General features: G+C 42.5%; 14 protein-coding genes across 17 annotated transcripts in view; 7 read left to right on the forward strand and 7 right to left on the reverse strand.

Annotated features, from left to right (window-relative positions):
• The first annotated feature begins 3,860 nt into the window (after nt 1–3,860).
• On the forward strand, nt 3,861–9,405 carry LOC115767094 (dynein regulatory complex subunit 4). The gene is made up of 5 exons (XM_030711241.1): nt 3,861–4,133; nt 5,869–5,911; nt 7,161–7,325; nt 7,405–7,708; nt 7,806–9,405. The coding sequence occupies exons 1-5, from the start codon at nt 4,131–4,133 to the stop codon at nt 8,728–8,730; spliced, it is 1,440 nt and encodes a 479-aa protein (XP_030567101.1). The 5' UTR covers nt 3,861–4,130; the 3' UTR covers nt 8,731–9,405.
• A 988-nt stretch (nt 9,406–10,393) lies between these two features.
• Nucleotides 10,394–13,791, reverse strand: LOC115767036. 2 transcript variants are annotated; one of them, XM_030711164.1, is made up of 6 exons: nt 13,753–13,791; nt 13,501–13,693; nt 12,466–13,412; nt 12,280–12,412; nt 11,846–12,218; nt 10,394–11,784 (listed from the first exon to the last, which is right to left on the reverse strand). In XM_030711164.1, exons 1-6 carry the CDS (start codon nt 13,753–13,755, stop codon nt 11,643–11,645), a joined length of 1,791 nt encoding a protein of 596 aa, XP_030567024.1. In that variant the 5' UTR covers nt 13,756–13,791; the 3' UTR covers nt 10,394–11,642. The 2 variants fall into 2 exon arrangements, with proteins under 2 accessions (XP_030567024.1, XP_030567025.1); XM_030711165.1 differs by having other exon boundaries at nt 13,501–13,780.
• Nucleotides 13,792–14,279: 488 nt separating this feature from the next.
• Nucleotides 14,280–17,971, forward strand: LOC115767061 (leucine-rich PPR motif-containing protein, mitochondrial). Its single transcript, XM_030711201.1, has 2 exons — nt 14,280–16,663; nt 16,732–17,971. The coding sequence occupies exons 1-2, from the start codon at nt 14,344–14,346 to the stop codon at nt 17,664–17,666; spliced, it is 3,255 nt and encodes a 1,084-aa protein (XP_030567061.1). The 5' UTR covers nt 14,280–14,343; the 3' UTR covers nt 17,667–17,971.
• Nucleotides 17,972–18,368: 397 nt separating this feature from the next.
• Nucleotides 18,369–19,735, forward strand: LOC115767089. Its single transcript, XM_030711237.1, has 3 exons — nt 18,369–18,801; nt 18,867–19,244; nt 19,320–19,735. Exons 1-3 carry the CDS (start codon nt 18,619–18,621, stop codon nt 19,713–19,715), a joined length of 957 nt encoding a protein of 318 aa, XP_030567097.1. The 5' UTR covers nt 18,369–18,618; the 3' UTR covers nt 19,716–19,735.
• Nucleotides 19,736–19,846: 111 nt separating this feature from the next.
• LOC115767088 lies at nt 19,847–21,635 on the forward strand. Its single transcript, XM_030711236.1, has 3 exons — nt 19,847–20,890; nt 20,952–21,151; nt 21,216–21,635. The coding sequence occupies exons 1-3, from the start codon at nt 19,982–19,984 to the stop codon at nt 21,496–21,498; spliced, it is 1,392 nt and encodes a 463-aa protein (XP_030567096.1). The 5' UTR covers nt 19,847–19,981; the 3' UTR covers nt 21,499–21,635.
• Nucleotides 21,636–21,918: 283 nt separating this feature from the next.
• On the reverse strand, nt 21,919–23,729 carry LOC115767095. The gene is made up of 3 exons (XM_030711243.1): nt 22,638–23,729; nt 22,377–22,576; nt 21,919–22,316 (listed from the first exon to the last, which is right to left on the reverse strand). The coding sequence occupies exons 1-3, from the start codon at nt 23,562–23,564 to the stop codon at nt 22,034–22,036; spliced, it is 1,410 nt and encodes a 469-aa protein (XP_030567103.1). The 5' UTR covers nt 23,565–23,729; the 3' UTR covers nt 21,919–22,033.
• A 105-nt stretch (nt 23,730–23,834) lies between these two features.
• On the reverse strand, nt 23,835–25,250 carry LOC115767000 (putative gustatory receptor 2a). The gene is made up of 4 exons (XM_030711122.1): nt 24,273–25,250; nt 24,141–24,209; nt 23,979–24,068; nt 23,835–23,924 (listed from the first exon to the last, which is right to left on the reverse strand). The coding sequence occupies exons 1-4, from the start codon at nt 25,248–25,250 to the stop codon at nt 23,835–23,837; spliced, it is 1,227 nt and encodes a 408-aa protein (XP_030566982.1).
• A 4,716-nt stretch (nt 25,251–29,966) lies between these two features.
• Nucleotides 29,967–85,703, reverse strand: LOC115767012 (microtubule-associated protein futsch). 2 transcript variants are annotated; one of them, XM_030711135.1, is made up of 8 exons: nt 84,571–85,703; nt 57,392–57,490; nt 48,551–48,723; nt 48,269–48,491; nt 48,049–48,207; nt 32,608–47,991; nt 30,979–32,550; nt 29,967–30,915 (listed from the first exon to the last, which is right to left on the reverse strand). In XM_030711135.1, exons 1-8 carry the CDS (start codon nt 85,130–85,132, stop codon nt 30,746–30,748), a joined length of 18,342 nt encoding a protein of 6,113 aa, XP_030566995.1. In that variant the 5' UTR covers nt 85,133–85,703; the 3' UTR covers nt 29,967–30,745. The 2 variants fall into 2 exon arrangements, with proteins under 2 accessions (XP_030566995.1, XP_030566994.1); XM_030711134.1 differs by having other exon boundaries at nt 30,979–47,991.
• A 29,909-nt stretch (nt 85,704–115,612) lies between these two features.
• Nucleotides 115,613–123,690, forward strand: LOC115767080 (centrosome-associated protein CEP250-like). Of its 2 annotated transcripts, none has more exons than XM_030711226.1 (8): nt 115,613–115,792; nt 115,850–115,997; nt 116,059–117,575; nt 117,641–117,769; nt 117,832–117,939; nt 118,027–118,500; nt 118,589–122,929; nt 123,500–123,690. In XM_030711226.1, the coding sequence occupies exons 1-8, from the start codon at nt 115,754–115,756 to the stop codon at nt 123,572–123,574; spliced, it is 6,831 nt and encodes a 2,276-aa protein (XP_030567086.1). In that variant the 5' UTR covers nt 115,613–115,753; the 3' UTR covers nt 123,575–123,690. The 2 variants fall into 2 exon arrangements, with proteins under 2 accessions (XP_030567086.1, XP_030567087.1); XM_030711227.1 differs by having other exon boundaries at nt 118,592–122,929.
• A 630-nt stretch (nt 123,691–124,320) lies between these two features.
• Nucleotides 124,321–128,565, reverse strand: LOC115767016 (RILP-like protein homolog). Its single transcript, XM_030711141.1, has 5 exons — nt 127,445–128,565; nt 126,927–127,381; nt 126,762–126,857; nt 126,559–126,675; nt 124,321–126,440 (listed from the first exon to the last, which is right to left on the reverse strand). The coding sequence occupies exons 1-5, from the start codon at nt 128,057–128,059 to the stop codon at nt 126,311–126,313; spliced, it is 1,413 nt and encodes a 470-aa protein (XP_030567001.1). The 5' UTR covers nt 128,060–128,565; the 3' UTR covers nt 124,321–126,310.
• Nucleotides 127,445–136,214, forward strand: LOC115767018 (histidine-rich glycoprotein). The gene is made up of 2 exons (XM_030711143.1): nt 127,445–127,459; nt 135,819–136,214. Exons 1-2 carry the CDS (start codon nt 127,445–127,447, stop codon nt 136,212–136,214), a joined length of 411 nt encoding a protein of 136 aa, XP_030567003.1.
• Nucleotides 129,566–132,155, forward strand: LOC115767015 (ESF1 homolog). Its single transcript, XM_030711140.1, has one exon. It carries the CDS (start codon nt 129,602–129,604, stop codon nt 131,939–131,941), a length of 2,340 nt encoding a protein of 779 aa, XP_030567000.1. The 5' UTR covers nt 129,566–129,601; the 3' UTR covers nt 131,942–132,155.
• On the reverse strand, nt 132,165–133,112 carry LOC115767017 (serine/threonine-protein kinase Nek8). Its single transcript, XM_030711142.1, has 2 exons — nt 132,945–133,112; nt 132,165–132,890 (listed from the first exon to the last, which is right to left on the reverse strand). The coding sequence occupies exons 1-2, from the start codon at nt 133,110–133,112 to the stop codon at nt 132,186–132,188; spliced, it is 873 nt and encodes a 290-aa protein (XP_030567002.1). The 3' UTR covers nt 132,165–132,185.
• A 1,630-nt stretch (nt 136,215–137,844) lies between the features above and the next one.
• The window catches only part of LOC115767001, a 5,217-nt gene continuing 2,521 nt past the window's right edge, over nt 137,845–140,540 (reverse strand). Inside the window, exons 3-4 of the mRNA XM_030711123.1 lie at nt 139,971–140,108; nt 137,845–139,517 (exon numbers count right to left, since the gene is read on the reverse strand). Coding sequence (XP_030566983.1) covers nt 137,878–139,517; nt 139,971–140,108 — 1,778 coding nt within the window. The 3' untranslated portion in view covers nt 137,845–137,877. The remainder of the gene's footprint in view (nt 139,518–139,970; nt 140,109–140,540) is intronic.

Raw genomic sequence — 140,540 nt, forward strand, 5'->3', positions numbered from 1 at the left:
TAAATATATTTGCAATTCCAATCAATATTTGATCCCAGTTAGCTAACCTTGGTAAATATAGATTTTTGGGCCTATCCTGCCCCCACAAAATCTCGAAAACTTTCTCTGAATATTCGCTTATATGTATATATTACAGATTTTTGAGTATCTAGCTTAAATATATAAAAGCTCATGCATATAGACTGACAGACAGACAGACAGCAACATACTATCGTACACACAAATATGAGTTAAATGGAATCCAAATACAGTTTACCAGGCAAAATTTTGGGGACACATTTTTTGTTTAGCTTGTAAATATGACGGCTGGTAGATATCTAAAAGTCAAACTATGTAAAATAACAGATAGAAACACAAACTGTGAGCAAATCTCTATCTATTTCTGTGTGCGGTGGGCAGTTGGTTAGACGGAGGGGGGGCGCGGCTATGTGGCAAAATAAGGACAAGAGCTGTTAGTCCGTTAGTCTAAGCAGCTGCGCAAATTTAACTCTCAAACACAACAGGATGTCCGTTTCTGAGCAAAGCGGAAGCTGTTCTGAAAATAACACAGCAAATAACTTCTGCAACCGCATTCAGCACGCTTCTCTGCCCCCGTAAACACACACACACACACAGACACAGAACACAAACAACCATACTAACACACACAGGGATACAATCACAGTCACCAAAATGAGATCAAGCTTATCCTTAGCCAAAGTCGAAGTTAAGCTCAGCAAATTCTCATTTAGATTAACTATTTGTTACACACGATTTTAGTAAGTATATTTCTCGAGTGCCATTCAGAATCATTTAATGTGGTTTTCAGCTATGTGCATTACGCCCAGAGTGTTTGTGGTTATTTAAAACTTTACAGAACTTAAAGGAAATTATTCAATTCCATTTTTTATTTATTTTTTAATTACGTGCTCACAAGGAAAATGCAAACACTGAGAAAAAAAAACATATAATATCATATTATATATGCTTACATAAGAGACTCTGTACCCTGACAGCAAGGGCTGGTAAGCTGAACTTTTAACTGAAGCTTCCCATTGGGTGGAAACTAAGCTTCGAGTAGAGGCATTGCCAAATTTGAGTTCGAGCAGTCAGACTTTTTTGTGGAGTTGAAGACGTCTCCGCCGGAAACTGAAATCTTTAATGCTCTTTAACAAATGCAACATGAATAACTTGAAAATTAGCTTATTCATGAAATACCTACTAAATGTATATAACATTAGGTATATAAAAACCAACCTACTTTTTGCAAAAACCATGACAAGTCTTAATTCACACGAATCCAACATTATATTATTATATAGCTTTTTATTCCACAATCAGACTTTATATTGCCTTTTCCCATTTGTATCCAATTCTATTACAACTTCGAATTTAATTTTTATGAATAGCCATACGAGTCCAAAATGTTGAATTGTTCAAAGATCTGACTTAATTTGCCCCAAATAAAGCATTTTTCAGCTAACTTTAAGCCCGTCCTTATCACTGCGGATTTTGTATTATCCAACAAACTTCGCTTCGCATTCGGACGCATAGTATTTGGTTTCTATATGATCCCAACAACCTTGACTATCATATTTTTGTGATATTTTATTTAAAATAATTAAATTATATCTCTTAAAAGTCGTACACGCATTATTTGTAATTAAATTAATAATTTATTTTATTTAAAATTCAAGCGATTTATTTTCTTTTCAAACTTAAACTCACTTTTAAATGGCCTCTCACCCTCAACAGCTTAGGTCTTAAATACGAATATAGCTGAAATGTCAAATCAATTTGGGTGAATACCTATGATTACAATGGGCCCAAAAGTCGCAAATGGCGCTTATCTTTTGCATGATTGAAAACCTGGAATGCCTGAAAACCTGGATGAATCGGAGCTGACAACACATCAGCTGCTCTTTGGCAATGCCTGTTAGATAGAGTTCATTATTATGCTTAATTTAGAGACAAAAGCCAAAGGCTGAGCAAATTTAATAATAACATTTGAAATATGTCTTGTTTTGTATGTGTGGGTGCGGGTGTGGGTGTGGGTGTGGGTGTATCTATGTGCAAGTATCTTACTTACTTTCACTTTCAATCAGCGCCAGGAAGCCTGAAGCAGCCTGACCCTTTGCAGCCGTTACCGTTGCCGTTACCGTTAGCCGTGCAATGGCCCATGGACAACAGCATCTGCCAATACAAAATTATGCGGCACATCCCACCACAACCCCTGAACGAACGGCCGTGAGGCATTTTGGCGGCAAGGGTTGAAGTTGCCGGCGCCTTCAAAAATTGACTTTTAATGAAAACAATTGAAAATTCTCAGGCAGCCGGGCAGCCTGATAGTCAAGTTAGCTGGAAAAGGCAACGACTCCTGCCCCACTATGGAACAGTCCAAGGCTCGACTGCTGAGCTACTCGCCTCCTCGTCACCTCGTCTCCCCATCTGGTCGTCTGCTCTTCTCCTCGACTGCTCAACTGCTCGACTGCTCAACTGGGCTGCGGTTATTAATTTCAATTAAAGCATTTAACCGGCAAGCCCAAACAGCCGGCAATATCCTTTTTATTTGGGGCTTCTGTTTACACAACCGCCAAGAAAGCAGCGCATAATTTTCAAACAACAGCCCCGTCTTGCCGCAAGCCCCCCTCCCAACCGGCACGCTCAATTGCTCGGCCCAGTGGCACATGAATTAAGGCGTGAAATATTCGCGCCAAAGTTTCGCTTTCGTGTCTGACTTAAAGTTTGCTCCTCGCCCGAGAGGAATAGAAATAGATTAGAAATCCTTGCATTTCCCAGGTGATCTAATCAAAGAGTTTTGGTTTCAATAATTTGATTAGCTTCAACTGAGCCAGCGACCAGATCTAATTAATTAAAACTGCTTCTGCCGTGAAAAATTAAAAGAGAACTAAATAAAATTTTAATTTTCTGCCTTACCCTGATTATATCATAATTGGCCAATTCTTAAAAGCCAAACAACTTTAATGATTTCCACTCAAATTTCGCTCTTGCCTTTCTGAATATGCAATAAACGCATTTAAAATGTGCAGAAACTATTTACTTCAGAGGCACATGATATTGGGACAGGGGGCAGGATGCGGCGGGGTAGGAGGGTCAAGTGAGTGCAAGGGTCGACTGCACTGGCAAGGTTACTCATGGAGATATTTATGCGACTCGACCCGGTTGCTGGCAATTTTATCGGCTAGCCGTTAACTTTATCAACTTGTATTTTAATTTCGTTGTCGTTTTCTTCCTATTTCTTATACCCTGTATATGAGGCACGGTGAGGTATATGCAACACTTAGCTTAGTGCATAAAAATTATTTCAATTTAATTAATATTTTATTAATATTCATTAATTTTCTGTTTTACTATTTAATAGACGAAGAATTAGATACTATCATTTGTATAAATAGCGGGATGTCTAGACTGTGAAAAGGTTGTCAAAACAATTAACCATTGCTTACATTTCCATTTATGAAAGGTAGAAGGGCTACTAACAGGTCTTAAATGGAATAGACCGATTAAACCGGATTAAATGCCCAAGAAATCCCAAACATATTAAATAAAATAATCAACTTTTCTATAACGAAGTATATGTGCATATAATTAAATCAGCGTGTTCTTGTTCTATATAAAGTTTGTTAGTTATTGCTCAAAGAGTATTAACAGTAAGTAAATAAAAATATTTGCGCATAGCAAATAGACCATTGTACAGGATATCGCGTAGTCAGCACCAACTGCTACCAATCGGAATAGCTTGAAGGCTGCGGCGACTCAAACTATTTGAAGTAGGCGAGAAGTGCTACTTGGTTTGTAGCTCGAACTTGGGTCTCAATATAAAACTTTACATTCAAAATAGAAGGCGTCAGATTTTCAGTCGTTTTTCCGAAAATCACAAATTCACACTTACACGCAGGTTGGAAATATAAAATTATAGATAGCAATTCGGTTGCTTGGCATTTGTTTAAGAGCCGGTAACCACACCGGTAGCCACTGGCAACCAACGGCGTTGTCATCGCCTTCGTCAATAAAAAAAAAAAACAACAACAACAATAAGAAGAACAACTGCTCGGCTAGTACAAATTATAATCAAAATTTAAAAGGGCTTGCAAGCGTCCGCTAGAAGAAGTAGCTGGAAATTCTACAAAATGGTAAGTTGCACAGATCTGTGCTTTATTAAAACATTCTTTACCCCGAATTTTGTTTGCCCCCTTGAGTTACTTAGCGGCACTGGCACCGGCACTGGCAGCAGCAGCGGCAGCGGCAGCTGTGGGAGTACTTACTGCCCGAAAACATCTTTAACCTTGTCCTGTTGTCCCGCTTTGGGGCAACTTCGATAGGAAGCAGTCGAGGCAACATGGTTTGCCCTTTGCCCGTGGCCGATTTGGCCCTTGGCCCTGCCCCGCTTGCAGCTGGAGTCGGCTTCGGCTGCATTGGCACATTCAATTTTTCATGCCAAGCCAGGCTGTTGTGTTGCAACAACAACATGCTGCACACACAGTAAATATACAAACACACACACAAAGTCTCAGTTGCAGTAGCGCCCCGTGCCTACTGCTGTAAAATTGCAAAAGAATTGTGCAGCGCGTTAAATCTCAACAGCACCAGCAGCAGCAACAGCAGCCCGTGTTGCTGCTGCAGTTGCTGTCGTTGTCCGTTTTCGACAATTTGTATATTCAAGCACACTTGCACGCACACACACACACACACACCTACCCACATATAATATATATACCTCTATATGTATACTATTATTATTTATGAAAATTTTACGCCTTTTGCCAACACATTGGCCAAGGCGAGTCGAGGCGGTCGCGACGCGTGGGCTTCGAAAATTTTTGAATAATTTGCAGTCATAAAATATGCAATAAGCCAACAGCTGTTGTGAAATTGTTTTGAAAGCCGCGCCATCACATTATTTAAAACGGCGTCGTCGTTGCCGCTGCCACCGCCCCATTGCCCCATACTCGAGGCGCCACTGCTTCATGCAGCATCCGCTGCTGCTGTTGCTGCTGCTGCTGCCGTTTGTCCTGTCCTGTAGCGCCCTTTTAAGGATGCGTTGCTCTGCGAAAAACTGCTTTAGCTTGATGCTCGTTACACCAGAGAGCGCGAGGTACTCGAAATCGAATTAAACATTAAGCATTCAAGGGTTATTCAAGCGGTATTCAGCCCCAGGGCCCAGGCCTAAGCCCAAGTCCGTTGCTGCCACATTTATGCCACGTTATGTGCAACAAACTCTGCTTTTGCATTCCCCGAATCAAATTTATTTATCTGCTGCCTTTACATGTATCAAAATACATAATATTTATGCCTGACTATCGCTGCCTGTCAAATTTTTTTTTTTTTGCCACATTTTTTGTACCCTGAACCCATTAAAAGTGGGTATATGGGTATATTGTACATCCAAATGTATGTAACAGGCAAAAGGAATCTTCTCCGACCCCATAAAGTATATATATTCTTAATCAGCATCAATAGCCGAGTCGATCTAGCCATGTCCGTCTGTCTGTCCGTCCGTCCGGACGGACGCGTATGTATGAACGCAAGGATCTAAGAAATAAGAGCTAGACACTTGAAATTTTAGGTGTAGGTCCTCCTAGTGCCTGCGCAGATCGAGTTTGTGTCCGATAATCGATAACTTACTCCGTTTCCAAGCAATCGATAAAAATCGATATCGATATCCAGTTTTTTGGGCAATTTTGGTAAATAATAAGAGCTAGAGTCACAAAACTTGACATATGGCTTCTAAAATAGAATATATATATGCATTTGATGTTGGAAGAAGAGGGTTCAGGGTATCCCCTAGTTGGGAGCTCCTGACTAGAACCTCTTACTTGTTTAAATTAATTTCAATTAATTATTGATGAATTTATCTTTTTTTTACAGCCACCAAAGGGTAAAAAGGGCAAAAAGGGCAAGAAGCTGCCAGGTGAGTACATGCAAAGCAGCCTACAAATTAATTTTTTAAAACAATTCAGCTTTAATAATCTGAATTCATTTTTATCAGAGCTTATTACCTTAATATTATATAAAACGAAACACCTTTTAAAAAGGCCTTAATTCTGAAACTTTTTAAGTGCAGCCAACTTAACTAACACAGATTTACAGAATGTTACGTATAAAATTTTAAGGTTATGTACGATGCATATATAGTTCCGCTCAGGGTTCGAACCAGTTACCTGCCTTTAGGTTTGTTTCGTGTACATCTTCATCATCTAGAAACCTTCAGATTTATAGATTGGCTTACAAATAGGAGACACCGTTTGGTCGTATTGCAGTCATATATTTACCAGTTAGATAAACTTGCTTTTCAAATTTGACCTGCAGGTCCAGTAAACTAAATGAAGCAATTTGTTAAAGTAAATGGCAATATTACAAAATATGTAAAGTACTACTATAATATCTTTTGTAGATAAAAGAGCTGAAATGTGCAGATTGGATAGAACTTTTATATATGCCAGAAATTTAAAATGTTCGCATTGCACTCTCGGTTAAGTTAAGTACTAAAAGGCGCTCCAGCATAAGTAATTAATGTGACTGGTAAAGTTGTGGGCCCGCCCTGCGAGCAATGGGTCGAGGTGGGGTCTGTCAGTTGGGCAGCAAAACAATTTGTCAAATAATGATAATCTGAGGCTTGGTCAGCAGGAAAACAGAGTGTGACAAGTGGCGTCCATGTTGGTCACATGCTCAATACAATTTAATTGTGCAGGACCAGCCCAGTCGGTACAGTGGCCACATGCTCCACGGCAGGCACCAGTGCCGGCCTGGATGCCCATCGAGAACGGAAAAAAGGCGCACTTAATTTCCACGAGTGAACAAACCAGCTCGCAGCTCGGCCTCTAACGCACATAATTGTTTCTATGGTCGGCAGGCCTTGGAGGATGCCTGGTTAAAGTTTGGCTGCAGCCAATGCCAGGACCTGCGACAGGGGCGGCCAGCTGGACGCAGGAGGCGGAAGGCGAGGCTCGGTACCAGCCGGTCAACGATGCCAATTACACAAACCAATTACAGCAGGGACTGTACACATGCGGGCACGAGTGCAGTCCTAAAATACACACGCACACACATCGCACACATTAATGGACAAGACATTACGCTACAGTCTTATTAAATTTTTCATAATAGTTGCTGCAAAGTTAAAGTCAACTCTGAACTGGTCCGTTTGTTCCATTTCGCAGTGCTCATCGATGGCGTGGACACCTCTGCGATGACTCGCGATCAGCTGGAGGCGTTTGCGCTGCGCCTGAAAGCGGAAATGGATCGGGAGCGGGAAGAGCGCAACTACTTTCAGTTGGAGCGCGACAAGATACGCACCTTCTGGGAAATAACGCGCCAGCAGCTGGGTAAGTGTGCGGCTCGATGGGCAGCAGCTGCCTATATTAAAACTGTAAACACATATATCCGGACACTGCGCACGCACAGAGGAGTCCAAATTCGAGCTGCAGCAAAAGGATAAGGAGATAGAAGCCACACAGGATCTGGCGGATATTGACACCAAGCACATTATGCAGCAGATGAAGCATCTGCAGTTCGAGAACCATAGCAAACTGGGTGAGGTGCGCGCCGAGGCAATGACACAGCTGAAGGTGGCCCAGGAGCATCATTTGCTACAGGAACTGGAGCTGCAGACCGACAAGCGCCAGCTGCGCCGCATTGTGCGCGAGCGCATTGAGATGAGCGATATGCAGCATCGCCAACTGGAGGCACACTTCAACCAGCAACTGCTGTGAGTATCAGCTCCGATTCCCATTCGAATACCACACCCAATCTCCCAATCCCAATCCAATTCAATTCAATTCAATTTAATTCAATCAACCGCACAGAGAGCAACGCCTTTTGTTTGAGAGTGAGCGCAAGGATAATGACCGCCTGCACGAGGAGAAGATGAAAGAGCAGCGCAGCAAGCTTGAGCTGTTCTTCAACTCGCAAATGTTTGAGGTGGAGGAGCGCAAGAATCAGCAGATTAAGGACCTACAAGATCATCATGATCTGGCATTTAACGACATGAAAAACTATTATAACGACATCACATTGAACAACCTGGCACTCATCGGTAGCATGAAGGAGCAAATCGAGCAGCTGCGTCGCCAGGCAGATCGTAGCGATCGCATAGCAGCCGAGGCGACCACAGAGACTCGCCGCCTCAAGGAGCCGCTGGAGCATGCCAAGACGCATTTGAAGGAGCTGCAACGTAAGCTGGAGTTCTATGATCGCGACAAGCTGCAGCTAAGTCGCTTAAAGAAGAGCAACATCATCTTGGAGAAGAAGGTTAAGAGCCTCATGTGGGAATCGGAGACACTTTTGCTGCGCAACGATGCTCTCGTTGGCGAGCGAGCCAATCTCAAGGCTCGATTCAACGAGGTCATCGTTGAATTGCAGCAGAAGACTGGCCTCAAGAATGTCCTGCTAGAGCGCAAGATTGCAGCTCTGATGCGCGAGGATGAGAAGCGCAGCATAATCATGCGCAAGACAATCGCCACCTGTGCCCCCGAATTCGCCGACAAGCTGGAAAATGTGGAGAAGACCGTCAGCGATGTGGTCGACACCAAGAACCAGACCATTATCGATCTGCGCTACGAGCTGGCCAAGGCCTGGAAGGCCCACGACGACCTCCTCGAGACATACGAGTGCAAACTCAAACAATATGGCATTCCCACCGATGAGCTCGGCTTTGAGCCGATACGCGAAAGGACCAACCAGCAGCTCTACATATGCGGCCCCGCCGGCATTGTCACTGAGAACAAGTAAACCGCCCCAAGCATGGGCTATACTATATGGGCCACCCGCCAGAGATACCCATGCGGATCCGAAGGCAGTTCAAATTAGCCAAAAACAACAAGATTGATTGAAGTTCAATTTATTTTATTTAACTTTATGTCGTGTATAAGTATATATGTATATATATAAATACTTGGATATACCTGTCTAGGCAGATAAGCAAGTATATAAAAAGAAAACGTATAAAAAAAGGAGAGTAAAGAGTTACACTTTTTGAAAGCAGTACATACAAACGATACATCCGTCTAGGACCTTGAGAAAATGTTTACCAATAATATAATACTATTGCGCCGTATTGCTGTCGAGTTCTTTTAAGTAGATATTTTTCTTTTCATTTTGAATGATCAGTTTAAAGTTTAAAAGGCTATTCTTACTTTTTTTTTTGGTTCAAACCACATTTTCTGAGCATCGAATATTGCTTATTGAATTGGCGGCAACTATATATGCGTACATGTACTTAATATTATTTAGTGCTAACTAAAACATCGTAACATTAGGCGGCTTACATATGCTAAGTACTCGTATATATATTAACGTAACACAAAAAAAAAAAATGTGAATATAAGAAATAAGTAAATACTTGTTTGTGAAAGATTCATTCGTTTGGTTAAAAAGAAACTCAAATTGAGATATTGATAGGTGAAATTGGATTATACATGCCTGCAATTTTTTTTAAATTTTTCCTATATCTTGTTATGCTCGGTTTTCTTTTCATTTCTTTATTTTTTGTTCTTGTTTTTTTTTTTTTTTTTTTTGTTTTTGTTCTTGAATTAGGTTCCTTATCAGTTTGCGGTTTCGCTTAATTTTCAAATAGATATCACATAAAGTTTTGCTTCTTGTTGCTGCTAATGCGGATTTATAGGTTTGTATGTAGATGTCGAGAACATTTGATCATTGATCACATCTGATTTGATCCGATCTGATCTGATCTTAAGCTGTTATTGATAACTCTTCGTAATTCAGTTGATGTAGTTCTTAACAAATCAAATATTTTTAAGGTTTCGCCTACATATTTACAATACGGAATATAACATTATATAGTTTAGTTTATGCTACATGAATACATATATGTATATGTGTGTATGTATATATGTGTTTGTGTGTGTGTATTTGTGTGTGTGTGTGTCTGTGTGTGGGAGCTTGATAGTTTAACTGTTGCGCTTGTTGTGCCAGCAAGTTGTGTATTTGTGTAAGTATTCAAATTTCATTTGTTGCTTTTGAATTCTGAGTCTAGGTACTTTTTGGTTACGCTCTTGGTTTTCTCACTTATTTATCTTGTATTTTGTTTTGCTTTTGTCATTTCGAAATGATGTTGCATTCCAGTCCACAAGGAATTAACTTATATTTAATTGAATCTATATTAGTTTAAGTTTCTCTTGAGTTTGTTCTAATTTTCATTTTAAATAAAAATTTCAAAGCGATCACAACGGTTTACTTCACAGATGCGAGTGGACACATGTCAAAAATGTCCATAGAAATACATATTTCTTATTTTTCCTTTTTAAGTTTTAGTACTTTTTTTTTTAATGCTTTATCTATTGCTATTTTTTTCTTTCGTTTTTCGTTTTTTGTCTTTGTTTTTCTTTTGTTTTTTCTTTAGATTCCAAATTGTATTTGTTTGATTGGCTTTTTAAACTTCTATATAAATTTAAATGTTATTAATAAAAATTTTACTTAATTAATGTAGTCGAATTTGTTGTGTTTCGCTGTAATTATTGTTTGGTAATGTTTAGGCGCTTTATAATCTCAATTTTCATATATGTATGTATGTGTCAGTATCAGGACTTGTGCGCATGTGTGTGTGTGTTTGTGTGTGTGTATGGCACATTGGGAATTCTTAACTGTATAAACGCCTTCATTTTTTTTAATAGTACACACAATTTTCTTATACTTGGCTTATTTTTGATTTTCCTTTTTAATTACACAAAATGTCACAGTATTTTGGGCAGTTTCCGTGAATATCTTTAACAGAAGACCTAATTATAACAATATTAAGATGTATTTTGTTGTTTAAGTTGTTCGTGTGTTAACTTATTGTTAGTTTGGACTATTTTCAATTAGTTTCGTTTCGTTTCGTTTCAATATTTTATCTAAATGCGTTGTTTTGTTTTTGTATTGTTTCAGTACTTTTGCGAAGAAATTCCTTGTATTTAATATGTATGTTTAGTTAAAATTAAAGATTGACTAACATTTTGTTGGTAAGGCAATTTGTTTATCTTTTTCGCTTTGCTCAGATTCACTTGTATTGTATTTTTAATCCAAATTAAATTTAGATTCAGTTCCTTCGTTTTCGAAATTAAAATAGCAATTAAATTCTTTAACTATGCCTAATTACCAATTCAAGTCAAATGCGTACTACAATAGTACAGATCGTTACAATATCAGCGTTGTATAGACTGAAAAAAATACCTGTATGTACTAATGTAAGTGGTATGTGTTTGTGGATGTGAGGGTGTGTGTGTGGGTGTGTGTGTGTGGGTGTGTGTGTGTGAGTTTGAGTTTGAGTGAAGGTGTACGTGCTTGTTTACGAATGTAGCTTAACAGCTATTTAGGTATGCATGTAAATACTTATATAATTAATAAACATCAAGGGTGCTGTGAGTGTGTGTGAAATAGAGCACACATGCACCATTGAATGCTAGCGTGTGCGTGTGTTGTGTGTGTGTGTAGGTAGTTGCATGTTAATTTGAAAGAGATAGAGAGCGCAAGAAAGTTGTGGCATGCGAGTAGATGCACGGTGTATTCCCAGTGACAGGCATCAACAGATCCAGCCTGTTTGATTGCCACCACAGCGCCCTGGATGAGCAGCAGCTATTGATTTCTTTGGTTACCGGAGATGTCCTCTATTTAGTTGTGTAGCTGAAGGTGCAGTGCCTGATGGCTTAAAAGAACTTGCCGTGAGCGAAGGCATTTATTAAACGTGGAGTCTGCTCAGTAATACTGCATAGCTCCAATATGTGCTCGTTGCGTAGCTTCGAATAGCTCATGGAGGCATGATTCTGGCGCAAGCTGATTATGATAAATCTGCAGAGGGAGAGAGGGAGACATCAAATGCAATTGGAAAACGATTACAAATATATCTTACTTGGCATTTATATTTCGTTTTTGGCGATACTCGTCGAGCCGTTGGCAAAGTTGATCGGACTTGTTCTTGGAATTGCCACGCGTACCGCGTGGAACCAACACCAAAAATACATCATACGCCTGCTCCGTATCCTGAAGTGCATTGTCGAGCACGTCTGTTAGTGTTTGTTTGATTTTGGCGACTTTTTGGTTTTCACAGCAGGCATGTGCATCATCCACCGACATCTCAGGCATCCACGGTAAACTCTTTAGTTGGCCGCTCTTATCATGCCAAATACGCACGTTCACTTTAGGATCGCACTTAAAGTAGCCAAAGGCTAAAGCAACAACTGCATCGAGATATTTGATCGAGCGCCAACGTCCAGTAAGAGATTCTAGATATGCAAAATGGGCGTTAGCCACAAAAATGCTGTTCGAATGTTATAATTAACTCACTTCCGATGTAGCACATCTCTAGATTAATTGTTATATGCAGGCGCAAGCCAAGTGCCTTGTTGCAGCCGAAAGACTGTTTGTACAACTTCTGAATAAAACTGAGCGGTTTTACTGGTACAACGCCTTTCGAAATCTTGGGGAAAAAATTACATGTCAGAGAAGCTCAAAATATAAAATAGGACTCACGTTTTTTTTTCGCTTGACTCCGCGTGTTTCCTGCAGGAGCAACCGTATGGGCTCCACATTGGCCGCACGCAATCCTGAGGGATCGAAAAACCGCTGAATATAACTATGTTGAGCACTGCGATTCGACTTGTAGAGCTTCAGGAATGTTGGCCAGCTTTGCAAAAGCTGCTCGTAACTCATTTTGGGCAGCAGCATGTTTACAACTTTTGTGTCGGTCATGACATGACTCGGCATATGCTCATAGCTTAGCGACAGTTGGTTTATAATAGGTAGGGCCAAGTGAGGATTTTTAGACAGACGAAGATTGGCAATGCCCACAATTGTTTCCTTGTGTTTGACAAGAGGCTCCAGAGAATTTGGCCACTTGGCCAGCTCCTTAGTGGGCATTGACAGCATACGCAATGCGGCCATAGTCGCTGCATCAAACTCAACGTTGCTGTAGTGGCAGCGATGCAGCAGTTCCCGGTGCTGGGCCCGGTCACAATCGTTTAATGACCACATGTGCAGCAGCTTATCGAGCGGCTGATGCTGGTACCAATCCAAGACAGCCTTTCGAATGGTGCGACTGATTGGGGTTTTGCGTTCCATCAGCTTTTGAACATGCTTTACAAACTTGATCACTAACAACAAGTCCTTATCCGCGCGCACCAGCTCGCCAAAGTGACCGCGCACCACCGTGCGCTGCTTTTCGTCAGTGCGCGTCGACAGGTAAATGGCCAGGACAAGTAGTGCCTCATCGCGGCGCGGCAAATAGAGCTCGTTGCAGGCATCTAGCACATTCCTTAAGCACTCCACCATCTCTGTCCCGCTGACCTGGCCACACAGCTCGCGCAATGCTCCAAAGTGGCACTCCACAGTCAGGTCAAACGTTGTGGGGACATAAACGGGTGCCTCAATCCTTCCTAGGTAGCAGAATCGTCTTAGCTTTTCAATGGCCGAAGGAACAACTGAGGCAATAAACAAAAGACAAGAAATAAGAAGCGGCATTAATATTTGTATTTGTGTAAATGCATATCTATGTGTGTGCATACGTACTGTGCTGTTTTTCCTCTGCTGCTAATTCCATTCTCTGACTGACATTCGAATCCGCGTCTGTTGGTCGATTCGAAGCATCTTCCACTGTTGACAATAATCGTTGCCTCATGCTGCCAGGGCAAGCAGAGAAACTGCCCTGGTCTGTGTTGTCTTCAGAAATGTTCGAGAAATTGTTGCTGCAAGCGTTGAAAATCTGTGCACTTTCTGCGTCAGTATGTCACTCGATTAAAGATGAAGAGCACGCCTCTTTACCATTTAGCAGCATTTATATGGAGGCACCATAATTACATTTTCTCAAGCATGAGCGATGTGCAAGTAACCGATGGCATCATCGCTGCTCAACAAATATCGAATTGCGTTACGATATGTCGACTATTGTGCGACCCTGTGCAAGTGCGCAGAGAATACTTGGCGCCAGCTTTAAATGTGCGTTCTCACAACAGGCAGACTGACATGAACCATTAATATAGTTGATCATTTATAATATATTTTTGCTATAAGCGTCCATGATATTAATATACTAATATTAATATATACCTAATTCTACATTGCGATTGCTTTTATTGCCGTGTGCGTATTCTCAAAATAAAAAGTTAAGCCGTAGCCACAGAAACTAATTGCGCTGCAAATAAATATGCGTAATCAACTGCTTTCCTTGGCCAACCTGAGGATCATAAAAACGAACTGCTGTATAAATATCGATAGCATTTATTGCTTACCGATAGCCTACATCGATATTAATTAAGCACTTATTTGCTGTTTTGCCGGCGCGCGTGTGTTCTCGTGCTACAGTTTGTTTTTGTTGGAAGGAAGATTTGGTGATCCAGCGCCTTGGCTATTGCCATGTTGCGTTCGCATTTATTGCAACACGTGTGCCTGCGTCTTCCACTGCGATGCGTTGCACTTTGGGCTGCTGCTGCGGTGCCAGCGGCACATGGAAGCCTCCATTATGCAATGCCAATAGCCAGCCGGAGAGGAATGCCGACGCTACTGCCAGTTGCGAGTAGCTACACGACAATGGCAGCCGCAGCAGGAACAAAAGCAGCAGCCACAAGCAAGAAGCGCTCGAGAAAAGGCAGCGACGGCGTCTCAACTGTTGCCAGCATCGAGGATTTGTGGGCGCAGCTGGAGCAGCACTATCAGCAGCACAGTGTGCTTCGTTATGAGCACTGCGAACGCATCCTGCAGCTACTGGAGGCCAATCGTGGCGGGGAGCGGCCGGGACTTAACTCCGGGCAGCTGCATTTTCTGCTGGGCGCCTGTGTGCCGGAGCTACTGCCCGTGCAGAGCAGCAGCGAGCGCCTGGAGCTGTTTCGGCGCCTGTGGACACAGCTGCTCAAGGTGGAGCAGCCTACGGTGTCGCACTATCACACACAGCTGCAGATGCTGCACCAGAACAAGCTGTCGCTACCCGATCATCGGTCACTGCTCACCGAGATTGCCACCTACAATGGCCCAGCGGATGCGGCACTGTATAGTGCTCTGCTGGACGTGGCCGGTGCCAGTGGCAACATGCGTCAGGCCACTGAACTGATAAGTGAGATGCGCGAGCGCAACTTTCCGCTCTCCGAGCGCAACTTTCATGCCCTGCTATTGGGACATGCGCGCAATGTAGATTTGAACGGCGTGGAGGCGGTCCTAAGCAGCATGCGGGCTGCAGGCATTACGCCCACACTGAGCACCCAGTCCCTGTGTTTTGTTGCCTATGTGGAAAACGCCGAGCTGAGCAAGGCGGGCGAATTGCTAAAACAGCACGCCGGCAGCTTCAATGCGCCGCAGCTGCTGCAAATGCTGCGCGCGGTGTTGAGCCAGAGGAAGGTGGACGAGAAGTTAATGCAGCAGCTGATGGGTGAACTGCCATCAGAGTATGTGGCTGGCGTGGATGTGCCGCCGGCAATAAACAGCCTCTGCATCCAGCTGCTGCACAATGGGCAGGCAGAGCTAATGATTCAGCTGATTGGTATGCTGCCGGCACCCAAATACAACGAGAACCAAAACATCGATGGCTTTGCGGCGCTGTTGCTGCAGGAACTCTTCTGGGCGCGTACACCGCTCAACCAGATGATTCAGTTTGCTACCCAGTTGCGCCAGCGGGGTCAGAACACACGCGCCTTGGAGGTGCTCGCAGAGCTGGCATTGCGCCGCCAACCGGCCATTGCGTTGAGCTGTCTGGAGGCACTGAATGCCGCCGGCGAGCCACTGCGTCCGCACTACTTCTGGCCGCTGCTGCTGCAGCAGCACAAGCGTGAGGGTGAGAGCGGTGTGCTCCGGCTGCTGGGCGATATGCAGCGCCTGGGCGTGGAGTGTGACGAGCAAACGCTGCGTCTCTATGTGCTGCCCCATCTGTGGCAGACGCTCCAGCAGCCGCTGCAAGCACTGCAGCAACTCGACGCCGTGGGCGTACGTGCCTCCCAGGCACTGGTTCATGTGCTTGCCCAGCTATTGCAGCACCAACAACTGATTGAAGCGCTGGAGCTGCTCCAGCGTTATCCGACGCGATTTCAGCCTTCGCTACTGCTTCAGCCACTGGCAGCGCTGGCCGTGCACATGCGGGCCACCAAGCGCTACGAACTGTTTGCCCAGTTGACGCAGGCACTGCAGCAGCGGTCGCTGCAGCGCCAGGAGGATTTCGTTGGATCGCTGCTGCTGCAAATGTGCGCACCACAGACGCGTCTGCGCCAGGAGCCGGCTGCCTTATTGCGATTCGTGCACGAACTGCATCGCCACCAGCTGCAGCTGTCGCCGGCGGCGGCCGAGTCATTGCTCAGCTTGGTGAGCAACAGCGATACAGACACCCGCCAAACGCTGGCCAAAAACCTGCAGAAAATGCGTAATCCAGAGTTGACGCTGCCCGCGGACATAGCTTCAGCGGCTGGTGGCTTCATCAAGCATCCGCGCGACATGTCGCTGGACGAACTGGAGTGTCATCTGATTGAGCTGGAGGCCAAGCAGCTGAACACCCGCGGAGTCCTGCGCCGCCTACTGCAGCTGAGTGTGCGCGATGGTCGGCTCGAGCGCGCACTCGAGCTGGTGACCAAATGCGAGGCGCTGCACGTCCAAACCAGTCCCGGCATGCTGGCCTCCATTCTCGACCTGCACATTAAGCTGAAGAATCTGCCGCGCGCTCAGCAGAGTTTGCAACGATTGCAGACAACGTATCCAGGTGATTCACGACCCGATTCCTTCAAATTATACACAACTATATATGTATACATATATATTAACCTGTAGGCTTCCTGGTGGATGAGCATAAGCTGATTGACTACGCGGCTCTGCTGGTGGCGGAGGGACAACTGGATGCGGCCAAAGAGCTGTTGCAGAAGCGCTCCGAGCAGCACAAGATCACCGGTGGTGACTATGTTATCAAGAATGTCTGGCAGCTGCTCAATAATGTTGCACAAATGGCAGCCAAGGAATCCGCAGCAGCATCTGCAACCTCTCCTGACTCTGCTGGTCGCAGTCTCACGCTTGAAACGTTTCAGTTCCTGCGCAAGCTTGGCTATTGCCAGTCGCATAATGCGCTCCTGGGTCCCGTGGTGCGCGAGTGGCTGCTTCGCGGTGATATGGATGGTGCGGTGGCAGAATTCCAGCGCCTGGCCACCCGCCACAATCACACGCCGCTGCAGTTTGAGCTGCTATCACTGTTGGTGAAGCTGAGCAATGGCGACGCAACGGAGCTGGCTCGGTTTCCGGGCACAACAAAAGAGTCGGCACAGCAGAATTTGGTCACGGTTACATCGACGGTCAGTCGCGTGCATGGTGCAGCCAACATGAACAGCGCCCTGCTGCTTGCGCTGGCCGAGTCCGGCACTGAGACACAGCTGCGCCGGCTCATTATTAATCCGGAATTCCGTATCAATCACGAACTGCTGCTCAAGAACTGTGAGCACCTGGGCCAGGAGGGCGCTGTGCGCACACTGCTCCGCTTGGCGCGTGGGGTCCGTGGTCTGCAGCGGACCATCGACGAGCAGCGCATTTACGACATGCTGCTAGCCCAGTTCGCCAAGACCAACAACTACGAGGGCGCCTTGGACCTCTACGAGCGCCTGCAGGCCGACGACGAACTGAAGGTATCACAGGAGTTCATCCGAAATCTGGTGAAACTGTTGCAGCTGAACAACGTTGAGATTCCCAGCAGCATTGCGATGCGTGCGCAGATTAGATAGGAACACATTTCTATATACATAATATAAAATTGATTTCTGTTATTGTTTATCTCTTGTATGCAATATAGGTAAATTAACACTTAATATTTATAAGATGAATTTTGCTTCCAAAACTGTTGTCAACGTTTATTTCAACAAGTTTTCAAGTAAATGTTCTTGCTATGCCCAAAGCCACATCAGAACTGCGAACTCTGAACGCTGGCAGTGGCAAGAAATTATATAATGCATTGAAGAATGTATATTAAAATCCATAAAGTACTTAGGGTTCATTTACTTGAAGACGAAAACGCGATTAAGCGCTTGAGCTAATGATGCAGAACTATTAATTACATGATAGATTGTGAATTAATATTAACTTGTATAGTAAGAATTGTTTTTTTTTTTTTAACTTTGTTGGGATCAGAATAGTTTTTATATATATTTTCAAACAATTTAAACATTCTCTGTAAATATCTAACACCAAAAATAGATGAAAGTACTTGTGCAAAGGGCTTGCCTCCCTAGCTCAAGTCAGGGTTTCTTCGGCAAGAAGGTCGTGCAATGCCTGTAAGACTTCCTCACATAATTATTTTTACTATCACAAATTTCGCATAGTCTTATGGCGCAAACTCCTAAACTTTCATTGCTTATATCGACTTTCACCTGCAGGGTAACCAGATTACATAAGTTTAAGTTAAGCGGAAAGTGTCAACTGCTTGTTGCACTGCTTGCTGTGTGCTATCTTTTTGGCATGTGCCAATCGCTTGCGGCACCTTTGAATTGTCTAAAAAATATGACAGTCAAGAATTATTGTGAATTGGCTAGTGACTAGTGAAATAAGCCTCAGGAATTTTCTCTATTTCTTCTTGCCAATATTGCAATCGGCAGCTAGGACAGAGTTTGTGTACTGCTCTGGCTAAATACTTTAAGTTCGGGGACCACTCTTATTTTATTTTTTTTTTGTACATACAATATGTATGCGGTAAACAAAACATCTTTCGCCGCCAAAAAGCTAACCGGCAAGCGAACTGTCGAACAACTGTTTGCCAAAAGCAAATCAACGCTGCTTTCGTGGCGCAATTTTCATAACATTCTGAAGCTGTCTCCGCTGGGTCAACGCGTGCTCCTGCCAATCGACAAGCTGCCGGTCTTGCAGGTGGGTTACTAATTCCCACTTAAGAGAAAGGGCCTCTTTTTTTAACTTTGTTTATTTATATATAGGGCTGTGAGTACTTATGGAAACTGAGCCGTCACAAGCTGAGCACGGAGGAACTAGCTACCTTGCAGGTGCTGGCCAGCATTCTGTTTCTGCTGCCGGACGAGGTTCTTGTGGTGCGTAATGCCCGCGAAACGCTGCTGCGCAAATCATTTAAGATACCCAGTGCCTCGCTGGAGCCGATGCTAGTGCATTACTTTAGCCAGAATCTGCTCGAGTTCTACGAAATGGGCCGGCATATTAGCTCATTTAAGTTCCTAATAACCATATCCAAGTTTATAGCCAGCAAATGCGCCATGGGCAAGGCGGTGGCTGTGTGCCTCATGTGGAGCATTGTCTTCGAAATCGCCGGAAGCAGCATTATAATACACCAGCATCGCGACGTAAGCTAAATTGGATCAATCCATCTGTACTTCTGAACCTCACTTCATAACATCTACTTCCATCCACTGGCGCAGCTGGGTGAGCTATGCAGCATTCTGGACCAAGTGCCACTGGCGAACACTCCAATCGATCGCTTCTGCATTTTGCTGCAAACAGTGGGCGTCCTTCTGCATTTTATGCTTTGTGGCAACTGGTTGCAGGAGTTCCTGTCCTATGGATATCCATTCTTCTACTTTCGATTTCTGCCAGGGGATTGCCGCAATCTGCAGGCATGGGTTAACCAGGCTCTGCTGCTCTATAAAGTGCGCCTTCCGGATGCCACGCAGCGCATCCAGTGTGGGGCAAAAAAGCTGCTCGCTTCACTAGAGTATCTCACTAACAACTCGGCGGAATGGTGCCTCGCATGCCGCAGTGGCTCCGATAGGAAGACCCAGGTCTGCGTTCTAGGCGACATAGGCAACAGTAAATAACATATTCACATGCTTTATTGTCGAAGCATACTCGTTGTCGATTCCATTAGCAACTAAATAAACATCGACAAGGCCTTGCATCCATTTCAAATCTTAAAGTTTCTACGCCAAGCCACACATCAATTTCAAATACGTATACGGATACGTAACACACACTATTTATACCAAACGTGCTCATTTAGAAACCATTTAGGGAAGCACGCTGTAGAGATTAACTTTCAGTGGAATTGGATATCCGCTGAGTCATCGTCACAAGTACCGACATCATGGACTGCCAGGACAAGGACCCTGCAGAGGAGCCCACCACAGCTGGGGAGAAGACCACCATGAACACATCAATGACAACGGATTCAGCATCGATCGATGAGCTCTTCGATTTTATTCGGGAAGCCCCCATTGGCGACAGAAACGAGCCAACAGCCAGTGCCAGCGACCATACCATAACCATGAGCGAAAGTGAGGAGCCTACGGCTAGCTCCTCATTCACCGTTCCCTCGGTCGATGTCCCAAGCAACGAGGGCAACAACAGCTTGGTGGCTGTTGTCCAGCGCAGCGAGTTCGCCAAACTTTTGATGCGCCTGGGCGAGGAGGGAGACGGCGATGCGAACCAGATTGTAATAGAGCTTCTCAACTCCAAGAAGCAAGCGGAGAAGGCCACATCGGTGATCGAGCGCGTATCGGAGAACCTTATGCTCGTGCTGCGCACCCAGACTCTAGCCGAAGCGGGCATTATAACAGGCAATGAGCGCTATCGCTCCTTTAAGTCTGTCCTACAGAACTATGCCAAGCTCTACGCGGCTAAGCGATTCATTGAGAAACTCCCTATGCTGGGACTATCGCCACAGTCGAGCCAGGACCACGGTCAGGATCAGAATGAGAACGACAAGACACTGGCTCGCATGGTGGCCGACGAGGTACTGCAGATACCCGAACTACTACGCCAGCTCTGGGCCTCCCTCGAGAAAATGGAGTTCTTCAACGAGGACACTGCCTACAAAGTTTACTTGGAAGCTCGCCGCCATCCCCAGGCAAAAATTCTCCGTGAACTGATGTTAACCCGCATATCGCGTGTCTACCTCTGCATTGTCAGCTCTGCATCCTTCCTCGACTTTAGCGAGCACGAACTAATCCACGTGCTCAACAACTGCTACCTCAGCGTAAACTCCGAGATAGAGGTGACTACAGAATTACCTAGGTGGCTGGAAGTGGCACATTTATTTTCATCTCACCTTCTAGATATTCCTCTCGGTCATACTCTGGCTGGAACACAATTGGTACGAGCGCAAGAGCTGCGCTGAGCGAGTCTTGAGTGGGGTCCGATTCGGCCTGATGCCCACCTGGTACCTTTATACCCTGGATAGAACAAATCGTTGCAATCACTTTGCCAAGGTTATCTACAGTAAGGGTGTGCAAGCCCTCCTAGAAAAGGGACTGGAGTAAGTACATTTTTGACTCAACTATCTATCGCTTTGTTCATTGAATATATTTATTCCATTACAGGGAAGCTTTGGCCTTGCGTTATAAAAACACGCGCGCCACCACCTCCAATGATATAGAGATGCCTTTGCCTCGTGACTGGGTTGCCGATCCCGAGTGCCGCCATCATCACAAGTGCCATTGCGAGCGATTTATCTATCCGACATATGACGTATTCAAGGACTACCTGGCCAGGATCATACGATCCGCACCGAACTACTGGCGTACTCTTCGACCTGCTCAGGAAGTCTACCGGAAGGTACTCAAATGCTGCGCACCCCCCTACCAGACACAGCGACGAACCTAACCATATCGTTGACATCAGTTGTCTTATCTCTCTACACCAATCATAATAGCTCCCAAATTTATTGTTTTATCTATTCTGGCGTGCTTAACTGCAAATCATTTTTAAGTGTTGAATAAAGGTTGGAATAAGTTGGGAGTCGTTACATTGTACAAGCTCAATTTCTGGGATTGTTTGTTAAAGAAGGTACCCACTCTGGATACTAAAAAGCTATGAAGTTAATAAAATCAAAAGTGAAAAATACTATTTACGTGCGTTTGGAGTCGATCCTCCATTTAGCGTTAAATCTACATAATTACCCGTGATCCAAATTAAGATTTATATATAAATGTAAAGACAAGAGTGGACTTTGAAAATTGCATGGCCGTTATTGCATCCTTTGGGTTAACGGACTTAAAAGCAACTTTGACATTTTCAAACATTTATTAAACACTTTAAAATGATTTGCGGTTAAGCATGCCAGAACGGATAAAACAATAAATTTAGGAGTTATTGTCATTGGTGTAGAGATATGAGACAACTGATGTCAACGATATGGTTAGGTTCGTTGCTGTGTCTGGCAAGGGGGTGCACAGCACTTGAGTACCATCCGGTAGACTTCCTGGGCAGGTCGAAGAGTGCGCCAGTAATTCGGTGCGCAGCGTATAATCCTGGCCAGATAGTCCTTGAATACGTCATATGTCGGATAGATAAATCGCTCGCAATGGCACTTATGATGATGGCGACACTCGGGATCAGCAACCCAGTCACGGGGTAAGGGATTTTCTATATCATTGGAGTTGGTAGCACGAGATTTTTTGTAACGCAAGGCCAAGGCTTCCCTGTAATGGAATATATTCAATGAACAAAGCGATAGATAGTTGAGTCAAAAATGTACTTACTCCAGTCCCTTTTCTAGGAGGGCTTGCACACCCTTACTGTAGATAACCTTGGCAAAGTGATTGCAACGATTTGTTCTATCCAGGGTATAAAGGTACCAGGTGGGCATCAGGCCGAATCGGACCCCACTCAAGACTCGCTCAGCGCAGCTCTTGCGCTCGTACCAATTGTGTTCCAGCCAGAGTATGACCGAGAGGAATATCTAGAAGGTGAGATGAAAATAAATGTGCCACTTCCAGCCACCTAGGTAATTCTGTAGTCACCTCTATCTCGGAGTTTACGCTGAGGTAGCAGTTGTTGAGCACGTGGATTAGTTCGTGCTCGCTAAAGTCGAGGAAGGATGCAGAGCTGACAATGCAGAGGTAGACACGCGATATGCGGGTTAACATCAGTTCACGGAGAATTTTTGCCTGGGGATGGCGGCGAGCTTCCAAGTAAACTTTGTAGGCAGTGTCCTCGTTGAAGAACTCCATTTTCTCGAGGGAGGCCCAGAGCTGGCGTAGTAGTTCGGGTATCTGCAGTACCTCGTCGGCCACCATGCGAGCCAGTGTCTTGTCGTTCTCATTCTGATCCTGACCGTGGTCCTGGCTCGACTGTGGCGATAGTCCCAGCATAGGGAGTTTCTCAATGAATCGCTTAGCCGCGTAGAGCTTGGCATAGTTCTGTAGGACAGACTTAAAGGAGCGATAGCGCTCATTGCCTGTTATAATGCCCGCTTCGGCTAGAGTCTGGGTGCGCAGCACGAGCATAAGGTTCTCCGATACGCGCTCGATCACCGATGTGGCCTTCTCCGCTTGCTTCTTGGAGTTGAGAAGCTCTATTACAATCTGGTTCGCATCGCCGTCTCCCTCCTCGCCCAGGCGCATCAAAAGTTTGGCGAACTCGCTGCGCTGGACAACAGCCACCAAGCTGTTGTTGCCCTCGTTGCTTGGGACATCGACCGAAGGAACGGTGAATGAGGAGCTAGCCGTAGGCTCCTCACGTTCGCTCATGGTTATGGTATGGTCGCTGGCACTGGCTGTCGGCTCGTGCCTGTCGCCTATGAGGGGTTCCCGTATAAATTCGAATAGGTCTTCATCACTGCTGAGCTCATCGATCGATGGCGTTGGCGTTGGCATGGGTGTGTTTATTAGGGTCTTCTCGTCGTCAGTAGTGGGGACCTTATCAGGGTCCTTGCCCTGGCATTCCATGTTGTTGTGGTTTCAAATGCTGGCTCGAAGGGTGTCCAGTCTTGATCGCGACAGCGATCGCTATTCTTGGACAAGTGTGGGAGGTCTATAAATGGGTTCTACTTACTTATTCGTTTGTACACGAATACTTTGTGTTTGATAATGGTTTAAATTGACATTTGTTACAGCTGCTCTCATGGACTACTGGGACTTTATTTTTGTGTATTCGATATAAAAAAGCTAAACGGGCTACTAAATCCGCTAAACAAACATGTTTACAATGTCTGGTTCCTATCCCCCGGCCGTAGCGCTGCTCAAGCTGCCCTCGCTCATGTGGAATTGTATCAAAATGATGAGATACGTGGTTGTGGCACCAACAATCTGCAATGAATTGGAAAGTCAATTAACAGTCAAGCCCGAGCCACGCCCACTCACAGTGTAAAGCAACGTGCAGTCCACATCAAAAAAGCCCGCTGCGCTGAAGTGTAGTCGCTGATGCAGCAGCTGCAGGGAGAACTGGGTGATCTGTGAAGCAGATTTCGGAGTTATTACGGTCTGTATGGAGATAGAAGTGGGGGTGAGCAAGGATCGACTCACCAGTGCATTGTGGCTGTCATTCTGGAGATCCACGCGGATGTGATGCAGACTCAAGGCAAGCCGCGTTGTCTGCAAGCGAAAAACAGTACGAGTTAAGTGCCAGTGGACGCACAGGTGCCGCCTGCTACTCACAAAATAAGCGGCTCGTTCGCATATAAGAGCCAGAAAAAGAACGTTGCCCAAATGCGGTGCAGACCAAAGGGTGCTGCCTACAATTTGCAGGAAATCGTAGGGCGAGGCGGCAAACTGGCGAAAGTTCAAGAAGATCCAATAGCAGTTGGAGGTGATGGCCAGAAAGTCGTTGCCCAAGTTGACCAGTATGGAGAGGCCATAACAGCGATTCAGCAGGGCGACCAATAGCCAGAGGCGCTGATACAATTTTCTGGCGGCCAACAGACGCTGCATGCAAGCCGCCGCCAGCGCCTCCATTTCGAGCTCCTCCTTTATGGACTTGCACACAAATGGCTGCGGCTGCTCCGCCTCGTTCAGCTGCAGGGACTCCAGCAAGCGCAGCATCATCTCCAGACGGTGGTGCACAATCTGGACGGCCGTGTAGATCTGAAAATAGCGCACGCCACAGACCAGCAGCGGCAGTAAATAGCACAGCCAATAGGTCATAAAGTGGCTATCCGGCGCAAGCATTTTGGTAAACAATATGAAGAGCTGGCTAACCAAATAGCCGGACAGCATCCACAGTGCTCGGCGGTTCATTTGACTTCGCAATTGGCCATTCTCCAGATCCAGATGCAGCACATTCGCGAATTCACGGTCGATCTCGCGCAGCTGCGCGAAGAAGCGGCCCTGCGCTTGACGCTGCAACAGCGCCTCCAGAAGCGCCGTTGCGTGAGCCACACGTATGCCCACCAACTGTATGGAGTCTACCGTGTGGCCAATGTTGGTGGTTTCATTGGACTCGCCATCGGCAGTGCGACTCTCATTAAACAAGCCGTATAGAAGATAGCCCGTGGACAGCAGCAGCACCACACAGCTGTAGGCCTCCAGCCAGCGGGAACGTTGCAGCTGCCGTGTGGCAGTATCCAAGCGCCACTGCCACAGGTTGCACAGCTGGCCGATACGCTGCAGTGGCGCCAGTGCGTCCAAAATGTCCATGCCAAAATGTTTGATTTGAACTTCAGTGAGGTTGCCTCAATTATAGCCGCAGGTATTCGATAGATAAAGCACTAATCTAATCAGTTAATTGCAATACAATGCGCATCAATTATAATTATTATCTGGACTTGCAAAATCTTTAACCAAACACTAACTAGGCAAATTGAGCTGAACGAGAAACCAGATGCATAACAAGCTAATAATCCAGACAACATCTAGTTATGGCTGTACTTCAATTGCAATGCTTCCATGCCTGAATGTGCCAAGGTCCGCTTGGCGACTGGACGTCTGGAATACTAGCATAAAGGGAGCAGCCTGCAAAACTGTCCGCGCTCTCATCAATCATTATCAATGGGAATTAACGCATTTCAATGTCAACAAGCTAAAGTGCTGACTGTGCATATATCAAGTTTGGCAGATAAAAAGGTGAGTCGAGGACAGACTTTCGTCAGCAAAAGCTGAATCCGTCTGTGGGTGTAGCCTAAGGTTGAACTTGTGCTGAAGGTAGGCGCCTTCTCGACCATCGACTTTCTGATTAACAGGCTGATAATCAAGGCTGCAAGCCCAACAGATATGTTCGGTTCGCGGTTCGGGAAAGCAGTCTTTCAGCCCAAGTTCAAAACTAGGTTCTCACGTCCTTACAATTTTCACTACAACAATGCTTGTTTAAGGCTCGGTTCATATTAAAAAACTAAGTATAGGGATCGGTTGCACTGTGTTCGTCGTCAATCGGTGGTGGAGGTGTGCCGGTTCTCATCAGGTGATCCGTCATGCTACGGGGAACAACCCAACTAATTTAGATTTAACCCAACTGATGATTGAAATGAAACACATTGAAATTTCACATAAATACCTTTATTATAATTTTAAGATTTTTCTTTTGAAATAGATCTTGAGATAAGCTTGATTTGACTTTTTCATAAAATGTAATACATATATGTACTTTTTTGTTTTGTTATATTCGTTTTATTCTTTGGATTTTTGTAATTTTCAAATTTTGCATTCCTTCTGGTTTTCAATTAATTTCGTTTCCTATGTTTGAGTGTGTAAGTGTGTGTGTGTGTGTGTGTGTGTGCTATAATTTTGTTTGCAACATTTTCTTTGTGCTTGCTTTCGCTTCTTTCTTCTGCTTTCCTCCATTTTAGCTTCCTTCCTAGTTAGCAGCACTATTTGTAACTTTGTGCACGCACTTAAATTGGATCTGAATCCATATTTATCTGTATCTGTATATGTGTATGTGTATTCCTCTTTATCGAATATAACCCACTGCATTAGCTCTTATAGCGATATTTAATTTTGCATTTTCCTGCTGTGTATTAATTATTTTCTGGGTTTTCTTTTTTCGTTTTTTGTTTTTCTTAACAATTTTCTGCATGCATTTTGCTTTTACTAATGATTATATAGTAGTCAAATATATAGATACACATATATATGTATGCATGCATATAAATTTAAGTATATTTGATTTAAATAGAAGCTGCTAATAGTTTAAAGCAAATTCAACAAACAAATTCGTCGTATTCTTTGTTTTTTTTTTTTTTTTGGTACATTCAATACTTTTGCATATATATATAATACGTTAATACGTTTTATTCTTTGGTTAAGGCAATGGATACATAATAACTGATTTCCTGATTAACTGATTTCTCAGCTGAAAAATTAACAACGAACATTTAAAAACATTTGCGAGTTAACACAACACAGATCAATTTAGCTTTTCTGGGAACTGTCAAGCAGTTTTTCAGTTTTTCAGTTTTTCGGCTTAACTCATGTGAAGCAAAAAATAATTTTGGGTCAGAAAATATTTACTTTGAGCTTACAAGCAAACATTCATACATTCAAGTTTATAGTGTATATATGTCGTTTATGCATTTTAATATATATTTTGTGTGTATACGTATGTCTATAAGTATTTCTTTCTTGTATTTGGTTTTCTTTTTGCTTTTATTTGGTTTAAGCGGAAACGTTTTTTGAAAATTAATATGCAAGTGTAGCTCGTATTCGTTTAACTCTACCAAGTAGCCATACACATTCGAATGGTGGAAAGTGTTAGTTCACGGCGATATAGTACATATATGTAGACAATTTGCCCATGAACGCCAAATACCAACCATTCTCTCTGAGATCTTAATCATTTGTGTTTAGCACTAGTGCACGGTTACTTGGTATTGATTTGTTGTCTGCACATTAGAAGGAAATTTACGAGACACTCATACGATTAATTCTCTTCGATATATGGTAATTCTTAACTTGTTCTTGTTGAGAGCTCGGATTTGAAATCAAATGTTAAAGTACATTTAGTTTCTTAATATTAGTTTATCATAAAAAAAAAAAAAAACAATGGATTAATTGTTCAATTGAATAGTGTTAGCTTCTTTTGTTTTTAACTAATTGTCTTTTATATAATTCAATTATTTATAAAATAAGTTTTTATGGTGCTTGTACCATTAATTTTGTTTATAACTTTTCAATGCCTTTCAATTACATATTATATATTTAAAATTTTGTTTATAATTTGTAAATCCCTGTCTAAAGCTGTCTGCTAGTAGTCATAAAATAATTTCCATTTTTTGTTTTTATCACTTTATATCATATACATACATACATAAATATGTAGAGTATTTTCTTTGCAGCTGCTTAAATGATAAACTTTTTATTCACGTTTTAGTCAAGCACAAATCAAACCAAAATCAATTAAATATTGCTATAGAATGATTCATTTGCTAACGATAATAATCACACAAAAAAAAACCTATCACATGCGCGTTTGGATCCTTCGAAAGTAAATGATCGTTATTTAATTTAATTGCTTGAATCGTTTGTGTATATATTTTTAGAGTGTGTTTTGTTTTTTTGTAATTTTTAATTTGTTAATTTTTAATTTCTATTTTGCTTGTTGCTTATCAAACTTTTGTAGACTGGACGGTAGCCAGTTGTTTGTAGACTGTTGCGCCTGGTTGTTCTTGTTCTTGTATAAAAAGCAACTGAAAATATATTCATATATATAAATATGTATATGCATATATTTTAGTTGTTAAAACTGCAAATAATAATATAATATATATATATATATATATATATATATATATATATATATATATATATATATATATATAATCCTTGAATTCATTATGTTAAGCTTGCGCTTTTTAAAAATCGGCTTTATATATGTATGTATATCCTAAAAAGTCTGTATGACAAATATCAATTTGTAATGCAATCAAAAATTGTTATTTAAATATGTTTTTCATTTAATTGTTTTCTCTCTTTTATTGGACTGTCTGACTGACTATTAATTGCAGTGGCTTCAAAATATGCTTGAGTTTTATAATTTGTCTTTTTTATTATATATTGCGCGTGCCTTTTTCGTTATTCTTTTCTTTTGTTTTTGTTATCTTGTCATTTGTTTTTTGGGATTATTTCATTAAGGGTTTTTTTTTTTGGTTTTAGTTTCCATTTTCTTCAAATTTGTTATTCTATGACTATGAAAAGGTAAAAAAAAATATAGAAAAATAACCTTCATTCACTTTGTGTTCATCATTTAGTTTTGTTTCACAATATCTGGTTAAATGACACCCTACCCCATGACACCCTATCCCATGCTAACCCAATCAGACCCTCTCGTAAACCTTATATAGTAATATCAGCATTAACACTATCGCATCAGCAACTCTATCATCAACAACAGCAATCAGTATTTATCATTCAAAGTTAACCCCACTTAACACACTTACATTCGTTTATATATACGTTATGTATATATCAAGCCCATGAGTTTCAAACTTGTCCAGCGAAAACATAAAGACACAGACCCAGGTCTAGCTCAACAATGCGACGCTTTCAATTCATTCAATTTCTCCCAGACTTTGGTATTATTATTCCTGGTTCTATATGAGTGTACGTATATCATTTTGCGTGTTTGATCTATAGTTAATTCATTTTTGGATTATATATTATTATTTTGTCCCATTGGTATTAGGTAAGTCTTTCTGCAACCTGCAAGAACAATTAGCTAACTAAAAGATCAAAACAAAATGGAAATATTGAAACGAAAATTATACAATTAAGTGTATTTAATTTGATATTTAGCATTTGATATATGATATTTCATACTTAAGACTTTTGTATTGTTCATTTGTTTGCATTTTGGGGAGGCACATTTATTTAAGGTTTCGTATTATTTCCATGCTTGGTTCAATATTTATTTGTAGCTGTTCGATTAGACTTTTAATTAACATTACATTTTTATATACGTCGTGATTCGTATTAAATTCATTTGTTTTTTGTTTTTAGCTAAATACTTAGTTATATTTCTCGTTATTATGCTTTAACAATTTGTGTGTGCATTTCGTAATATTGGTTTGCATTTTAGTTTGTTATTCACTTTGAACAAAAAAAAAATATTTTCATTGATCATTTGCATGGTATATCTGCGTTATGATTTAGGCGTGTGTTGTAGTTTTAGAGCTAAGTAAATACTAGTAGTAGTACAATATGGTTTCGCCTTCTTTCGGCATACACATATATGTATTAATGTATATATATATATATATATATTTTTTTAATTTAAAATTCAAGTTTATGAGATTCTTCAATAGTTTGTTCATAAAAGTTTTACTAATACAAGAAACATGAATAATATTTGTAATATACTTAGCATTTTCGTAACCTTTTTGTTTTTTTTTTTGAGTTTTTTTGTGGGTTTCTTATAATTTTTTCTTTTTGTATAATTTCCTTTTGTATATTTTTGCTATGCGGTTTTGAAAACAATTTTGATCTTTGGATTACTATGCAAGGTAGCTTGACGTTTAATGAAAGCAACAAATACATAAACATTATATATATTTATGGGATTTTACGTTTGTCTTTGTATATATTTTTTTCTGGCACGTAGCGCTTCTTTGGAAAGTTTAATGTTAGTGTTTTTTTTTTTTTTTTTGCATTGTTCGGTAATTAATTGTTGAAAATTAATGTATATTAATTACCTTGCTTACTGCATTTGGAAAAAAATTAACAAAAAGCATAAATAGACGGCATTGGCAAACAAAATGGCGTCATCCAAGATGACCCGTTACTCCGCCATATTCAGCTTTTTGTTTGTTCTTCATTTCCGAAAGTGTTTTTTCTTAGCTTTTCGTTGGCGCACGGCATTTTGCGTATTGCATTTTGTTGTTTCTTTTTTTCGTGTCAAGTTTTGTTTCCAGCTTTAGTCGCAATTTGTGTTTTTGTCATTTTCGTTGTGTGTTTCTTGTATGTTTTTGAAATTTGTGTCGTCATCGTTAAGCTCAAAAATTGAAAGTCGTCTTGTGTGAGTGTGTGTCTGTGTGTGTGTGTGTGTGTTGATTGCTGTTGTTAGCCCCATTAAGGTTTACAAGGGGGACGCACTCAAATCGCTGTCAGTGTGGTATAAGATATTTGAAATAATTGTTTTTTTTTTTTTTTGTTTTTTGTAGATTTTAGTCGTCATCGTCAAATGCAATAAACAAGCCCGTGGCCTAGAACTCTAAGCGATATGCGGAGCACGAGGTCTCATGATCCTGCAAGTTAATTGTGCAACGCGAAGCAGATGGTGACAGATCAATGCGGTGCTTGGCAAGCAGCTCCTCATTCTCGGCTACCCAGTAGCCCAACACGTCGGTATCATATGTTGGTATAATGGTTACCTCTGCAAAATGTGAGAATGGTCGCTAAAGTTCCTTTTCTATATGAATATAACTGATTTACTCACCTAGCTCCTTGTCTTCCCAGGTTTGTTTGGCCTCCAGTAGGGCATCGTAGACCTGACGGCTGGGCTCGGTGCCAGAGAAGACATAGTAGCGAGCACGGACACGCTTGAAGAAGTCGACGTGTGCATAGTAGGAGTTGCCATTGTGCGGCACGTAGGTAAGATCCACATAGACAGGTGCGGGCTTCTTCGCCTTGTTGGGTGATTCGCTACGCTTGCGGAGATTCTTTTCATTGTTCAGACGCGTCTTGGTGGCCACCAAGCGACGCTCCTTCTTGGGCGTGGTGCGTATATCGGTGCCTTCGACCGGCAATGGTGCCGGTGATGGCAGGCCGAGTGGCTTGCCCCACTCCTCAAGACGATCCTTTGGCAGGGTGCCGGTTGTGCTGCTTGTGCTAGTTGTTGTTGCAGTTGCTGCGGTTGTTGTTGTTGTTGCTGCTGTTGCTGTTGCTGTTGTCACTGCGCTGCTGCTGTCAGCGCCAGTGGTGGTTGCAGTGCTGGCAGATGCACCGCCAACAGAGGGGCTTGAAGTGCCGAAGCTCACCAAGAGATTGTCGCCGCTGCGTACCTTCTGGACATCACTGAGGGGGAAGCGCTGTCGCTCGGCAGTGCCGCTGACAATCTGCTCGACCTCCTCGGCCTTGGATGGTGAGTAGGAATACTTGGCGGTCACGGAAGACATTACTTCGGCGCCGCGAGCCTGTACGTGCTCCTCGAGTGCCTTTTGGAAGTCCTTGTCGGCCTCATCCAGGAACTTGTGTCCGGCCCAGGTTTGGCTGGTGCTCTCCACACTCTCGGATGACTGGCTGGCTGGTGGTGAGTCAGTGTAGGTCATCAGTATGGCACCCCGTATAGGTATTGGCTCAGTGCTGGGCTTGGCATCAAAGCTATCGGGAAGTGCGCCATAAAAGGAGGTTGCCATGGGATCGGCTGCGCGGGGCTGCAGAATGGCGCGCGCAGTGGAATGCTCTTCGCTACCGTACTGCGGCGGTATATCATCTTGGCTGTCATCGCCATCGAGATCAGAGCGCTTGCTTATGCCAGAGCTGGAGTGCTGCAGATCGTAGCTAGCGCTACGTGGCGTGCCAGGCAGCTCATCGTCACTCATGGCACCAGCCAAACGTTCATCATCACTGCCGGGCGTGCTGGAGCGATAAATGCCGCGTAGCATGGCTACTTCCTTGGGCAGGATTTGATCGCGTTCGCTTTTCTCGCTTTCGCTGGTTGTGCGAGTGGTGGTGACCACCACTTTCTCGCTGTCTGGCTCTGAGCTGTCGGTTGTGGTGACTGTCTTTTGTTCAGTCACAATCTCCTTGCCATCGGCAGAGATGACCTTGGTAACTGTCGTTATGGTTGTCGTTATGATCTTTTCAGTGCTTCCGCTGAGCGCTGTGGTGCTCTCAATGCCGCGCAACTCGTGCAGCTCGGGGAGCAGATCACTGGAGTCGGCGCTGATCTCACTTGCATCGGGCTCCGCTGTTACACCTAAGGACTTCAGCTCGTCCTTGCTGACCCGCGGGAAAGGAGAAGTGGGCTTGGGAGATGACTCTGGCGTCTCGGTGTGCGACTCACGCCCTAACGGTGTTGGTATGGATTGACTTTCAGATGTTAATGCACCAGGACTAGACTTACCACTAATGTCTTTGGGCGACAATGGGCCCGATGTTGATGCTATACTGGCAGCGCTAGATTCGCTCTTGGCGCAACTAGAGCCCGTGGCCGCGGTGCTTGTGATGCTTGTGGTGCTTGTGGTGCTTGTGGTGCTTGTGGTGCTCACCGGCTTAACGCTGGGACTGACCGGTGCTGTTGGCGGTGTCTTGCGATCTGTGCTGTCAACTGCTTGCTCACCTTGTGTTTGTGTTTGTGACAGTGTAATGGACTCGACTTTTGTCTTTAAGTCTGTCGAGCTAGTTTTCATGGTGGTGCTGCTGATCTGTTCGCTGGATTGCAGTAGTGTGGTTGTTTTAGTGGTTGTGTCTGTAAGGGAAGTAGTCGATTTTGTCTCCTTGGGTGCCTTGTCGTGATCATCCTGTTTAAGCTCCTCCTGATCTTCATGCTCGTCTTCTTTAAGGGCGTCAATCGTGTCAAGCTCCTCGGAGGGCTTGTAGATGCTGGTCATCATGATGGTGGCAATGGACTTGGAACGAGCCTCTTTTAGACTGGCGTGTCCATCATCATCACTATCCTCCTCGGGGTCGCTGTGCGTTTGCCGACCCTCGCTGGTCTGACTGAGCATCGATTCACGCCGGGATTCGTCTGTGCCAACAAACAAAGGCTTCTGAGATGAGGTTACACTGGATATCTTCTTCAGACACTCATCAGTTGTTTTGGTGGCCTCAGCGCTGAATGTTTCTTTGGCGGCAATTATTTTCTCTGTAGCCAAGAATTCTGCTACCGTTTCCTTGAGGCTGTCCTTGACTGACTCCTGAACAGAGGTGCTTGTGGTTTCCTTGCTTGTGCTTTGACCACTTGACTTTTGGGTGCTCGAAGTTTGAATCTCACTGACTATAGACTCCGAGGAGCATTCTTCGGATTGAATGAGCAGCTCCTCCACTTCTGAAGCTGTTGTCTTCTCCATAATCTTTGTAATACGTTCATTTTCCTCCTTGACGCTAGTGCTTGCAGATTTGGTGGTTTCTTTATCGGTCAGCAAGCTTGATAGAGACTCCCGTCTCGAGCTGTCCTCCACCTTCATGCTGCTACTTAGGGATTCGCTCATAGATTCTTCTTTTAGATTCATTTCATTTATAACTGACTTGGAGGTGGTTGTTGATTCGCTCGATTTCTCTTCCTTTTTGCTTTCCATTATCGAGACCAGATTTGAATCGCGCTGGGAGTCGGAAGTCTCTTCATCCTTGGTGCTGATACGACTAGCACCTGATGCTGGTCGCGAAGATATTGGCTCCCCCTCTACTGATTCCGGGCGGGGGCATTCCTTGGTCTTTTCACTGGCCTGACTGGCAGCGGATCCTGGACGAGTTACATCTTTAGATGCTGTGGCGGAAACATCTAGTTTTGCCGATCCAGCTACTGATATTGATTCGCGTCTAGAGTCAGACTCAATGCTGCCGGCTTCCTTTTCACTTATATGGCTTGCAATCGACTCGTGTCTGGCAATGTCTTTTGCTGGAGTTGTGGAACTTTCATCTTTGTGCTCGGATTCCTCTTTTAAACTGGCCACTGATACAGGCCGTGATATTTCCCTTGACAAATCTAAGGAATGCTCCGGTTTTTCCTCCCCTTTTTGGCTTGCTACGGACTCGGGGTGAGATGGTAATGATTCTAGAGGTCCCGACTGGCTTGTAGCTGATTCTGGCCTGGAACTATCCTTAGCTACTTCAAAGATAGCAACTTTTGCAGCTCCTTCTTGCAGTTGTGCCTTTTCAGACTGCTCAATTTTGTCCTTCTCTTCAATTGAAATGGGCCCAGACTTTTGATCTGGTGATGACTTTTCTGATTCAATATCTACTTTCATCATTTTCATATCTAATATCTTTTCATCTAAGGCAAGATCCGCTGTTGGAGTTATTTTACCCGATAGAGGTTCAGGTAAAGTCGTTTTCTGTAAATCCACCACTTCAATTTCAGCTGTAGTTTTGAGTTTTTCCTCCAATTGCTCCTCATTGAACCCAGGTATTATATCTGTAATAGCTTTATCTGACTTCAAAACCTTGGCTACATTGGCAACAATCTTGGCAACCTCTTCTTCACGTGGCGAGAGGGGACGCATTGGTTGCTGTGGTAGCAAAGCTCCCTTTTCGGTCGGTGGCGAAAATCTATGCTCCTCGTCCTCTTCTTTTATATCATGCAGAATACTCTCATCACGTTCGCAAATAGTGACTTTAAATTCGGGTGAATCCACTGTGGTAATGTGTGTTTCACGAAGCTCTGAAAAACCACTCAAGTCAAGGTTGCCTTTGGCACTGGCATCTTCAGGCATATCGGTGGCAGGTTCTATAATTGAACTTGCCTGAGCCAACTTTTGAGATAATACCTCCGAAGTCGACAACACTTTTTCAATAACTTCGTGCTGTTTCTCTTCCGCGATAGTTGCTGTTTTGGAAATCTCAATGACCTTTGAATCCTTAAGAGCTTCAATGTCCGTTAAAGATTTTGAACTTTCCGTTGTTATTTGCTCCAAGGACTCCACTACAAAATCTTTAGCGCTTTCCAGTTTATGGCTTACTGTATCAATTACAGTTTCTGCTTTTTGGCTTAGCGGCTCGGTAAGCGATTGCAGTTTATCTTCGCAGAACGAGCTGATTTCGTCCAATTTACTAGGAACTGCCTGGGAAGTGATATGTTCTTCAATGGTTTCAATTGATGCGAAAATTTTAGCTGCCTCATCCACAGGACTAGAAGCAGTAAGTATAGCTCCAACGGTGGTGTGCTCGGCAGGCTTGTCTAGTTCGATTGCCCCTGACATTGTATGAGAAAATTCGCCTAAGGCAACATCGACAGGACTGGATACTGTAGGGTAATTTCCTTTGATTTCAGCAGATGAGAGGGCTACCAAAATGGGTTCCCTTGAGGCTTCGTCAATAGGTGACGAAGCCGTTTCTGTTACGGACGCAGGACGATAAGGTTCATTTGACTTCGCACTCTCAATTAATGATGCTGGACGCGATGGTTCCTTATCTTTTAGGTTATCGTCCTTAACAGATTTAGGTTTTTCCGATTCATCTTTCACAGTTTCTACCACAGATCCGGGACGTGATACTTCTTTAGAGGCTGGCAAAGACTTATCACCCTTCAGAGTCTCTGACGTTGTTGTTTCCGCAACAGATTCTCTATCGTCAGTTTCACCCTTCACACTCTCTGCAACCGATGGGGGTCGCGAAGCGTCTTTAGAAGCTGGTAAGGACTTGCTGTCGGATGCTGATTCGAGGTGGGAAGGTTCTTTAAACTTGTCACCCTTATCAAGTTCAGGTACAAGTTCAGCAACAGATTCTACACTTTCTGGCTTTTCTGGTTGACCCTTCACACTGAGTGGTACGGTACCGGGTGATGCATCGTTGGAAAAAGCTAGATACATTTCCTCCTTTATACTAAGGGGCATTGAACTTTCGAAAGGTGATTTCTGACAGGATGGGTCCTCTATTTTTGCCTTTCCACTATCGTCCTTTATACTCTCGACTACTGATCCTGGCCGCGATACTTCTTTTGATGCTATTGGGGACTTAAAACTTCCCTCTTTTAAGTCAGACTTCTTAATTTCAGTAACATAGCTTACGGCTTCATCTACAGGGCTGGATGCAGTTTTTGGTGTAGCAACATCAGAGCGCTCCTCCGGCTTGGCTAGTTCAAGTGTCTCGGACAGAGAAGTTGCCACTGCAAAATTACCTTCAGCAATCTTAATAGGGCTGGAAAGAGTTGGGAAATCCCCTTTGGATTCCAGACTATGGGAACATGTATCTTTTTTGAGATGCTCACACAAAAAGTCTAAATTAATTGGCGACGGTACAGTTTGGGTAGCATATTTCTCCCCTTCAGGTATGGATTCTCGATGAGAAGGTTCGTCAAAGATGTTATCTTCGGCCGCAGCTACAGAATGTGAAGGTTTTGAGGAGACAGAAATAGACATGTCATCCCTCAAACTCGCCGGTTTTGTACTCTCCGCAACGGATTCACGACGGGAATGCTCTTCAGACTTTTCGTCCTTCAAACTTTCTGTTTTTTCATGTTCCTCTTTTACACTTTGGGCGACAGAGCCAGGTCGTGATGCTTCCTTGGAGACAGGTAGAGACTTGTCATTCCCCAAACTCTCGGGCTTTATACTATCCACAGCGGATTCACGTCGAGAAGGCTCGGTTGACTTTTCGTCCCTTACACTTTCTGGCTTTTCATGTTCATCTTCCAAACTTTCGGTAACTGAACCAGGGCGTGATGTTTCCTTGGAGACTGGAAGAGACTTGTCATCCTTTACACTTTCCGGTTTTATACTCCCCGAAACGGATTCACGGCGGGAAAGCTCTGCAGACTTATCGTCCCTCAGACTCCTTGGTTTAACATGTTCGTCTTTTACACTTTCGGCTACTGAACCAGGTCGTGATGCCTCTTTGGATACAGGCAGAGACTTGTTATCGTTAACACTCTCCGGTTTAATTATCTCCGCAACGGATTCACGTCGAGAAGGCTCTAAGGACGCTTTGTCTGGTTTCTCGTGCTCGTCTTGTACACTTTCTGCTACGGAACCAGGTCGTGTTGCTTCCTTAGATGCAGGTAGAGACTTTTCATCCTTTATGCTTTCTGGTTTCGTACTCTCCGTAACTGATTCACGTCGTGAAGGCACTGTAGACTCTACGTCCTTAACACTTTCTGGCTTCTCATGTTCGTCTTTCAAACTTTCTACTACGGAACCGGGCCGTGATGCTTCCTTAGATGCAGGTAAAGACTTTTCATCCTTCAAGCTTTCCGGTTTCACAATCTTCGCAACTGATTCACGTCGAGAAGGCTCTAAGGACGCTTCGTCTGGTTTCTCGTGCTCGTCTTGTACACTTTCTGCTACGGAACCAGGTCGTGTTGCTTCCTTAGATGCAGGTAAAGATTTTTCATCCTTCAAGCTTTCTGGTTTGGCACTCTCCGCAACTAACTCACGTCGTGAAGGCTCTGCAGACTTTTCGTCTTTAACACTTTCTGGCTTCTCTTGCTCACCTTTTACACTTTCCGCTACGGAACCGGGCCGTGTTGCTAACTTGGATGCAGGTAGAGAATTTTCATCCTTCAAGCTTTCTGGTTTGGCACTCTCCGCAACTGACTCACGTCGTGAAGGCTCTGCAGACTTTTCGTCTTTAACACTTTCTGGCTTCTCTTGCTCACCTTTTACACTTTCTGCTACGGAACCGGGCCGTGATGCTTCCTTGGATGCAGGTAAAGACTTTTCATCCTTCAAGCTTTCCGGTTTCACAATCTCCGCAACTGATTCATGTCGTGAAGGCTCTGTTGACTTTTCGTCCTTTACAGCTTCTGGTTTATCGTGATCGTCTTTAACACTTTCCGCTACGGAACCGGGCCGTGTTGCTTCCTTGGATGCAGGTAGAGAATTTTCATCCTTCAAGGTTTCTGGTTTGGCACTCTCCGCAACTGACTCACGTCGTGAAGGCTCTGCAGACTTTTCGTCTTTAACACTGTCTGGCTTCTCTTGCTCACCTTTTACACTTTCTGCTACGGAACCGGGCCGTGTTGCTTCCTTGGATGCAGGTAGAGACCTGTCATCCTTCACGCTTTCTGGTTTCGCACTCTCCGCAACTGATTCACGTCGTGAAGGCGCTGTTGACTTCTCTTTACATTCTGGTTTATCGCGCTCGTCTTTTACACTTTCTGCCACGGAACTGGGCCGTGATGCTTCCTTAGATGCAGGTTGAGACTCTTCATCCTTCAAGCTTTCTGGTTTCGCACTCTCCGCAACTGATTCACGTCGTGAAGGCTCTGTAGACTTTTCGTCCTTTACACTTTCTGGTTTCTCATGTTCGTCTTGCACACTTTCGACTACGGAACCGGGCCGTGATGCTTCCTTAGATGAAGGTAGAGACTTTTCATCCTTCAAGCTTTCTGGTTTCGTACTCTCCGCAACTGATTCACGTCGTGAAGGCTCTGTAGACTTTTCGTCCTTAACACTTTCTGGTTTCTCGTGCTCGTCTTTCACACTTTCTACTACGGAACCGGGCCGTGAGGCTTCCTTAGATGCAGGTAGAGACTTTTCATCCTTCAAGCTTACTGGTTTCGCACTCTCCGCAACTGATTCACGTCGTGATGGCTCTGTAGACTTTTCGTCCTTTACACTTTCTGGTTTCTCCTGTTCGTCTTGCACACTTTCGACTACGGAACCGGGCCGTGATGCTTCCTTAGATGCAGGTAGAGACTTTTCATCCTTCAAGCTTTCTGGTTTCGTACTCTCCGCAACTGATTCAGGTCGTGAAGGCTCTGTAGACTTTTCGTCCTTAACAGCTTCTGGTTTATCGTGATCGTCTTGCACACTTTCGACTACGGAACCGGGCCGTGATGTTTCCTTAGATGCAGGTAGAGACTTTTCATCCTTCAAGCTTTCTGGTTTCTTACTCTCCGCAACTGATTCACGTCGTGAAGGCTCCGCAGACTTTTCGTCTTTAACACTTTCTGGCTTCTCTTGCTCACCTTTTACACTTTCTGCTACGGAACCGGGTCGTGATACCTCCTTAGATGCATGTTGAGACTTCTCATCCTTCAAGCTTTCCGGTTTCACACTCTCCGCAACTGATTCACGTCGTGAAGGCTCTGCAGACTTTTCGTCCCTTACACTTTCTGGTTTCTCGTGTTCGTCTTTCACACTTTCTGCTACGGAACCGGGCCGTGTTGCTTCCTTAGATGCAGGTAGAGACTTTTCATCCTTCAAGCTTTCTGGTTTCGCACTCTCCGCAACTGACTCACGTCGTGAAGGCTCTGCAGACTTTTCGTCTTTAACACTTTCTGGCTTCTCTTGCTCACCTTTTACACTTTCTGCTACGGAACCGGGTCGTGATACTTCCTTAGATGCATGTTGAGACTTCTCGTCCTTCAAGCTTTCCGGTTTCACACTCTCCGCAACTGATTCACGTCGTGAAGGCTCTGCAGACTTTTCGTCCCTTACACTTTCTGGTTTCTCGTGTTCGTCTTTCACACTTTCTGCTACGGAACCGGGCCGTGAGGCTTCCTTAGATGCAGGTAGAGACTTTTCATCCTTCAGGCTTACTGGTTTCGCACTCTCCGCAACTGATTCACGTCGTGATTGCTCTGTAGACTTTTCGTCCTTTACACTTTCTGGTTTCTCCTGTTCGTCTTGCACACTTTCTACTACGGAACCGGGCCGTGATGCTTCCCTAGATGCAGGTATAGACTTTTCATCCTTCAAGCTTTCTGGTTTCGTACTCTCAGCAACAGATTCACGTCGTGAAGGCTCTGTAGACTTTTCGTCCTTTACACTTTCCGGTTTCTCATGTTCGTCTTTCAAACTTTCTACTACGGAACCGGGCCGTGATGCTTCCTTAGATGCAGGTAAAGACTTTTCATCCTTCAAGCTTTCTGGTTTCGTACTCTCCGCAACTGATTCACGCCGTGAAGGCTCTGTAGACTTTTCGTCCTTTACACTTTCCGGTTTCTCATGTTCGTCTTTCAAACTTTCTACTACAGAACCGGGCCGTGATGCTTCCTTAGATACAGGTAGAGACTTTTCATCCTTCAAGCTTTCCGGTTTCACACTCTCCGCAACTGATTCACGTCGTGAAGGCTCTGCAGACTTTTCGTCCTTTACACTTTCTGGTTTATCGTGATCGTCTTTCACACTTTCTGCCACGGAACCGGGCCGTGATGCTTCCTTCGATGCAGGTAGAGACTTTTCATCCTTCAAGCTTTCTGGTTTCGTACTCTCCGCAACTGATTCACGTCGTGAAGGCTCTGTAGACTTTTCGTCCTTTACACTTTCCGGTTTCTCATGCTCGTCTTTCACACTTTCTACTACGGAAGTGGGCCGTGATGCTTCCTTAGATGCAGGTAGAGACTTTTCATCCTTCAAGCTTTCTGGTTTCGCACTCTCCGCAACTGATTCACGTCGTGAAGGCTCTGTAGACTTTTCGTCCTTTACACTTTCCGGTTTCTCATGCTCGTCTTTCACACTTTCTACTACGGAAGTGGGCCGTGATGCTTCCTTAGATGCAGGTAGAGACTTTTCATCCTTCAAGCTTTCTGGTTTCACACTCTCCGCAACTGATTCACGTCGTGAAGGCTCTGCAGACTTTTCGTCCTTTACACTTTCTGGTTTATCGTGATCGTCTTTCACAGTTTCTGCCACGGAACCGGGCCGTGATGCTTCCTTCGATGCAGGTAGAGACTTTTCATCCTTCAAGCTTTCTGGTTTCGTACTCTCCGCAACTGATTCACGTCGTGAAGGCTCTGTAGACTTTTCGTCCTTTACATTTTCCGGTTTCTCATGCTCGTCTTTCACACTTTCTACTACGGAAGTGGGCCGTGATGCTTCCTTAGATGCAGGTAGAGACTTTACATCCTTCAAGCTTTCTGGTTTTGTACTCTCCGCAACTGATTCACGTCGTGAAGGCTCTGTAGACTTTTCGTCCTTTACACTTTCTGGTTTTTCCTGTTCGTCTTGCACACTTTCGACTACGGAACCGGGCCGTGATGCTTCCTTAGATGCAGGTAGAGACTTTTCATCCTTCAAGCTTTCTGGTTTCGCACTCTCCGCAACTGAATCACGTCGTGAAGGCTCTGTGGATTTTTCGTCCTTTACACTTTCCGGCTTCTCGTGCTCGTCTTTCACGCTTTCTGCTACGGAACCGGGCCGTGATGCTTCCTTAGATGCAGCTAGAGACTTTTCATCTTTCAAGCTTTCTGGTTTCGTACTCTCCGCAACTGATTCACGTCGTGAAGGCGCTGTCGACTTTTCGTCCTTGACACTTTCTGGTTTATCGTGCTCGTCTTTCACACTTTCTACCACGGAACCGGGCCGTGATGCTTCCTTAGATGCAGGTAGAGACTTTTCATCCTTCAAGCTTTCTGGTTTCGCACTTTCCGCAACTGATTCACGTCGTGAAGTTGCTGTAGACTTTTCGTCCTTTACACTTTCTGGTTTCTCCTGTTCGTCTTGCACACTTTCGACTACGGAACCGGGCCGTGATGCTTCCTTAGATGCAGGTAAAGACTTTTCATCCTTCAAGCTTTCTGGTTTCGCACTTTCCGCAACTGACGCACGTCGTGAAGGCTCTGCAGATTTTTCGTCTTTTACACTCTCTGATTTCTCGTGCTCATCTTTCACACTTTCTGCTACGGATCCGGGCCGTGATGCTTCCTTAGATGCAGCTAGAGACTTTTCATCTTTCAAGCTTTCTGGTTTCGTACTCTCCGCAACTGATTCACGTCGTGAAGGCGCTGTCGACTTTTCGTCCTTGACACTTTCTGGTTTATCGTGCTCGTCTTTCACACTTTCTACCACGGAACCGGGCCGTGATGCTTCCTTAGATGCAGGTGGAGACTTTTCATCCTTCAAGCTTTCTGGTTTCGCACTTTCCGCAACTGACGCACGTCGTGAAGGCTCTGTAGAGTTTTCGTCTTTTACACTCTCTGGTTTCTCCTGCTCGTCTTTCACACTTTCTACCACGGAATCGGGCCGTGATGCTTCCTTAGATGCAGGTAGGGGCTTTTCATCCTTCAAGCTTTCTAGTTTCGCAGTCTCCGCAACTGATTCACGTCGTGAAGCGTCTGTAGATTTTTCGCCATCTACACTTTCCGGCTTCTCGTGCTCGTCTTTCACACTTTCTACCACGGAACCGGGCCGTGATGCTTCCTTAGATGCAGGTAGGGACTTTTCATCCTTCAAGCTTTCTGGTTTCGCACTCTCCGCAACTGATTCACGTCGTGAAGGCTCTGTTGACTTTTCGTCCTTTACAGCTTCTGGTTTATCGTGATCGTCTTTAACACTTTCTGTTACGGAACCTGGCCGTGATGCTTCTTTAGATGCAGCTAGAGACTTTTCATCTTTCAAGTTTTCTGGTTTCGTACTCTCCGCAACTGATTCACGTCGTGAAGGCGCTGTCGACTTTTCGTCCTTGACACTTTCTGGTTTATCGTGCTCGTCTTTCACACTTTCTACCACGGAACCGGGCCGGGATGTTTCCTTAGATGCAGGTAGGGACTTTTCATCCTTCAAGCTTTCTGGTTTCTCACTCTCCGCAACTGATTCACGTCGTGGAGGCTCTGTTGACTTTTCGTCCTTTACAGCTTCTGGTTTATCGTGATCGTCTTTAACACTTTCTGCTACGGAACCGGGCCGTGATGTTTCCTTAGATGCAGGTAGAGACTTTTCATCCTTCAAGCTTTCTGGTTTCGTACTCTCCGCAACTGATTCACGTCGTGAAGGCTCTGTTGACTTTTCGTCCTTTACAGCTTCTGGCTTATCGTGATCGTCTTTAACACTTTCTGCTACGGAACCGGGCCTTGTTGCTTCCTTGGATGGAGGTAGGGACTTTTCATCCTTCAAGCTTTCTGGTTTCGCACTCTCCGCAACTGATTCACGTCGTGAAGGCGCTGTCGACTTTTCGTCCTTGACACTTTCTGGTTTATCGTGCTCGTCTTTCACACTTTCTACCACGGAACCGGGCCGTGATGCTTCCTTAGATGCAGGTAGGGACTTTTCATCCTTCAAGCTTTCTGGTTTCGCACTCTCCGCAACTGATTCACGTCGTGAAGGCTCTGTTGACTTTTCGTCCTTTACAGCTTCTGGTTTATCGTGCTCGTCTTTCACACTTTCTACCACGGAACCGGGCCGTGATGCTTCCTTAGATGCAGGTAGGGACTTTTCATCCTTCAAGCTTTCTGGTTTCGCACTCTCCGCAACTGATTCACGTCGTGAAGGCGCTGTCGACTTTTCGTCCTTGACACTTTCTGGTTTATCGTGCTCGTCTTTCACACTTTCTACCACGGAACCGGGCCGTGATGCTTCCTTAGATGCAGGTAGGGACTTTTCATCCTTCAAGCTTTCTGGTTTCGCACTCTCCGCAACTGATTCACGTCGTGAAGGCTCTGTTGACTTTTCGTCCTTTACAGCTTCTGGCTTATCGTGATCGTCTTTAACACTTTCTGCTACGGAACCGGGTCTTGTTGCTTCCTTGGATGGAGGTAGAGACTTTTCATCCTTCAAGCTTTCTGGATTCGCACTCTCCGCAACTGATTCACGTCGTGAAGGCTCTGTAGACTTTTCGTCCTTGACACTTTCTGGTTTTTCGTGCTCGTCTTTTACACTTTCTGCCACGGAACCGGGCCGTGTTGCTTCCTTAGATGCAGGTAGAGACTTTTCATCCTTCAAGCTTTCTGGTTTCGCACTTTCCGCAACTGATTCACGTCGTGAAGTTGCTGTAGACTTTTCGTCCTTTTCAGCTTCTGGTTTATCGTGATCATCTTTAACACTTTCTGCTACGGAACCGGGTCTTGTTGCTTCCTTGGATGGAGGTAGAGACTTTTCATCCTTCAAGCTTTCTGGTTTCGCACTCTCCGCAACTGATTCACGTCGTGAAGGCCCTGTAGACTTTTCGTCCTTGACACTTTCTGGTTTAGCGTGCTCGTCTTTAACACTTTCTGCTACGGAACTGGGTCGTGATACTTCCTTAGATGTGGGTAGGGACTTTTCATCCTTCAAGCTTTCTGGTTTCGCACTCTCCGCAACTGATTCACGCCGTGAAGGCGCTGTCGACTTTTCGTCCTTAACACTTTCTGGTTTCTCGTGTTCGTCTTTCACACTTTCTGCTACGGAACCGGGCCGTGAGGCTTCCTTAGATGCAGGTAGAGACTTTTCATCCTTCAGGCTTACTGGTTTCGCACTCTCCGCAACTGATTCACGTCGTGATTGCTCTGTAGACTTTTCGTCCTTAACACTTTCTGGTTTCTCGTGCTCGTCTTTTACACTTTCTACCACGGAACCGGGTCGTGATGCTTCCTTAGATGCAGGTAGAGACTGTTCATCCTTCTGAATTTCTGGTTTCAAACTCTCCGCAACTGATTCACGTCGCGAAGGCTCTGTTGACTTTTTGTCTTTTATATTTTCTGGCTTTTCATGCTCGTCCGATCCGGTTTTTAAGGTTTCTTTGGAGTCTGGAAGTAATTTGACAGCCGTAATGAGCTCTGGTTTTAATTTGTCCTCACTAGACTCTTCGGCTACTAAAGGTGCTTGCTTTTGTGTTTCTTCTTTGGAAATATGAATTTCAACTTCAATTGCTTCTTCAATTGTTGCGGGGCTCTCGAGAGATACAGTGTCTTCTCGGTCTTTAACTTTTGTTGGTGCGACGATGGGTTGCACAAGATGCGCTGGCAATTCATCTTCAGAAGTTATTTCGCTGGCTTCTTTTTCATCTGGTGTAATTGCCAATTGTTTGTTTGCTTTATCAGTCGGTTTTTCAAGGTCCACCTCTATATTATAGCTCTCCGAAATAGCATTACTTACAATTTCGGTTGTTTTAACAACGGCTACCTCAGTTTTTTGTTCGTCAGATTCAAGTTTAGCGGTAATCTCTGTTTTCGCAATAATGTTTTCCAAAATCTCCTGTTTTGGCTCAGACACATGGTCCGCATCATCTGCTGCTTCCATTTCCTTGACTTCCTTTTCATCTTCGGTCTCTTTCTCCTCTTTGGCCGTCTCTTCTTTGTGTGAAATACTCTTGGGGCCAGCATCGTGCGTATCCTTCTCGTACAGCCCTAAGTCAGCTTCCTCATGAACCGGCAAATCTGCAACCTCGTCGGGTGTCTTGATAACATCACGCATCAGACTCTGTTGGGCTTCAAATGTCATTTTCTTGGGTAATATACGTTCCGCAGAGTCCACGCCGGTGGCAAGCGGCTCAGTAACCTCAATTTTGGTTTCGGTTGTTGCGATGATGGTTGATGCTGCTACTGCTGCGATGGGAACTGCAACAGTAGCCACAACAATAGTTTCTATCTCCTTGGTTTCCTCTTTGACATATTTCTCCTCGATGACCAAGTCCTCTTTGATTTTGTCCAACGGAATTCGTTCATCTTCTGGTAAGGTGGGTGCTGTAGTAGCTCCCGATTCGATGGTGGCCGAGAATTTCTCCTCTGGAAGACTTTCTTGTAAGTTTATAGGCAGCGCCTCGGGAGCTTCGATCGGTTCGTCTTTAGTATCTGACGTTTTCTTGGCACTGCTGAGCTTATCGTCGGGCGTCGGAGAAGAGAACTCCTCCTCAACTTGTTTTGCTTGCGGCAGTTGCTCTTCAGTGCGGGACTTTACAAGGTCCTTGGCAGTGGATATGATCTCTTGAACCTCAGCCTTGATTTCTGTTTTTTCGGTTGTTGCCAGCTGTTCGTGCATCTCATGTCTCGCCGCATCGCTACTCTCCAGACGAGCCTTGCGCTCCTCTGCTTCAGCCTTGGCGATTGCCGCTTCGATTTCCTCCTCGGCGCTTTTCTTACGCTTTTTTTCTGATTCCTGCGAGTCGCGTTGATGCTTTTGAATCTCCTCCTCCTTTGTCATGCTGCTCTCCTGCTCTTGTTCAATAATTGAGTCCTCAGTGTACTGCTCGACCTCTTCCTTTTCAATAATCAAGTATTCTTCTTCTTCCTCGGCTTCCGTTGTGCTGTCCTGCTTGGCCATCTCGCGCAGCTCCGCCTTGATCAAGTGTTGTCGCTTCATCTCGTCTCGACTAAACACAGCTTCAATTTCGCGTACCACTTCCTGCTCCTCCTTTAGATCGTCCAACTCACGTTGCTTTTCCGCATCCAGCTCTTGCGAGGCGCTTAACTCTAGCATCTTTTTGGCTGCTGTCGCCTCATCCGCCGACGGTGTGGATACCAGGCTGGAATCTGTGGTGCCGCCCTTATCCAGACGCGACTTCTTTAAATCCGGCTTGGGCTTTGCTGATTTAATTGGGCTGCCTGGCGCTGGAGCCCGCTTGGAAGGTGATACCCCACGTGGCCTTCGTGAGATAGGCTTGCGCTGCGCTGCCTGTGTCGTTGTGTGCTGCGATGTTTTCGACTCGACCTGTTGCGACTTCTTTTCCATGGTGCTAACAGTGCGACGTGTGCTGGTAGTAGTCTGCCGCGCCGACGTCGCCTGCTGCTTGGACTCAAGCACCTTGCGGTTGTTGGCCTCCTTGGCACTCTTAGCAGGTGTGCTGCTGGGACTCGACTTGGTGGTGCGTGTTATTATTTTCGGCTTGATATCACGTGTAGCAGGCGTTCGGCTTACAGCTGGCGTGGCGGTAGGCGAACTCTTTTTATCCTCACGCTTAACCAGCTTCCGGTCCATGGACTTGGGCGGTTTGCTGTCAATTCTTGACCGTACAACTGGCTTGACTTCCGCTCGTGGCTTGTCTGGCTTGCCTTTGGTGGCCTTTGCTGTCTTGCTAGCAGCCTCCGTAGGGGGGGCGTCAACTGCATCCTTAACTGGCGCAGTTGACGGCTGTGGCTTGACAATCAACACCTCCACTTTTTTCTCTTCATCAGCATCCTTGTTGTCTTCCTGCTCGGCAGGCTCTGTCGAGGGAACGGATGGCTCGGGCGCTCCCTCATCGCCAGTGTCGACAGCGAGCTCGGGCTCAGCCTCTGGCTCATCTGTGTCTACGGAGTCCGCTTTGGCACTAACAAGTGGTGCAGATCGGTCCACTTGTTCGCCGGATGTTTCCGCTGAAACTGCTGATGCTGTAGCCGCCACTGCAGCTGCGGCTGCTTCCTTAGCTTCCTTGGCCTTATTGTCCTGCTGCACAGCGACAGCGGCGATAGCTGTTGGACCGAATTTGCTAGGCTTGTAACTGGCGCTGGGTGGAGTGCCCTCAATGGCAGATTTAAGTGTCTTTCTGGTGCTGGTCACGGTCTGTATAGCTGGGGCTATAGACTTGGCCGTGCATGTTGAGTGCTTCATAAACTCAAGATGCTTGAGCTTCTCCAGACCCTCCTGGATCTTAAAATCTGGTGTGCTGCCAGGAAAAAGGATGCGGGTTATGGTATCATCCGGATTAGCTGGCTGCCAGACAAGCAACGCGCAGATAGATACCAAATTCTGCAAGGGGAAGTTAAACTCCTTGGTGTCGCGTGCGGCAAACAAACGCTGATCACCTGCATTCCATTTCTGCAAAAAGTCCTTGACCTCTTTGGAATCCCGCGAAGGGCTTATCACATACATGTCGAGGGTTCCGTGGCCGACCTTGTGGTACAGATTAATAGGCTCCTGATTGCGATAACAGCACTGCGGCTTGAGGTCAAGCGATTTTAGATCATTGACGAGACCATGGCCGCGCTCAAAAAGATCGATGAGCAGCGGATTACGATCCTTATCACCATCAGGACTGGGCAGGCCACCCTTCCGATCGGGAACGTTGCCAAAGAAATGCCCGATCTGTGGATAGACGTGGGAGTCCCGCTTACGTGCCACCACAGCACCAAGACCCTGGACATTGCTGTTGTTCAGACGCGTCATCAGCACCGCATCAAGGCGATCCAAATGACGTGCAAAGTCCCAGAAACAAGCCTTACGATTAAAGCCGCCATCAACTATAAAGGCACAGAAATTACAAAGGGCTTACCAATCTTTATTAGCCTTCAACTTACCCAGCATGTTAAAACCATTGATGCCAAAGAGGGCGGCGTCACCCTGACCACCGGGAAATACATAGAGAGTGGGGTGCGTAAAACGTATATTGCCCACCACATCGGACGTCTCCAGCAACTCACGCAACGAAGTTGGCACCAGCATTGGCGCCAGATAGTCTGCAATTCGTCAAGGATATAAAAATACAGGTCTTTCAGTTTGAGCTCGGGTAAGTCGTACCTATAAAGCCGTTAATGTACTCGCTACTGGTGTCCAGGACATCTACCGGATTGATGCGTATTTTACACTGGCGTGAAAAAACCTTATCCGGCAACGTGTGCCACAGACCAGCATCTGCGCAGTGTATATTCATCGTTATGGTATCCGCATAGGCGCGTATTACCCTTTGTACGTCGTGCTCTTGAAATGCCTCCGCAAAGTCAGCCACCGAGAAGGTGCCATCCTGCAGGGAAACACATTGTTAGCATAAGCTTTACCTCCAGCCCTTGACCCGTGACTGACCTGTAGGATCCAAGAACCGTTGCCGCTAAAGGTATACCCGGCGTGTATAATGTGACGATGCCGCGTAAAACTGCTTAGTAGATTGCGCATACATTGTATAAGCGTGTTATACTGCGGATGTATGAGCACCTCCGTCACAAGATTCTCGCTGGCATACTGTATTAGTCGCTCACCTGGAAATTTAAGAAGAGAAATTCCAAATATAGAGGTAACATATGACTCCCAGCATCAATGTGGATTGTAAATAAGCTTTAAATTAAGAAAACTGATTAAACACTTTGAATTAAAGCTTGGAAAAGCATTTTAAAACAGGGGAGCCAATAAGCACGCTTCTAGTTTATTTCTGGTCGAGCATTGTTTGCTTATCTCTTAAATAATCATCTGCTCACAATTTGCTTGGTTAGCAAAGAAAAGCTCTTAAAATCATTAATATTTAGTTAGATATGTATAAATGGAATGTGCTTGCGTGCAATATATTCAAGTAGCTCGTTTGGTCTTCAGAGCTCCCAAGGAGCTCCCGCTCCCGCCTGTCTAGCGGTCTCTACTGCCAACCACGCAGAAATTTTATTATTTGCGGTAAGCCTGACTCAGCTAACCGAACAACTGGTCGGTCGGTCGGTCGGTCGGTCTAGGCGGACGGTGGGCTTGTTGGTTGGTATATTGGTGGGTCTGGTTGAACTACCATTCAACATTAACCCACCGAGCGCACTAATGAATAGCTAAAACGTCGAGTGCCAAGCGAACAAGGGGCTTGGATTACCAAACGCTTGTGTCCCGGCTAAAGAATCCGAGCATTAGGCACGCACACCAAATCAAGTGGCTTTAAATTGTCAGACGGTGGGTGGACGGTGGGTGGACGGCGAGTTAAGTTGGCTTTATTGTCAAGCATTTTATTCGCACTTGTACCAAAGCTGCACGGCGGTTGCAGTTCAGTGAAAATCATTTCATAAATCTTTAATTTTTATGGTTTAATTAAGATTTTCAGTCAGCTTTAGCGCTGACTATTTGGTCAACCAGTAGTGCCACAAGCCGAAGCATACGACCTTGCTGACGACCTTGTCATGTCATTTGCTGTCAACCATCATGATGATGGCCATCGTCACTGGATGAGTGCGCTTTTCTGGCCGATGCCAGCACTAAATGTTTTCACAGCGAGCCGTATGTAAATAATTTACGCATTTTCTGTACTAAATAGTCGTTGCCAAAGCCCAAAAATCGGGCGCACATGCCATGTGACAGCCTACACAAATATGTGCACACACACACACATTCCAAATGTATGTGTGCACATTACGTATACGCCACGTCGACCTAACGTTTAATGTGTCCACGTACGCGTAAAAAAAGCGACGAGCCATCGAGCTTGAAGAGCACCCAAGCGTGCATCTACGTATGGCTTCACTCAAGCTTGCCGCCTCCCAGGCGTTTTGTCTGTCCGAGTGTCCGGCTGCCCAGACCATTCGCAGCTCCGCATGTCCCACATGCTTTTTTTATAAATGATAATCTTAATAGCGACCTGCGTGTGGCTTTTATTTATCAGACCTATGCACACACAGTCGGATACAAACAAAGTACTTTTTTGTCTGCGTTTCTGAAACGCAGTGACATATATATACCCGCATATTGGGGTCCGGGTGCGTATTTAACGCATGTGGCACCCGTGCGTATACGCAACTTGTGAATTAAGGTTGGCAACATCCGCGCTTTTTCTTAGTGCTTCAACAGGCCCCGGCAGGCGCGTGACAATTTCGAGTCTCATAAATAAAACGCGGTTAAAGAATTTGCATTTCATTAACACGAAGGCAGCTGCCTTAGTGTCATTTCGTATAAATCAAATCGAATGAAGGTTACACATTCCAGACTATTTGATGCTCTGACGAGCAGTTCGAGGCTGATTAATCAAATAGAAGTGGATCTGGCAATATTATTTTTGTTTGACATGTGATTGTCATTCAAAGTTAGCTTGTAAATTATACGTTTACAGAAGAGAATAAACATGACTTTATTTTCTAGTATTTCACGTGCATTTGCCCAACAGTTCAGTGAAAATCATTTAATCAATCGTGTCTTTTTAAGGTCACTTGGGAAGCAATCAGTTGACCTGACCTGAATTTATACGAATATATTTGACCTGACTTGAATTTATACGAAAATATTTACAAACAACTAAAAGCTTAAAACTCGTTTAAAGTAACTTAGTTAAGCAGCTAACTCTTTGTTGCTAACTTTTCGAATGATATGTCCACAATTAAACGTTATCTTATCATTTCAGTTGAGAGGCGTAAAGGAATTCCATTATAATTCAGAGGTAAGGGTCTTAATAGCTGGTAAATATGAAAGGCATTCTGTACACAGTTGGAAACTGTGCTTGTGTTGTTGGCTTAGCCTTTTTATGTAAGTCGCCTTAAAAGTATTTACAGTTTCGAATGTCCAACTATAAATGTCCCTTAAGAACTTGGTTTGCCAAGCCAGAAAACCACAAAGACTGTACAGTACAGATACGAACCAATAGGCCTGAGTGGCAGATCGAGCACTCAATGGCAACGCAAAGTTTGAAAGCCACATACAATGGAAAAGTTGCATCAACTTGGTGGCAAATACCGCCCACAGCCCAGCTCCCAATCGCCTTGGCTCCCAGCAAAATAATGGCGAATGGCGACATGAATGTAGTTCAAAAAAAAAAAAAAAAAAAGAAAAAAAAACCTCCCGCACAATGTGCCAGCCAGTACTCGGGTTTGTGTCAAGTGCAGTTTTTCGTATTGCAAAGTCCATTGAAAAGTTTTCGCGCGCTGGCCACACCTAACCAAAATGGCGAACGGCCGCAGATTAACCGTTAATAACTGTACTTTAATGCCTACGCTCGGTATGCTGCCAAGTTTTGAAACAAAGCAAATTTGCATAACAACAGGCGGAAACTTTTTGTGTTTTATGATTTCTCTCTTTTTTTTGTTCTCCAATTCCACTTGTTTTTTGTTTTCATGCTTCTTTTTTTCTGTGCCGGACTGCAAAGTAATTACAGTTGGCGCCGGTCACCACCCGGCACTGAAGTCCTTCTTCCCGCACGCCTCTTCAAACGAAAAATGGCGAAAAGTTTGCTGTGAAGCCGGCGTGCTAAAGCCCGCACGTGTAAAAAAACTTGTCCATAGCCATTTTTAGTATTAGCCCCCGTAGCCCCTGAGGGGCACTACATTGAATTAAAGTTTCATAGAGTCATGATGGATCTATCTGTCGCCGGAATAGGACAATCTACCAAGGCATTGTCTAGGCTAGTTAATCAGTCAATCATAATTTTCCATATCAAGGATGTATTGCACTGCATTGATTTAAAGATTCTTAAAGTAGATTAATGATGTATATATGTATATACATACATATATGCATCCGGAATATGTAGGTCAATCAACTAAGTTATTTTGTAGGCTAGTCAATCATTTTTCTATATCAAGGATGTATTGGGAAAGTTTAGAGCATGTTAAACTTGAGGATAATTTGGTAAAAGTAATATAATATTTAGGCTCTGTAACTTAAAGCCCAACAGAAAATATAAGTAAAAGTGAGGATTTGTAAAAGAAAAAAAAGAATTTCAGGATTTAGCTTTGCGTGGGCACGAACTCTTTTGATCCTTTGACGACTCTGAATTAATGCTAAACATTAAGTTTGTTTTTAAAACTGATATTCTTAAGAATTGAATTAAGAATTAAGAATATTTTTGGATTCACCTGACGGCAAGGTCAGTTACTGTGCATCGTACTCTGCTGACCCTGCCAAAAATGTAATCCATGGTCTAGCCGGTGGTAAATGTTATGTGGCTCTTGCGTTCTGGGACTGGCTTAAAAGCCAGTTAACGAATTACCAGCCTGGCTGCACAATTGTGTATGCAGCCAGTGCTCGGCAATGGGCTTATTCAAATAGGTATTCACGCTTCAGAGGGACAGTATTCGCGTTGATTTATTCAATTTAAATGCGCTTTATACACAAAATAACTGGTTGATGTATTTTAATTAGTTTGTCGAAAATTAAATTCAATTACTATATGCAATGGCACGCAGGTTAAGCGCATTTTTTAAGGCGTCCATCAGACGTATGCATCATTAATCATAGATCAGAAACAAAATCTGTATGCTGCCCCTGCTGATGATGTTGATGATGCGGCGTCTCTAGTTTGGTGTTCAACAAACCCAATAACATGTTGTAAGCGTCAAAGCTTTGGCAACTAGCCCAGTTGTCTCGTCTAGACCATCAGTCCCAGCTCGGTCCTCTCCTTCTTCTTCTTTCGCCTGTCCGGGCCGCTAATTAAAAGCAATGCAAAGCGCGACCAGATACCGACTGAATGGCCCACGTCAGCTGTTCTGTGTGCCTTGGCTTGGCTTATGTAGTTGAGTCGGGCTCATGTCACGGGCATCATTGATAAGCGTCGCTGATATGGATTGACGCCTGTCAGCAATGTCCTTCACGTCCATGTGAAATATAGCATCAGAGCAAGGATGAACGCGGAGCGCCTCGTGTTTCAGCATTTTAGTTGTTCTCAAAGTTTTTTGTTTTTGTTTTTAAATTTGAATTCAAACTATGTAACGCTAGCTGAAGTTAAATCGAGAGTATCGACAGTTTAGTAACAATTGTTTTTATTGTTATCGAAAGTTAGGTTGCTGAAAGTTAGGTTTTAAAATTGGACTGTGTTGAAGAGCTTTCCAAATTCTGTACTACTAGGAACAGTGTTGCGGAACTGGAGTAGACACAGGCAATCAATCTACTCAATCTGAATAACAATCGGTATAGGCACGATATATGGTATAATAGAAGCGGCTAAATGGATTGCCTAAAGTTTTCCGATATGCCTGAACATAATATTTTGTATAGATCGGAAAAGGGTTTGTGTTAAATTATTCTCGATATTTTTACTTTATCAGTTGGAAATCACTTCTTGACAGATTTTGGTTATGATCAGCTCAAGATAAATCAGCAGCTTTTATTGAAGCAAGTGTACTCAATATTCGGTGACGCGATAGTTATATGTTTTCGTTTATTTTTAAGCTGGAATTCTTCTATTTGCTTATCCCTGCTGCCAGATATGTCTCTGGCAAGCATCTCGCTCCGCTGAAAGCTCAGTTGGAGCGTACAGCTATTCTTGGAGTGGGAGTGTACGTATGCAAATATGTATATGTGGGTGTGTGTGACTGACTGTCCGACATTCAGTTCTTTGCCTAAGTTTTGCCTGCAGGGGCGTTGGCGCGACTATCTTATTGTATTTCTTTCTCTTATTTCTGTGCCATCCTATTCATGGACTGTGCTTGAATTATGCATGAGCTGCACAGTGGTTGTCAATATGGCCTTGTCTGTTATACGTATGTGTGTGCGCGTTAGTATTTGAAAGTTCAACTGTATGTTTGCCAGGCTCTATCAATCAATTTTTGCATACATTTTATCTCAACAATTTGTACGGCTTTAAAGGTTATGTGTGTGCTTATGGAAGCTAAGCAATAAAAAAGTGTGCAAAGCTCACAATAAAACGCTAGTTACCCAATCTGACGAGTGCCGTAATTTGTTAACAGATCAAAAATCTGCGGTTGCATTCACACATCACAAACTAACGAGTGCCGTATAAGTATAACGAATGACAATTAACGAGTACTGAGAGAGAACAGACCAACGAATGGCGTAAAAGTGTATCGCCTGGCTAGTAGCAATTATAACGAGTGAACAATTACATGCACGTTTTTAAATATTATGATCAGTTGAATGAGCTGCAAGTGCGAACATGAAGTGAACAGACGAGTGCCTTAAAAGTATAACGAGTGTGAAGTAGCAAGTGCAACCGTCAGGAAGCTGTGCTTGGAACTACAGGGTATCGAGTACGTAATAAAACAAATAAAAGTCGTGACGAGTGACGAACAAACACGTCTGAAGATGTTGTTATTTGTGATCAGTTGAAAAAACAGCAGAGAATCCACTTGGAGCGGCGTGTAAATAGCATAAAAATTGCAAGCTACGAGTAGTGCGTTAGTACAACGAATGACGAGTGCTTTTAATGTCAGCTGCCAATTGTTGAAAGACTTTATTGAATTTATGATATCTGGTTAGTTAAGGGATTGCAATGTCACATGTAGATATAAAAAATTTGCAGAAACAATGAATGGCTTACGCCCTTGTAATCATATAGTTTTTGCTATGCGCTAGTTGAATAAGTTAACTAGCTAGCAAGCATAATAGAGTCTGGCTCCAATACATCTTTCCCTTTGGGTCATATATCCTAGTGTCAACTTAGTGATATTAATGCTGAGGTTAATCAAGAAAATAAATAGAAGTAACTTGCAGTTGGCCAAAGTGCAGCACTGAGGGGCGTTTGTGGAGGTTGCACTTGCAAAGTTTTAGCTGCGAACTTTACCAAGTCCCACGAGCAAACTTAAGTAAACTGCATCAAATTCAATTTTAAAGCATAACTTTGTCGTGGATAATGAAGGACGACGCCGTGATGAGTATAAGCTATAAAATATAAATTATGCGCCTGTTAACAAATGTTGGTAATTGCTCCTGCGCCCCTCCGCCTGCATTGCATCGGCCGAAAAGGAGCTTTCAAGAGGACAAGACTTTATACAAAACATGAAAGCCAAGGCATAGAGGAAACGTTCAGGCTTCTGCTAGTTGGCAGTTGACAAGGGCCAACAAAGCAGCGTTAGGTAAACGATAGCTGGACGCTGGATAACAAGAGGCAGGAGTGGACTGCACGGCCATGCTTTGTTGTGGAGGTGCTGACGTTTATCGACTTGCCGACGGCTGGTTGCGCCCTAACCTTTGTCAAATTAGAATGCCCCGTGAAGTCTCTGTCCTACATAAGGCGCCAAGCGAGCCGTGCCCAGATCAGCAACTGCAGCAACATTTAGAACTTTAGTGATTTCTTCAACTGTACTTGAATTGCCCGACTTATGGCATCATTATTGAGCTCTCGGCCGGTGCGTGCGCCCGAGCACTTGAGAATTTTATTTGAGTGGTTTTTTGCAGCAGTGTAAACAAGAAATTCAAATGCGGAATACACTTTGCCCAAGTCCTTGTTCTGGACAATGGCAGAAAGGCATTGAGCGCAGGTGCTGCTGGTCTTGCACTTACCAACGAGCCAGCCCAAGGACAGTCTCCGTGCATATCATTGACAACAGGCGCTGCAAAGTATGCTACACATTTTTATTTCCATTATTATGCTGCACCAACTGCTGCAAGTTCGAAACAGCCAACAGCTATTATTTTCGCAAACTATGTTCAATGTTGAACTTACGCAAGTCGAAGTTGTTTTACAACACTGCCGTGGAGTAAAATCAATTTGTAATTTTGTACATTACATGAGAAATAGCAGCTTGAATAAAGCATTGCCTGAAAACTTAAATTGAATTTGACTATAACATGCTCGAAGAACGGAGTTTGCTCCTCCCAAAAATTAAGTTCTTTGACTTCAATGACTGCTAAATAGCTGACAGCGTTTCAAACTTGGTAATTATCAAGGATATAAATGGCAATAACTACTAGGTTTAAAATGTCTACTTTGACTCTTTGCTTTACTATCCATAATAGAATTAATTAAAAATTAAAGTCCTTCAATCAAGGATTTTGACGTTGGACAAATTTAGCGCACGTACAAGGTTATCATGTTCATATCTTAGTTGATGGTTGCAATTCTACAGAATTTAAAGATTCGAAACGAAGGCGAGGCGCTTGAAGTTCCAGAGGCGATAACCAGATTTACTGTTGATGATAGAACCGACAGGTTCTCGAGTCGCTTAACATAATATAAAGCTTAATATTAGCTCTGCAAAGCGAATCTGAACTCAAAGAGTGTAAAAACCAACAATGAGCAGATGAGTAACTAGTGCTACTTGTTTGATATTTGCATCGGCTGTCAAGTGCAATTTTTATAACCCATGTAGCATGGAAGTCTACAAGCAAACTTGCGTTAATTTCTGCACAGCTTGTAGAATGCTTCTATTTGCGCAACAACAACAACAACAACAAGGAGAGCAATAATGACAAGAACATCATCAGCAGCAAAGGGCACACAAACAACAATAAATGAAAGAGGAGGCAGCAGTTGAGGGACTGTGAAAACTGTTCACCCGATGCAGTGCAGCCACTTGAATGCATTTCAACAACGTTGTCCCGACTAATCCGCAAAGACAACCAGATCCGAGAGGCCCGCACAATTCTCGACACTTGGCTGGCTGTGTCATATTGTTGTTCTTATTGTTGCGGCTGCCGTTGCACTGGGGCAGATGAAAATGAAAATGCGCAGCTCTCCGATTTGGATTCATTTTAACACAAAAGATACACACACACACAAACACACACACACAAACACACACACACACACAGAAATCATTTGGAGAGCTCGAGCTTTGGATTTGATGAATGCCAATTGTGATAGCTGTTGAAAGACAATTGTCATAATTTCTTGGAATAATAATTTTTTGTCATTTTCTGCTGCACACTGAAAAGTTAAATAGTTGAATAATTGCAGAGTCATCATTCGAAATTTATTTGCAGCACACGCTATTTACATTTCGCTCTGTCAATTTGAACTTTTCAACTCGTTTGACTGCAAATAATAAAGGAAAAAGAACAGAAAATAAATTGTAACTGGAAAAGTCAAACAAATTGCTATCAAGTTCGTCATTAGCTTTTTTACAGCTGAATTCCATTTATTACTATTAATAATATACATTTTTCTTCTTCGCTCTAATGAGCTGCCAGCTCGACAGCTTTCAATTGCGTTCACCGTTCTATTAAATTTGTTGTTGGCCCAATTTGCTGACGGCTCGTTTTTGATTGAATGGGTTTCCATTCATTTGACATTTGACTTACCGTGACGCGCTTCCTCGCCCTCGGGTGCATGTTGTGTTATTGTATTGAGCTCCTCCTCCAAGTCGACATGACAATCGGATACGTCCCAGGAGAGGAAACCTGCAAGTGACAGAAGCAGAGTGCAAAAACAGCAGGGTTTAGTCTCATATAAAAAACCATCACAAAAAGGACTTTGATATAAAAAGATGGAATCGATTTATTTAATCAGCTGAATGGCTTAATAGCCGATATCAGCGATGCCAAAGTTAAGATTAGATTTAATTTATTATATTTGAGAGTTTGTAAAGAAAACTTTTAAGTCATATTGAGCCCTAACATTAGATTTGGTTGACTTAAAGCTTTTGGATCTTTGGTACGAATAAACTAGTTGGAAGCTTAAACTTAAATAAATTATCTCACATAAAGCTTATAGCTTTTCAGACATCTTGTCTTGCTATGCTATTAAGCTTGTGTTACCTCTAGCTTTTTAGGCATACGCAAACATTTTAGAGGATTTATTTAAATTAAATGAATAGAAGCTTTAAAATGTATGTTGATCAGCTTTAATTTACTTTCATTTACATAAATCTTTATGCGACAAGCTTCAGCTTTCAAAGCACATCAAAGCTTTTATCAAGATTATTCCCACAGCTTAAACTCTTTAGACTGAAAAATTTCTCAGCTAAGCTAAATACGTTGCCTTTGGCAGACCACAATTTATTAATGAGGCGTTAAACGTCGCATATTTAATGACTGGAATTACTTTGCCGTTAATTTTTATTCATTGGGCAATTAAAGCAAGCTCAAACAAAATTGCTCTTATTAAATATTAATATTGTTCCTACAATGTTTCAATCAAGCTTTATGCGTTTTCTTTTAAAGTCTTATGCCTTGTAGCCATAACAACTGATGTTAATTTTCATTGAATTTTAATAGCCGTACTAGTTTAATTATTAGGCAAAGTATGCATTAGCATAGGCTCGTATTTCGCAGGTTTCAATGATAATTGCTGGCTTGCAACTGCACTTATTAATTAAGACATATCCTTGGACAGACATGAATGTGCACGCTGGTATTATGTTCGGAAAATAACAATGCATATTATTTACTTTTCTATTTATATTAGGGCAATGCATATGTAATGCACAAGTAAATACGTAGAAACTTTATTCGCCAGTAGCGCTTGTTGACTAGCTGTCATTTTGTTGCTTAAACTTGACGCTGGCTCATTTATCAAAGAGCGTATATTAAATATACGTTTACCTTATAGTTTATACTTCTTAATTTATTTTACAATAACATAATGTGTCTGTTGTTTTTGTAATTTGTTGGCATTTTGATAAATGGCCAACATGAGAAAGTAAAACGCAGAACGCAGCACTTGAGGCTCCTTCTGCGCATTACGCATACGTCATGGTGTGCACACACTCAAGCACATTAACTGTGTGTGTGTGAGAGAGTGTGTATGTGTGTGAGTCTGGAGTGTTGCCTTTATTATTGTCTTTTTTCATGTCCTTGCTTTTGATATTTAGTTGGCTCGCATGGAATTGCTTTATGTCTAAATATAGCTACCCCATGCCAGTGCCAGTTGGCCTTTTTAGTATTATGTCATTTAGTAAACAAATTAAGTCAGCCTTCATCTACAGTGAGTGGGTGGGTGTGCATGCGTGTGTGTCGGTGTCTATGTTTGTGTTTGTGTATTGTCGTATGGCAGGATACTTCAGCGCAAGTATTTGCAAATACATAGACCAAAATAGTTGCCCCACCAGACAAAGAAAGTGCATCATTAGCATTTATTTTCCTGTTGCCATGTTTAAACCTTTCCGGTTTTATTTGTACTGGTCAACTGCAGAGCTCTCCAATTTGCACAGAATAAAATAAATGTTTAGTTGCTATTTAATTTCTGACAAGTTTGCTTGCATTTGTAGCTGTTGTAAGAGCACTCGACTCCTAATTGCTGAATGGCCTTGCTTCTTTTTTAAATATAGTTGGTATATGTACATTCAAATAGACTCGTACTGTTGAGTCTTATTTGCGAATGTTTTCATTTTACCGTCTCGAGGCATAACTGCGAATTATTTCCAAGTCACGGCCGCTTTCGCAATTTAATGAGCAGCAGATACACGAGCATTCGTACTCCATGCCATGAATTACTTATTATAATGATGCCTTAATGAGCGCTTAACTTTCATTTTTTATGCCGGAATACTCTAGACTGCCTGATGTTAATGCGCATAAAGCTCACACAAATGAAGCTGTCAACTCAGGCAACGTGTTTGCCAGGACCACAAGGCATAAAAGTTGCACATACAGGTTGTAATCTCTTCTTCTTCTTCTTCTCTTTTTTTCTTCTTGAACCTGATTGCTTCATACCATTAAGCATGAATAACCATGTGAACCATGTGAAGACAAGGAACACGTGCGATTTTTAAATGTTGAAGTGAAAGTCTTAACTTGAAAGACATCGAATTTTATTACGCTTTTTATAATATATAGGACAGCCGGAGTGCATTGATGTGGAAAACCAGGTTCCCGAATCAAATCTAAAGCGGGAATCAGGTTCGAGTTGTAAACTTATTTTTTCTTTTTAATGTTTATTGTATTGTATCAAGCTGTAAACTGGATAAACGACAATTTATCTGGAGGTCTTATAGAGCAAACGTTTTGGTCTCACCTTAGACATCCACTACGTTTTCATCTAAGGTCGTTAACACTGTGTTACCCAATTTATTTTTAAAATATTTGCCTATAAGCATTAAGTATTGCGTGCTTAAGCAAATGAGAAAGTCTAACTTCAATGTAATTAATTGTCAACTTTAGCGAACTGTTTCGAGCAAATTTCTTTTCAAGTGTCTTCATCATCAGATTCAATAGCCAACCAAATCGCTGATGTCGCTTGGATCTCTAAGCCCAGTTCAACAAATGGTATTATTAATGCTGTTCCTGCTCTTGCTGTTGCTGTCTCTTCTTCTTTCTCTTTGGCTGCACACTGTTGAGCAATTTGCACAAATGGCTGGCAACAGCAACAAAAGCCAATGGCACAGAACAAAATTCAACAAAAAAAATTAAAAAGAAGAAATGCGCATAAACAACAACAGCATGCGGCATAAAAATTTAAAATCTTAACACTTTTCACACACACACACACACACATATAGAGGCACATGAGCCGGATCGGAATATTGTGCGGGCAAACAAAAAGGCGCAACAACAATAGGGATAAAGACGGAAGGGTCGTGGAAAAGGCAGCACCCAAAGCGCCTACAGCGATTGCACAAAAATAATGAGGAAACGCGCTGGATGTGCGCTGCCTTACATCCACACACATACAGGGTATGTGTGTGTGTGTGCATGTGTGTGTGTGTGTGTTGGACGCTCTCTTGAGCAATCATCTGGCGAATAAAGCCACTCAGACGCTGGGAACAGAGCTCGAAACGTAGCTCGCTGTCTACGGCAGAGTCTGAGGCCAGGTGGCGCCACAGTGCCTTGATGCATATGTGTTTGTGTATGTGTTCGTTCGCACAGTCATTAAGTATTTATGCGTTGATATCTGCGAGTGAGTCTTCAATTTTTCATGTGCTTCTGGCTTAGTGTGTGTGTGTGTGTGTGTGAAGCTGCTACTCATTTATTTATATAAGTTCTTGCACAGGTTCGCTTCAATGTCAAGTGTTTAATTTGTAACCTTTGCTTTTCGGAGCTGCTTGTTTTATTACTGAATTACACAATCAAATGAACAATACGCTACTCGTCTTAACTAATGTTATTAATTTTAATTAAGCTACAGCAATTCTCCTTGATTAGTTACAATGAATTACAACAATGAAATGTAAGGGCGTCCGACTGAGCGACACGTCTGTTGCAATGTCATCAAGAGGCACAGATATTACCAGATTTTATATGATCCCATATTGATGAGTTTGGTGCCCGGAGAAATTCGGAGATTTCAGCTTTGTATACTGTACGAAATAGTAGATTTTGTGAGTTTGACTCATTAAATGGCAAATTATGCTCAAAAAACCTCAAATGAAAATCTCTATGTATCGATCTTGATCTGCGCAAGCAATTCCAGCAGCTACCTTTCAAATTTCAAATCTTTAGCTCTTACTATCTCTAAAACAGATAAAGTGACACTTGGTAAGACGTGTCCCTATCGAGTGGACACTTTTTGTTGACCAAGGATTTGCTGTCCAAAGTGTCTTTTGCAATGCGCACATTATTTTTCTGGCAGTGAATTTCTTTGGCTTGCAGCAACAATACAAAATTGTATCATCAAGTCATTGTCAACAGCAGCTGACTAAGCCAAAATGTATTGAGTCAATGTCAACAATAAGCCAAATTTAATAAGAGCAAATAATACAATAAAGCTCGCCTTAAAGTGTTTACTGCATACTTATACTCTTGCACAGGCTATTATAATTGTCATCGAATTTGTAACGCATAGAAGGAGGCATATCTACCTACCCACCCAATAAGGTAAGTATACACTTACTTATATTATTGATCAGTATCAACAGCCGAGGCGATATAACAAAGTCTTCAAACTTTGCTTAGATTCTTCTTGCCGTTGCGGGCGGTTTGTGAGAACCACTATATCATTAAGTATATCAGCCGTGGGATCAATCGATCGAAAAAAGAAGTTCTTTCATAAAAAATTTATTTTTGTTTTTCAAGACATTTAAACCAAGCCTGGCACTTAAAAATTCTACTTAGCTGCTTACATTTGAGCTAAATCTTATTAAGTTTTATTAAAAAATAATCGGTAAAAAAAAAATAATGCGAAAAAAAATAAGTAAATTTCAATATGCTCCCCGCATGTCCACAAGAGTATTCAATCTTCTGCTTGCCGAGTATATATTTTTGTTCATGAATAAGGCATCCTTTGATTATGATAAGTTTGAGGCTTATTTATATTCAGCTTCTCTGTTATCCTTTGCGTTTTGTCACATAAATCAGCTTGTGCCAATTAATTACATTTCTTATCGCCAATTATGAATCGCTGTATGCGCTAAAGTTGTTGTCTTCATCTCACTTTCTCTCTCTCTCTCTATCTCTACAGAGACTATCTGCAGCTCGTGCACTCGCACTCGCTGTCGCAGTTGCTGTGGCCTTGGGCCTTTGATTTTAATTGCCTCGGCAGCACGACAACAAGTCAGGCGCAGTGTTCCCAGCTCCGGCTCGGCTGGCCCAGTCTGTGGGCAATCAGCTCGTCTATACGTCCTTATCGTCATCATGCTGCTTATCAGTTGTGTCCAATCAGGCCCAGTATTGTTTTCATTTGCATTTTCATTTTCATTTTCATTTTCTTGCACGTTTTCTCACTCTTTAAATCTGCTTTGCTTTTATCTCGACTCTTACAGCTGGGCCACTGAAATGTTTACAGCCACCAGCGAGTAATTCAAACTTGCAATGAGTGCGCAAATCAGTATCTACAATGGACTCTCACACACACAAGTCACACTCACACTCCCACCTACACCTATAGACACACACACACACCCACACCCACACACATACACTTACACACACTTGCTTTCCTAGCTTTTTGTTGGCTGTTTTGGCTTGTCAGCTGTTTTATCCCGCCAGTTGCCCGTGCTTAATATTCAACTTTAATGAACCCTTCCAATATTTAACGAGTGGTCTTTCTGTATTGTGAGTTGGGTTAGCTCAAAGTTCGAAAAACAAACAGAATTCCATTGAATACCATTTGGGGCCTTGTTTTAACATTACATTTTGTTTTACGCTCTAGTCTCTTCTAACTTTTAAAGGCTTATTTTTAGTTCTTTGCTTTTTTAGGTTTAAATCAAATATCATTTTTGCGTGTACAAGTTTTTTATATTACTTTTTTTAGATATCCTGACCACACTCAGCATTTACGAACTTCATTTACATAACTGCATAATGCTCCTAATATATTAACATAATCTTATATATGGGGAACGAACCGAAGTAATCAAGTAATCAAGAATATATTCAACAAACCAAGACTTAGCCAAATCCACGGCTCAAGGATGTGCAAAATTCGGTTGACAAACGGAAACTTAAGGTCAGTTATTAGATTGAATCCTGATGAAAAACAACACTGCTGTCTGCCAAAAAGAAAATCGAATCCCAGAAACAAAACAGTTCTTTCTTACTTTGCTTTTTCAGTTTTTCCCGATGTTAGAATATACATTATTGTTATTTTAAGCGGAATTTAGTATTTAGCCAACTCACGCTTTATAGCACTAATTGCAGCTGGCTGAGATGGATGCTTAGCTACTTATCTAACAGATATTCCACGGTGAGAGAAAAACAAGTTTACAATGCACATAAAACGCAATTAGGGGTCGTCGAGTGCTTAATTTCTTTTTAATGTATTTATTTATGCATTGCGAAACATTTGGCCCTTTGGCTGCAGTCTGCAGGCTTAAGGAATCCGGTGCTGCCACTGCTGTGGCGAGGGATGGGGGTCGCCAGGGGGGGGGGGGGGGGCAATGAGCGTGGATGCATCACATTCATTTGGCTGTGCAAACTTGTTCAACGCGCACAACTTCAAGAGCAGCCAACAAACGACAAGTGGCTTTTTAGCTACATCAAAATCAACACGCCGAACGCCCGCATCCGGCAGCTGACTGCCAGCCACGCCCCAATTGAGAAGAGCGAGTGGGGTAGTGGGGTGGGCGTCGAGTGGCTTTTAGCGCGAGTGCACAAAATTATGCAACTATTTGTGCAAACAAGTAGCACAGTTTCGAGGCCCCAACAACAACAAAAACAACGCTGACAACGCCGACAACGACAAACAACGATGACAGCAACTCAATCAGCAATTCTGCCTACGGGCTGATAGGGGGCGTGGGCCCGGCTCATAGCAACAGTTGACAACCCGCTCACTTTCGAAGCGGAAGTCAGCTGCCACCCGCCGCAGGCAGCCGCTTCGTCAGGTGACATGCCGCTTCAGTTGTGGCACAGTTACTTATTAGCAATAGACAAGCGCAGATTAATACCAATTGCCTATCCAAACGGTTAGCCTCATCACACAAACTATTTATCTTGCATAGTAAATGGAAACAGACAGTATTTGCAAATTTCTCTATTTTTAAATAGAAACAGACAAACGGTATTTGCAAATTTTGTCTGGCACGTAAATTTGCCGTGCTTTTCCAACAGCTTTTCTGATATTAAGATGCTTACACGATACAACTCTTATCTCCTCGCAGTGATATAACGCTTAGAACATCGCGAGATTATGTCGTTTTAAAGCGACATATGCTACGACATACACATATCCGTGCGGAGATATCACGTTTTGGAACGACAGAATCCAGTCAACCAGTCGGTCAGTCAGTCAATATATTAATCAGTCAGTCAGTAATTCAGAAGCAAATCAGTCAGTTAAACAATCAATCAGTTAGTCAATCGTTTAGTCAGTCAGTCCGTTACTTAGCCAATTAGCTTATCTTTAAACTATTCAGTCAATCAGTCAACCAGTTGGTCAGTCAGTCATAGTCAGGCAGTCAATCAATCAATCAGTCAGCCAGAAAGTCAATCGATAAGTCAGTCAGTCAGTCAGCCTGTCAGTCAGCCAATTAGCATTTTTTAAACCATTCAGTCAATTAGTCAACCAGTCGGTCATTCAGTCAAAAATACATCGGCTAGTCAGTCAATGTATTAATCAGCCAGTGAGCCAATAAGACAGAAATCAGGCAGTTAATCAATCAATCATTCAGCCAGTCAGTCAACCATTTATTCAGTCAGTCCGTCAGTCAGTCAAGGAATAACTATCATCAGATTCCGATTAAAACAATTTCGTTATGACCAAGAAATTTTATACACGGCTTTTGGTCAGTGGGCTTAAAATTTGACGCGACACAATTGTCACCTTCTCGAAGTAAATCGATTCTATTTTTATTCTTCACTGGGTTCCTTTATAATTCAAAAATTGCGTCAGCTCTTGGGTCATGCGTCATGCGCTCATTTATTTTCATTGTTGACTCATTTCGATATTTTAATGCGCCATCTGTGAGTGTGAGTGTGTGTGTGTGTGTGCTTTGTCCAACATGACGTATGCGTAATCTTATGAAGTGTTGCTTTAACCCAATGGCTAATCAATGTTAATGGCTTGCTGCAAATTCGACCAAAACCAGACGCTGTAAACAACATGTAAGCAGCACGAAATATCAAGGAAATGGCTAAAAAGGGACGGGGATGCTGCTGGGTAAAAACATCTGGGGCAAATTTTGCGTAAAAGTTTTCCATTGCGCGCTGTAACATGAGATTTGAAAAACAAATGCTAATGCGCACATTTATTAGAATTAGACACAGGACCGGGCCAGGTTCTCAAAATAAAACAAGTAAGAGGCTCTAGTCGAGAGCTCCCGACTAGGGGAAACCCTGAATCCTCTTCTTCCAATATCAAATACATATATATATTCTATTTTAAAAGCTATATGTCAAGTTTGGTGACTCTATCTCTTATTATTTCCCAAAATTGCCCAAAAAACAGGATATCGATATCGATTTTTATCGATTGCTTGGAAACGGAGTAAGTTATCGATTATCGGAAGCAAACTCGATCTGCGCAGGCACTAGGAGGACCTACATCTAAAATTTCTAGTCTCTTATAGGTTCTGAGATCCTTGCGTTCATACATACGGACGGACGGACGGACGGACAGACAGACGGACATGGCTAGATCGACTCCGCTATTGATGCTGATCAAGAATATATATACTTTATGGGGTCGGAGAAGCTTCCTTCTGCCAGTTGCATACATTTGGATTTTGCACAAATACAATATACCCTTATAGCCATTTTTGATGAGTTCAGGGTATAATCATCGAAAAAGTTTCGATTTTCGCACCGACCTCGATTTTGAAAAAAAACGTGACGTTTTGGAACGTCATATCTCCGCGCGGAGCTATGTCGATTTGGAACGTCATATCTCCAAGCGGAGTTATGTCGTTTTGGAACGTCATATCTCCAAGCGGAGTTATGTCGTTTTGGAACGTCATATCTCCGCGCGTATCTATTACCCGAGATCTATTACCCGAGAGCTGTTACCCGGGGTAGGTTCGAATATCAAAACTTTTTTGAATATTTTTTTTTTAAATCTCGGGTAAATATAATCTGATTTTAAAATATTATACCTTTTTGAATTCGTACGGATCCCTACTATCATATGGCATTCAGAAATTAAAAATTGATGGGTTGGAAAAAGTTGTTGACCAAAAAACGTTTCGCTTGTGAAATCAACCTTTTTTGATAATTTTTTTAGGCTATCTCGGCCAAATACTCTCAGATTTTGGAATTTTATACTATTTGTGACTCGTAAGGATCAGTACTATCGATTGGCATCAGAAAAATAAAAATCTAAATTTTGACCCAAATCGACCAAAAAGCAAGGGGTTACATCACGTTTTTTTCCAAAATCGGGGTAGGTTCGAATATCTCAACTTGTTTGACAATTTTTTGAAAATCTTGGCTAAATATAATCTCATTTTAAAATGTTATACCTTTTTGAATGCGTCCGGATCCCTACTATCATATGGCATTCATTAAAAAAAAGTCGTTTCGCTTGCAAAGTTCACCTTTTTTGGAGTATCTCAAGTGAGATACATTAAATTATGCTAAACGAAGTACTGTCCCAATCGAGCTCTCTCCACTGGATTTATTCAAGCCATATAAATAGGTAGCTTTATCTAAATCAATATACTTGCTTTGCATACCCAAGCCATTTGCATGACATCATATTAAACAAGTAAGAGGTTCTAGTCGGGAGCTCCCTTCTCTTCTTCCAACATCAAACGCATAAACAGGATAACGATATCGATTTTTATCGATTGCTTGGAAACGGAGTAAGTTATCGATTATCGGAAACAAACTCGATCTGCGCAGGCAGTAGGAGCACCTTCATCTAAAATTTCAAGTCTCTAGCTCTTATAGGTTCTGAGATCCTTGCGTTCATACATACGGATGGACGGACCGACAGACGGTCATGGCTAGATCGACTCGGCTATTGATGCTGATCAAGAATATATATACTTTATGGGGTCAGAGAAGCTTTTTGTTCTGCCTGTTACATACATTTGGATTTTGCACAAATACAATATACCCTTATCTCCATTTTTAATGGGTTCAGGGTATAATGAGCAACGAGCGAACACAGAAAATATAAGCCCATATATGTATATAGAAACCAACTGAAAGAAAGCTAAAATATGATATAATAAACAGAAGCACTCGCAAATTTGGCCACGTCGTGGCCCCGAAAGCTAGGAGCTTGGAAGAAGCGGGCCACTTACAAAATATGCAGCTGTCACACACAACACACACGAAGTACAACCAGCTCGAAGGCTGCTTAGAGTATCTGCAAATTGAAGGCCCGGTTGGGCGACGTATTCACATAATTTATGCCAGTTTATCGATTTACACAAAATATGACTAAGGCATTCGCACTGGCATTCAAATAAAATACTCACATTTTATGACCCTGCATAAATTGTGCATAAATGTTTGGTTTTGTGCAGACATAACTACACGCATATATAACATATATTATATGTCATTTGTGCATATTACGCATACGCCACGTAGCGCAGTAGAGCAAAGCTGAAGCCCAACACACATGTAAAATATATTCACATATATCCTACATTTTCTACACATTCAGATGGCACGTCTAATGCATTGAATGAACCATAACTCACTTGGTAAAGTGTTTATATTCTTGATCATATTGAGCTCTGTGATGAGGAACCTATTGCTTTTCTTTTCCAAATAAGAAAACTTGCTGTAATCACACAAAAACATAGAAGTATATATGTGAATAATCTTATGGACATAAGACTTCTATATCAAACTGATTTTTCTATGGAATCTTTTTTGATTTTTGGAAGAAAACAGTTTCAATATTACCAAGGTTTAATGTGCTCCTCTAAAAAATCTTTATTGCCACCGTATAAAAAATTGGAAAATTGTATTTACGAAACCTTTTTTGTCTTTACCAGACTCGGCAATTACAACATTCATTCGGATTCGGATTATCAATATAAAAAAATTGCCGCAAATCTGGAAAGGGTGTTTATTTTCCACGGCCGTGTTTACTTAATATTAATTGCATTCAAATTCTAATGAGATATTGCCTATTCAACCGTATAGTTATGGATCTGTAATATTGCACAGTCTGTATGGATATTTTTGTATTGCCTCACACTGGTTTACACTTTGAGAGTGCAATTTTGAAGCAAATACTGCATTAGTCGCATTTTGCACTTGGCCCCAGGGTCGCAGTCACATTCCAAACACCGCAGAAGAGTTTTGGCTGCCTGACAGAGACCAGACCAGGTTGCGTCAGGGGGGTTAGCGATGGGGGGTGAATAGTTTCCACCATTCGTGTTCTTATTTCGGTGCGAATACAATTCAGTTCACTGTTCGTAGCTCGCATTCGATTGCAGCGAAGCTGCTGGCAGCACATAAATCACAACACTTTACTGAACAAACGGGCAGCTGGAAAAGCAATGCGGAAGGGGTGGCGGGGGCTGGGCTAGTAGGGACATGTGCAGTATGTAGCTGGTACTGGCTGAGGCATCCTCGGGCTGGCACACAATCCCTTTTATTTAGTTTTGCTTTGTTTTTTTATTTTACCATATCTGCCGCATGTCACGTGTTCTCATGTGTTACACATGTGCCTGCCTAGCAACTCCGCCAACTCTTTAACCCCGAATACTAAAGCCAACCCCCCCCCCCCCCCTATACCCCATCCACCATCGCCATACTATTCCCGCACTGTGGACAGTTTGTTTATATTCGTTCGATTTTGCTGCCAACAAAACGGCAACGGGCAAAACATTTTTCAGACATTTCTGACACAGACTTGCGCCTGACAACTGACTGCCCGTATGTGTGTGTGTGTTTGTGTGTGTGTATGGGTGTGTGCGGCTCATCAAATAAAGCAAAGCCCTGGCACTGCAGTGAAGATACTAAAAATAAATTTGCACTGCGCGCAACTAACTTTCGGTTTGTCGACTGCAACTGGCAACACTTAAGGGACGCATGGGGAAGGGGCAAAGACCAGGAACGGGGGGCGGATTTGTTCAAAGGGAAGCAAACTTACTGCACCTGCAGCGAAACGATCCAATGTGGCATATTCTTATGAATTCCAGCTCAGAAGCACACATCAGACACATATGCACGTATGCACATATGCATCAAGGCGTGTGTTTATGTGCGTGTGTGTGTGTGTGAAAATCTGCATCTAAATCTAAATTTGAATTTGAATTTGAATGCGAATTTCCAGTTTGTTGGCGTCCACATGCTGACAAGGTCTCATGACATGGATTTTGGCACTGTGTACATAGCTGCTAAACTGCTAACTAAAAATAAACGAACACAAGAGGTTAAGCTTCACATATATTTTTTCCCCGCCGCTAAACTTGGTCTTACACAAAACTGGACACAAGCAGAGCTAGTTATATATATAGAGCAAGCAATATATATATTTGGGGCAGAGTAGCTAATGAAACGCCTTTAACATTTTACTACAAGCAACGCGCGAGTGCTGGGCTCAGTTTGCGTGTCGGCTTACAGATGCGTTGAATAATAGATTTGTCAGCTATACGAGCTGTAGTCGTAACTCTGTAGTTTCTAAATGAACGACTTTAATTAGCAGAACAAATAGCAGGGCTTAAATGCAAGTGGCTCAACTTGCAAATACCCTGTGCTCAGGTTTTGCTTTTAAACGTTTTTCCGCCCATTTTCCGCAATTGTTGGTGGATTAACCAAAATCCGTGTATAACAGTTTACTGTCAATTAAAGTAAAAAAAAAACAGTAGTTTTTATTCAACGTTTTATTACTCTTTTCCACACTTGTCCATAGAAAAAGGCTAGCCTCTGTTTGTTAAACTATGCCATTTGTGACATTTATTGAGTGCTCAATGCGCTATCTAATTGAGTATAATCTTGTGTTTGTGCAAATTGGTCATTTGGTGGGCTAATTGTCCATTCACAATTGGTTGGCAAATGCTCTACTAACAAATGCTACAGGCAGCTTGTCGTTCAAATAAGCGCTTGAGATAACAATTTCTTTAATTTATTTATTAATATGTGACAAATGCAAATACTCAGGCAAACATGTTTGTCTCCGCAGACCATTTTCCATTTGCCCCCGGACATATAATTTAATTTAATTCTCAAGTTTGACCAGCTCCTTGACACTGGCTGTTTTGCTGGTAAAATGTTACCTGCTAATTAGTGGAGGACACGCCCAAAATACACACAAACACAAAACTACACGAACAGGCTTTTGGCCATATTTTGGAAAATGAAACATTGCGACTTTCGCATAGATGCGATTTTCATGACAATTTACTAACATCAGCTCGAAATGTCTGCCTGGTCTCCAGTTGATATAAACTGTTTGCCACTAATTGACGAGTGACCCACACATATACTCATATATATACACACATATACACACACGCCCCAACACACAATAAGGGATATTAACAACCAAGCATACTTTTAACTTAATTAAGAAATTTTCAATTTCTAAGCTAACCTTCTATCTTTATGTATATAACTGGCCTCAAACTCGTTTTCCAATATCTTTGTTGAAATTCATTTTAGGGTTGTTTCCCACTTTTTGGAAAATCAATTACTCGTTGATGGAAATGGGGGTCAATGATTTGGAGGGTGAAGTTTCTAGTTCTAATTCAGTTTCTTAATACAAGCTAAAGATCTTCGCGTGAAACTATGTCGCCTTGAAACGGCATAATCTCTATATGATCAACGGAAGTGAATATGAAGTGAAGTGAATTCGAAGCAATATTCCATCTTTTAAAAACTTTTGACTACGCCAATCTGTTTCTTGAAGTCCTTTAACAGCTGTCAAGCTAATCAGAACTATATGGATTATTTCTCAATTTTTCAATTAAAAGGTTTGTTGGTTAGTTATGTTTCCCAATTGACATATTAATTATTGGAAAATCTATTTATTCATGTATCTATATGTTATATATCCTCATTCATCTTTTATCAATGTCAAGCAACACGCGTTTGCCAAGCAAAGCCTTTGTTAAAATTGACTGAATTCCAGCAGTTAGCTTAACCTATGCATGTATTAACTTGAAGTGCCATCAATTTATGTGCTGTAATTTAATCTGGGCACCATCTGAAACCTTTCGCTTGGCAGCGTTGTGACCTTTTTCAGCTGGCACACAACAAGGCGAGCACACGAGCCACACGAGCCACGGCCCGTGCACCTGCTCGATCGTCAGCTGATTTCTCGAGAGATAGGCGCTCTGCTCTACCACCTATTACATGCAGTTTTTGTGTAAGTGAGTGTGTCTGTGTGTGTGTGTGTGTAGTTTGAAGTGCAGTTCATGCGCCAACATTATAAATTTCAATTTCATGCCTGACTAACGGATAGCAGGCACAGCGGTAAACGGCTGCTAAATGTCAAGGGTTCACGGATGGCGGCCACAATACAAAATGCCTCAAGCAGCTTTAGAAAACCGGAAAGGGGGGATGGTCGATGCCAGCTATTCTGCTTATCTGCAACACCCATACAGACACACACACACACACACACACAGATATAGTGGCTGGGGCGTTGATGCGACAGCGATGGCAATAAAAACCAGTTACAATTTGCTCGGTCGCCTTTTTCTGTTGAATTTATGTTTCTTTGAAATGAATTTGTATTGAATGGCTGCCTGCTGATTGAGCAGCTACACACGCACACACACACCCACACCCCCACACACACAGGTGCAGGCAAAGCCAAGGAAATGCAGGCTTTTAACCACTTGCAATAAAGCCAAAAAGTCAATCAGCGCTTGAGCTGAAGATTGCCAGCAGGCGCCCAGAATGCAATTTGTCAACGATTTTTGCAATTTTCATGTGGGGCGACAAAATTCAATCTACACACACGCATACACGTGCCAACCCACACACATACACACATACAACGAGAAGATTCTAGGCAGATGGCCGTGGGAATCGTGGCCCGCATTTCATCATTCATTGGCTGACAGGAAATTGCGAAATTTGTTGCCCTCTCGACGAGGCGACGCGTCGCTGGTTCTAATTTCAATTTGCTCCACTTTGCCGAGCTCATGGGGCACCCAAAAGCAGGCGAGTATATATTACACACACACACACACACACACACACACACTCAGAGACTTTAATTAACATATAAACGCTTTATAATAGGCAATTTGGCACTCTTCTGGCAAAGCCCATTAATGCAGCCCGTTGGCAAAATTTAATCAAGCCAGGGCCCATTTACGAACACTTTTGTGGTCGCTGTTTTCCAATAAACATTAAACTTGAACTTTGCCAACACTGGCTTCAACGAATTTCCCATGACAGGCTAAGTTAGAGTGAGTACTAAAGTTTAGTTGGACTGAGATTAAGAAAATTTGTTACTTTTCAGCCAACCAATATTATTAATAATAACAAAAATGATAATAATAATAATAATAATAATGATTAACATAAGTAGTTGCTTTAAGACCTAACTAAGCCTGTTGGCTTAGTTAGAGAGAGGAACAATTGATGGAGCTTTGAGCTTAAAGTCATATTAAGGCCATATTTGCAAACGCATTCAAATCTATTTGCTATTGTCAGAAGCTCTTTAAAAACAAATTCAAGTAGATGGGTTGATCGTTAAAATTACATATAAAAGTACAGTAGGTTACAAATGTCACAACTGGTTGCAAATAGAGATTATTAAAATTATCTAGCTGGAGCTTACTTAAAGTTGATCGATAAAAATAGTATTACACATGTCGTTAAACTTATCAATATGTATGTTAGTCTAAACCTGTTTTATCGATTTGTTTAAGGCCCGTACTCAATGTTATTTCTAATCAAGAACATTTGAATAAAAAACTACCTAAGCCTGAAACGAACTATACGCAATATGCACCCTTTTTGGATGATAAATACAGGTCAAAGGTTGAACGAGCAAGATTTCAGGTGTAAGCTTATAGGCAAAGATCTTTAAGAACATTCATTTAAGACGTATTTAATACTTTTCGCAAAAATCATTACTCCTTGGTGGAAATGGTGGTCAAAGATTGGGTGGGTACAGTTTCGGCTACAAATTCCTTTCCAAGGATATGTTTGAAAAGTAACGCCAATGCAAGTTACAGATCTTTATACTTTGCTCTAACGATCATTTCAAACTTGATTTACGAAAGCAACCTTAAGGCATTTTACATACGCTTTAAGCATGATTCGAACCATCGAAAAAGTTGGCTGGGTTTGCAGCGTTGACATCTAAATCAATATCAATTTAAACTGAAAGCACGTTTAGTAAGAGATTTTATGCAATTTTAAATACTTAAGGCAACACTCTAAGCTTAAAGCACGTTTACCAATTTGGCCAGATCATTTCAACAGATTTTACGGGATTTAATTTGCATTGCTATGGTCAGCAGCTGGGCTATATTGAAATTGTTGGCCAAGAGTACATTGATAGCTGCCTGCTTTTAGGTGCTGCTGCTGTTTGGCCATGTGTCGCATTTTGGCAGTCGACCAACAAAAAAAGTAAGCGAAGACGAAAACTGGCAACAGCAAATGGAAATCGCTTGGTGATTATGCTAGCTGCTTTTAATTTCGCAAATGCGCCCCCCAAACGCCCCCCAAACGCAGGCAAGGCCGTGGAATCAAGGTTCCCATTTGGTTGCTCTAATCAAATCAAATGCTCCCCGTGCCACTCAGGGACGCGCGGGACGTTGCTCTTCTTTGGTTGTGCTCTGTGTCGTTTAGGGCAGGTGCTGCGCCATAAAAAGGTGCACATAAAATTACAGAAATGTGCGGCAAATATGTAATAAAAATTGCAATTCGAGCTGCGGCCAAATCGCAAAATGTATCTGTCAGATACATATTATGCATAACATATTTACGGTCATTGAAGTGAATTCAAATTTGATTTGCTGCCGCTGCCGCTGCCTCTGCCGCTGACGTTGCGGTTGATGCTCCGCTTTGTGTGGCACGTGGGCAAGCCAAGAGCAGCGCAAAAAAGTGTGCTATGGTTTTTAGCTTTGACAAGCAACTGACAGGCGACAAACCGGCAACAAACTTGCCGCTAACCGTGACAACCCCTGAAATTTATGAGCGCTACGTCAGCTGCCAATTAATTATGTATGTTCATGTGTACAGCAACAACAACAAAAGCAACAACTAAAACACATAAAGAAGGGCGAACCCAACATCCCCAAGCTGTGCACAGAAACCAATCGAATGAGCTCTGTTGACTCAAATAATTGAAGTGTGACATGAATTATTGCCTGTGCGAGCAGCTGGCGCCGTCAGGACGCTTCCACGTAGTCAACGAGCTCGCAAAAACTTCCATATAAAGAAAAAGGCAAAAGCAGCAAGCCGAAGCAACTATGCTCTCACCTAACCAACACATATGTATAACAAGGCAAGCCAATTGAGAACTGATTGCGAATTACAATTTGGTAATTTTAAATGCATCGAGCTAGTAGCCCAAAAATAGCTGAAATACCATCCGAAGTGAACCAAATTTTTTTCAAAAATTCGTTTGGTTATAACCAAAAAAAGCTTTTAGGGCAGATCCAGCATCAAAGCATAAATAATTGTGGCCACAATGATTGTATTTGTGGAACCTGATTGTGGGGCTGCCAAGTTTAGGTACAGATCAAATTCAGTCCACATTTTCTACATAAAAATTTTGACGGCTTGGAATATTATCATTAGAATTGCAATTATTTGATAAAAATTTTGAAACTTTCAAACAGAACCTGAGCTCTTGAGTGTGGAAAGCCGGCTTCATGAGCCGTAACTAAACACAATGAGTTCGTTCAAGCCATGAACTGAACCAATCATTTTTGTTTTTGTTTTTCTGCCCTGATTTAAGTATTAATAAAAAGTTTGCTCGAATCTGTTGTTGAACTTAATTGAATCAAATTTAAATTAAATCAAAATATAATCAAATTTAACTCAAATCGCAACTTAATCAAATTAAATTCATATCAAAATTTGCAATTATGAAAAACTTTTATAATTAAACATTTTTATGCGTAAGGTTACAAACGTTGTTGAATAGCTGATCAAATGCCCTGCGAGAGCGTGAAAATCAATTTATCCAAGCATTTCGCGTTGTTAAGGATGGTTATGGCAAGAGACTTGCGGAGAGCTGTTCACGTTGCGTTGGCCGTGATTGCAAATTGTTGAAAATTAATTTCAAATTGCTTGTTTGCTAGTTAAAAGACTGAAAGGAGCCGCCGGTTAATATTTATTTGCAGTCACTGCCGTTGGCTCAATTGAAAAATCGCCGGGAAGTATGCAACGGATTTGTCTGATACCCTGTATTCAATGGGGCTTAGGACTTAAGAGGACGTTGTTAATTTGTTGTACTCGCTAGAAATCCGTTAAAATATTGCAATTAGGTCGTATTTCGTGCTTGATAAGCATTAATCAATATTCTTTAATAGCAGCACATAACATCGTACGTAACTCAATTTACTTTTGTTCTGGGCCCTAATTTAGTTTCCAAGTAGTTTCAAACTAAGCGAATAGTTAAATAAAACTATTCATTAACAAGTTTCGTTTGCAATTACTTTAATCTGAAGTCTAGTTTCTAAAGGTTCTGCATACAATCAATTAAGAGCTCCCCCTAATTCAAATAGCCTAAGGTTCAATGCGACTTTTCTTCTTCTATTTTTTTTTTTTGGCGAACGAAAGCAAAATCAATCAAAAAGTCAAACACAAAGTCGGCAGCGATTTTCCATGGAAATCCCATTTCGAGGAAATTTGTCAGCTTAAGGAGCTGCAACTTTTGCGCTTCCGCTCGACCGACTTAACGAAGAAGCGAGCGGCCCAAATACGAGAATTTGCATATTAAAATGAACAGAAGCCGAGGAAAACATCAGTGGAAAATTTTGCAGCGCCGCCGCAAACAGTCATATTATTAATGTAGGTCCTGAGCAAACCAACCGAGATTAGCTATTAATTTTCATTATTATGTGGGAGGGCAACATATACCATATAAAAATGCCGCAAAAGCATAAAGTGGCTTAGCCAGCTTGAGGTTGGCTCTTAAAAAAGGTTTCGGCCAAGCTGCTAAGAAAAACAGAAAAGCAACTGAATAGAAAATTGTAACGGCGCCAGTTAATCAAAATGTGGAAACAGCCATTCGACTTTTATGCATAGATCTAAAGTTGGTCTATACGAGGCCTTCGGGCAGGCACGTGTGCCAATTGCATTAGTCGAATTGTATTTTACTTTAAACGCTACGAGCTTGGCATTTTTTATTTCAAAGTTCTGCTCTGCAATGTGTTTCTTTTTTGGGGCGCATCGACCACAACTTGTGCCGTTTTACACGTGGTATTTGCAACCAAAATGGCTGCCAAGCGTGCCATAAGTTGCCAAAGTTACCCCAACCACACACACACTCTCTCTCTCTCTCTTCCCCCTCTGTCTCTGTCTCTGTCTCAGCTATTTTCCACACAAATACTCCAAAATGTTAACACGATAAACTGCACGAATGCGAGCTGAGCATTTGTTATAGATTCGAATTTGGCTTTAACTATTTTTATGGCATTTCGCAAGTTGAGCTGAAAGAGTTCCCATAAAATTTTCGAAGCGCCAAAAACTATCAAACTATCAAATTCCTATAGCCATCAATGTGTGCTCTTAAGTCTTAAGTTCCTAGAGGTGTTTGCCATAAAAAACTGTTTAAAGTAGAGATGAGCGCATTTGCGATTTGCTATAGGCAATAATCGGATAAGTCGTGTTGCGCTTGTTGGATCGTGTTGAGATTGTGTTGAGTTGAGTCGTGGGTCGTGTTGGACTCGTGTATGTAACTTAGTTAGTGTTTAATTGTGTTTAGTCGTGTAAGTCGTTTGTGTTCGGATCGTGTTAGACTCATGTTAGCATCTTAGTAAGTCGTGTTGAGTATTTTTCGTGTCACAGTGGCATCTGTTGTCGCGTGGAGAAAGTCGTGTTGAACTGTGTTTTGTCGTATTTCGTTGTGCTATCGAGTGGTGCATTCTGCCAAGTCGTGTAAGCTACTTTTGTTGAATCTTCTTTGACTCGTGCCTTTTATCCTTAAGGCATGTCAAATCCTCAGTTAGTTTTCAATTTTATTTTAAGCGAAAATCCCGTGTTAAGACGTGCTTACTCGTCAGACAACACACGCTTGATTATAATTCTATGAGCATATGTCAGGTTTAGCTTGATTTGCGGACTTTTGTGTACAAATAGACACACATTGTTCAGGATTGTCACAGAACAAGTTAAGCTCGACGTTTATATTTCAATTCGTGCCTTAGTTTGGCCAACTTCTGTGAAGCACATCAAGTTGGCAATTAGAGGGCCATCAGCAAGAAGTTAGCAACTAATTAAAGATACACCGCCGCACATCCACACATACCGATGCACAGAAAATGTGGGGTGTACGAAATGGTGGCGATGTCCTCAGGTGTGTGCGGCTTGAGACTTCAAGTTTCAACAAAAGTTGTTGGCCCGATGGGGGTCCACCTGGGTTTGCAGTTTCAAACGGCAGCTGTCCCGCAGGCCACATGCCACAAGCAGCGATGCCCTTTGACTGCGCCCCGTTGCGGTTTCGGTTGCGGTTGATCGGGCTCCTGTCTGAACCATAACTAAACCTTTAACACAGTGTCTAACCATAAGCTCAAACGCAGCCCTGGTGCTCGCCTCGCTCGGTCAATTTCAATTATAATAGCATTTGGCATTTGCATATCGCTGCTTATTATAATTTGTAATTAAATGCGGGGCGTTGGCCAATTTTTCAGCATAATTTAAGTAATTGCGAATTGAATTGCAGACTTAATGACACGTGGAAAACTGAAAATGTAAACTAATTAAAGTGCTTTCTAGCGGCGCTCGTTCGCATGTAATACGAGACGCGCCAATAGCCAAGTGACCACGGGCGCGTCAGATGAGCTACACGCAGTGGGCGTGGTACTCGAGCTATGCAGGCGCCGACATGTGTGTGTGTGTGTGCGTGTGTGTTTGTTTATAGCCAAGCTGGTTTTAAAATGCACTTAAAAGCAATTAATTTGCAATAAAAGCAGTTTTAATGTTCCACGTACCCTGTCTGGCTGTGTGCGTATGTGTGTGTGCGTGTGTGTGTGTGTGTGTGTGTGGAGCTGGCGTCATCAATCAGCCACCAACACCTGCTCCTAGCCACATATGCACTAATCCTAACCATAGTCGAGCCGTAGTTTTACCTAACTGGGCCAACCGAATCGATGTCGTTGAGGCATTGCTCATACGCCCTGTTGTATGCCTACAATTTCCATCAGGAACTAGACAAAAATAGGTATCTTTTGCACACAGAAAATTAAATATGCTTGTCAAATTACAGTTTATGGTTTATCAGGTGTGTAATTACAGTGTTTATTGAAACAAAGCCTTGAAAACAAGGTATGGTATATCAGCCCGATGCTTATAAGAAATGGCTATGTTTTATTATATGTTATATGGATAGGTTTAGACGGGGTTTCGGGAAATCCCACCCGTTTGTGTGAAAAAATGCTAAAATCCGATCGGGCTCAAGGCTCATCTTCAAAGATATTTTTGGGAAGTTATGTGATATGTCCTTGCGGGTCAAAGGTTTAATAAACGAAAGAAACGTAAGACCGTTGATTCCAACACTGCATTCTTTATTCGATTCACTTAAGGAGATTTTAAACAGTAGAGGTAATCAGGATGGGCAGATTTCAATTTACCACGGGCGTGTACTTAGTGGAGAGATAAATTCTGAAATTTGCAGCACAAAACGTTTCACGGACAAGGCCAGGCAAGACTTCCATACAATAATCCATTAGACGAATCCATTGAAGAGTATTTGCTATGAAGCTAAGCAAATACCAAATGCATCACAACAAACTTGCAGCAAAATCTAAGTAATCCGCAAAAGAGGTCTGCAAACTGATGTAAATAAATTGTAAAAGCTCGACAAAAGCTCTCCCTCTATATAAATAAATACAGCTTTTTTTCTATTTGTTGCAGAGTAATCTATTAACTGGTTTGTCTGGCAAGCAAAACACTTGTCTGCACATGTCAGAACTGTTATAATGATTCCCGTCATGGGCTTAAAAGCCGAGAGCGACTCTCGACTATGCCCCACGCTGCGACTGGCTCGCCGCAAGTGTCCTAAGCGCCGAGTCGAGGATTAGCCACGTTAGGTTATTTGCTTTGATTTCATATTTATTTTCTACTTTTCAGCCAACGATATTTGCTTGTTTCTTCTTTTTGTGCATTGTTAAGAGTTGTGTAAGAGTTGGACACAGGCAAACAGCAGACTTTCAGCTTCTACTATTGGTTTTTTATTGTTTTTTTTTTTTTTTTTGTGAGTGGATCCACTTTGTTTTCCCAGTTTATCCAGTTTCTCAGTCACGTAGTCGACAGCCGATGACGTGGCTGTTGCTGAACCGTCAACAAAGCTGCGTCAGCTGTAATTGTGAGTGTGTGTGTGCGTGTGTGTGCGTGTGTGTGTGCGTGTGTCATCAAGTGCAGTCAGCTGTCATCTCTTATACACATTGTCACGCAATTGACGGGCAACAGCCCAACACCCTTTCCAAGCAGAGTTCCCGACGTTAAAAATAGCCACAAAGTCGAAGCGAGCCACGCACTTTCTCTCTCTCGCTTTCTACCCTTCTTTCTCTGTCTCTGTGTCTGTCTCTCCCTCTTTCTCACTCGTCTCGCTATTGTCTCTTGTCGCATTGCCAGTTGATCGATTTTTACCTTAACACATTTTCGCAATGCTTAAAAAGGCGACACGCCCCAAAGACCCTAGACCCTAGACTCTATACCATGTCACCAGTTGCCATCCAAGCCCCACCCTGGACAATTGTCATTATAATAAGGTTATGTTGCTCTGACATATCCGTGTATCCAACGCTTGCCCCCACTCATCCCCACCCACCTTGTCGCTTGCCTCATTTGGTTCCATTGGCTGACCTTGAACGCTGCTCTTTATATTGATTTCTTTTTTAAGTTAATTAAAAAGCGCAGGTTACGAAATGAAGCTCAGCCATTAAACCAAATGAGCCAAGCGAAATGTGGCGCCCCTCTCTTAAATTAGGCTAATAGAATAGAAGAAGAACAAGAGAAGAAGAAAAAACTAGATACGCAGCAATTGAGCAGCAGTAATTGTCATAATTAAGTGCAGGGGAGTACGCGGAGCAACTGGCAACTGTCGAGTGCTCCCTGCTCTTGGCGGGGGCCTCAAGTGGTTGTCCCTCATAAATGTAAGTGATACTGCAGCTCAGACCCGAGTCACATCCGGCAAATAGGTGGGCAACAAAGTGCCGGACGGAAGAATTTCCTATGTTCTCTTCTTTTTAGTTTGGAATTACATTTAATATTCAGTTTTGAGTTTTAGCTTGATTCTAGCTTAAAATAATTGCATTCTAGTTTAAAAGAGCAAATTTTTTGAGCTCTTGCAGAGATTATGCATTTTTTTCTTTTCATACTTCTGCCGCTACTTCTTGTCTTCTTGAGTTATTTTTATTCCCTGAAGCCATTAAAAATTGGGGTATTTGTATGTAACAGGCAGAAGGAAGCATCACCGACCCCATAAAGTATATATATTCTTGATCAGCATCAATAGCCGAGTCGATCTAGCCATGTCCGTCTGTCCGTCTGTCTGTCTGTCTGCCTGTCTGCCTGTCTGCCTGTCTGTCCGTCTGTCCGTCTGTCCGTATGTATGAACGCAAGGATCTCAGACCCTCAAGAGCTAGAGGCTTGAAATTTTAGATGTAGGTGCTCTTACTGCCTGCGCAGATCGAGTTTGTTGTCGATAATCGATAACTTACTCCGCTTCCAAGCAATCGATAAAAATCGATATCGATAGCCTGTTTTTTGGGCAATTTTGGTAAATAATAAGAGCTAGAGTCCCAAAACTTGACATATAGCTTCCACAATAGAATATATATATGCATTTGATATTGGAAGAAGAGGGTTCAGGGTATCCCCTAGTCGGGAGCTCCCGACTAGAATCTCTTACTTGTTTGTTTTTGAAAGTATGTCTAACAAACTGCCCGATAAAGCACATTAGTTTAACTGGTACATATGAATTATGTACTGGATTTCTCTATGTTCCCTCACTGCTTAGAAGTCCTGTCTTATTTTTTGTATCATCCTCTAGAGAAGCTAGCTGTTGCATACAAATACTGCCCAATGCTCTTTTTTCCATATATATATATATATATATCCGATCTGTATCCATCGCATTTCAGCCGCATTGCTTCCTCTTCAGCCCCATTTTCCCATTAGCCTTTTCCCATTTACATTTGCGTTGCTGTTTGCTCAACCCGGCCCGAACGCTACGCTGGTCGACCGTGCCACAAAATCAATTAAAAACCTGCCTCATTCGCTGCAACAACGCATCACGGACCCCGCCCTTACCGCACACATTCTCCTACGGCCTGGCTCGGACCTGTGCCTCGTCTATTTGCCCGGCGTAAATGTCGGCACTGGACAAACATAACATTTTTCCGCAAAAACTAGCGCAAAAATAAAACGCACAAGAGCTGCAGGTAAACAGCGTCCAGGGAGCAGCCCCTGGCAGACAGCCGCGCCCAAGCGACGCACCAGCCAACCCACCGCCCACGCAATAAGCCGCCCAAAAGCCCAACCACACCCACTCAAAAGAACGAACGACTAATTTTTGTCGCGCACGGTCAACTTTTGTAATTTCCGTAGCATTTGGGCGCGTCAGGCGGCGGCGCTTCTCGAGCAATTATGCCACTTGCCACTTGCTGCAATAACTGCCCCTTGGCTAATCTGCCACGCCCAGTTCGCCCAGCCAGACAACCGCCCAAGCGCCCAACCAGCCCACCAGCCAACCCAGACACACAGCCATTCTGAACGCCTGCCTCATCTGTTGGGCTTTGGGCTTTGTCACAGTCTCTTGTTGTCTGCATAAATCAAATATTTGCTAATAACTCAACAAACACACACACACACACAGTTAGTTGGACCGCCGCTTCCGGTTGCAACTGTTGAACTTTGTTGTGTTTGCCGTGCAATGCAATCAACAAGAAAATAATTAATACAAAAGTATTTTAAGCTACACATGTGTGTGTGTATGCGTGCGTCCGTGTGTTTGCGCTGCAACATGGGCTTATGTTTGCCATTTTTTTTAAATTTTAATTAAATTGCAACAAATGCTGCATACTTTGAGGCGCACTATGTTTAAATCGAATTAAATGCGACATTTCAATTGAATTTGCGGCTAGCTGTGCGACGCCCACGCCACGCTACACCCCCTCTGCCAGCCCCCTATCTTCTATCCCTTGTTCTATATATCTATATATTCCTCCACCGCCTGCTGTGTTAATTGTTAACTGCGGGAAAATTGCGATTAACTCGCATCCAGCGGCGCAGCAATTTCCCTCAGTTCACACCCCGCTCTCCACGCGTTCTCCCCAACCTCCAGCTAAATGCAACAAATAGAAAACAGTTGAAACTATTTCCGAGCACTAGATACTTAAAATTAGAATCCATTGAAGCTTTTAGCTATTGTTTACTTTTATTAGCAGTTAATTGTCTTTTCTTGAACCTTGATGAATAGATAATGGAAAGGAATGGACATCAGGTCGAATATTTATGTATTTTTTCACTTTTCTGCACAAGTATAAGAATTTGTATCATGCTATTCCTTTTTCCCTCTTATTCTATAAATATATATTATTCGAATTCAATATGTTTGTATACTCTGTTAGTAGAAGGTAAAAAAATGATATACTATCTTTGTATGCACAATTTTGCTTTCTTAATTTACGGCCGATGTTTTAAGATATGTTAGCAAATATTTCTGGCTCGCCCATTTTCGAATTCATTGTCAACAACGCCCCTTTTTTTAGATCCTAGATTTTTAGAGCTTGATTTTGAACTGAAAACAGCGTATGTCGTAAACTCTTCCGACTGCAAAGTCTATGTTTGGTTTTTTCTATTCACCTCAATCTTATTTTTGAAAAAAGGCCATACGATTTCAATGAATTTATGTGTGAAAGACCATTTTGTGTTTATAGTAAAATATTTTTTTCTTAAATTTTATATTTTCGACATACCCGAACCCAAAGTGTATTTCTAGTGTTATAGATATATATATTAATATAATTGATCAGAACCAACAGCCGAGTCGATCTAAGCATGTGCGTCTGTCTGTTGCCCTGAAAACGAATCACTAAGAAAATTAAGTTCTTGCTTGAGCAACTTTTTGGTTTTAGGCTTAAGCAAACATACGGCTTCTAAGATGCTTCTTATAGATGAACCAAGACTTAACTATATCAGGTAGATTATATTTATGGTAAGAATCGATCAAATGCATTATTTTTGTATGGAATTGTTTTCTGTTTTCACCAAAGTCGGCAATTAAGCGCTTTGCAATTCTTATAAATTGTTTAAGGTTAGGGTATTTTAAAACTGTCTCGAACTGCATTTGGGGGCAATAAGTGCCACGCCCACAGCTCAGATACCATCGACAGCACTCAAGATAATTATGTGCAAGCCGGAAAACTGTGTCAGTCGTTGGCGGCAAGTGAAAATGAGCAAGAAAACGGCTAGTTAGAAGCAACGGCAGATGAAAAATGAATAATAAACAATATACTTATAATAAGAAATGGTCGAGGGGGGAGGAAAGGAAGCATGAAAACAAGACAAGCCCAAGCCGAAAAGCATGGTCTGGCTAGCCATTGACTATGAAAACTGACTACTGACTTGTCCAGAAGCAGAGCTGGGTGGGCGGGATGGGCGGTACGGGCAGTGGCCAGCTAATTAGACGGCGTGTCGGCAGCCAGCAAAGTGTGAAAATGGGCAGCGCACAGTGGGTGGATTGGCCAGCGATGGGTGCAAGTAGATTGGAATTGGATTGAAATTGGAATTGGATTGGAATTGGAATTGGATTTGGATTGGATTGGATTGCATTCGAGTGGCACGCGACGTTATTTGCTCAGGCGTAACTCCATGGCAAGCCCGCCGCCGACCGCCCACCCGCCCGATCTGCTGCAGCTGCTCATTTGCATATGCAAACTTTCTATGGGAGCAATGCGAATAATTTATGCTGATGAGCTAGACGAAGTTTTTCATTTGTGTGCTGAGTGAGTGTCGGGCAGGGGCGCAGTACGTGCAGCTTTGATGTTTTGGCCAATATGGTATGCCATGTAGGCATGCAGATATCTAACATATATGTATGCATTACACGTGCCACTTACCCTTGAGCAGATGCTGCAAGATGTTGTCCTTGTGCTCCTCGGAGTGCGGCTCGCCCATTACAATAAGTAGATAGCAGCCGGTTAGCGGACTGGGCGGTCCCACAATGCCGCCGGCCAAGCTGGAGGCGCCACCGCCATCCGAGCAGGCGGTATCCAACGGCGGACGTCCGCCAATTTCCGACGGCGGCAATGAGCTGGCGGCTGCCCCAGTGGTCGCATCATCACCAGCATCGCCAGCAGCGCTGGCACCAGCTGCATCCACGCCATCTGCATCCACTTGGCCAGGCGACGGCGGCGGCAATGTAGCCGTAGCTGGTACATGCACCTCCACCTGACCCAGCTGCTGGGGCGGATCAGCGCCTCCATTGCCGTTGCCATTGCCACTGCCGTTCCCGTTGCCGTTGCCGTTACCGTTGCCATTGCCGTTGCCATTCCCATTCCCGTTGGCTTGGGCGGGACCTTCCGGAGCGGTTGCTGCCATGATAGCTGCTTCACTAGTTCCTACACCTGCTGCTGCTGCTGCTCCTGATGTTGTTGTTGTCGCCTTTGGCCGATCTCCCATCACAGTTGTTGCTCTTGTTCTCACAGACACGGGCACACAAAAAAAATAAACCTAGCCGTACACTTGAAAAAAAAAGACGTATCGCTTTGCGCTGCGGAGTTTTTGAAACTCTACCGTACTCTTTCACACACTATGCGTGTCTCTTTCGTTCACACTGCCTCTGTCTCTCTCTCTATCTCTCTCGCTATCTCTCTTTCTCACTCTCGCTCTGTGTCTGTCTCGCTCTCACTGGCTTGTCTCTGTCTTGCGCGGCGTTTTGTGGCACTTCAAGTTTCTTGGAAATTTTTCGATAAAACGTCCGAAGCTCAGTCTTGACTGCTGTGGCAATTGGGCGGGCGGCTGGCTGACGGGGCGTGGCAGCTTTTGCTGCTTCACTTCACAAGCTGCGCTTCTTGCGGCTGCTTTCTGTTGTTGTTGTTGTTATTTGTTGTACTTTTTGTTTGCGGGCCGTGACTTGGGCGCTTTTTTTTAATGAGTTCTTCACTTAAGTTTTTTCTTGTCTCTGCAATTTTTTGCTTAATTGGTTTTTTCTTTATATGCGAAATTATATTTTTGTATTTATATTTATTTATTTATTGGTTTTTTTTTTTTTTTTTGCTTGCAATTTTCTTTTTGTTTTCTTATTTGTTGTGCACACTTCGAAGCTGTGTTAGTTGCTTTTGGTTTTTCTTGAAATTAAATTAGCGTTTGGGAATTTTTTAATAATATTTGGTTTTTTTGCTGGAGTAAATTTTGCGGCGATTGGCGTGTTGATTTTTGTTTTAGTTTATTTTTCTTTCAATATTATGAGTTAAATATAATTTTTTCTTTTTTTTCTGTAGATTTGGACTAGCTTTTACTTGTAGCAATGCTTTTTTTTTTGCTTTGGTTTTTAATATTTTAATTAATAATAATTGTCCATTTGGTTTTGTAAAGTGTGTGTGTGAGTGTTTATATGTATGTGTGTGTGTGAGTTATTTTAATATGCAAATTTAAACTTTTGTTTTCTGCTTATGAGTGACGTCTATATATATAGATATATATATATAAATATATATATACTTTTTTGAATGTCTTTTTTTGGTTTTTCTTTGAAATCTGCGACTTTTTCGGTTGTTTTTTCTTTTTTAGCTTTCCTTCGTTTGCTTTGGATCTGCAAATAAAAGAGCGAAAAGGGGAAATTTTTGTAATAAGCGAGGGCTTACATGTGCTAATATATGTTTTAAATGGGGAGGGGAAAAACATGGGGAACAGAGAACTTATCTAGAGTATTGATGATAGATATATTTATATATATCAATAAATGCAACGAGACGGACTACTTTCTATGTTCTATGAGTTGCACGGTATATTGCACAAATTGATTTTTACACAAAGCTCTATCCATTGTTGATCTAAGCTATTGAAAGTCGTCCCACTTTACTTTTATTTCCAGTTAATCAGCTCAAGTGGCTCTGAACGAGTTTTAGAAGTAATTTTTTTCCAGCTCCACACAACTACAACAACAACAATTTGCTGTTAGACGCTGCACTTATGACAACCTGAAAAGATGCACATATATAGAGCTGGCCAGGTCTGAGGCAAGTCACTAATGCCGCACGGCCCAATGGGCCGAAGAACCGACGGACCGACAAGCCGATAGGCCGACGGGCCGACGGCCAGTTCCATCAGCCAGACGAGCCAAGGAGCTATAAAAAGCCATAGACAAGCTCCGCATATAAATGCATTGAACTTTGGCCGTGTTGCTGACAACAACAACAATAACGACAACAGCCACAAATTGCACATATGCAGCAACACACAAACACACACACACACACTTGGGCGCACACACACCCCAAAAAGATGTCGTCATCGCTCCATGGCAACGACAACGACGACAACGTCGACGTCATCAGGCGCTGGTGTTGCCTGACTGAATGTGAAAACTATAAAAAGCAGCAGCAACAACAACAACAACAGCAGCAGCAACAGCAGCAGCAACAGAGGCAACACCAACAACAGCTATAAAAATAAAAACAAAAACAACAACAAGCTGAACAACTCCTTTTGATATTTTATGTCGCGTTGTTGTTGTCATCCTGCAGTGTGTTGTTGTTAGGCTTGTTGTTGCTGCTGTTGTTGTTGTTGTTGCTTTTGTGCCTTGGACTTGGTCGCGTGCCTGGTCTACGTGCCCATTGCGCCTTCTCCCTTGCCACAGGCGTTGCGCTCCGCTGACGCCGTCTTTCAGTAAGTTGTTGTTGCTGCTGCTGCTGCTGCTGCTGCTACTGTTGTCGTTGTTGCTGCTGTTGCTAGTGTCCCCACTGCCGCTGGTTCGTGTTGTTGGCGGCGTCGCCCGATGATTCACCCAGCCAGTCGCCGGCAAATGCAGCTACACTTGTATCTCCACACGCACACTCACACACACTCACACACACACACACACACGCACACCCCATATACACACATGAGTGCTAGATATTCGAAGTACTCAGTTCTGAGAGCTGCCAAACGCAATGCAATTTTGCATTTGCTTGGGGCTATATCTCTGGGGGTCTTGGTCGTGGGCACGCCTTGCTTTTGATTAATGAGTTTTTGCTATTTTTGGGCCCATATCTTTGTTTTGCTTTACTCTTATTTTTTGCATTTGCCACCAAAAAAGCACAGCTGCTAAAGTCAAGTGCAGGCGACCAAAAACAAGGAAGCATTTTCTCCTTTGGACTGTGCGTCGTATTTCAATTATTTAGTTTCAATGCAAACTTCATATCTATGCAATGTTTTTGTACAAATATTTTTGAGATTTACTAAGCAAACCTGTATTTATAGCTAATCGAAAGCTAAAAAAAGGGAAGTATAAAGTGGCTTTACATTTAGTTTTCGGCTAGAGACAGTTGTTGGCTGGTTTGATAGTTGAATAGTTAAAATGTAACTATTCAAAATCGTAATAATTAAGCCAACTTACAGCATGTTCTGCTTTATTAAATTGAGACCTTATTTATGTTTTCTGTTTAATATATTTCAGAAATCATGTCTATAAGCCCAAAACTAAATCCGAGCCAATAGTTCACAAAGCTAAGCAGAAAGCCGAACCAAATCCGATTGTTTTTTCTTTAGCGAGGTTCATTTCAAGACAGTTGCAAAGTGTTCATAACTCTGAATGAAAATCATGTTTTGGCCGTGTATTGTGTATGGAAATACTTTCAGTACAAAAACTTACAGTACAAAAATGTACATAATTAAGTTTGTCATGGGACAATAATGTGGAAAAACTGCTTAGCGAACTGAACCAGCGAGCTGATTCGAACTGCAAATCGCAGTTTTATGTTTTCTTTTTTTTTATTATTTGTATTATTAGAATTGTTTATTTGATCAATTTTATTAATATTAATAAATAAATATTATAATATATTTATATTATTATTTATTTTATCATTTTCATAGTCTACCAAAAAATGTGCTATACTTTCCGACTCGAACATTTTGTTTGCAGATTTTCGCTTAGTTCTTCTTACTTACTAATCGGGGAAACAAGTATTTGTGTAGTAGGATTCCATATTACCTTCAGTGCATATTTTAAGGGATGACTCTGTGGCTTGATCTTTACTCTAAGGTAGCATGCTTCCAAGTACATTCAAAAACATCGCAGCCAAACATCAAAAACCCCAAGCAACTCCTAAACTTGTTCTGCTACCAAAAACCCCCCTGGCTAAGTCGAAGATAAATGTATCTTAAAATAATATATGTATATTACTAAACAGCCTCAATTCTGTAAGCTTTACAGCTAAGAACAAGCAGCTTTATGAAGAATATCTGCGCGGGCCTACTCCTTGTATTATATATGTTAACAGTATATTCAATTGATCCTTCTCATAGACATATATAAGCAACTTTTTAACGTTTTTTCATTCAAGTCACGCAAAGCTGCAGCAATTTGCAATTTAAAATTGATTGGCTGCTGATGATTGGCCAAATAGCTGCAGCAATCACTTGTACAGATCGTATTTAAGACGAAAGACCAGAAAAAAAAATGTGAAAAAAATAAATTGAAGCAGACACTTGCAACGTGCAAGAACGGAGCTGTGCAACTGGGGCGCTTAAAAGAAGTTGCAACTGAAGCCGCAATGAAACGGAACTGCGCTGAGCTTCAAGCAACTGCAGAGGAAGTTGTAGAATCAATAGGTCACACACACACACACACACACACACACACACACACGCACACAACAGTCGCGGCACGTGTTGTGGCTGCAAGCCGCAGAGAACTGTGGCAATTTGTTATATGATATCACCGCAAGGAAGCCACAAAAACCTTCCACCAACCAGCAAGCAAAGAAGTTGCATATACCAGCAGGCAAGTGGGCAAGAGGGCAAGAGGGCAAGCGGGCAAGCGGAAGAGGCACTTGACGCACACACACACACATACACAGGCACATACAGGCACACACACCAACAAAAAATTTGTCACTTTAGTTGCGAACAAAAAAAAAACTTGTCAAAAAAAAATAGATTGAAGTTTTTGTTGAACTTCTCTTCATTTTTTGTTTTTTAGCTCGAATTGAATTTACTTTTTAGCTGCTGCTGCGGCTGCGGCTGATTTTACTGCTGCTGCTGCTGCTGCTGCTGTTGCTGTTGTTGCGACTTCTTCTTTAGCTGCTGCTGCCCACAATTTTGTGTGTGATTTTTGTTCGTTTGCTGCAAACGTTTTGAAAGCTCGACGACGACTGAATCTTTGGCCGGAACAACTCGCACAACGAAGCAGCGTCGGCGTTGAGCAGTACAAGAAGCGGCGACAGCGGCAGCGGCAGCGGCAGAGACAGCGGCGTCTACTCGTCGCCGATTTGGCTGCACGGCAACTTCAGTGCTTGTTGTTGTTGTTTTTGTTGCTCGCGTTTGCCGTTATTGGAACTATTCCAGTCTGCGTCTGCGTGCGGCGCTGCCAAAGCTTTTATAACTGCTGCTTGTGTTGTTGCTGCTGCTGCTGCTGCTGCTGTTGCTGTTGCTGTTGTTGTTGTTGTTGTTGTTCGCTCAGCTGGGCCGATAAAGGCTCGTCCTCGTCCTTGCGACTCGTGCGGCCGGCTGAACGCGCGCCACTCGTCGCTTCCAGTTCGTTTCAATTCGTTTTTGGCTCGTTTCCCATTCGTTTCATTTCGTTCTGTTTCGTTCGGTCTCGTTTCGTTAGTGGCGCCATGGCCCGCCCGCCAACCGTTCCGCGCCGGCTAACATTTTGCCAGTCATTCTCGTCGGCGCCGTCGTCGTCGTCGTCGTCGTCGATTTTCCGATATGCCGCCTTCTTGGCACTTCGGAGTTGGCGCATTAGGTTCTCGACTCCCTGCTGGATGGAGTAGGCGAGCCCCCGTTCCCAACCCTCCTTCACCATGTCAATAGCGTAAACGAGTAATTGCATAGCCTACTTTAAGAACTGGCTAAAGTGTCATGTATATGCCACGTTCCCAAACTAAGCTCAGATCATCTCAATTGAAGTTAACCTAAAATCTATCTTAACTCCTAAAGAAAAACTAATTTCGAAATGAACTAAGACAATTTCTAATGTTTTTGAATTTTAAATATTCGAATTTTAGGCACAAAACTTAAACTATCAAATTCTCAAAAATTGTAAAGAAAACTTTTAAAATCAAAACAATTTAAGGGTGCTTTAGAAGAGAGCGCTCGACTAGTAGATACCCTGTAAATAGCGGCAAACGAACATAAGAAACAGACCGACAAGCTCTTTATACTGTTGTTGGCCAAATCCATTATTATTCCATTCTTGAATAACTTCCGAGTTTATTGCCCGATCTTTCTAAAATTTTCGGTGCTTAAATAAAGCATACGAATGTGCAATTCTCTTGGGGAAATATATACACGAAAACCTACAAGAGTTATTCGAATTTTCCTCATCCAATAAGCGCCCAAATACCTTTGATAAATAGAAAGATTTATAGGTAGTTAAAGAAACACCTTGATCTGCACGTGCTATAGGACCTATGTTCCATATTTGAAGTCTCTAGCTTTTAGAGTACTTGAGATCGACACGTCTGGATATACGTATGGAAGGGATGGTTCTATATAAACATCTATATATGTCTGATACACAACTATGATATGCATGCTTGATTTCAATCAGCCAATTTGTTATCTTATCAAGAAAAAAAGGAAACAAAAACAATTGGCCCAATATGCTCTCTATATGAGTGAGAGATAAAGCATAATCAATAAATAATTAGTAAATAATTAGAGTCTCCGATTAAAAATTAGATATTTTATGGTAGCTTATCTGCATATACTTACAAAATATGGCTTGATTTTTAGCATACATAATAAAATATATAGATAAATATATCAATATATTATTTACGTGCTCCCGCTGTGGTCTAGCAATGTTTCGTTGGAAACGATGTTACGTGCTTATTGTTGAGTGTGCGCCGGAATAAGAATTGTTACTCATATAATGCACAGGACACTCGGATAACAACTGAACAGCCGCTGGCCGGACAGTACGGCGGATAGGAAGCCGGAGACGATATCGTGCCAAAAAAAAAACAAAATACAACAACAAAAGATATTGCCGCTAAACGCCGACCGACTGGAAGTCAGTCGATGTGCATCTGATATGCGATTGGGCAACGCTCATGAAATTACGCAACTTCCAGTCGCAGCAAATGCCAAAGTTGAATGGCAGCCAAAGCGGCCATCAAAATGGACTTAATTTTAATTTTTTCAAAGTAAGACAGGAACTACACGCATTTTAAGTTAAGTACTCGACAAAACACAGCATTCAGTTGAGCAAAACATCGCCATTTTGGCAGTTCGCTCGACTGGAAGGCACACGGCAACCATCTGATTTGCAACGCACACACACACACAGGCACGCGCGCGCGCACACACACACACACACGGGCTTGGCACGGCACCAATACAGTGGCAAACAGCTGCCAGCAAAGTCAATATTGATTTTGCGCGCCGCTTTACGCTTGCCGGCTGTTCCCACTCAGCAGGCGACGCGTTCTCTGTGCAGGCGCCACGAACAGCTGGCCAAGCTCTCTGCTGTTTTGTGTGGCTGTGTGTGTGTGTGTGTGTGCCTCGCTCAGCTGTGCGTCCAATCAACCGTTGAATTTTGAAGTCGACATGTCCAACAGCTTGCCGCTGTCAAGCGCAATTTATCTTGGAAGTGAACATGCCACAATGAGACTTAACTTCCTGTTTACTGATGAGTCTTACTTGATAATCTGCCTAATTAAATATGAATACTATTTTATAATATTATGATTAACAATATATTATATTATACTCTATTTAATGCAACTATTACTATTAACTAATTTATTAATCACCTATTTTAAAACTTTTAATTATTGTTTTATACTTATGAATATTTATCTAATTCGAATTTTATATTAATTACTTTATTAAGTTCTTATAATGTTTTTTTTAATTATTAATCTATATTTATTATTAGTAACTTTTTATAATTAATTCATTATTTGTTTATTTGCTTTTTTTATTAATTCATTTTTATTTATTTTTTTTTTTAATATCATATGTTTATTATTATAAAGTTCATAATTAATTTTATTATTTATGAAATTTGTATTTTATTTAGGTTAATTTTTTAATTTTGAATTATGCTTATTAATTATTATTTTTATATTAATTCTTGATTTCATTCAATTTAATTATTTTTTATTTAATAATTTTATTACATAATATATTTTTTAACTAGTCGTTTTATTTTTTATCTGATTATTCATTTTACTTATATTTTAATACTCAACTTACGTAACTTATATCTAATCTGTAGTTAACTTACCTTTAAAAGTTGTTTTTTTTTTTTAATTTAATTTTTATATTTGATTAAGAAAGCATATAAGTGTAATTTTTGTTTAACTTCACTTTGCACTATGGATGGAGCAACTTTTTTGTTTCAGTTTTCAGCATTTGCATTAATTTGCGTACTATTTAATAAATATATTATAATTTATTATATATTTGTAATAAAGCTTTTCTCAAAATTTGTTTGGCGTTTTTGTGTAAATGTTTAGAGTTTGAGTTGGCTTTGCACAAAATGGACTTTCTTTATGTTATTTTGTTTTTCATCAGACGTTATGTTTAGCAAACTTAATAGGCGTATTTGTTAATGTTTATATTTACGTATATATATATATTTTTTTATTTAATTTAATATACTTTATTTATGGCGAAAGCGGCTGCAGATTGGCATCAAGCGTTAATTAAGTTGCGTATATTTTGTTGAATATTTAAATTGCAAATATATATATATATATGTTTATTTTGTTTGGCCAATTTGTGTAACTTATTTAATTTTAGTTAAGGAATTTACCTAAATAGTTGAGGAATGTTTATTGGAAAATAGTTATACGTTGTATTTTTAACAGTTTTGTGTGCAAATAATTTGTTATTTATACGTGTGTTTTTATTGTTTTTCTTTGTAAATATTTTAGTAACATTAATTGAATGTTTTTTGGTTTTTGTTCTTTTTGCTTATATGTTTATAAACTGTAGTGCACTCTCAGGCGCTGTCCAATTTAGTTAGGTAATCGTTGTTTATAGCGCTTATGTTGCTGTTGTTGTTCTGATTGTTGTTGTTGCTGCTGCTGCTGTTGTTGTTGTTGCTTAGCTGTGCAACTTCTAGTTTCATTTGAGTTAAGGCCGAAATAAACTTTAGACGGATATTGATTTTTATTCTATTTTTTGTTTGTTTTATATTTGTAGTTTTTTTTTTTTTGGTTTTTTTTTTGTATTTCTGTTACTGTCAATGAGGCGTCGCCGTCTGGACAGGTTGGTACAAGTTTTGGGTTGCGGCCGCCGCCCACTTTTGGCAGCTGCTGGGGCTTTGGTTTAATTGATTGATTGCCACAAGTTTCTGAGGCGAACACGCGACGCACTTGGCAAATGTTTTAAACAATTTAACATTTAAACTTTGGCAGTTGCACACAAAATGTTCTTACTCTCGGCTGACAAACTGGCTGACTAACTGACTGACTGACTGACTGACTGTCGGGCTAACTGGCTGGCTGGCTGGCTGGCTGTCTCAGTTGGTGCTCTGCTCTGCTGGTCGCTGCTCGGCCGCACGAGACTGCAGGGTGCACGGCGTTACGGCGTTGTCGTCTACCGTCGTGCGCAACATTCCAATTTGTGGCAGTTGTTGCTGTTGTTGCCGCTGCCACTGGCGCTGCCACTGCCGCTGCCACTGGCGCTGCTTGCGCCTTTTGTGGCACATTGGAAGCAACATGCGATGTTTTCTAGGCAGCCAAAACACATGTGACAAGCCTTTAGCCGCTTCCAATGGCGCAGGCGCAGGTGCCACAACCAGCAGCAGCAGCAGCAACAACAACAGCTGCTAACAGCGGTTGCAAATCTCCAACCGAGCCGACAGCTGGCCCCACTGTTAGCCGACAGAGCGGCATCAAACATCACACGAACAGCTGTTCAGCTGTTCAGCCCCAGCTCACGACCATCCAAGCTCATCATCATGACCCTCATAATGATTATGCTGTTGGGCGACGCTGGTTGCCGGCTCTAAGAGCCGACGCATCGCGTCAAGCTTAAGGATTGCTGGCAAATGTTGCCACAGAGGATGTCGGCACATGTCTTCTGCGAAGAATTGAAGACTTAAAAAAAGTGCAAAAATAATATAATATTACAGTAATATTAAGAAAATTCAAGAGAGTACAAAGTAAAATATAAATATAAGATAAAGGAGATAAGAAAAAGATTCAAAAAATTTAAGATATATCTAATAATATAATTTAAAAGATTTAGAAAATTAAGGCAAATAGTCTTAATAAAATATTTAGAAAACTGAAGAGAGCACAAATGAAAATAATGTTTAATAGGATTTATGAAATTGAAAAAATTACTATAATAGAATAGTTTTAAAAATAATTTAGAAAATTGAAGAAAGGACTAAGATAATATAATTTTAGCATTAGATTTGAAGAATTAAAGAAAGTATTCATAATTTTAAAGATGCATGTAGAAAATTGAAGAATGCACGTAATAGAATCTTTAAGAAAGATTTAGAAAAAATACAAATTAATCAAAAGGAGAAAAGCCGGAAAATAGCTAAATTCGAAAAGTCAAGGATTATGTATCCGTGGAAAAATATATATATATATATATACCTTTCACAAATCTATAACAAATTATTTCAGTCCAACAGAATATGACTTTCGAAGCTTTACCTATAATCTTTTACTTATTTATATAGTATATAAATAATATTATATTAATTATACTATGCAAACAAAAAAGCTGGCTACTGAATTTCTTTTTCAATCAAGAAATGATTTAGGTAAGGTTTTACGTCTGGAAAAAAAGTGACTAATTATTAACAACATTTGATATGATCTAAAAACAAATGCCTGGAAGATATTCGATACTCTATTTGGGTTTCAATGTTGACTAAAAACGTGTCTCCAAATCAAACATTCAATGGTGTCAAATGTAAAAGGCAATTAGTTCTACGCCGAGTTACAAAAAACATGCTCTGTGCTTAAAAGTCCAAACTAACTTTTATTTAAGTTAAAACTATGTTATATACATGATGTAAGTATATGTATGCTATATGTCGAAGCTCGATAAATTTGTGCAAGCAAAGGACCTTTAGGAGCTGACATGAGCCGGTGCAGAAAATATTTGAGCCACGCCCAGACTAATCCAATCAAAGCCCCAATAATTTGAGTTTCAACATTAATTGGATGCCGCTCATGCATGGTAACAATATTTTATTATTATTTTCTTTTTTTTGTATTTTATTGCTGTATATTTTTTGTTGTTATTTTGTATTCTTGTTTCAATATGCCACACCCCTCTTTAGCTGGAAGTCAACAACATTGCTGAAGGGCAGTCCAAAATGCTCACAAATGCAGCGACAGCACGCAGACCTAACAGTCCTTTCCGTGCAACCCCCTCAATTCCACACACACACACACACACACACACACACACACACACACACACGGCCGAGCACATGTTCATGCACAGAACAACAGCTGAATTTCATTTAATTATGACTTAACACGAAACGGCGTTGCATACTTAGCGGCGCCGGCTATGCAAGCCAAGAAAATGCCTTTACCCTGGCTGCTCACCCGGGTCACCCGGCTCACCCTACGCCCGCTGCCCCCCGCCCGCTGCCGGCTGCCTAATTTCAAAAGTTTGCGACACGAACCACCGAACAACATGCCAAATATTGAAATGTAATAAATACAAAAGCGACCCCAAAAAACACACATAAATTGGCCTTAAAAACTGCTGCAGTCCCGGCGTCAACCGGTTGTCTAGAACCCAAACCCAACAATAGGTTTAATATTTCAATTTCTCAGATATTATCAAACAATAAACTAACATATGATTATCAAATTAATGAACATTTAGATATCAAAAACATGGATAGACCTTGAAGAAAGATAAACGCAAGTTTGCCGTGAAACTGAATGTGTACATGCACCATAGTTCAAATTCTACAGAAATATTTCAAAATATTGAAAGAGAATGTTATTTTTAAACAAACAAGAGCTTTAGCGCTGAAATAGATTAATATAATATAAATAAAGTGGCATTTTAGCGAAATACAAAACCGAATCATAAATATCCTATAAAAATGTATATTCAAGTTAAACAAAGAAAGTATTTGTTTTATATATATTTGCATGCCATATTTTTCACTATGAGCATATTGAGTAATATCGTCTGATTTTATAATGTTGATTGGCAATTAACCAAATCAAAAATCAAAACAAAAATCGGTTCGCTCTCGATCATTATAGTATAGATATATATAGTACAGAGGTATATAGATCTAGACCACGGGCAACAGCTGACATCGGCCATCTCTAGTACCTGCATAGCGTGCGCATTACACTAACACAACTTCCAAGCACTCCGCCCCCAGACGCCCTGCCCCCAATTGCCAACGACTGGGGCCGAGTGAGAAACAAGTTGCCTGTCGCCAGGCCTGAAAGCAGCCGGCAACTTCCATTTTATTGTGGCCATAAAAATTGTAGAAAAGAGCCAACTAAAATGCTATGGAAAATTTATTAACGACGCTAGCCAAAAAGGAAGACAGCTGCCCCGCAAGACACCAGGCCTGTATGTGTGTGTGTGTGTGTGTGTATTGGTGTGTGTGTGCGGTGCCTTGACTTATGCTATTGATTTTTGTGGCCTTTTTACCTGGCTAGCCCCCCTTTTCTTGCATAATTACACTCATTATAATTATATTAAATCTGCGAACAAATTTTTTCTTCTGTCGCATTTTAATTATAACGGCATGCAACTCTTGGCCCGCCCATCTCCCTCACTCTCACGCTGTTGCTCTCTCACTCAGCTGGCGTTCTTTGGGCAGTTTGTATTTGCTGGCGCCACCTGTCGACGTCAGTAGGCGGCAAAACTAATTACGCAGCATTCATTTAAAAGAGTCAGCGAAATGCTAATGATCCACAAAAAAAAGGCAAGAAGCAGCTTAATAAAAGGAAAACAAGATATATGCCATGAAAATTGTGAGAAAATGCAAGACATTTTGTCCACCTTGCTGTATGTATGGGCTTATGTATGTGTGTGTGTCCTTGTTGCTGTTCCGTAAGCCTAATAAATTTCAAGCGCTCTGCCCGAAAATGTCAGGACCCTAAAGAAGCCTCAGGGACCAGCGACCATTTGCGGCAATTTCGGATCATTTTTGTATCGATTTTTTATGTTGTTTTTATATTTGAACCAATACACTATTCCCCAGCGGCAAGCGGGCATATTAGTTTCAGGCCTTATCACTTCAGCTTTCACTTTTTTAAGCTTAATAATAATTGATATATTTTGAGGCATATTCCCAACACCGAAAAGGGCTTAAGTTGATTGTTTTAGTGGCCCATATTGAAGATAGCTTCACCTGTGCCAATCAGGTGAACATGATGAACAGATAATAGCGCAGTCAGCAAACCCCAAGTGCAGCGTTTTTTTTTCTTTAAGTTTTGTTTCTGTGTCTTGTAACGCCGTCGACCGGAAGCGGAAGTTGCAAGTGGCATGCGTCGCTGCTGTCTGACCGCAGATACTTGCTGTTGCCTTAATCTTTTCGTGTTATTGTTGTTGTTGTAGCTGTTGCTGTTGTAGTTGTTGTTGCAGCTTTTCTTTTACTGTGGCAATCGCAGCCTGTTTTAAAACTGCTCGCGGTTTGGCCTCATTTGGCACATTAATTAAGAACTTGTTATTTGACAAGTCGGTCGCATTGCGAGCTTAGCAACTTGCCAAGCAACTGCAACAAAAGCAACAACAAATACAAAAACTTTGCAAATGCCCGCGGGCAGCGTCGCGGCGTTGTATCAAAAATATTGCGCATACGCAACGTGGCCTTCAAAGTAACAAAACAGAAGTTTGCGACTACGCAACATTTTGCACTTGCTGCTAATTCTTGAGTGTGCCAAAAACTGACAGTTTACAAATGTATGTGTGCGCGTGTGTGTGTGTATGGGGGGGTCTATTTGCGAACTGCGCCTCAGCCATTTTGTCTAGCATTTTACTGGCGCCGCTTAGATTTGCACATCAAACAGCAATATATGTATATATATGTGCAGCTATATATACATCAAATATATTTGAGCTCATATGTGTGTGTGAGTGTGTGTGTGTGGTGCTGTGTCACAATTGTGACGTCATATACACCAAAAGTAGCTTATGGAAAAGGTCATATACTTGTGATACACGCTTTTCATATTTAGATGTAATTTAGCTACAAATAAATCAGTTAAAGTCGATTATTTTATGTAAATTAGTTTGATTTGGTTTAGTGTAAGTACAAATGCTAACATTAATATAAACATAAGTAGACCCCAAAAAATAGCCCATGCTTAGGTATGAATTGCCTTTCCACGTATTCCTTTTAATATGCACAGACAGACTTTCATATAAAAAAGTTGACTTCTTTTGGACGGCTAAAAGCAGGAAAGAAGAGAATCAAAGTGAGAAAGATGAGAGAGAGATGGAAGATAACTGTAATTAGAGCTAGAATATAAACAAGAATAAAGTTAATTAGATTACAAAATTAATTAGTTAATTTATACAACACTTATAATCAACGCAAGACTGACTTGACTCCGTGAAAATCACATAGTACGGCGTCAGCTAAAAATAGGATTATATTTAATTTGCAGCGCAGCGGGAGGTAAACTTGGCCTCTCATTGGTATTCGAACAGCTACATTCATATATACATACACACGCATGCACACACATACTTATGTACATACAAGCCTTAGAAAATACACACATATACATGCATACATACATGTAAACGTAAATCATGCATACATTCATATATACACCACATACTTACAGGAATATGTGTATGCATAAGCACATGATTATGAACATACATATGTGCATATGCACATACATGCATAAACACATATATACAGCTAAAAATGTGTATACGTAGAGTTAGACAAATCACAACACTTGAACTTATGAGAATCGGATAGCACGGCGTCATTTTAAAATACGTTTCATTTTTTAAATTGCGGCACATCGGGAAGCGTTATTAATAAATTGTGAGTCAAACACCAGATACAGGTACTCTCTACTGCAATTTGCCGCCCATGACAAAGCTTAAATCATTTCCCTCTTTAACCTGAAATCGAAATTAGTGCCACCAACTGGCAGCGTTATAAATAACAAATTAATTTCTAACGCTTGAAATTGCGATTGTATTCAATTATTTAAGCAGCACATCCATGAGCGATGCTTTATTTATAAACTGGTTCGACTCCGACTAGTGCCTGGTAATTAGTATTACGAACTTTATTATAAAATTGAAAATATATTAAACCGTGAATCGAGCCACGTCGGATGCCTGAGAGTGGGGCCCGATACACGCAACCTATTTTCGCCCGCTTACCACATGCACCGGACAAATGTTCGTCCTTTTTATGCTATTTTCATCTATTGTGTTGATTTTGTTTTCTTTTTTTTTGGTTTGTTTTGGTTTGGTTTGGTTTGGTTTCTTGTTGGTTTTATTGTTATTAATATTTCATTTCCTTTTTTCCCCAAGGGGAGGGTAGGTCTGCGGCCAGCTGAATTGCGTTTTAGTTTCGTGTATAAACAGATCGGGAATGGGGGGAAAAGAGAAAATGGCTGCGTTGCGGCTGCCAGAAATGGCGTCGTTCACTTTAACATTGCATACTTTTGGGCATTTTATTATATTAAGCCATAAATTTCAAGGTCAGACATCACATGCCAGCTGCCAGTTGCCAGTTGCCAGTTGCCGGCTTCAGTTGTTGTTGATGTTGCTGCTGTTGTTGTTGTTGTTGTTGTTGCTTCTAAGTATAGTGGCTTTGTTGGCAGCACGCAAAGGCAAAAAGGACATCTTTCAGTCGGCCCATTGGGCAACCTTTTGAGATTCCTGCTTGTCACGACTCTAATACCCAGCCACTTAATTGCCTTGTTAAATGTCATTTGCCTGCCGCCCCGCACAGCTGTGCTCAGTCGTTAACCATTAAAGACTTCTTCTCATAATTGCATATAAGGGAGTACATTTTTTAAACATTTTAGTTAAACATAAAAGTAGTATTATGTTGATGCCTAATAAATGTTTACATCATTTGAATAGGACTCTTGGTAGTTGTCAAAAATAATGATGTAGAACTAAAGTAGAAATACAATTAAGAAGAGGTAACATGTTTCGGTTGCAGTCTATAACTATCTCTATGACGAATTTATTTAAAGTGTGATATATTTATTGCTGTATATGCCTTACAAACTTCCACATACCAAATTTGGATTATATATCACTCTAATAATTTTAGGTTTATGCTTGCAAAAGAAAGTCTCTAAATCGATATTCTGAAAATTGGATTATGTATATATATATATATAGAAAACGAAAGATCGCCAAAATGAACATTATATATATATTATATATAAATTCTGTTTGTGGTATGTAAGAATATATATTTAAAAGTTTCTTTACTGAAGCTCTCATTAAAACAATCAAGCAAAAAAAAAAATTATGAAGAATGATTATTTTCTGGTCTTAACAAATATATAATAATAAGTATAAAAGGAATATTAAAAAAATACTTTTTTTTTAATTTACAAAAGTTAAATTTAATTACAATTTTTTAATTTTAATTATATCTTTTTGTATTAAACATAATTTTTAAGATAATACAACTTTTAAAACTAAATATATGAAAAAAATATAAATGTGCGTGCATGTACACCCTGTATTCATACATATATGCATGCATGTATACCCTGTATTTTTCTTGTTTACTAACCAAATTGTAGACTGTAATACTTAGAAAAAAGAAGAATATTTTTATAAATATGGGATTTAGTTAAAAACAATTATCCTATCCGTATTTTACTTAGTCCAAGCCTGAATAATAAGTAAATGCTCAACTGTGAGTTGAACTCTATGTTAAGCTTTAAATGGTTGCGGTTGAGCGTTTGCGGAGCTTTAAGGTCGTTCTTTAATTAAGTTTTATATCAGCTGAACGTCAGCTGGCATTAAGGCCAGAGGCCAAGGAAAGGACTGTGTGGCCCTTGGTGTTGTCTCGGGTGGCGTCTCGGGCGGTGGCAATGGCGCCACCTGCTGGGCGTTGCTTGCGTTTTATTTGAATTGCTTGTATAGTATGTACGCGGCGTCTGGGGCGCCTAAAAGCAGAGCTCATTTTGTGTGGCAAGTTTGCCGTAAATCGATGCGGCAGCCCGCCTAAGCAGCCATAAACCAGGAGAGTGCCAACAAAAGGGCCGGCTTAAGCCGTACCATGCTTGATAATGGCAGCAGAAGTGTGCGGCATTTGCTGCAGCAGGTGGGGCAAGTTTGTCCCTTTTTCTCAACCTTTTCCTTTTGCTCGTCGTGCTTCAAGTGTCAGTGCGGATTGTGTGCGCTGGTGACACGTGGCAACTTAAATTGAAATGCCGCCAGCAATGCTGTACATATCTATTAGGCCCAAGCAGCGGTCCCTCTGCACCCAACCACACTGCCATTTGCCCCACCGCAGGCGGCACTTAGCGGCACTGAGAAATGTCACCTGCTGTTATCAAATATACAACTGCAGTCGGTAGTCGGCAGTCGGCAGTCGGCATTTGCCAGCACATGCATTTCGTAAAGGAGTCGACAACAGAAGCCCATAAATATATCCAAATGCTGATTACACCTGGTCCTCATGGAGAAGCTGGCGGAGATTTGGCGCCGGCAGCTGCCATTTGGCTCGCATAACATCTGGATTGTTGGTGTGTGTGCGTGTGTGTGTGTGTGCGTGTGTGTGTGTGTGTGTGCGTGTGTGTGTGTGTTTGTGGCCGTTTATTGATTTGCAATGCTTTCCTTTTTCATCGCATGTCCTGCCATTCATATGCATATGGGCGTGGGCATGCTGGTGGGCGTTGTCATAAAATGGAAAACATATTGCCGAATAACCACTGGCAGCATCGAGACCCAGAGCCAAACAGAGCTGCAAACGAGCCCAATAAGATCCAAAGACGCAGTGCCGCATTATTGAGAACTCACATTGAGGGATGCTGCCAAGTCAGTTAGTCAGTTAGCCAGTTAGTCAGCCCGGCCTGCGCTCAGTTGGTCAATAGTCCATGCAAGCCAGCTGGCCAGTTGGCCAGCTAGCCAGTTGGCCAATTAGAAAGCACCCAAAGGGCTGAGAGTGCCAAACGAGGACGCACATTAAAGCCGGGGCTAACGATTTATGTGCTGCGGCACACACACACACGCTGACACACGCACACACACCCAAACACACACACGTATTGTATTATGTGTGTGTCTAATTTACATTTATTGCAATAGACACACTCACTTATCCAATGCTTAGTTGCAAATTAGAATCAAATGCTCTCTCAATTCTAGATCTAAAGTCTGAAAACGTGCTATCTATGATTTTTATGCAACTGTCTTGACCCAGTATTAACAGGCGGACCACCTGATATTTGGAATGTGACACACATCAAGGGATACAATTAAAGGTAATCTTTTGGATAATCACTTAGCTATAGCTTGAATTGCAACTTTTTCCAACTTCTTGGCAACGAGTCTTGACCCTTTTTGGCACGCTAAAAGACAACATATGCGGTTCCAAGAGCACGTATTGAAATGTCAAAATATATACAATTTAATGACATGGCGCCTAGACCGACTATTCTCGGATTCGACTGCACGAGCGAATGCAAATGGCATAAAAGGTCAGCTGCCAAGTGGCCACTGCAGCGAGCTTATGCCGCAAGATTGATGCGGCAAAGGAGCACAGAAATATTGCGATTGGGCAATTGATTGATTGATCAATCGATCATTTAATTAGGAGGTTAGTGCAGGACAAAGTTCAGGCGCCGGTCCAGTAATTGAATGCCAATTGCCATGCAGCAAATGCCGAGCAGACATCTGACCGCCGTCCAGCAAAGCAGATGGAGACGCTTCAAGGATGTTACCCTTGCCCAGGCTCATTAAATTAGTAGATAGCAGACAGGGTCTTGCGGCAATGCCAATTGACAACGACAACGACAACGACAACACTTCAACTTAAGTAATCTATATGTGCTGCAAAGTTTGTGCACATAGACATCCATTCAAACACGGAATGTCTATGTATTTAGATACATTGCGAAAAAAGAAGCAAACTATATCTGAGCTTGTGCTGAATATTGATTGTTTTTGCTAATATATCCGATAATATATTGAAGCCTTTTATTGTTTAAGCTCAAGTTTGGAATAACGATTTGGAACCAAGCCGCAACTCCAGTTTATTCCCTTATGTGAACGACTGAATCAGAACTAGAACCGAACTCTATTTTTTTCAAATTCGATTTGCTTTAAAAAAATAAATAGACTTTAGCGTGACACTCAGACCTTAAGCATTCTATATACTATAGACCCTAGGCATATTCAGATTGGGCCCCAAATATTGGATTTATCTAACCATATATGGGTTGGCAGATGCCAATTTTGGGCAGAGAGCAAATGCAGCCCGCGATTTCTGTGTGAAAATATCTAAGTCGTGCAATATTTTCAGCGGAACAGGCTTGCGACAAACGACAAAAGTCTTATAATATATTAAACCTAAAATTAGAGAATAGTCTAAAAGATTGTGTCAAATAAAAATATAGCAATAAGCCATGCAAATGGCATATTGGAACTGGCTCAAAGAACTAGTTCAGACAACAACAACAACAAAAACAATTTGTGGAAGCAAAAGCGGAAAAAATTAACAGTAAATGCATTCATAGTATGTACGTAAATACATTTATTTATTTATGGCCAACTTTCTAAGAATCAAACACATAAAACGCAGCTAATTTTCAACTTGGCAAAGGATGCGCGCACGACAGAGCGAGAGAGACTGAGAGGGAGAGAGAGAGAGGGAGAGAGAGAGAGGGAGAGAGAGAGCTAGCGCTATGGTAAAGCAATTGCAATTGTCTGGTAAGTTTTGTGCCAGGCCAGCTGGAACAGAATGGGGAGGGAGCGGGCGCAGAGGCACAGCAATTGGGCTGATGCCAAGAAGGCCTAAAAGCCATTGCAAAGGAACAGGCAAACGGGCACGAGTCCGGGCGCTGAAAATGTGTGGCATACGCATAGGCGCCGCAACGAAAGTTCTGCCATTGTTAGAGCGAAGTTCGTGGGCCATTTATCATGGCGACCCGTTATAGCTGTGGCGCTTATATGTGCTTGCAACCTTATATCATAATGCAACTGCAACTTGGCAGCAAAAGAAGTTTTTTCGGTAAAGAGCGGCAGCCTTCCCGCCAGGGCATTTGCAACCCTTTTGTCAACTTTAGTTGAGTTTTTCCTTTGCTTTCCTTCTATTCTATTAAAGCCTTTTAAAGAGCGCACCCACGCACAGCGGGCAGCTGCTGGTTATATGGGTTTCCTCTTGCGCCGACTGGAGGGGCACATGCATGGCAGGAGACCATGCTTAACGGCTTGTTGGCCACTTTACGCCGCGGTACTCACGACGCTGGCAAAAAGGCAGACAGCAAAAAAAAAATGCATGCAGCAACAGCAAATGCTGCACACGCGTCTGCGTGTGTGTGCACTTGAAAAACATATTAAAATATAACAAAAAAAAAAAAAAAAAAAAAAACTACAACAGCAACGAAAAATCAAAGCACATTATGGTAAGCTAAAATATTCATTTCCCCCACAGGCCCGTCCGCCTCTTCAGTATTTTTTGCACCACTTTTTCACATTTTTAAATGCCATGCAAGGCGAGCCATTAAAAATATATTTATATATGAATGCAATGCGCCACCAACTGGCCAAGTGCACTACAAAACTATAAAAGCAACAACAGCACCAACAACAACAACAAGAACAGCAACAACAAGAACAGCAACAACAAGAACAAGAACAGCGCGGTTGCAGCTGCAAAAGCGCATAATGCGAAAAATCGTTGCAGCATTTCAGGCGCCTCTGGCGTATGAGCAATTTTTAAATACCTTCTGGCCAATGCGCTGCAATTAGAACTTTGAGCAGCAAGGGAAGGTTGGAGTGGGGGGGGGGGGGGGGGGTGGATTGCTTGCATATTTAAATTTTAGTTGGGCAGCTAATTGTTGCACGGGCACGTTTTGAGCGAAAATATTCATTGCATGTGCAATCGATGCGCAATCGATGCGCAATCGGACCATCAGTCAAGGCGAGCCGAGTTTCTGCCGCAATTTCAATCAACAATTCAAGCTTACAAATAGTTCGAGCAATTATAATAATGCATTAGTAAAATTGCTGGGAAGTAAAGAAAATGTCTGAACTATCTGGTGAAATACAAATATGAACAATTAGATGTTCACATAACAAAATGCGATTGATCAATCAGCCCTTTTGAAAAGTATATGCATTCTACAATATATTATTAGTTATTGTATTGCTTAAAAAGGAACTATATTTTATATATCATATTATTTATTGTATTATATATTACTATGCTCGAACTTAATATAGAATATTCATGTATGGTCTTGGTCACACAATAATAATATATATTATTTACACTCTTCAATCAAAGAACTCAATATACAGTATTTTTCTTTCTAATTCAATTTCAGCGACAAGCGATATTCCTTCAATTAATGTACATAAAAATAAAAATGGAAATTCAAAGTAGTCAATCAATTATTTAACATTTTAACTCGTTCAATCACTTGCTGTTCTTTTTGTTGAATTTGTAAAAATGTGAGCCTTAAAATCAATCAATCAATACATCACTTATTTAATTGATGTATTAATTATGTGGTCAGCTTGCATTACTACACTCATCTTCGATCTCCATCTTGTCATATATGTACCTTAATAATGCCTTGCGTGTTGTATTTGCATCAATCAAGTTGGTTTCAATCGTAACAGATTCAAGACAATCAATCAACAATCTTGCCATTAGTAATTCGTTCATTTCACTTACTCTCAGACGTGTTACGAGTTTACGTTATGTCCAGAAATCATCAATCGTTGACATCCACAGCCACATCATGCATCATCTGTCAATCAATCATTTCAACAGTCAAACAGTAAATTGCGTAAGATTTTAGAAAAAAAAAACCCGGCTCCAAATCACCTTCAAGTTGCAGAAGACAACTGGCAACTGCGTTAACGCCCACAGCCCCCCCCCCCCCCCCCCCCCCCCCCCCCCCCAGCTGTCATGGCTCGCCGCTGGCCGTTGGCAGCTGGTGGTTGAGGGGGGGCTGGGAGCTGGGGTTGGGGACTGGGGGCTGTCCTGATCTCAGACCTGATAAGACAATGTCGTCATCGTCATCATTTCCACCGCCGCCCCACAGCTGTTTAGCCTGATGCCGGGAAAAGCTTTGGCCATTTGTTTTGTTTTTGCTTTATGGCGCAAAAGCACTTTCAGCGCATCCAGTGGCTGGAAATCGGCACGTGCCGTACTGTTTGGCCATGGAGCGACACACAGAAAAGCTCTGGAAACCGAGTGTTAGCGTTGCAGCAAAGCTTGCTGCCTGCAGAGCCCTGCCCAAGCTCGCGCTCTTAGGCGGGCGGGAAGGGGCAAGAGGAATGAAAACCATAAGAAGCCCTAGTCAGGCCGTAAAAACAAATGCCGGCTTTGCATGTATTGGCGAGAATAACGGACAAAAAGCAATACATACAAAAGGAGCGAATGGGAAAGAGTGGGAGAGAAAGAGAGAGAGTGAGAGCGCGAACGAGTGAGTGCGCGAGTGAGCGAGCAAACTTAATGTGTTGTCTGCGAACACCCAAGCAGAACTTTGACTTAACTTTATGCCCTCCCCTGCACGCGTCCCTTAACCCCTCAACCAGTGCGGCCAACTGCTTCGGCTGCTTTTTGTTCGCGCTCCACAGCCAGCTCAACAACAACAAAAGAAGCAACAGCAACAAAACATGCAACAATGTGACATTATGTCATAGCTGACATTTTTTGCTATTTTGATTGTTGATGTTGTTGTTGTTGTTGTTGTTGTTGTTGTTGTTGTTGTTGTTGGGTCTCTGAGCGCTGTGGAGTGTCTGCAGCAGATGCTTTTCACAAAGCATTTAATGCCGTTAAGTTATCTCATAAAATTATGAATACACTTCGCTTGATGCTTGATGATCTGTCAAGCAGCTTGTGCAAACAAAACGGCAAAGTTTACACTAGCTTGCTTGACTGTTATTTTTTTCATGTTTTCTTTCTCTCTACTTAGTGGAGCAAGATAAAAAGCAAGGCTAGTCGGGCGTGCTCGACTAGCAGATGCCCTCGACCAAGCGCCGAGTTGCCGTTACACATAGTCTAGCTTCCTCTTACATCTACATACACAAAAACACACACACGCCGCATCTTCTTTCGCTAGCCTAACACCATGGAAAATGATTTTTTGATTAAATTCGGTGTTTATTGTCCGATCATTATGAAATTTTCAGGGCATTTATATGTGAAGACATCTCAAAAGTGAGATACTCTGCATCTGTGTGTACTGCACAACAGTCTGGTTACTGAATTCGGTCCTTCTTTAAAGCTCACAGACATGCTTTCATTAACGATTCTTATCGACAGCATAGCAACAGAGCAAGTTATTGATGATTTGATACTTAAAGATTGACGCGTTTATATGTAAATACAGTTTGACGGACAGATGGAGAACATGTTCGGAGATGCCTTCCTTCGCCTGTTACATACATTTGCACAAAATTAGTATACCTCTTTTACCTATTTTCATAGAGAATATATATACTTCATGGTATCCGAGAAACCGGCTACTGTTAAGCCCTTATACCATTCTATACCATCCATTATCAGGGTATATAAAATAAGTAAATAAAATTATTCGAAACCTTGACATTGACAATTTTCGCTGTTGTTATTGTTGTCTTTATGGTAATGCCTTTTTCTATTTCCTTAAACTGTTTGGCTCGAAAAAACAATCGAATTGTCAACTTAAGCACCAAGTGCTGCATAACTAGGTGCATATATTAGGGTCTATTAGCTATTAGTATCTCCTGATTAAGTTCCTCTTGACTGTTATAGCTTTGGATAAACTGAATAGATTTAGCTAAATAGATCGATGCGAAAGAGGTTTTTAATATTAACTTGTCTTCGTTATTGATTTGACAATTGAAAAGAGTTTTTAACCAAAACACTTTATCCATAAAAATGCATTTAGAAACTTTTCTGTGCCCCTTTTCAATGCAATTAGTGCGATATTCTATTTTTAACAAAATTTACTCATGGAATTGCAAAACTATTGTTATTACTTTCTCGGAAACTTCGTATAAGCATAACTAGGTCAAAACTCGTTCGATTTCCAGCTGAAACTAATTTATCGTCGGTTTGCTTAAAATAATATTGGTTTTCAACTGAAGCTAGGCAAGCTATATATATATATGTATATAGTAAAAGATAATATATAGCATGTATACTTTATACACATGTATGTATATGGTATATTAGTTGACACTAAAGAGGTGCCAAATAATATTTAAAATTTTTATTTATTATTTTTAATAGTTATTTTCGGTTTTCTTTTCTTAAGTCATCCCTAATCACTGTGGGATAGAAGGGAATGATAAAATTTAATTTTTATTAATTTAATTTAATTTTTCTTTAAATCGGTTAGAATTATGCAAGCGTAAGGATTCAACATAAATTTTTAGGTGGTTCAAGATATTTATAAAATGTGTTCCACACTTATAAATGATGTTAAATTAAAAGTAATAATAATAATAATCATAATTCCAATTTAGGCATTAATAATCATAATTATTTAATAATACCCATAAGAATAAAATTATATTAAAGCGCTGACAAAACTGAAACTGAGCAATTTGTTGCCTTAATTATGATGACTATGCAACCTGCCTGCGCTGGCAGTTGGCATTTAATTCTCACACGGACTCAGGCAGCCCGGGGCGTGTGCTGCCCAGGACCAAAAGCAACCGAAACAGTTGACACTTTCTTTTTCTTTTTTTTTTTCTGATCGCATGGAGCGCTAAGCAGTCGACGAAATCCGCTTAAATGCCACTTCCGCTTGTCGAATGGCAGCTGGAAAAACGAGGCAGAAGCAGCGCAAGGGAGAGTGAGAGAAAGAGTGTTGCATAGTTCTTTGTGCTTTAGCTGGCTATTCAAAGCAAGTGCCCAAAAGGGACCGATAGGGGGCGCCACACAGCGTCACACAACACTGAGCCGCAGGCAAAGCACATTTTAATGGAAGACCGTTGCACAGCTCAGCAATTCTCGGCAGACAAACAAGCATGCACACACACGTGCACGCACACACACACACAAGCATGTATGTATGTGTGCATATGATTTTGTGCTTGGGAGACGCTTAAGCTTCTGGCGGACATCTCTTTTGATCGTCTAGCATTTGCCGCCCCCGGGCGACCAGCTGCAATGCAGTTGCCATATTTTCATTGCTGACCACTATTCAAAAAAATAGAAGAGGGAGAAAGAACTTTGCAACACTGCTGACCGGATTTCAATTGCCTTGCTCCGCCTGCTGCCTGCCGCCACCCATCAATATCAACACTTGACACTCCGAGTGTCCTTGTTGTCCTTACAGTGACATGCCACGCGGTCGGTCGCAGCAGTTGAAATTTTCGGCGCTGTTTCTTGTTCTTCATGTTAATTACGTTCCACACATTCGACACTTTATGGCTGCACGTCCTCACGGCAATGTCAACGGCCACACACCTGCCCCGTTTATGCAAATGCCAAAGCACTTTAAGTGTGACCAGCTACAAGAAAATTGTCGCTAACACTCATGTTTCGTTTTATTTTGGGAAAGGCTCTGACAAGGCAAACAAAAACCAGAAACAAGTACAACTCGCTGAGACAGCGTGGCAATAAATAACAACTTGAACTATTAGGTATACAAGGACTAAAACAGTTCGAGACCGAAAATCCAATTTATTTCAATAATTATGAAGCTAGCCGAAACTTATTTTATTCAAAATTCATTTCTTTTAAGGTCAAAAACTCAGACCCAAGGGAAATATCGCTTGGGCCCCAAACATTGGATTAATCTACCATATTTTGGGTAGGGGCCAATTTTGGTTAGAGATCAAATTTAGCCAGCAATTTCTGTGTGAAAATATCATAGTTTTGCAATATTTTCAGTAGAATGGGCATTCATAAATTATAAATTGAATTGGATTATTAGACTTTGGAAAATATACGACAAAGGTTTGTGTTAAACCAGGTTCAGAAAGCTTAACTCAAGGCTGAAATGCGGCGCGACCCTAAGCTAAAGCACCGACCACTTAGGACTTTACTCAATACTATACAGATCAAGAATTATTAGCAATAGATAATATTCGTAAATCTTTCCTATTCGACTGATATTAGATCGGTTATAGATCGGGATACATTGGGCTTGTTTATGTTCAGTTAGATTAGTTAGCCAGGTATGAAATAGCTGCAGTTTTCTTGAAGGGAGCGTGTGCGAATGTTAACAGATATGTCCGAGAGGTATTTGTAGAAACTCCCGACTATCTGAAGTACTCACATTATACGCGAATCTGAAATAGAAGCCAATTTGCATACTTATAATTAGATGGTAGTTATCATTATCATGTAAAGGAATTTGCATGCTTATGAATATAATCTGATGATACATATTATCCTTATCCAAATTTTATTTCCCGTTCGAAGATCCTGATTGGGTTAAACTGTGACCTACATGGAATTAGTCAAGGAATTGGTTCATAAGCAATTAGACAATCGGACTAATAAGATTAAATACTTTAACCTAATGATATATATGTATATGTTCATATGCTAGATATGCTTAAAGTACTCGAATGTGTCCTTCCTATTTCATAAAATTTGTTAAGCGATCTCTATAAGGATCAAACATTGATCATTTTTCTATTATGATTAGTATTGGCATTGATTTTATTGTTATTATTATTAATTGAATTCAAAGAAATAAAACTATCTAAAGTACGGACAAAAGATATATTTTTTATATTTATAACCACAGATTTCGTATAATCTGTGTCTGGCAGCTAGTTAAATCGAACTCCCCGCATGCCCCATTCCCCTTCACCCTGCTACGCCCTCATACTGGACGCTAATGAGCGGCTGGTTTGCTTATTCAAGCGCATAACATTCGCTTTCAAGTTTTGCGCTGCGAGCAAAGAAACTGTTTTACGAGTGGGTTTCACTTTGTATAGTTTTTATCAGCACTGGTCGGTTATGCTCCTATTGTTCCTATTGGCTGTTATAGCAACAACAGCAACAACAGCAGCAACCGGCGATGCAAAAGGTAAAGCAAACATAATGCATACAAATAAAAACAATAACAACGAAAGCAACAACAACAACAACAACAACAACAACAGAAAGCAAGAATAAACCAGAATTCTCTCATTGGACGCAAGTGCAAGTGCAAGTGTATGTACCTAGCACCTGTGCGCGTGTGTGTGTGTGTGTGTGTGTGTGTGCGTGCGTGTGTATTTGTGTCTGTTTGCATTGGATCCCAGTCTGCTTGGCAGCTTGGTCGCTATGTGGCCCATTATGTTCGCCTGGCAAAATTGGAGCATTTATTGTACCAACAAAAAACGCATTTTATGAGAGACGGACTGCCAGCAGCCGGGCTGTACTTGCAATGTTGTTCTTTTTTCTTACTCTTACTGCTGTCAAATACACACAGAGCAACGAGAAACAGACACACTGGTTTAGTAAGTCGACTCTCGGTTGCCCTATTAACTGGTTTCTTCCCTTTTGATCAACGATTGCCATGATCAGATACTTATTTAGGTTTCTCATCAATCAAATGATTCATTTGCCAGCTTAGCAATTTTGTTGTTGCTCAATTGTCGAAGGCAGCTCTTCAAAGCTGCAATATGCATATGCCGAATGTGCCACTATGCAGGGTATATGACAAGAACAACGAAAGCAACACGCAAAAGCTGTAAGCCGTGAGCTTAGCACATACACATAAAGTGAAAGCTCAAAGTTTAGCCAATTCAGCAACCAATGCGCTGTCAAAATCTCTTAACCGCACCCACAACTATTGCCGTCCTCTTCTAGCACGCTCCACTTGCTGTGCATGATTGCAATCGGTATATAAATTGCCATCGTCTTGCTTTGGCTTATGTATACGTGTGTACATATATATAAAAGAAAAAGCAACAACAATGTGTGAAAAGAGAGAGAGAGAGAGAAGCAAGTGAACTGTGCGCAAACACTATTTAGGTCGTCGCTGTGCTGCTGTTTGCTGGTCGCCTGTTGACGCATCTAGGGCAAGTTCCTAGAATGTTCATTCCAATAAGCCCACCATGGCCATTGCAACATCGCGAAAATGATAAAAATTGTTGGCAGGCGAATTCGTAGAATTCACCCGAACTCAATAGGCGCCCAGCGTTTGATGCGTATAGCTGCTACAGCTGACGAACTTATGGGGTGTTGGGGGGCGTCCCAACATTTTTGTGGCGTAGTCAAAATCGCGTCATGCGCGTCGCAATTTCAGCAGGCGGTCAGAGACAAAACGCCAGACACCCTACCCAACGAGATGCCAATAGATGCCGCCGAAACACCATCGAAGACAGCCCATGGCCGGGCACGGGCCAGGATGCCCAATCACATATGGCCGCGCGGCGCAACGGACTCCACATACGGCCAATGCCAATGCGTTTGCCAACAGTGGGCTCCACAAGCTCCACGAGCTCCACACAGAACACGCTCGCTTTTAACACTTTCGATTTCTTGTTCCAACCAAACGCTGGCCGCTAAATAGGCGCCCAGCGTACAACAGCAGCGCGTTGCCAAGCAACAGGCCCACTCGCACAATGAGATAGCTACACACATGCAAACGTTATGCGGTCTAGACAGAGAGAGCGCCATACAGCTGAATCAGTGCATAGGCTAGTTGTCTCGTTCGTTGCGCTCTCTGCACACATGTTGCTCGCTTTGGCACACTCACTCATATTAGAGAGCGTACATTTGCGCGACGTTTTAATTCGCACACACAAATACACACACTCGTATGCATACATATATTATGCTTTCTCATATGTTTGCACTCATGCAATGTCATGCGATGGCAATGTCCTTGTATAAAAAACAGTTTTTGTGCACAGGCGCACAGTGTGCGACAACCAGCAGCAACAGCAACAGCAGCAGCAAGAAAATAAAACATCGCTTGGTTTGTTGTTGCTGCTAAGCTCATGCTCTCGCTGGCTCGCTCACGCTCTCACTCACTCACTCTCTCTCTCACTCTCTTGCTTGCGCTCGCTAGCTCTTGCGCTTACAGCTTTTAGCTTTTATTTTTAGTTAGCTAAAAAAAACCCGCTGACTGTTCCAGCCAGCAGCATGCAACAATAATGTGTATACGCTTGTATGTATACATGGGTGTGTGTGTGTGTGTGTGTGTGTGTGTGTGTGTGTGTGTGTGTGTGTGTGTGTGTGTGTATCTGTTTCTTTCTGTTGGGGGAGTTGGTATTTTGCTGCTGCTTCAGTTGCTTGCTGCACGCCTGTTCAAAAATCGACTGACTGAAGGCCCCTGAAATCGTACGCACACGCGATGGCAAGCATCGGGCACTTGCCCGAACGACTTCGTTGCCAGCAGCAGCAGCGTCGGCGTCGGCAGCGGCAGCGGCATCAACGACTTGAACTTGAGCGCCGCCCCGTCTGCCATTAAATGCAGTTTATGTTGCGCGCTGCGAATTCATTAAATGTTGTTTTTAATTAATCGCAGGCAGACAGAACAGCACACAGCGAAACAGAGCAGAGACAGCAAGCCAGCCTACTCCCACTCCCACTACCAGCCGCCCCACACTCCGTCATGCCCTGTCCTGCCCGGCCTAAGAGCTCAGCCAATTAGTGGAAAATGTTGCTGCCCGGCACATTGGCCACCCTCTTCATTAGCTGCACACATTTCGACCTACGCTTTTTGCATCGCATCTTCTTCTATCCTATTACGCCGGCATCGTCTTAATTAAAAAGCTGACAATGTTTGCCCCAGACGCGGCCGGAACACCATTTAGCTCATTCCCGGCGCATTTTTAATTGCTTAATTGGAATCGCGCAGACGACAGCGCCGAAGGACGCCCAGCCTCGCCTCGCCTCGGCACGGCTCGTCAGTCAGGGACGAGGCCGTGCTCGCCCAGCCATTGGTGGGCATAGACCTGGCGACGCCCTTATCGTTGCTCGCTTGCTGTTCCTTTCGCACGTGCCTGGGCCGGGCCGGGCCGGGCCGAGCAATTAAGCGGATGCGGCGAGCGAACCGCCTCTCAATTCAGCAGCCAGAAGCCAGCATCCGGGCGCTCTCAAGGTCGTGCATGGAGCAGACACCACGCCTAGATACGCCTCAAACTCAGCCAGTGCAGCAGGCGCACAGCAAGCGGCAGCCGGCGAGCGCCAGGACTCTGTTTGGGATATGGCAATATGCTCAGCTGGAAGCTGCGAAGCGCCAATGTGCAAGGACTCGCGTGTCCTTGGCCTGCAATTCAACGCAAGTTTACGGTAGCTTAAAAGCGCACCCAACAAAAGAGAGAGACGAAAAGATTTCAACTTAATCAGCAAAAGCTCGTTCTCGCTTTTCCAATGCAGAAAATAACGAATATTTGAAAACGAAAACTATTAATGCCTTATAAGAATCTTTGTAATATATCAACTGTATCATAATTATATTTTCTAACTAATCTAATCTAATCAAACTAATCAATAAAACAATATAGTATTCAAGTATTATATGTATGGATATACTTAGATCGAAATACAAATTAATGAAAAAAATACACTTGAAAAAAATGTCATATCTTGACATGATTATATATTAACCACGACAATATTGTCAACACACCATGTGATATTCAGTTTAAATTATAATTCACAAGCAAATATAATCGATCTGTTAATACATGTACAAGCAGACAATTAATTTTTAATAACAAGCCTTAGTTAACCTAGAAATAATATTCACCGATTAGTTAAGCTTGTCCAACACCGCTTAGCTTTGACGCTCGCTGCACACGTTACCCAACACTGTTTGCAGAAAACAAAATAGGCACCGCAGTGAACTTCATCAGAATTCCTTAGCTAGCTCGACAGCAGGATATTCTCTATCATTTTGAATGTGCACATCAAGTGAGTAGCACATAGAATATTAAATGCGGTAGGCTCCCAGAAGATTCCAACATTTTTAGAAATTAAAGTGAAAACCAATCAAAAACTAATAAGTTCAAATTTTTGGGCTTGACTGAATTTCTTAATTTGTGATGGAGCTTTCCACTTGGAAGCAAGTTCTCTTGAAATGGGTAAGTGTTCTCTTTGGGTTTTCCAAGGTTGTCACAAATTTCAGAAATACCTTACAGGTTAGGGACTGTGAGCTCATCGAACCAACTCCAGTGTGCTTGGATGATCTAGAGCCCGAAATTTTCTTTCCGGCATACGCAGAGCGCGTTAAATATTTGCGGTCCAATCCAGAGTCAGCAAATAGCCCACTGCTTTATTTTTTGGAAGGTGCGCACGTACGGGCATTATTAGGCATACGTCTCTAATGAAAATAATATCCGATTTGCAGAGAAATTTCCCAATTTCGAGCCCCAACTAAAACAAAATGGCGGCATCGCTGTCAGCGATTACGCCTATGTATATTCTCTTCTATGGCGATACGCCAGCGATAACGGCGGTATCGACTATATTCCGGACGGTGTCTTCCAAGATAATTATATTGAAAATTGCATTGACCTCTTCATTCGATATATCCCAGATATGTCCAATCTATCGAGGGTTATATTGCACGAATGCATCACCCGGATGCCTTTGGGTGTTCAAGAAGATTCTCCTGAGCATAATGGCAATAGCGATTCGTCGGGTTGCGGCTGCGGCGAATATGTGATGGGTGAAGAATGTGTAAGCGAGGCCGCTGATGAAAACGAACTCGATTATATAGAGGACGAAGCCATCGAAGAAGGCAACTCTGATGGGGCCGGCGAAGAATCCGAATACATTGGGGGAGAGGCCGTCGAAGAAAATGAGCCCGATTATATTGGGGAAGATCTCATCGAAGAACGCAAATCTGATGAGCCCCGCGCAGTGTTTGAATACATTGTGAAAGAAGCTGTCGCGGAAAATGAAAATCAACCCGATTATACAGAGAACGAATCTTGCAAAGAACTCGATTCTGATGAGGTCGACGAAGAATCCGAATACTTTGAAGAAGCCGTCGAAGAAAATGAAAATGGACAAGATTATGTACAGGAATACAACTCCGATAGTGGGGCCAGCGAGGAAGCCGAATACTTGAATAGTCCCCATTATAAATTGAACGAAACCGTTGAGGAATACTACTCGGAGGGCGCCGAAGAGGATTCGGACTATATCGAAGAGGACGCCGAAGAAAATGGAAATGAACCCAATATTCTGGACGAGGCGCCTGAACCAAAGAAATCTAGAACTGTAGAAGAGATTTTTAAAAATGAGCCCGATCATATCGAGCACGAAGCCACAGAAGAGCATAACCCTGATAATGAAACGAATGGAGAAGCCGAAGCCGCCGGAGGACGAGAACCCGATTACATGGATAACAAAGCTGTCGAAGAGCCTGCTTACAGGGAGAGCATCTATGAATGCAATTTACCAGCAAACAATTCGTTGACCCCGACCAGGCTTCTGCGTAAACGCAGCCGTTCCTGGCGCACCTTCGCCAACAATGCCGACGTCCCTCCTCTGCCCGCCAGCAGCAGTTCAGGTGTCGACACCGAAGAGAAGTACTGTTGGATGAAAAGCGACCCATATGAAAACGCGCCTCCAGACAAGGATCTACTCGGCAGCAACAATAGCATTAGCAATTCATCGCCTTTCAGCAACGGAACGGAGAGACAACTTCGGATTGATAACCAGCCAAATGAAAAGGTGCCGACTAAAACGTATTCCAAGTCTAGGGTAGCTCTGATCCGCGAAAAAGCTTCCTCTCAATCGGAGCCCAGCATTCTTTATAATATATACACGTTGACCACCATCGATACAGATTTCTTGCGATCTAGCGAGGACGAGGACGAGGACGAGGACGAGAAAGGCGATGGCGATAATAACAACGTGAGTTTCTCTTTATAATTATGATCCATTCGATTCTTTGATAACTCGTGTAATTCACTCCAAAGGACGAACAGCTTGGAGCCAAAGCAACCAATGCCGTGGTGCAGTCGGAGAAAAAGGAACTGGGGAATTCTTCCAGTTCAAAATATCGCAGCGTGGACGAGAATGCAGATGAGTTCATCGAAAATGAAATAGTAGGCAAAATAAAATATATTAACCCAATGATAAAATACCATTGTAACACTCATCCAATCAGCTACAATTGGCCATGGTCAATGGAAACCTAGACAAGGACACGCTCATTGAACTGCTCAAAGATCATATAAGAGCCTTACAAATAAGCAACGACGAGCTAAGCAAAAAGGTATGCCAATAATCCTTTAACTTCGATATTAAATCTCTCTTCCATTGCGTTTATTCCGGAGCTAATGGAATCTCGTTTTTGATTTAGGTGCAAGTGTCCGATTCGAACGCACAGTCGTACATGAAGCGCATACACGAACTGCAGGACCTCGTGGACAGTGCGGACGAGATCGTGATGGACAGGGAGCGTACGCTGGAAGGTCTACGCTCAGACTGCGAAGCGCTAAAGATGCGCCTGCGCAGAGGCAGTTTTGAGCTGAATGACACCACGGACGATATTGGTGTTAGCTCGGAAGATAAGGCACAATCGGCTAAGAACCAATTGCGTGGACGCGCGGAGAAGCGAAATGATTCGTCGGCGGCATTGGCTTCTGCGGAGAACGAACGCATGAGATTCAAGCAAAAAATGTTGAGGCTTATTCGCTCGCACAACGTGGAGTTGCCTGAACTGCCACTGAACGACAATTCACTACCAACGCTCTTTGGCCTTATTGAGTATACAATGGACCAGATGGCCGCAAAGTATGAATCGCATAACCAAACTTTGGCAGCCAATAAAACGGTATGTGATAATCGACAAGTAGACATAGGTCAAGGCAAGTCTGTTAGCTAATAGAAAACCTAATCATCCTGTCCACCTTTACTATCAGCAGAAGAACGTGGAGCAAGCCGCCTGCTTGGCGGAGTCGCATAATCAGCAGGAAGATCAGCCGGCGCTCGAAGGGCGATCGGTGCATCTGGATCAAGATCCAATGGTTCTCTACCGGCAACAGATACAAGCCCAGGACGCGTTCGCCGCCGAAATGCTCCAAATATTAGCCGAGTGCAACAACCTAGCCGTCGAGCCGGACGATGAGCCTGGCGCCGTGTTCCATCAGTTGCGCAAACAACTTGGCCAATTTGTGGCCAACTACAGATATCTTAACACGCAATTGCAAAGCACAGTGCCTGCGACCATGGATGCGTTGAGTGCCTACGAAGCGAACATCCGGAAGATGCTGCTGGAAGTGGAAAATATCTACAATGTGTCGTCAATGAGCCAAGAGACTGGCATGAATGCCTTGGAGCAGCTGCGCCTGCAGATAGAACAATTTATGTCAGATTTCAAGGGGCTGGAGGCGACCAGCGCGCGCTTGACCAGCGAATACAGGAGCTGCCTGAAGCAGTACAGCGATCAGCAGCAGAACATGCAAATGGAGCACGCGGATCGCTTAAAATTGGACGATTATATAAAGTATCTGGAGGAACAGTTGGATTACAAAACTAGCGAATGCAACTGGTTTGGGCAGGAGTTAACGCACCAGATCGCATATATCAATAAACTGGAGTCGGAGCAGAATATGTCGGAGATTTCAGACGAGCAGGAGCTCCACGAGTACCACCAGAAACTGGGTTCAGTGCTGGGCCGGCTCAAGGCGAAGATGATTAATTACGTATGCGGCATCGTCCGCCTAAATGTGAATCTCAATAAGCCGCTGGTCATAGATAATCAACTGCTTGTCGTGCACCAGCGCCGGCTGACCTTATTACTGGACGAAATAAAAAACAACGTAATGGATCACATTGCACAGATTGCCCGAATAGTCTCGGACTCTAAGCTGCCCAAGAATGAGATGCAGCAAACCGACGAGGTGAATCAGGATCAAAACACATTGGTGGATGAGCTGCAGCAACAACTTAGCGCTGCCAAGGATCAAAATAAACAGCTGGAGCAGGAGCTGCAGTCGGCCATTCAGCAGGACAATTATTCGGTGCTTAAACAGGAGCTGAGGATCACACGCCATGAGCTGAACGATATGAAAAACGAAAATCTGCAGCTGAGCCACAGACTCTTTGTCTCCAGGCGTGCTGGCGAATCGAAGGGATTGGAGAAGCAGCTGGAGACTTACAAACAATATTCATCGGAGCTTGAGGCGAAACTCAATGATGCATTCGATTTGGTCAACGATCGGAATCGCGAACTAGAACGCTTGACCAATATGTTCAACGAGCTGAAAGTATCGCTAACAAATATGGATCAACGCGTTAGGCAGGCATGTCCTGTGGAAGATAATTCATCGGTGCTCGTGGGGCAGGGCCGGGATTTCGTAGAGCTGCAGCAGCACGTGGAATACTTAGAGCAGGAGCTGGTAATAAGCCAAGAGCTAAGCACTAATAAGCAATCGGAGCTGCAAATGCAGTTACTGGAACAACAGAAGGCCGCCGCAATAGAGCTAGATGCCCGAGATTCTGCCAATCAGCAGCTGTCCGAAAAGCTGGAAGTATGCCGGGTACAGGTTGAAAGCTTAGAATGCCAGCTGAAGCAAAGCCAAGCATCAAGAGAGCACCAATGGCAGTCGGCACTGTTGGTTGATCAGCTTGGCGGCTCCAGAGGGAGGCTCCAACAGTCGTCAAGCATCTGGAAGCAGCTGGAAGGCCTACAGCTCCAGCTAAAGAAGAGGGAAGAGCAGCTGCAGGCCGCACAAGTGGACCTGCAGAAGGAGCAGAGCGAACGCCAAAGGCTAGCTGAAAATCTGACCGACTACCAACAGCTGGTGGAAGAATTGCAGCAACCATCCAATCAGGATTGGCAAATGGAGTGCCAGCTGTTTGAGGCGCATAAAGAGATTGAGGTGCAAAAAAAGGAGCGCCTGAGACTGGCTAGAGCCGTCACCCAGTACCAACAGAAGGTGGAGCAGCTACAGCGTCAACTGGAACGTGCTAAGAACGGCAAATTGGCTTCGGGCCTGGTAGATCAGCTAGAGATGGTGATGCAGGAGCTGCAAGATGCCAACTGCGCGAATATGCAGTTGGGCCGCGAGCTTCTTAGCTATCAAGAGCAAAAGGCAAACTTACAGGAACAGCTGACTATGTCCCAGAGCCACAACTGCCCAAGTCAGCACGAAAAGAAACTGGTCGAGAAGCTGACAATCGCACGTGAGGAAGTGCAGAAACTGAAAGTCGTAAATCACAAGTTGGTGAAGACGGCAAGGTATTACCGAGATCATGCTGAACTCCTGCAGGAACAGATGGGGGAGATGCGAAGACGCGAAACGAATGCATTCCAAAATGAAGCTCGTTTGAGCGCCGCACATCAGGATTGGCTTGAGAAAAATCTGGCTAGCTACAAGAAGCGTGTTAAAAATCTACAGCAGCAGATAAAGGAGCGCGCGGCCCAGCTGAAGGATGCCGAGCAGCAGGCAAGGAAAATTGAGCATTTGCAAAAACAATTGACGATGACGCAGCAGAGACTAAGGGAGCAGCCCAAAACTGTCACCATGGATCAATCTGGACTAGAAGACGAACTGAATACCGCCTACCACGAAATAATTGGGCACGCGTCCCACCAAAAGGAGCTCGCCCAGCAAATTGCTAGTTACAAGGAAAGGATTGATCACTTGGAAAATCAATTAAAGGATGCTAGGAGCAGCAGAGCTACTGCGTCGGAGGGAGAAGACAAGGGTGAACTTGTCAAGCAGCTGGAAATTGCCCGCAGGCACATGTACGACCAGGACTGCGCACAGCTAAAGCTGAGCGAGAAGCTCGGCAATTACAAAATGCGTCTGGAGAACATGCAGGAACAGTTGCAAAGGGCTCAAGTGATGAAGGCCAAAGTGCAAGATGAGCTGAATCACGCCCAGGAGCATATAAAAGCAATGCAGTCGCAGCAGCTGGATCTGCAAGAGAAATTGGACAGTTCGAAGCAGGAGACGACTACCGCATATGGTCAGCTAAATGATTTGCAGCAGCTGCAACTGCTGACGTTGGAGCAGCTGGAAGACCTCAAAAAACAATTCGACAAGGTTCAGCAGGAGTTGGGCCATGCGCAGGAAGTGCAAGCGAAGACTGTAGAGAAGCTACATAAAGCGGAGAAGAGACTGGAGAAGCCGCTGGAACAACTTGCAGAGGCTGAACAAAAGCTGCAGCGCATAGAGTATGTTATCCAAGAGTACGACGCACTCCAACTGGAGAGGAAACATTTGCAGGAGCAGCTAGGAGAGGAGCAGCAGAAATATTTAGCTCTGACAGAGGGCCAGACAAAGCTGGTGGAGGAGAAGCGTGCGGAAATAGAACGAGAGATTGTTAAGCTTCAAAAGAAACTAGAGCTGAAGGACTTCCAGCTTGAAGCGCAAAAGGCTCAGATCAGCGCCTTCGAAAGAAGAGTCGAAAAGTCGCCGGAGCCGATCAGCAGCACGCACGATTTGGCGCAGGCCAGACGTTCGCTAGTCAAGCACAAGGAGCACCTGGCCGCACTGCGGCAAGAGAAGAACACTCTGCAGAAGGATGTAAAAGCCTACAAGGAACAAGCTAGATGTGCCGAGCAGGAGCTAACCGCATTTCGGCAGCAGCACGCGCGCTCCATGGAGGAATATACGGCATCTATATGCGATATAAAGCGTCTAGAGAAAGCGCTCCACATGGCCCAGTTTGAGCTGCACAGTCTGCAAGCGAAGCTGGCCCTCACCGATAATGAAATAATACGCCTAACATTGCAAGTGGGTGACCTCAACGAGGCGATTCAACTGCAGAAGTTGCACTCGGCTGAGTTGCTGCAACAACTCTGTGAAAATGAAGATTCGCTCGCCGAATACAAAAAACAAATGGCCACCGAATGTGAAATTCACAACTTGGCCCAGAAGAATCTGGACAGGACGCTTCAGGAGCTAAACACCCTGCGATTGCGCCAGAATCTGGTGATCAGCCACCTAGATGTTCGCCTTGGCAAGCTGCAGTCGGAGGGCCGAGGGATAGCGCAGCGTGAGTATAATAGTCGCCGCACCGTGAAGAGCCTGGAGGTAAAGTTGGCCAAATTGAGGAAGGACCTGTCTGACATGCGCTTCTCCAACGAGGGTCTGGTACTAGAGAGGGCAAACTATTTGCATCGCATGAGTGCTATGCACAGAAAGATTGAACAAGATCGCGACAGGATGGAGCACCTACAGACCAAATGTGAGCAGCTGCAGGAGCAATGTGACCATATGAAGGCCAAACGGCAATTGACCACCGGGATGGTAAGTCAGTCATGGATCCATTCAAGTAGGGCTCTAGAAAGTGTTTCGGCTCCAAAGTATGTAACAGGTGGCAGGAGGCAACTTGGATAGTGCAGAGTTTATCATGTTAGTTTTTCATATCACTTACAGAAGAGTCGTTAAAGCTGTCTCCAATCCGTTTGTTCCTTTCTCTGGATGAGGGCGTCGATCTCAACCGACTGATATGTAATCTGGAATGTACTTGCTTCCATCTTTCTCTCCCAATACGCATTGGCTTTGAATTGTAGATTTTCATGTACAGTAAGCACAGCTGGCTTCCTTAAATTAATTAGATCGAACTATAAAATTTGATGTGCAGGTTCTTTTACAGTATTCGTATTTTTCAATTAAAAAAATCAACTTTTTAAACTTAAACTCCCTTTAAATTTAAATGCGCAATTCTGAAACAAGTACAGAGTATTTACTAGTCGGGCACTATCGGCTTGTCAGCATTAAACTTACTCACATAATACTCACACATTTATAACGATTTCCGTTCTATATCTTATATGTGCATGCATACTTTATATATGGAAATTTCGGAAATTCAAGTCACAAACTGTACTATCCATCGATCCTAAGAAAACGGGCCGCAAGGCCGAACATTTTCGACGCAGCCTGGATTAAACTGGATACAGGATTAGCTAGAGGAGCTAGCTGCGGTATTTGTTATCAATTTTCATAAACATTTTTGACGCAGCCGGATTTAAGCTGGAGGGCCGTGGTTTTCACACCTATAGGAGTCTATTTTTTTTTTGTCATCAAATATTTGTAATTTGTTTAAATATTTATAATCTTTGTTCATCAATTATTCATATTTGTTTATAAAGTTTTTATATTTGTGTAAATATTTAATTCGTTCAATTTAAAAATATATTCATCAAATGTTTGCTTACCCCAAAATTTATAAAACTGATTCGTTAAATTATAATACTTGTTAATATTTATATAAATTGCAGAAATATTTGTTAAATTTGTTAAACAAATATTCATGCAATTTCTTTTCATCAAATATTTATATATGTACCAATTTGCATTTATTATATTTTCTTAAACATTTGATAGAAAATGTGACCCCATTGCTTTTAAGCATTTAAATGGAGATAAACTCTTCGTTTAATTGCGACACTCAAATTAAGTAAAATAGATTTAATTGTTTTTTCTTGCCATCACTTTTATTCGCCGCATCCATAAAATGCATAAAATGTGTGCTGCGAGCATGTACTATGATATTGTTGGAGCGGTCCATTAACTCTGTCGCATACTCGAGAACTGGGCATGTTTTGTATAATGTATATAATTTTTTAAATAATTTGCGTTATTTGGTTAATATATATTGTATGTATATAATATGTATATGTATATATAAATTTAGTTAACATTAATTTATTGAATATATGTACTTGTATAATTCATTTTCATATTTTGCGCTGTGTCACAGAAATCAAGAATCTTCAAATTGCTGAAATGTTTTAAAAAGAAAAAAATACTGAAAATAAAAAAGTTCGAAATCGATTCAGTCAGATTTATGCACGTAATTTAAAGTTCTTGAGATTTCTGTGACACAACGAATTAATTTAATAAAGTATAAATTAATAGCTTTAATACTTCAGACAAATACTCGCATGTCTTTCATTTTGTTTTGTTTCTTGTTTTTTGTTCAGCTGCAGTTTGCCGTTGCTTCTTCTATTATTCATAATTTTTGTTGTGTGTAAAAGTTCAGTTGCCAAGTAAAAAATAATTAGTTTGTAATTGTAAATGTAGGAATTAACATGGTTTGGATTATGTTTAGAATGTTTGGATCTGGGATCAATGGCAACCGCTGAATTCCGTTTAAGTCTTTGGCACATTTCTCGTTGCTTGCAATATTCGTTCAAAACCAAAACCAAAACCAAATTCAATTTAAATAAAAAACTGATATGTACTTTATGCTTGGACCTGATACGATGAGATGTATGTCTGTACATAATACGAAACAAGCGCATGTTTAGCGAAGTTAGGAGCGAAGCGAGAAGCTTATAGAGATGGACAGCCAGAAGAAGCGGGAAACAATATGCAACCTGTTCGAATATAATCATATGGTATGTTTTATCTATAATTCAACTGTGGCCAATGCAACATTTTGTGGTGCACACACGAAAACTGTTAAGCTATATAAATTGGTACATGGTTTTCAATTAATTTCTAACAAACATCTCTAGTCATATTTTGTGGATTTTGTTTTGTTTTCTTTGTTTTTTTTTTTTTGGTTAAAATTTGCGGCTAAAAAACGTTTATATGATTTTGATTTTGCTTCAATTTTGTTAATTTTTGTTGGTTTTATCTGTAATTATAATTAATTTGTCAACAAACAATCAGCTACAATTCAACGCTGGCTAATTAATAATAATATGCATTTATTTTAGAATCTGATCGTGTTCAAATGTTCTTCTAATATAAGGCCGCTTGGGGCAACTGCTACAAAAAGGCTCAATTCGCTATAAAGAGATGGCTACAGGGTTAGAGCGAGATACAGATACATTATGTGAGAAAGAGTGAGAGTGAGAGAGGGAGAGAGAGTTATACATAGATTACAGCTTGCCTATATTGCTAATTGCAGTAAATATATAAAATTTCTATATATTTGCCATATTATTATTGCAATACTCGTTTAGAATAATTTGTTAACATGAATTCTAGTCCTCGGCTAAGATTTGCAACAGAGGCAACAATTGTTAATGCTTTTACAAGGATTGTTTTCTAATTAATTAATTTTGCTACTGTTAAAACTGTATCCGAGCAGTAAGTAGAGTAGGCTCGAAAAATACACAACTTTGGAATACGTGTTATGCAAATGTTTAAATACGTTTTAGTTTACTGTTTAAAAACTCGCTACAATAACTAGGTATTCATTCATATTGTATTTCATTAGGGTTTCTCTAATTGGTTAAATTCTTTCAAAACTCACTCAGTGGCCTGCAAACTTTGAAAAACTTGCGCATACATTTTGTTCTTTGGAACATTGCATATGTATAGGGTATGTATGTATGTCTAAATGGTTAGATAAGTAGCTATGTAAATATGTATTATGTATAGAGTAATGTAAAATGTATATGCATATATATTTATATCTATATATATATTGTGTGTGTATGCGGTTCGGTCTCGAAAAGAATCCGTTGCCCGTTGTGCCTGCTAGTCAAGCATAGAATAGTTCCTTGCATTTTGGTCATAGATTAGATTAGTTAGTATACATATAATTGGGTAGTAAAAAGACATACTTTATATATATGTGTAAGTTAACGAAAGCATTTTGCGCAAATGTTGGCATATTAAAGTCAGTAGAACGTCAAAAAAATAAAAATAAAATTACATATTAAGCAATCACGTAAAAAAGAAATAACAACTTAAGATTATGAGAGCACAGCAATCGAATATGTAAATTATGTACATAAAATAAGAAAATGGTAAATACTTAGCGAGCATATAAAACATAGCAAGGGACAGACAGGGACTAAAAATAAATAAATAAAAAGAAAGAACAAAAAATAATAATACATAAAACAAAATCAAACCACATAATTAGAATTTTTGGAATTATGCACTTGTCGCTTAGGCTAAAAGGCATTTACTTCGGCTGGCTGCCACTGCCGGGCGTGGCCGAGAGCGCCATCTTCGAGAGTGTGGCCAAGGAACGTTTCGGGAATGTATTGCTGCCATCCGCTGGATCCGAGAAAAGTTTACGAAAGCTGTAAACACGCAAAACAATGTAATTATCCGAATGTGCGTAAATTAAAACGAGCATCTATTTCAAAATCTCTTTTTGCGCACTCACAACTTGCGTATGCCCGACTCGGAGCTTTTCTTCCAGGGCGCATCGTCTGGCTCATAGGGCAGCGGTCCCTGCACGGGCGCATCGTGTCCAGGTGGCCTGACAATAAAAATGGTGTACATAATCATTAGAAATTTTAATTACATTTTAATGTGTGTGTATACGCACGTTTCGCCAGCCACATTGTCATCGTCGACATCAGCCTCAACACCGTCATCAGCCTCGTTGTCGTCATCGTCGTCGCTATCATCAGAGCTGGATATTTGACGCGTACGTTTGGCACTGGTCGCTGGCTTCAACTCTGCCAGCTGCTGGTTGAGGTTGTCAATGGTAGTGAGCAGCTCGTCGCGCTCGCTGATTAGCTCCTTGAGCTCTCGCGTCGTATATCGTGGCCTATTTGGATCATTTTGATCATCATCGTATGACTGCACCAGATCCTCATTCTCCTTTTCAGCGAGGCCCAAACGCTTGCGCAGCTGATTGATCTCACGACACTGGTCCTGCAGCTGGGCTAGAAAATCGGCACGCTCCTCGCACAGTGTCTTCACCTGCGCCTGCATTAGCTTATGGCGACGTCGCGTGTCCCTTTCCGAGGCCTTTAGGCGCTCCGCCTGAATGTTGACCTGTACAAAACGAAAAGAGAAATACATCAACTGGAGGCTCATCATCTGAAGGCAGTTACTTACATGCTCAAGCTCACTGTACTTGTCCTGGAGTTCGCGTTCACGCTGCTTCAGCTCGTCACGCTGCTTATAGATCTGCTCCTTGAGCCGCTGAAGCACCTGCGTATCGGAGAGCGCGCTATGCAGCTCATTGTTGGTCATACTGATGATGCTCTCGGTAAGGCTGGCGCCCAAGCCGGAGCTTTGTGCAGATGACGATTGCAGGTCTTGGGTTTGCTTTACCAGCCGCTTGTTCTCGTCCTGCAGCGAGGAAACCAAATCAACGAGCTCATTGGTCTCGCTCCGCCACTGCTCCTCAATTAGCTCCAATTCCTTTTCAAAGCGTCGCCGAAACTCTGCCTTCTCCAGCTTTTCGCTTTCCAGCTGGGCGATCTTCTCGCGTAACTCCTGTATGGTAGAGTTCTCGCGCTCATTTTTCGTTGCCAATGCCTCCAGCAGCTCCAGCGTATTGATTATCTTGGGCATTAGACCGCTTACTGCATCGGTGCCATAGCGATCCATGATCCGCTCATACTCCTTGCCAATATCCGATGCCAGATCGTAGACATCGACCACGCCAATGTCATCGATGGCGTCCAAGACCATTTCGCCCATTTCATTGAGATGGAAGCCGGGCATCGAGCGTGGTTGCACTCCCGATTTAACTTCGCTCAGCAGCTGGCGTTGTGCGTTGTGGTGCTAGTAATCTATGTACAGGGGGCGGGGGGTTCACTTGGCTTTACATAAACACATACACGCAAGCACGCACACGCACCCACAGACGCACAGTTGGTGTATTGAATTCGCATTCACTTTATCTTTTGTGTCGCCCACAACAAATTGCACATCTGTTAAACAAATTATGCGCATATGCAACGAGCTCGAACTTGGACCTGCAACTGGACCTGGTTTTTATAAACCTCTCGATGACTGCATCATACTCGCTGGATGAGTAATAAATAAAAATTTGCAAGTCCCCCCCTTCAAACGGAGCGCTCGCAGCTGTCCACGGAGAGCTATGCAAACCAGCGTTGCTCACTCTCGCTCTACACATGCGCGCAGCGTTGCTTCTTGCCTGTCATCGAGCTGAGACGTTGTAGCATATTAAATTAAACAATTAGTGCAAATTTAATTGATCTTAATGAAATATTGCTAGTAAGCGCATTATCCTATATTAAATTGCAAAGCAAAATAATTTACTTATATTATGAGCTTAGTGATGCACAACCCCTACTCACCAGTTACTTTTGTGAGTATGAATAGGTAAACAAGTCACAGCTGTGATTTAATATTTGAAAAACAACAGTCGCTTCTCTTTATAATGCACATTGCAGCTTGCTTTTATAAAATTGACTATTAAACATTTTGGTTAATAACCTTTTGTTACTTTTTCTTGCAATGAGGTTGATATATGCATCGAGTAACTGTAGTCGCAGTCACTTTGAAATCAAAATATTGCCCAACATATTGGCAACTTTGGAAATTAAGGGTTCACAATGTCTGGCAGCACTAGCTTGGTGCTGCTATCGGTTTACAGTTATGCCCACCTAACCGGAAATTTAAAATCCCTCCAAACCTGAATGATTCAACTTATTAATGTTAAATGAACAACTTTAAGGGGAATATATATATAATAAGATATTACTGATTTAATCGACCCTTATTAAACATTTTATTCCCGTCGCATTTTCTTGTTGCTATACTTTTGTCATGTTATGTGCAGTGCTTCATTAATATTTTTAAATAAACATATTTCTATACAAATTTAAAAATTAGTTTTAACCTACATAAACATTGCGAATGCAAACAGATCTTTTGGTATTATTATAATTACTTTTAAATATTTATACTGCTTGCGCCAAGTGAAAATTCGAAATTTTTTAAGAATCGCTATCGATAGTTAGCAGCTCTCAAGTGCTCATTGCGAAGCGGTGACGATAGTTTCACGCTGCCCCTGGAATGAATGAATGAAATCCTTTTAACATCAAAATGTACAGCCCTCAGCTTGGAAATTTTTAGCCTTGGGGGAAGTAAAAGATGAATACGATAGTTTTCGAAAATTCAATTGATACTCACATCGATGTCATCGGTGGCGCTCAGACAGATGTTTTGGTATCGATATGTTGTGAACATCTCTATGCACGTGTTGCTGGATTGTTGGCTTATTTAAACAGTAAAAACATGGCCAAAAAGCCGGATAAATCAGTAAAGCCGAAAGCAAAGTCTACGAAGCAGGAGAAACCCTCGAAGCAGGAGAATCCTTCAACTTCAGCCCAATCCCAAAATGGTGATGGAGAAGGGAGCGGCATTTGGAAGGACGAGCGCTTTCAGCATTTGCTGGCCGATCCGCGCTTTCGCGGCGTGCCCAAGGTACAGCGTAAGGTGAAGATCGACAAGCGCTTCCAGGGCATGTTCGACGATGATAAGTTCAAAGTCAAGTACACCGTGGACAAGTACGGCAGACCTGTGAATAAAACAAACGCCGAGGATCTGCGTAAGTTCTACGAGCTCGATGATAACGAGAGTTCGGACGAGGATGAGGAGCAGAAAAAAGCGACGAATGACAATGAGGATGAGGAGCGCCGAGCCGAAGAGCTGGCCATCACACAAGATGACCAGGCCAAAGATGCTCTGCAGCTGGACAGTGATGAAGATGGCTCCGAAGTGACTGAGAACTTGCGCGAGCGTCTAACGAATCCAAATATCGATTATGCCCGCGGCGAGGGACGCCTAATGACCGACTCCTCTTCGGATGAGGAGAGTACCGATGATGAGGACGGTCCAGAGCTGCAAATCGATCATGTCTGGGGTGAGCTGGATATGGATGCGGAGTGCACGGAGGAAGCCACACGTCGTCTAGCTGTGTGCAACATGGACTGGGATCGCATACGTGCCCAGGACTTGATGGTCTTGCTCAGCTCTTTTCTGCCGCCCGGTGGCAGTGTTCTGAGCGTCAAAATCTATCCCTCCGAATATGGCAAGGCGCGCATGGCCGAGGAGGATGTGCATGGCCCCACCGAGCTGGTCAGCGCCCAGCCCGAGAACGAGCAGGACTCTGACGAGGAGCTGGTACGTGAGCAGGACAGCGATGCAGACGAGGGCGACGACTATCACATGGAGAAGCTACGCCAGTACCAGCTGAATCGCTTGCGCTATTACTACGCCGTCGTCGAGTGCGACAGCCTCGCCACAGCGGAGAAGGTGTACAATGAGTGTGATGGCATCGAGTACGAGAGCTCTGCGACGCGTGTGGATCTGCGCTTTATACCAGATGACACCAGCTTCTCCGAGGACATGCCCACGGACGAGTGCTATGAGCTGCCGGATGCGAGCAACTACAAGCCGCGACAGTTTACCACCACGGCGTTGCAGCAGGCGAAGGTGGATCTGACTTGGGACGAGACGGCTTTAGACAGGCGAGAACTGGGCGACAAGCTGTCCAGCGGCAAGGTGGATCAGCTAAACGACAAGGAGCTGCGCCAGATTGTTGCCTACAGCAGCGAGGAGGACGAAGACGAGGACGAGCAAGAGGAAGAGCAAGAACTGGAGCAGGAAGAGAAAGAGGCTGATGCTGTACAGAAAAATATAAAGAAGCCAGCAAAGCAAACGGCAGAAGCCGCACCGAAGCAGTCAGCTAAACGTCTCAAACAAAAGGAGCGCATTGAAAAGTATAAAAATCTGCTGGCCGAGATCAATGCACAGGAGCAGAAGTCCAAGGAGAAAGAATATGAAATGGAAATGTCCTGGAATATTGATGTGCCCGAGGCAAGTGACACCAAAGAACCAGCCAGCAACAAATCTCAACTGACGCCCATCGAGAAGGTGCTGCAAAAGCGCAGCGAGAAGAATAAGCTGCGCAAGGAGCAGCGTCGTCGCAAGCAACTGGAACTCCAGGGCATTGATCCGGATGCGGCGCACGACAGCGACAACGACTCCATACCCGACGGCATTGACATGAACGACTCCTACTTTGCCGAGGAGTTTGCCAGCGGCGACTATGAGCAACCCAAGCTGAGCAAAAAGGCCAAATCGAAGAAGCAAAAGCTTATCAAAGCAGCGCCTGCTGATGACGAGGCGGAGGCGCAACTGGCGCTGCTGCTGGATGATGACGACGACGTGGAACAGCAGCCAAAGCAGCACTTTAGCCTGGCAAAAATACTTAAGGAGGAGCAGGCAAGCAGCAGCAGCAGCAAGCGCAAGCGTCGCAAGCAGCTAAAGAAGTCGAAAAACAGCGAGAGCAAGCCACAGGATGAGGATAACTTCCAGGTGAATCTAAACGATGAGCGCTTCAATGCCGTCTACAAGTCGCACGAGTACAACATTGATCCCACGCACTCCAACTACAAGCCCACCAAGGGCATGCAGCAGCTAATAAGCGAGAAATTGAAGCGACGCCAGCACCAGAACGAGCAGCACGAGGTCGAGGTTGAGCAGCCGGCAAAGAAGCGATCCAAGCAGCAGCTGGAACAGAACGCGCTGGTTAAGAGTCTCAAGATGAAGATTCAACAGCGCAAGGCGTAGTTAGTCCACATTTACAATTTATGGCTTACATCGTGTATAATATAACTAGAAATAAAGCTAACAATGTTTAGGATGACATGCAAGGGCTAACAATCCAACAATTATAGTATTAATCACAAATGGTCATAGTAAAGCATCAAGGCAGATCGAATCGGCCTAGGCTCACAATGCTTACAATTACAAATTACACAAGATTGGGAGCACATGAAGGGGTTCACAGTTTACAGCCAATAATTATTTCTCACTAATAGTCATACTTAAAGTAGCGCCCATAGATGCTGTGCGTAATGTGGGGATCGATGGAGATCAGGTCGGGCAGGCAAATGCGTTGATCCGGCTTGTAGACAACCATCGATTCACAGAGACGCGCCCAAATGGGTTCGTAGCGTAGCCGCATCACCTGACAGTCCAGTCTGGGCTGGACCATGGCCTTGACAACGCTGCGCACCTGGCCAAAGGGATCGTTCGGTCGGAGCAGCGCTTCAAAGGGATTGCGACCGATGCACAGCTCGTATAGCACTAGGCCCAGCGACCAGATGTCCGACTTAAAGTCACATTTAGCGCCACACATTATCTCTGGCGCCATGTACAGCGGTGTGCCGAGCACCTGCCACGGCTGCTGCTTGTCCGGCGCATGTACATTGGATATGCCAAAGTCGGCGTACTTGACGCGATCGTTTGCATCGAGCAGCATGTTCTCCGGCTTGATGTCGCGATGTATTACGTGGCGTATGTGCAGATATTCCAGGCCCAGGATCATGTCACTAAAAAAACGCAGCAGCCGCCGTTCGTCCAGCAGCCCATTGGCAGTTTGGCTCGTCCGTTGGATGACATCGCGCATGGTGCCGTTCGGTGCATACTCCATCACAATGTTAACCGTGCCGGAGTGCATGAAGTAGCGTAGGAATTGCACGATATGCGGATGCCGCAGCTGTGAGATGATATAGATCTAAGAAGCGCAGTTAGTTGGCCCACCGATAAACATATTCAGGTGCTGCATTACCTCCTCCTTGATTAGGGCCAGCTCACTCCTTGGATTACGCATAATAATGCGCTTCACGCAAACTTTACGTTCATTACGACCCTCGCGCTGTAGGCACAAGAAGACGCGTCCAAAGGTGCCTTGGCCCAGTATGCGAACGGTGCGGAGACTCGCATCACCCAGATCCATGGCACGGCTTTTGCAAGACGACGGGTTAACAGTTACATTTCATGCGTCGCGCGCAATATCGATAGAACAAGCATCATTTTTATCGAATCGATTCACCTTTTTCGATTTATCTTCTATATAACCCGGGATGTTTGAACTTGTTGATATCATTGTTACCAATTTAAAAATAAAGGGCCAATATAGTTTTCTAATCGATTTCTATTCTTGTGTTTTATTAAAAGCTAGGTAGAGTTTCTACAAATCCAATGGCAACGCATTCTGCTAATAAGCCTAAGCTTAGCGTCTTTTCGCTAAAAAAATTCTCTTGCTTTTAAGAATTAAGTGCTCCTGCCAGCGAACCAGTTTTGGTTCCTGTTTTTTTCCTTCTGTTTGGAGCTATGTGAATCAGTTTAGAACTAGTTCCGCGTGGAGTATTCACTGATCTGCAAAATGTAACCAAGTTTTCTATACAATACATCAGAAAGAGATTCTTAGCTAGGCAAATTAATATTTAGCCACTTTTGGCTTATATGATTGATTCATTGGCTTATATGATTGATTCTTCCACCACAGCTGTTTTGATGAGTCGGCAATTGTAATCGGACAATCGCTTGCGCCAACAATAGGTGGCATCTCTGGCCACCGGCTAAGTGACGGTTATGAATTTAAATTTGTAAGCTTAACGATAGTTTGTCGACTTCCTGCGATATGGGAAGAGGATTGATATTATGTAAGCGTCTTAGCGCTTATTAAATGATTAATTAAAACGGTTTTTGTGGCAGGCGAGTTTTACACAGCGGCAACAGCGGCTTGTTATGCAAATTTCGTCGTCACCGTGCAGAAAAGTAGTTTACTTTTACTTTCGGACTGCACTCGCGGTGCCGATGGAAGCATACTAACCCAAAGAAATTCAATCGATTGCAAACACAACGGTACTGTAGCAGTAAAAAGCAGCAGCAACGGCAACAACACCATTTGGCAGACAGTTTAAACTGTTTGCAGCGGCTTTAAGCTTCGGCTCGAATCTACATTTTTATTTTTGGGAAATTTTTGCAATTTCAAGCTTCCTGAGCCAAATACAGACATTCACTGCATGATTATCTAATCGCATTGCATTTTAATTGCTAACACTTTTATTTTTATGCATTTAAATGTTAATTGGAGCACTAGGAAACTGATTTAAGCGCTTGATAGTTCGATTATAAGTCAATTAGCTGGCGGCACGAGAAGATTGGGAAAGTATTTACGCAAACATTTATAATCATTAAACGTTTTAACGTTTCTCAACCTTTCACTGCCAAACCCTTGCGTTACACCGTAAATTGCAGCATGCTGCAAGCTCTTTGTTTTACCTTGCCTCATAATTAGGGCTGTCAATCCATCATTCGTGCCACCAATTTCTAAAGCCGTCATAAATCTTACATTTACATACTGTGTTTTTGCTGTTTTATTTTCATTTTTTTTGGGGCGCGGCTTGGAACGAGGAAGCGTAGCAACGAGTCTTGCAACAATTGTTATCGCTGCTGATGCAAGCAGCGCAGCTGACAATTATTGAAAATCCATTTTTAATTAGCTCATGCAAAACAGGAAGATTATCCATTGGTCAGCTATACGAAGTGGCGGGGTTTTCCCCCCAAAGAGATTTGAATTTTCATAAAAAATGCCACCAAGTGTCTAATTGGCGTCATTTCTGCGGCTTTCAACTAATCAAACTGAATGTTATTTATTAATGTAATTTGATATGTATTTCTTTGTTTGTTTTCTTTGCCTGACCGTTACATATATGAGTGTGTATTTTTTTTAATATGTTTATTTTTTGTTCAATTACCTTGCACTTGCATTACATATTTGTGCACCGCTCGACCGGTTAGTGGTGACGGCGGTGGTTAACCCGCCTGCGGTGGCTGCCACACACAACAACAACAGCAACAACAGCAACAACAGCAACAACAACAACAATTGGCAACGGGTTTTCAATGGAAAAGCGCCTGCCACAAGTGAGGGCCAAGCGGGCGTATACGTAATAATTTTTAATTGTACGAGTTTCACACGCATATGCCAGCAAGAGAGTGTGCGTGCGTGTGTGTGCGTGTGTGTGCAACAACAACAACAATAAACAAAGCTAACGACAACTTCTCTTATATGCCGCTAACGACTTCGACTTCGACTTCGACTATGACTTCGATTTCGATTGTTGTTGTTGCCCATTTTGAAGTTCGTTGCCGCAGCTACTCAATTGTTGTCGTTGTTGTTTTTGTTGTTGCTTGTGTTGCACATTTCACTGGCTCGTAGCCTGTTCACATCGGCTCGCACACATCATTTTTTCGGGTATAAATCGAATCTGGTCCCAAACGCCAAGCCACATTCAGTCCAGCAACGTCAAGGAGTCCACAGCCAGCAAAAACTCCTAACCAAACAGTTTATTTCCTTTGAAAAGTGATTAGGATAATTTTTTTTTGAGTTATTTTTTTGTGCGTGTTTGTGCTAAGCCGAAAACTAAACAAAATGCTGAAATTTATTGTAAGCAAAATACATTTTAGTAAAAAAAAAAGAAACTTAAATGCCGCCCGAGCAAGGCTCACAAGAAAAACTTAAATAAATCAACTAAGAATTCCAAAATTTAAATTCAAAACAAATCCTGCATTCAACTAATCCTTGTGTTCAATTTCCCTTATTTTAATATATTTTTGTTTTGTGTTTGTGTGTTATATTTTTCTGTTGACTTAGCTTCCGTGTCTGGCACTGTTGGCACTCAGCGGCGCGTTGAAGATTCACGAGTACGAGCATGAGGAGCACGCCAAGTACGAGCCGGAACATGAGGAGACCGAGGTACATCATGAGGTGGATCACAAGCACGCCACATCGCATCAGAGCGTTAAATTCCATCACTATCATGCCGTGCCCGTCTACATTAAGCACGAGGATCAGCATCTGGTCAAGAAGCCCATCGAGATTGGCGGCACCAAGCAGAAGTTGAAGATATTGCACCCGAAAACCGAACATAATCACAATCATGGACTTGTGCTGGAGAGCCACAGCGAATCGCATTTGCATGAGCATGGACACTACGAGGAGCCAGTGCATCATTCCGAGCACTACGAGCATTATGCGCACCATGAATAGGCATAGGTGGGGCCCTTTTAGACCCAATTCTCCCTAACCCATTTTGCCAAATAATTTTTAATATTTTCTCATATCAGATGAGAGTCTGTTTCTGAAATATGTACTTAAGTTTAAGGCTTTGTTTTTTTTTTTGTGAAATAAAATTTTGCCCAGAGTATTATTAAAAAAACAAGCGAGTATTGTAATTGACAGAGTAATATTATGATGAGATAATGATAGCATAAATAAAAATGAATACCAGGTAATATTGAATTATTTAAATTTATAAGTGTATTGAACAAAATTGATTTCAGCTAAAATTCTCAAATGCCAAAATCTGTTGGATCCCAAAATCTGAGTAAGAGAGTTTTGCACAATTTTCAGAGATATGTTAGATGTTTTTTTTTTAGTTTGTCTTAAAGAAAGTCTCGTATTTACGAGATAAAGACCGAAACGAGCATAAAGGTAGTACCTTCCGATATTTTTGCAAAGTACAAGTGTTTTTTTTTTAAGCTGTGATAGTTGTGGGTAATGTCATCCGTTTTCATACCCTAGCTGAGTAACCTTAGCAGAGCTTAAGATAAACCATAATTTATTGGGCATACAAGCTTTACAAGCTTTAAGCACACTTAACAGATTTACGATATCTGCAGTGAGGAGCTGTTGGTACAGTTAATCAACAAAGACTATCGAGAGCTTTAAGTGTACACGCTAGTCGAATTTCAACTTGACAACTCAAGTGAGCTTTAAGAGCTTTTAAGCTCGAGCTACTGCTTTTGATCATCTGCAGGTTAGAGCTTCAGGTACAGTTAGTCAGCCAGGTTGTTTACAGCTTTTAGTGTTAACGCTCATCGAGTATCAACATGAAAGCTTTTGTGTGCTTTTAGAAATTTTAAGCTCAGACAACAATTTTTAGAGAATAGCTTTAAGTATTATGAGTCAATAAAACAGCCTTTCTACAGCTAATTGAATTTCCCAAGCTTTCAACCACAAAGTACAGCTTTCGAATATATGCAGGGGAGCGTTTTAGGTGTAGTTAGTCAACCTAGCTGTTTAGAGCATTTGGTGTGTAAGTTTGTAGAATTAAAACTTGAAAGCTTCTTGAGCTTGAGACAAAAAACTATAGTTTTAAGATATGCGCAACGAAAAGCTTTGAGTAAAGTTAGCCAACAAAGCTTAATGTTTAAAGTAAGAGCTTTTGAGCGCTTTGAGAGCTTTGCTAGCACAATATCAAGTTAAGAGCTTTTAGTACTGCTAGTCAAAGCTGCCTGTTTAGAGCTTTAAGTGAGAGCTTTTAAGTAAACACAACAATTTAAAGCGATCCGCAGTGAAGAGCTTTCACAAATTTGGGCACTTTTATTACTAGTTTCCTTCGAGCTTTACCCTTGTTTGTTTGTTCATTTTAAAATTTTTTTTATTGTGTACTACATGTTACATACAAATGTTTTCTTTTCTAGCGCGTTTAAATCTTTTTTTCCGTTTACTACTTTGCCGGCTCGTTGAGTAACAACTGCAGCTGCAACTGGACCCCTCCGCCCCCGCTCACGTATAGCAACTGGCTATAAAATAAATAATTAGTAATAGCAAACTATAAATAACTAACAAAAAAAAAATCCAAAAAAAAAACAACAACATAAGATTCTGGTATTAACAAAATTGTTCATATAATAAGCTATATAACAGACTATTTCTTCGGCGGTGGTCGCAGTGCCAGATTGGCCTCCAGATCCTTGGCCAGCTTGCCGCCAACGCCAACAGCGCCACCGAGGCCTGAAGCGCCGACGTTGCTGCGCAACAGCTTCTTGCCGGGCGCACCACCGGCGGAGGGATGCGGGGCACCGCCTCGCTTGCCGCGCTTGGCAGCGGCGCCGTTGCCAGAGTTGCCCCCGCTGCCGCCGCCGCCAGCGCCTCGAAGCAGCTGCGTCTTGTAGGTGTGCTGATAGCCATAGCCTTCGGGATTGTTGTTAAACTTGGGACTGTAGCTGTCGTATTCTAGGCTGGTGGAGGCAGCAGTCTTGTAGCCACCGCCAGCGGGCTTGGCATGTGCCAGGCGCATCGACTGCTCCCAGCTTTCACGCTCCTCCTCGTACTTGGCGGATAGCGGCTCCTTCTTGAGCACATATTGATAAGGCAGCGGATAGCCCTCCTCACTGCCATCATTGCCAATGCCGCTCGGCTGTTGCTTCTCGGCCAACTCCATGCTGCTAGACGCCGGCTCCGCAAAATAGCCCGAATAGCCCTTATAGTCTGGATGCAGATCGGCGGCTGCCTTCAGCTTGTGCCTGTACTCCTGACCCTGAACCGAATGGATGTTGCTGGCACTGCTGCTGGCGCCGCGTAGCTTTTCCGCCTTATAGGGCAATGAGTTAATGTCATGATAGATATCTGAGTTGAAATACAGCTTTTGCGGCTTGATCGTCACCCGCTGCTCCTCCTGTTCGCGCTCTGGCGTCGTTACCACATGGGACAAGTCGAACTCCTCGATGTTTTTTAGGGCAGCGCCATGATCAAAGTGCTCGGCGCTCGTCTTCAGCGGCAAGGTGTAAGGCTTCGACACGGTCTTCACAGTGGCCGTTTGCAGCGGCGCACGCGTCTTAATCTTATAGATGAACTCCACATTGGGTGCCAGCGCGTCTGCGGAAATATCCGGTGCCTGGTATGCGGTTTCCGTTTCGGATTGGTATCGCTGCGGCTTGGTCAGCGCATGCGGATTCTGCTTGCTCAGCTGATGATGCTGTCCATGGTATTGGCCATGTTGCTGAATGGAAGGACCCGGCTGACGACCTTGGCCAGCTGCCGGCGGACTGCTGTACTTGGGACGCACCGTGCTGCTGCTATAGCGCTTCTCCTCGCTCGAAACTGAGCCACTGGCACCGCCGGAACTGGGTAGCGACAGCAGCTTGTAGTAGGTTTTGGTGGCTGGTGGCGCCAGCTCCTGTGGCGTGGTAATTATCTTGCCCTCAGCCTCCAGCTCCTTCATGTACTTGATGACAGACTTTTCGATTTGTTTCATTATTTCTGCCTTGGGTATTTCCGTCGATGCAGAGACGCGCACCTTCTCCTCCGCCTCGTCCTCGATGTTGCGGTACAATTGTGGCTGCGGCTGCGATGCCGGATAGCTATAATATTTCGTGCGATAGAGACGTTCAATGTCGCTACCAACGGGCTCGGTCGGGGCGGGTGTGTCATACAGCTCATAGCTGCGCGGCACCGACTCCTTCTCATAGACGGGCGCTGGAGCGGGTAGGGACGATTCACTGGATGTGGACTCAACTGAGTGTTGCTGTTGATGCTGCTGCTGATACTGCTGCTGATGCTGCTGCTGATGCTGCTGCTGATGCTGCTGTTGCTGCTGATGTTGCTGATGTTGCTTTTGTTCTTGTTGCTGCTGCTGTCGCTGCTGCTCGGCCAGAAGCAGCGCCTGCTGCTGCACAAGCTGAGCCTGCAACTCTGCCTGCATTTGTGCCTCCAGCAGCGCCGCCTGTGCCTGCGCCTGCGCCTTGACATGCTTGGCCTGCTCCAGCTCCAGCTGTTGCTGCTGCTGTTGCTGTTGCTGATGATGATGATGCTGCTGTTGCTGGACTTGGGCATGTGCCTGCTGCTCGGAACTGGAACTGGAACTGGAGCTGGCACTGAAGGGTGTGTTGGCCACAATGCGCAGCGGCGCCTGTGACTCCTTGTGCCGTGTGCCATAGGCCATTTTCATAGCGTTGGACACGTACTCGGCCGCAGTCTCCGAGTCCTCCAGTATAACAGTCTTCTCGTGACTCAGATCACCAACAGCAGCTCCAACGGATTCGGCTGTTGTGCTCATGCCGCCGCCGTAGTAAGCACTGATCTTGCCGTGCGGCGACAATGAAGACGTCTCGTGCTCGGGTCGTATTAGATTCAGCTCCAGCTGCCCGTAGCTATAGTCTAAGGGTGCACATAAAAAAAAAAAAAAGAAGAGAGAGAGAGAGAGAGAGAGAGGGTTATAGATTAGTAATTGGCATAAGCCTATATTTGTGGCAGTTGTTCATTTATGAAGCATTCAGAATGTCACTGAATTCCAAAACTTCATTAGCTAAACACACAGCTGATAAGCAGTGCTTTTCACGAGTACAGTGAATACGCACTAAAGGCTTCTGTCAATCTCGACTTGCCCTGTAAACTAATGAGCTGCTGCCATTTTTAACATTGCTTAAGCTTCAGTGAGCTTGCATTTTGCATAGAGCTTATTTGGAACAAAGACTCTTTTGTCACAGGCTGTAAATTTTATCGCCAACAATTGCAATCAATTTGGAAAGCAATTTATTAGTTAATAAATGTGGCAGTTGTTTGAACTCAGATACCCAACCTCTTGGCAGC

Source organism: Drosophila novamexicana, unplaced genomic scaffold (genome assembly GCF_003285875.2).
Source record: "Drosophila novamexicana strain 15010-1031.04,08,12 unplaced genomic scaffold, DnovRS2.1 tig00001302-arrow-arrow-pilon, whole genome shotgun sequence".
In the NCBI taxonomy this organism is placed as follows: Eukaryota; Metazoa; Arthropoda; class Insecta; order Diptera; family Drosophilidae; genus Drosophila; species Drosophila novamexicana.

Excerpts from the sequence above, each read along its gene's own strand:
- LOC115767094 (XM_030711241.1), top strand. Across the intron at positions 5,912-7,160 it reads AAAGGGCAAGAAGCTGCCAG|TGCTCATCGATGGCGTGGAC; the intron begins GTGAGTACATGC and ends TCCATTTCGCAG. Across the intron at positions 7,326-7,404 it reads AATAACGCGCCAGCAGCTGG|AGGAGTCCAAATTCGAGCTG; the intron begins GTAAGTGTGCGG and ends GCGCACGCACAG.
- LOC115767036 (XM_030711164.1), bottom strand. Across the intron at positions 13,413-13,500 it reads AGCAGAGGAAAAACAGCACA|TTGTTCCTTCGGCCATTGAA; the intron begins GTACGTATGCAC and ends TTATTGCCTCAG. Across the intron at positions 12,413-12,465 it reads GAGTCAAGCGAAAAAAAAAC|ATTTCGAAAGGCGTTGTACC; the intron begins GTGAGTCCTATT and ends TTTTTCCCCAAG.
- LOC115767061 (XM_030711201.1), top strand. The coding sequence starts at position 14,344 with ATGTTGCGTTCGCATTTATTGCAACACGTGTGCCTGCGTCTTCCACTG. Across the intron at positions 16,664-16,731 it reads ATTGCAGACAACGTATCCAG|GCTTCCTGGTGGATGAGCAT; the intron begins GTGATTCACGAC and ends ATTAACCTGTAG.
- LOC115767089 (XM_030711237.1), top strand. The coding sequence starts at position 18,619 with ATGTATGCGGTAAACAAAACATCTTTCGCCGCCAAAAAGCTAACCGGC. Across the intron at positions 18,802-18,866 it reads ACAAGCTGCCGGTCTTGCAG|GGCTGTGAGTACTTATGGAA; the intron begins GTGGGTTACTAA and ends ATTTATATATAG. Across the intron at positions 19,245-19,319 it reads TAATACACCAGCATCGCGAC|CTGGGTGAGCTATGCAGCAT; the intron begins GTAAGCTAAATT and ends CCACTGGCGCAG.
- LOC115767088 (XM_030711236.1), top strand. The coding sequence starts at position 19,982 with ATGGACTGCCAGGACAAGGACCCTGCAGAGGAGCCCACCACAGCTGGG. Across the intron at positions 20,891-20,951 it reads GCGTAAACTCCGAGATAGAG|ATATTCCTCTCGGTCATACT; the intron begins GTGACTACAGAA and ends CTCACCTTCTAG. Across the intron at positions 21,152-21,215 it reads CTCCTAGAAAAGGGACTGGA|GGAAGCTTTGGCCTTGCGTT; the intron begins GTAAGTACATTT and ends ATTCCATTACAG.
- LOC115767095 (XM_030711243.1), bottom strand. The coding sequence starts at position 23,564 with ATGGAATGCCAGGGCAAGGACCCTGATAAGGTCCCCACTACTGACGAC. Across the intron at positions 22,577-22,637 it reads GCGTAAACTCCGAGATAGAG|ATATTCCTCTCGGTCATACT; the intron begins GTGACTACAGAA and ends CTCACCTTCTAG. Across the intron at positions 22,317-22,376 it reads CTCCTAGAAAAGGGACTGGA|GGAAGCCTTGGCCTTGCGTT; the intron begins GTAAGTACATTT and ends ATTCCATTACAG.
- LOC115767000 (XM_030711122.1), bottom strand. The coding sequence starts at position 25,250 with ATGGACATTTTGGACGCACTGGCGCCACTGCAGCGTATCGGCCAGCTG. Across the intron at positions 24,210-24,272 it reads GCGAACGAGCCGCTTATTTT|ACAACGCGGCTTGCCTTGAG; the intron begins GTGAGTAGCAGG and ends TTTCGCTTGCAG. Across the intron at positions 24,069-24,140 it reads ATGACAGCCACAATGCACTG|ATCACCCAGTTCTCCCTGCA; the intron begins GTGAGTCGATCC and ends TCTGCTTCACAG.
- LOC115767012 (XM_030711134.1), bottom strand. The coding sequence starts at position 85,132 with ATGGGAGATCGGCCAAAGGCGACAACAACAACATCAGGAGCAGCAGCA. Across the intron at positions 57,491-84,570 it reads CTTGCAGCATCTGCTCAAGG|GTTTCCTCTCCTGGGACGTA; the intron begins GTAAGTGGCACG and ends TGTCACTTGCAG. Across the intron at positions 48,208-48,268 it reads GTACATTAACGGCTTTATAG|ACTATCTGGCGCCAATGCTG; the intron begins GTACGACTTACC and ends GACGAATTGCAG.
- LOC115767080 (XM_030711226.1), top strand. The coding sequence starts at position 115,754 with ATGGAGCTTTCCACTTGGAAGCAAGTTCTCTTGAAATGG. Across the intron at positions 115,998-116,058 it reads ACTGCTTTATTTTTTGGAAG|AGAAATTTCCCAATTTCGAG; the intron begins GTGCGCACGTAC and ends TCCGATTTGCAG. Across the intron at positions 117,576-117,640 it reads GCGATGGCGATAATAACAAC|GACGAACAGCTTGGAGCCAA; the intron begins GTGAGTTTCTCT and ends TTCACTCCAAAG.
- LOC115767016 (XM_030711141.1), bottom strand. The coding sequence starts at position 128,059 with ATGCCCGGCTTCCATCTCAATGAAATGGGCGAAATGGTCTTGGACGCC. Across the intron at positions 126,858-126,926 it reads GACAATGTGGCTGGCGAAAC|GCCACCTGGACACGATGCGC; the intron begins GTGCGTATACAC and ends TTTTATTGTCAG. Across the intron at positions 126,676-126,761 it reads GAGTCGGGCATACGCAAGTT|CTTTCGTAAACTTTTCTCGG; the intron begins GTGAGTGCGCAA and ends GCGTGTTTACAG.
- LOC115767015 (XM_030711140.1), top strand. The coding sequence starts at position 129,602 with ATGGCCAAAAAGCCGGATAAATCAGTAAAGCCGAAAGCAAAGTCTACG.
- LOC115767017 (XM_030711142.1), bottom strand. The coding sequence starts at position 133,112 with ATGGATCTGGGTGATGCGAGTCTCCGCACCGTTCGCATACTGGGCCAA. Across the intron at positions 132,891-132,944 it reads TGGCCCTAATCAAGGAGGAG|ATCTATATCATCTCACAGCT; the intron begins GTAATGCAGCAC and ends TGCGCTTCTTAG.